This window comes from Megalops cyprinoides, chromosome 2 (genome assembly GCF_013368585.1).
Source record: "Megalops cyprinoides isolate fMegCyp1 chromosome 2, fMegCyp1.pri, whole genome shotgun sequence".
NCBI classification, from domain to species: Eukaryota; Metazoa; Chordata; class Actinopteri; order Elopiformes; family Megalopidae; genus Megalops; species Megalops cyprinoides.
Window position 1 is genome coordinate 50,044,772 of NC_050584.1, and position 128,593 is coordinate 50,173,364.

General features: G+C 40.4%; 10 protein-coding genes across 10 annotated transcripts in view; 5 read left to right on the plus strand and 5 right to left on the minus strand.

Moving 5' to 3' along the window:
* LOC118771656 (calcium-activated chloride channel regulator 1-like) overlaps nucleotides 1-4,898 on the plus strand; it is an 11,046-nt gene extending 6,148 nt beyond the window's left edge. The window contains exons 8-16 of the mRNA XM_036519667.1: nucleotides 118-289; nucleotides 1,026-1,132; nucleotides 1,231-1,452; nucleotides 1,774-2,044; nucleotides 2,165-2,326; nucleotides 3,112-3,345; nucleotides 3,586-3,867; nucleotides 4,400-4,638; nucleotides 4,875-4,898. Coding sequence (XP_036375560.1) covers nucleotides 118-289; nucleotides 1,026-1,132; nucleotides 1,231-1,452; nucleotides 1,774-2,044; nucleotides 2,165-2,326; nucleotides 3,112-3,345; nucleotides 3,586-3,867; nucleotides 4,400-4,638; nucleotides 4,875-4,898 — 1,713 coding nt within the window. The remainder of the gene's footprint in view (nucleotides 1-117; nucleotides 290-1,025; nucleotides 1,133-1,230; nucleotides 1,453-1,773; nucleotides 2,045-2,164; nucleotides 2,327-3,111; nucleotides 3,346-3,585; nucleotides 3,868-4,399; nucleotides 4,639-4,874) is intronic.
* Nucleotides 4,899-38,514: 33,616 nt separating this feature from the next.
* lurap1 (leucine rich adaptor protein 1) lies at nucleotides 38,515-50,102 on the minus strand. The gene is made up of 2 exons (XM_036522381.1): nucleotides 49,252-50,102; nucleotides 38,515-39,742 (listed from the first exon to the last, which is right to left on the minus strand). Exons 1-2 carry the CDS (start codon nucleotides 49,453-49,455, stop codon nucleotides 39,035-39,037), a joined length of 912 nt encoding a protein of 303 aa, XP_036378274.1. The 5' UTR covers nucleotides 49,456-50,102; the 3' UTR covers nucleotides 38,515-39,034.
* Nucleotides 50,103-54,613: 4,511 nt separating this feature from the next.
* On the plus strand, nucleotides 54,614-59,675 carry ttc22 (tetratricopeptide repeat domain 22). Its single transcript, XM_036522315.1, has 7 exons — nucleotides 54,614-55,183; nucleotides 55,403-55,458; nucleotides 55,686-55,801; nucleotides 56,311-56,429; nucleotides 57,392-57,553; nucleotides 58,141-58,293; nucleotides 58,764-59,675. Exons 1-7 carry the CDS (start codon nucleotides 54,617-54,619, stop codon nucleotides 59,295-59,297), a joined length of 1,707 nt encoding a protein of 568 aa, XP_036378208.1. The 5' UTR covers nucleotides 54,614-54,616; the 3' UTR covers nucleotides 59,298-59,675.
* A 316-nt stretch (nucleotides 59,676-59,991) lies between these two features.
* ttc4 (tetratricopeptide repeat domain 4) lies at nucleotides 59,992-64,957 on the minus strand. The gene is made up of 10 exons (XM_036522285.1): nucleotides 64,729-64,957; nucleotides 64,261-64,378; nucleotides 63,741-63,902; nucleotides 63,481-63,558; nucleotides 63,195-63,319; nucleotides 62,862-62,948; nucleotides 62,091-62,341; nucleotides 61,283-61,367; nucleotides 60,814-60,896; nucleotides 59,992-60,645 (listed from the first exon to the last, which is right to left on the minus strand). The coding sequence occupies exons 1-10, from the start codon at nucleotides 64,837-64,839 to the stop codon at nucleotides 60,537-60,539; spliced, it is 1,209 nt and encodes a 402-aa protein (XP_036378178.1). The 5' UTR covers nucleotides 64,840-64,957; the 3' UTR covers nucleotides 59,992-60,536.
* Nucleotides 64,958-66,171: 1,214 nt separating this feature from the next.
* pars2 (prolyl-tRNA synthetase 2, mitochondrial) lies at nucleotides 66,172-69,244 on the minus strand. Its single transcript, XM_036522404.1, has 3 exons — nucleotides 69,085-69,244; nucleotides 67,774-68,368; nucleotides 66,172-67,129 (listed from the first exon to the last, which is right to left on the minus strand). Exons 2-3 carry the CDS (start codon nucleotides 68,347-68,349, stop codon nucleotides 66,248-66,250), a joined length of 1,458 nt encoding a protein of 485 aa, XP_036378297.1. The 5' UTR covers nucleotides 68,350-68,368; nucleotides 69,085-69,244; the 3' UTR covers nucleotides 66,172-66,247.
* A 3,631-nt stretch (nucleotides 69,245-72,875) lies between these two features.
* On the minus strand, nucleotides 72,876-73,929 carry si:ch211-121a2.4 (transmembrane protein 205). Its single transcript, XM_036554105.1, has 3 exons — nucleotides 73,832-73,929; nucleotides 73,457-73,620; nucleotides 72,876-73,232 (listed from the first exon to the last, which is right to left on the minus strand). The coding sequence occupies exons 1-3, from the start codon at nucleotides 73,905-73,907 to the stop codon at nucleotides 72,930-72,932; spliced, it is 543 nt and encodes a 180-aa protein (XP_036409998.1). The 5' UTR covers nucleotides 73,908-73,929; the 3' UTR covers nucleotides 72,876-72,929.
* Nucleotides 73,930-80,810: 6,881 nt separating this feature from the next.
* Nucleotides 80,811-91,634, minus strand: dhcr24 (24-dehydrocholesterol reductase). Its single transcript, XM_036521918.1, has 9 exons — nucleotides 91,130-91,634; nucleotides 88,512-88,667; nucleotides 87,658-87,763; nucleotides 86,521-86,639; nucleotides 85,238-85,501; nucleotides 84,811-84,954; nucleotides 82,251-82,448; nucleotides 81,458-81,636; nucleotides 80,811-81,286 (listed from the first exon to the last, which is right to left on the minus strand). Exons 1-9 carry the CDS (start codon nucleotides 91,358-91,360, stop codon nucleotides 81,133-81,135), a joined length of 1,551 nt encoding a protein of 516 aa, XP_036377811.1. The 5' UTR covers nucleotides 91,361-91,634; the 3' UTR covers nucleotides 80,811-81,132.
* Nucleotides 91,635-92,562: 928 nt separating this feature from the next.
* si:dkeyp-51f12.2 (uncharacterized protein LOC100151460 homolog) lies at nucleotides 92,563-97,994 on the plus strand. The gene is made up of 2 exons (XM_036522887.1): nucleotides 92,563-93,102; nucleotides 97,410-97,994. The coding sequence occupies exons 1-2, from the start codon at nucleotides 92,831-92,833 to the stop codon at nucleotides 97,648-97,650; spliced, it is 513 nt and encodes a 170-aa protein (XP_036378780.1). The 5' UTR covers nucleotides 92,563-92,830; the 3' UTR covers nucleotides 97,651-97,994.
* A 3,853-nt stretch (nucleotides 97,995-101,847) lies between these two features.
* si:dkeyp-51f12.3 (uncharacterized protein LOC107988041 homolog) lies at nucleotides 101,848-105,385 on the plus strand. The gene is made up of 3 exons (XM_036522888.1): nucleotides 101,848-101,896; nucleotides 103,316-103,615; nucleotides 104,974-105,385. Exons 2-3 carry the CDS (start codon nucleotides 103,365-103,367, stop codon nucleotides 105,146-105,148), a joined length of 426 nt encoding a protein of 141 aa, XP_036378781.1. The 5' UTR covers nucleotides 101,848-101,896; nucleotides 103,316-103,364; the 3' UTR covers nucleotides 105,149-105,385.
* Nucleotides 105,386-119,465: 14,080 nt separating this feature from the next.
* pcsk9 (proprotein convertase subtilisin/kexin type 9) lies at nucleotides 119,466-127,452 on the plus strand. Its single transcript, XM_036522319.1, has 12 exons — nucleotides 119,466-119,747; nucleotides 120,376-120,567; nucleotides 121,082-121,205; nucleotides 121,454-121,587; nucleotides 123,791-123,932; nucleotides 124,350-124,546; nucleotides 124,759-124,942; nucleotides 125,290-125,460; nucleotides 125,581-125,729; nucleotides 125,905-126,070; nucleotides 126,242-126,414; nucleotides 126,761-127,452. The coding sequence occupies exons 1-12, from the start codon at nucleotides 119,568-119,570 to the stop codon at nucleotides 126,956-126,958; spliced, it is 2,010 nt and encodes a 669-aa protein (XP_036378212.1). The 5' UTR covers nucleotides 119,466-119,567; the 3' UTR covers nucleotides 126,959-127,452.
* The last annotated feature ends 1,141 nt before the right edge of the window (nucleotides 127,453-128,593 follow it).

Consider the following 128,593-nt stretch of genomic DNA (forward strand, 5'->3'; position numbering starts at 1 on the left):
TTATTATTAATTAATTACAATTTTTATTACTGATTTCAACTGTCCCTTCCGGCTTTAAGTGATATTCAAGCCAAAATGTTTTTTGTTTTTTAATATTTCTTCAAAAATGTTTTCAAGGTACTTCGTGAGGATGATGGAGACACAACAGGGGATGAAATTATTTTCCTAACTGATGGAGAGTCTGAAATAACCTGCATCGACAGGGTTGCTCAGAGTGGTGCTATTGTGCAGACAATTGCTCTTGGCCCTTCTCCAAATGCAATTCTACAAAACATATCTGAAATCTCAGGTAAAGAAAACAATATTGCATATTGCAGACAGTGTTTCTTTCTCTGTGCAATTTTATATATTCTATATATATTCTATATTGTGTACAGTAAGGCAGGGGTGGCAAACTTTTGAACTTGAGGCCATTTAGTCTTTTTGAACAGGCTATTGAAGAGACGAAGAATTATACCAAATTTCTCAGTCACAGGTAAATATAGTAGTAATATTAAAATCAACGAACCTTCTGCTGAGAGTGTTTTAATGTGAAGAAGGCAAATGATCAGTCAGAGAGGGAATTTTAAATTTATGGCTAATTTTGTGGGCTCATGTGCCCTTTCATATGATGATTATGTTACATGTATATTTGGTACCAAAGCAATCCTGAAAATGATGTATTTAAACTAAATACTAATCTCTCCTTCCTGTTGCATCAGCTGTCTGCATATCCTACCTTCTCACCTCTCTCTGCCTTTTGCACTTTTCCTCAAGCCTGCAGGTCTTTTTCCCAGGCAGTGTTCTAGGACCCTCTCCCCAACTGGATCTCTGCTATTTAACCCAGGATATAAAGTCTGGCAACCAAACAGATTAACAACTGTTGCAGCAATGAGGCCATTTCCCTGAGCTGTGTTCACATATGCCACAGAAATTGAAGATGAGAGGCTAATAGCTATTCTGTTCAATTCCTAGGTGAATATTTATCATTTCATATTGCACCTTCATGTGTCTCTTCTCAGAAATGCTTTTTATTGCATTGACAGGAGGAAAATATTTTGTAGCCAGAGAAAAATTGGAGACCAATGAACTTGTGGATGTCTTTTCATCACTTACAACATCCGATGGTGATCTTGCACGACAGACAATTCAGGTAAGCAGAAAGCAGTGGTCAGTGGAAAAGTAATAAGCCACAATTTTGTGTGCACTGAATATTCAAAAAATATGGATCTGTGTTTTTTCTCCAAATAGCTTGAGAGCACCGGGAAGAGAGCAGATGGAAATGGTTCATTCAATGGGATTGTTTCTGTTGATAAAACAGTTGGAAATCAAACAACATTTTTGATTATTTATGAAACAATTCCACCCAGCATCACGATAATAAGCCCAACTGGAACTCCGTGTCAGATATCAAATTTCAAACATGATGCCACCAAAAAAATGTTGTCTCTGGAGATTCCAGGAACGGCTGAGGTTTGCTTTTAACTTCTTGGCTTTTGTAATAATACATATAATATTCCTGCTCAAGTTCTGTAGACATCAATTCATTTTAGCTGTGCACTTTTTGTATCCATATCATGTATTTTCATCTGCATATTGAAAGGCTGTAGCTAGATAGGCACAATAGAATAATTTCTTAATTTTAAATATATTTTTAAGCAGAGGGGTGGAATCTTACAAAAAAAATATGCATGTTTTGTCTTTGAAAGAGGAATACTGGTTTCTCCTGTAAGTTATGTTATGCTTTAGGCATTTAGTCTCTAATATGTGTTCCTATCCAAATTATGGTTCCAGAGAGGAGATTGGGAGTACAGGCTCCATAACACAATGACAAGTCCTCAGTCACTGACGATGACAGTGACCAGTCGTGCTGCCAGAGCAGATGTTGCTCCTGTCACAGTGGAGGCCCACATGAGCCAGCAGTCCAGTGATGGAAGCAAACCCATGGCAGTGTTTGCAGATGTGAATCAGAAAGGAGTCCCTGTGACTCTGGCTGATGTATGGGCCACAATTGTGTCAAGTAGTGGAGACAAAGGAGAGATACAGCTTCTGGATAATGGCGCAGGTAATTAAAGTGATACTTTACTTCATTGTGTGTTCAGTTTGTAAAGTTATTTGACAGTTTGTTGGAGATTGGGAAACTGTATTTCCACTGTAACATAATTAATCTCGTCTTGTCTTTCAGGAGCTGATATTCAGAAGCATGATGGCATCTACTCTAGATATTTTACCAACTTGAAAGATGGAAAGCATAACCTGAAAGTGCGAGTAAGGGGACAAGGGGACAAAGCTAGAGCCAACAAAGGGCAGAGCCATGCAATGTACTTACCTGGATATGTGATTGATGGTAAATTATAATTACTATCGACTAAACATGCAACATTTCCAAGATTTTTGTAGAAAGCTTATAGGACATCATAACAAGTTCTCCTAAATACATCAGTACTCAGGAAAGAAGCAAAGACAACACGTGTGAAACAGCCAGTAAATCAGTAAATAAGCATCGGTAGTAGTTTGGATCCCATCTCAACAGAAATGCCATGTATTCCCATTTTCACCACCACAGACTCTGGTTGAATCTGGTCATGTACTGTGTTGGATACTGCAGATACAGAAGGGCAGAGGTTACCCTTATGGAATGCAAGCCCTCAGTTAATCACATAGAGCCAAGTGTGGGGCATCCAGCCCAGAGGTTGGCCTGATTAGGGTCAAAGAAGCTATTCTGAAGTGCATCTTTGTCCAAATACAAGACGATGGAAATTTTAGACAGTAGACGAAGGGAAGGTTTTTATTTTTTGTGGTGTAACTCACAGGAAACCAGCCAGAGGTACAGTGAGAGAGAGCTATTAATTATGAAGGAAATAAAGAAATGCACTTTAATAAAGAAAGAGGGGAGAGGGTATGGGCAGTAACAGCAGTTAACTTCAGAGATACCAAACTTCAACTATGGCAAAGGCAAATTTATTACTAATCACCATAAGACCCCAGATGAAATTAGCAAAAAAATCTCATGTTAACATGCTACATCAATAAGCCAGTTGCATGTTATGTAAACATTCTTATAATTCATTCTGTAAGTTTGTAAATATAAACCTACAAACCTATGCCTAACAATAACATTGCTTTTTCCAGGAGAGGTAAAACTGAACCCACCAAAGCCTACATTCAGTGGGAATGACCTGCAGGTGGATGTGGGCAACTTCAGCAGGACAGCTATAGGGGAGAGCTTCATCGTCTCTCTCCCTCCAGGTGTACCCCCTCCAGAATTCCCTCCCTGTAAAATCATAGATCTGACTGCAAAAATAGAGGAAGACCAGGTGTTCCTTAATTGGACTGCTCCTGGGGAGGACTTAGACCAGGGAACAGGTACTGTAGGTTTCCAAAATATAAAGCACTTGTATACAGCACATTTGATCCAATGTCTGGTGGTCAGTATTCCCACTCTCACTTTTTAAACTGTTGAAATAAATAGATAACAGGAGCAGCAACTAATCATACAAATTGTCTGAGTTTTCTCTCACTGTAATGTATAAAAAGGGAAAGCACTCTTTCCACTGATCCACCATGCTTCATCTTAAGCAAGTTTCTCTGTTTCCTTTTTTCCAGCCACAGCCTATGAGATTCGTATGAGTGAAGACTTTGAGCTTCTCAGGACCAATTTCAGTGATGCACAGTTGATCAACACTTCTGGCCTCCCACCACAAGAGGCAGGCTCTATGGAGGGCTTCTCATTTATTTTAGACAGTATCACCATGAAAAATGGAACAGTCTTATTCTTTGCTATCAAAGCTGAAGATAAGTATTATTTAAAATCAGATGTCTCTAACATTGCCCAGGCATCATGGATCGTGGAGTCAGAGATTGTGGAGACTGATGTGGATTCAGAAGGTATGAATGTAACAGCTGTTGTTTTATGTATCACAGGGATAATTGTAACCACTTCACTCCTTGCTGGCATAATAGTATATTTATATATAAGAAAAGTTGGCAAGTTTGATCCAAACCAAGTCATCTAAAGTTGACATTGAATCACCAGTACTTTACGATTGCTCTATATTCAAATTATACATTTCACAGACAGTGCTTTTTTGTAAGTATTTTAATTCTGTAGACATAATTTGATGAGTTAAGCTCAGTCATAAAATAGTGCAAGGATTTCACGGTAATTTTATTTGACATTGCAGAATTTAGGCACACTGAAAAATATCACACCCACTTTGCAAAGAAGGCAGATTTATTACTAATCACCATAAGACCCCAGATCAAATCAGCAAAAAGATCTCATGGTAACAAACTGTACATCAATAAGCCAGTTGCATGTTATGTAAACATTCTTATAATTCATTCTGTAAGTTTGTAAATAGCCCTACATGATGTCAGACTACAAACCTATGCCTAACAATAACATTGCTTTTTCCAGGAGAGGTAAAACTGAACCCACCAAAGCCTACATTCAGTGGGAATGACTTGCAGATGGATGTGGGCAATTTCAGCAGGACAGCTATAGGGGAGAGCTTCATCGTCTCTCTCCCTCCAGGTGTACCCCCTCCAGAATTCCCTCCCAGTAAAATCATAGATCTGACTGCAAAAATAGAGGAAGACCAGGTGTTCCTTAATTGGACTGCTCCTAGGGAGGACTTAGACCAGAGAACAGGTACTGTAGGTTTCCAAAATATAAAGCACTTGTATACAGCACATTTGATCCAATGTCTGGTGGTCAGTATTCCCACTCTCACTTTTTAAACTGTTGAAATAAATAGATAACAGGAGCAGCAACTAATCATACAAATTGTCTGAGTTTTCTCTCACTGTAATGTATAAAAAGGGAAAGCACTCTTTTTCTCTGATCCACCATGCTTCATCTTAAGCAAGTTTCTCTGTTTCCTTTTTTCCAGCCACAGCCTATGAGATTCGTATGAGTGAAGACTTTGAGCTTCTCAGGACCAATTTCAGTGATGCACAGTTGATCAACACTTCTGGCCTCCCACCACAAGAGGCAGGCTCTATGGAGGGCTTCTCATTTATTTTAGATGGTATCACCATGAAAAATGGAACAGTCCTATTCTTTGCTATCAAAGCTGAAGATAAGTATTATTTAAAATCAGATGTCTCTAACATTGCCCAGGCATCATGGATCGTGGAGTCAGAGATTGTGGAGACTGATGTGGATTCAGAAGGTATGAATGTAACAGCTGTTGTTTTATGTATCACAGGGATAATTGTAACCACTTCACTCCTTGCTGGCACAATAACATATTTAAATATAAGAAAAGTTGGCAAGTTTGAGCCAAACCAAGTCATCTAAAGTTGACATTGAATCACCAGTACTTTACGATTGCTCTATATTCAAATTATACATTTCACAGACAGTGCTTTTTTGTAAGTATTTTAATTCTGTAGACATAATTTGATGAGTTAAGCTCAGTCATAAAATAGTGCAAGGATTTCACGGTAATTTTATTTGACATTGCAGAATTTAGGCACACTGAAAAATATCACACCCACTTTGCAAAGAAGGCAGATTTATTACTAATCACCATAAGACCCCAGATCAAATCAGCAAAAAGATCTCATGGTAACAAACTGTACATCAATAAGCCAGTTGCATGTTATGTAAACATTCTTATAATTCATTCTGTAAGTTTGTAAATAGCCCTACATGATGTCAGACTACAAACCTATGCCTAACAATAACATTGCTTTTTCCAGGAGAGGTAAAACTGAACCCACCAAAGCCTACATTCAGTGGGAATGACTTGCAGATGGATGTGGGCAATTTCAGCAGGACAGCTATAGGGGAGAGCTTCATCGTCTCTCTCCCTCCAGGTGTACCCCCTCCAGAATTCCCTCCCAGTAAAATCATAGATCTGACTGCAAAAATAGAGGAAGACCAGGTGTTCCTTAATTGGACTGCTCCTAGGGAGGACTTAGACCAGAGAACAGGTACTGTAGGTTTCCAAAATATAAAGCACTTGTATACAGCACATTTGATCCAATGTCTGGTGGTCAGTATTCCCACTCTCACTTTTTAAACTGTTGAAATAAATAGATAACAGGAGCAGCAACTAATCATACAAATTGTCTGAGTTTTCTCTCACTGTAATGCATAAAAAGGGAAAGCACTCTTTCCACTGATCCACCATGCTTCATCTTAAGCAGGTTTCTCTGTTTCCTTTTTTCCAGCCACAGCCTATGAGATTCGTATGAGTGAAGACTTTGAGCTTCTCAGGACCAATTTCAGTGATGCACAGTTGATCAACACTTCTGGCCTCCCACCACAAGAGGCAGGCTCCATGGAGGGCTTCTCATTTATTTTAGATGGTATCACCATGAAAAATGGAACAGTCCTATTCTTTGCTATCAAAGCTGAAGATAAGTATTATTTAAAATCAGATGTCTCTAACATTGCCCAGGCATCATGGATTGTGGAGTCAGAGATTGTGGAGACTGATGTGGATTCAGAAGGTATGAATGTAACAGCTGTTGTTTTATGTATCACAGGGATAATTGTAACCACTTCACTCCTTGCTGGCACAATAACATATTTAAATATAAGAAAAGTTGGCAAGTTTGAGCCAAACCAAGTCATCTAAAGTTGACATTGAATCACCAGTACTTTACGATTGCTCTATATTCAAATTATATATTTTACAGACAGTGCTTTTTTGTAAGTATTTTAATTCTGTAGACATCATTTGATGAGTTAAGCTCAGTTATCAAATAGTGCAAGGATTTCACGGTAATTTTATTTGACATTGAAGAATTTAGGCACACTGAAAAATATCACACCCACTTTGTGAAGAAGAACATGCAGTGAAACTACAGTACCACTCCACTGAGACAGAACATAGATATGTTGCATTTGACACATGGACTCTGAGGACATTCTCTTAATTGTTTTTGTTTTTATACAATACAAAAATAGTTATTTTACTAAAGGTGAGTGATCAACAGAAGTATGCATTCTAAATTTTGAAATATTGATTACAAAGAACATCTGCCAAAGGTTTCCATTCAGCAAAATCATAATGCATGTTGTCCTGTACTATGATTGTGGAATTCAAGTGAAATTTCTCATTTCACACCATTATGAGTTAAACAAGTACTGAAATAAAAGGTTGTGTAAATAAAAATAAAGCCTACTACAACCCATAAAGTTCCAGTTTCTGTGAATTTTGTTTGGGCAATGTCCATATACATGGCCAGGAAAGTTCCTTAATGAATTATTTGACATTTAACTCCATGAAGGGCTTCTCATTTATTTTAGACAATATCACCATGAACAGTATAAGAGTCCTTTTCTTTGCTATTAAAGCTGAAGATAAGCATTATTTAAAATCATATGTCTCTAACATTGCCTAGGCATACAAGATTGAACCTCTTGTGGAGTCAGAGGGTATGAATGTAATGACCATTGTTTTTTGTATCATGGGGATAATTGTCACCATTTCTATCCTTTCTGGCATAATTACGTATTTCAAGAAAAAACAGTTGGAAATTTTCATGATAACCGCATGAAGTACAATGAATGATGAATAATGAACCATAATTCACTTTGCCCTTTACTATTACAACATTGTGAGTTAAACAATCACCAAAAGTTATAAATAAAAAAACAATCTACTACTTTTTAAAGTTTGTTAGATCATTGTGGATTAAGTTCAAAAAGATAATATAAGACAGTACTTCATTAAGCCAATAAAGAAGTTGCTTTGCAAGCATTCAAGCATGTGGGAAAAACAGAAGCACACAACATAAAAAACAGATATAAACATGAAAATAGAACAATAACAAGACTGCCAGTATTCATACCTGTAGAGTAAAATGAAAGTACTGCACCAATAAAATAAAATTGGAAATTTACAACTGTTGCAGAATTGCGCTAAATGAGCTTATATAGTTACTGCATTTAAGAGATTCCACACGTAACTGCACTTGCGTTGTGAAGGAGTATATGTTGTTCTCACCATGACAGAAGAGGGAGGAGTTAAAGAGTTTTATTGCTGCAGGAAAAAGGATCTCCTGTGATGTTCTGCCAGTCACTTTGGAGAGATCAGTCTATTGCTGAAAGTGCTCAGCCAGTGTTGCCATGGATGAGGTGGTCAGGATTGTCCATAATTCTCAACAGCTTGTGTATTCTTGTACTTACAGCTTTTGTATACTTATGTGAGTTTGTATATCAATTCAGGGCAACAATTTGTACCTACACCAGCATCACATGGATGTCAATGGTGTTTGACAGCCACATGGATGATGAGCTGTGTTCAACAAAGAAACAAATACTCTGTCCCTTATAAATAATACCTTATAAAATCAAGTATAACAGTACTTAATAAGGCAACTTAATCAATTATTACGGTGTTTGCCTGGTAGATCAGCATTAGAATGACAGACGGGAGCAGTTCACTGATTTCTCCCGCTATTTCTCTCACAATTCTGAACTTTGCGCAGGCTTCCGGGTGATATGTTCATGTGCCTTACAATAAGAAAACAACTTGTTCCTGGGAGGATGCTAGCTCAGACCTCTGCTTCTGGAGGGGTTGTGAGAAAAAATTTAAATAATACGGTTCCGGAAACAGAGACGGCAATAGGAAATAAAGCCAGCCAACCCGTGATTGCCTAGTTCCTGTTTTGGGACTGAACAGAGGGCGTAACTTTTGTGTTTGTACACTTACACAAAGACACTGGACAGTAAAACCCCCTCCGTAAAACCCCGGGCAATCTGAAAAACCCCCCAATTCATCTTTCTTTTATGCTTTTTTCCATAGCTCCTCTTGGAGTTTAGACTCAGACCCCCCCCCCTGCTATCACGCCCCCCCCCCCCCCGATATCAATCCTGCTTCAGCTGCCCTCCAATATTGCCAAGGCACACATACCCTATTATATGTATAAAAATAACTGTCCCTACTTAACCTGTTCTGCCTTGGCTATATTCCATGAAGAATCTCTGTTCAGCAGCCCCCCCCCCCCCTTTACAGAGTCCAACTCTTTTATCTTACACTCAAGGTCCATCTTCCAAGTAGCGCTTGGGCAGCGTCTAGACAGGCCCCAATAATAAGTCTTACTTGGCATACAGGTATCTCACAGCTGCTTACCCCTCCCATCCCTTCTTTTAGTTTCTGCTCACATGCATACAACGTATTATAGGATACATATTGTTTATTAAGGCTAACATATTAAATTATCTGTGCTAAATAGTTAGTAGTTAAAATAAAGTGGTTAAAATAAAAAACTAACATATACTAGCAATGCTTATTGCATTTTTTACAATTTATTGCATTTTTTAGAATTTACATATTGGGTATACAGTTACTCAAAAGTTTTCCACCACAGTTGCTAGTGGTGTGCTGCTAAGCTTCTCTCTGCTCTCTCTCTCTCTCTCTCTCTCTCTCCCTCTCCATATATATATATATATATATATATATATATATACACATACAGGGTTGGGGAGTAATGGAATACATGTAACAGCATTACGTATTTAAAATACAAAATATGAGTGTGACTATTCCGTTACAGTAACTATTTAAATTGATGGTAATCAAATTACAGTTACATTTTAAAAATATTTCGATTACTGAAGGGATTACATTGTATTTTTCCCCATATAATTTCATTTATTTTTTTCATTTAATGTTTATTCGGTTGGAAAATCTATCCAATGATAGGCAGCTCTGGGGTGTATCTCCCATATGCCCCTCGTGAAAAAAAAGAAGCCTGCCTGACTCACAAGACAGTAGAATGGAGAGTGAGACAGAAAGCAACCAGCGCAACGCGTTAATGTCATGGAAATAGTGGGACCATTTTACTTTCAAATTTGGCAAAGGTTGCAACATAACAGTACAATGCAAGCTGTGCTTGCCAGCAACCAAACTGCTATCCGCTACAAAAGAGTCAACCTCTAACCTGAAGAAGCATCTTGAAGTAAGTTCTCTTTTTCATTATTTAAGATAATATTGATCGCTATCGTTTGGCTGCACTGGATTAGCTATTCAGCTAGCTAGTGGGTATAGTATTAAAGCTAACTAGCTACTAGAGTAGATACAGTGACAAAACAAGTGAAATTTCACATGTTCCAAACAATTCCGACAATTTTACACTATGCATATTATACATTAAATTGTTAAGCTACTCCTTTCTCACTCACAATGTATTTAGGAGGGCTTGTGCCTTTTCTAACTTGCCCATAGACTTAACATGGGGGTGCCAAAATGTTAGCCACAACAATGCTAAGTGAACATTCTAAAAATAACTGTTCAGAACCTTATGCTATGTTCACACTGTCAGTCCAAATCTTATTTTTTTGCATATCCGATCAGAATCCGATCTTCCTGATTGACTGTCCCCATTAGCCTATATATTGCAAGTGATCAGATCTGATCTGTGTGTTGGGGTGGCAATCCTCATTTTCGGTCGTATCGACATTAGTAATGACATTGTGCCTGGAAGTAGAAGTAGTGGACTGAACAAACCAGATTGGAGGGTAATGAAATGGGCTTGCCTATTTAGGACAACATGGCAATGTGGAGCTGTGGCGCATCTTTTATAAACATAATGAGTGAGACAGCGTCACAGACGGAGGGGGCTTGCCTGTTCCGCTTTATTTCGTGCAGCCATCACCGCTGGTATCACTTTTCAATGGCTCCCTCTGCCACCAAACTAGCATTTTTCCTGTAGCCTACGTGTGATGTACACGTGAACTATAGGCTATGTGGTGTCAAAAGTCATAGACGTAAAAAAAAACACCTGAAATCCGATCAGAGCATTCAGACCTAAACGGATTTGCAAAATGTGATTTGAATCGGATTTCAAACCACATATGAATTTGGTTTGAAACGGATTTGTAAAAATCAGGTCTCGTGATTTTTGGCTGTTCAACTGCTACAGATGTTCAGATTCCAATCGGATATACACATAAATTGGATTTGGACTGACAGTGGGTGTGTTTCTGTTAATAATAGGATTCAAGATCAATCGGAATGAAAATGCCTTATGTAAAAACCTTGATCGCAATGAAATAGGCTTCCCCAAACCTATCGAGAATTCAATCGGATTGAAAGAGGTGGTGTAGATTTCTCATAATCTGTTTGATCGGAAAATATTAGCCATGTAGACGCTGAATTGGATTGCCTCCTGCGTTTGGAACGTTCTGCGCATGTTCACAAAGTAGCCTAATGACGTATTAACGTTTTACTATGCATGACAGAGTTAAACAAAAAATTTAAAAAACATGGCGGCCAGTGCAAAAAAATGGTTGACTATGGAGACCATGTTTATGTTAAACATTATGTCCCATACTTCTTCCTCATTTGGCGATTGGATCAGCTGCTTGATGAGTCCATTCACCATCCCTGAAAAGAACATGTACACAAACTTTTTCACAGTGCTCTTGTGGACTCCGAACTGGTTCGAAATAAGTTTGTCCCACCAGTTCTTGCTTCGGACTTTCATCCACATCCGTCTTGTTTTGGCGGACAGAATGGGCAGCAAAGGTTCTGTTCTATTGTTCTGTAGGACGGTATCCTGGCACAAAGCATCCTGTGCTCGCCTTCTCTCAGTCAATATCTGTACGAAGAGGAGGTTTCTTTTGAATTGTTGCTTTATTAGAATTAAGAAAAGTTTGGCTATAATAGCCTACGCGGCACGTTCATATTTGAAGATGGCTACCGATATGGGCATCGGCATCGGCCAAAATGAGTTTGAAAATATCGGCATATCGAATATCAGCAAAAATCCAATATCGTGCATCCCTAGTGTTAGTGGCTCCAGACTTCTGGGATCACTGATACTGTCAACAGTAAGTGGGTGGTTATTTACGATGGACATGGCTTCGTAGAAGAATGTCCTTAAAGAAGCATTGTCCAATCTTCCGGCACTGTGTGCAAGGACTGAGCCTAGTACACTCCTCACTGTCCTTATCTGCCACTTCCATATACCTCCAACATGACTTGAGCCTGGCGCATTCATGCAGAAGTCACATTGCTTATCTGCTAGATATGCAGCCACTCTTTCTTTGTTCACTCCCTTTAGGGCTCTTTCCATTTCATTTCTTGCTCCAACAAAGTTGGATCCCTGATCTGATATGTCTAACAGCTCCACGGATGGCCATGAAACACCGTAAGGCATTGATGAATGCATCGGTCGTCATGTCTTCCAACATCTCTATGTGAACTGCTCTGAAAAGGAGACCATACCGTTTGTGTTCCTTGTGACCCTGCTTAGTATGGAACGGACCAAAACAGTCCATTCCGCAGTAGGTGAACGGTGGTGAGGGATCAGCACAGTTGCTAGGTAGATCTGCCATCTGTTGTTCCTCTGGTGGTCCATGAGCACTCCTACAGGGGACACACTGTCTTATGTACTGGGCTACTGCCTTACTGCCACCAATAATCCAGTAACCATTGGCCCTCAGTTCATTTAGGGTTTGTCCTCTGCCTTGGTGTTGTGTTTTTTTCATGATGGTGTGCAAGGATGAGGCGTGTGACAACACCATCTCTTGGAAGGATTATTGGGTGTCTCAGATCAAGAGGTGCAGATGCTCTCCTCAGTCATCCCCCCACTCTCATTATATCATCTTGGAGGATTGGATCAAGCTGGTACAGTTGGTGATTACAGCTTTCCAGATTTCTGGCTGAGTATGTGCAACTCCTCTTTGAAGGCATCTTGCTGTGCAAGCTTGATGAGAGTGAGTGAGGCCCTCCTTCTTTCCTCCACATTTAAGGGTTCTGTCTTCTTAATCCTCTTAGCTAATCGTTGAATCTGAGCAATGACATTCACCGCTGTGGTCCATTTTGAGAACCATGACAGTCACTCTTGAAAATCAACTTGCCTTGCAGCCTCAGTTTTTTGCACTTGGGTTGCTTTGACCTCAGGGTCTCCCACCAGCAGCTCTGAAGTTCCTTGGTTTGTAACTACTTCTCTTTCCCATAGGAACTTGGGTCCTGTAAGTCAGTTTGCGTTGATCAGCTCTGCTACCTTGAGGCCCCTTGACGCGTGAGCAGCAGGATTCTCCCCTGTGTCAACGTAGTACCACTGCCCTGAGTCAGTGGTTTCCAGAATTCTCTGGAAATGATTTGTGACAAAGACATTAAACCTTCAAGCTTCTTTATTGATATAACCTAGGACTACTTGTGAATCGGTCCAAAATTACTCTCTGTCAACTCTGAGCTCTAGCTCCTCCTTTAGCATATTGCTCACAGCAGAGATCACTGCTGCAGTTAACTCTAGTCTTAGTATGGTGACTATTTTTGTAGGTGCGACTCGCGCTTTGCCTACGATCAAGGTGCAGTGCACCTTATCTTAACTCACCAATCTGATGTATGAGCACTGACCATAGCCTTGACTGCTAGCATCTGAAAAGTGATGCAGTTCAACTCTCATGACCTTTCTGAAGCTTTCAGGTGTGAAGCATCTTGGGACCTGAATCTTTCCAAGGTTTCCTAAATCATTCACCCAACTCTCCCACCTTGGCTTCAACTCGCTGGGTAGTGGTTCATCCCAACCGATGTCCTTCTGACACATCTCTTGTAGCACCCTCTTTCCTTGTAGGATGAATAGGGCCAAGAATCCTAATGGATCATACACAGAAGACTGACAGAATTCCACATCATGTAGCTGATTTCTCATCAAGCGAGACCTTGAAGGAGAAGGTGTCACTCTCTACATTCCATCTTACTCCTAACACTCTCTGTACTGGAAGATCTTCGTAGTTGAGATCCACATTCTTGACCTCAACAGCACGTTCATTGGCACAGATAGACTCCAGTACCTCTCGCACCAGTTTGATTGCCACATCAACATATTCCAGGCTTATGAGGCCATCATCCATATAGAAATGCTTTCTGATGAAGCTAACTTCATTTTCTCATTTTGGCCGGCAAGATGCTTCATGCCATAATTGGCACAGCCTGGAGATGATGATGCTCTGAAGTGGTGAATCTTCATACGATATTTTCTGGGTTCTGAATCTGTATCTCCATTTTCCCACCACAGGAACTGCAGATTATCTCTGTCTTCTTTGCTAACGTGGAACCTGTGAAACATTTTTTCCACATCACACATGACTGCAATGGGATGTTTACGGAATTAGCAGAGCACTCCAATCAGCCCATTTGTTAGATCAGGTCCTGTTAGCAGATGGTTATTCAAGGCAGTGCCTTCATAATTTGCAGGTTTCCTAGGGTGATAAACCCCTTGGTGTAGGTGGAATGTACCATGCATTTCCTGATTCTGGTTGCTTGTCTGCTCTCTCCACATCGACATCTTTGAAGGCACCTTCCATAAATCTCACATAATCATTCTTGAATTTATCTCTGTCCAGTTTCTTTTTAAGGTGCTTTAGCCGGACTAAGGCGAGCTTCTTATTGTCTGGGAGGTGTGGACGTGCTTTGAAGGGAAGGGGCATCTCAAGGTGGCCACACTCATTCTACTGGATTCTTCCCTTTAAGACCTGCAGGAACTGAATGTCTTCTTGAGATATGTTCTTTTCTCCTGGTCTGGTGTCCGCAAAATCAGACTCGAGCAGTCTAATAACAGCAGTTGTTCTCACAGGTGGAAGCTCCCTGACAGATATACGATGACACAGACCAGTCACATCACGCGCTGAGGTGCACTTCCTACGATGCTCCAACCTAGGTCAATCTTAATGGCATAAGGCTCGTAGTCACCTGCAGTGATGACCTTTCATGGTGCCAGTACCCTGGAGCAGTCATAACCAATCAGAAGTCCTACCCTACAATCCATTAGCGAGGGCATTTCATGAGCTATGACTGCAAGGTGTTTCCACTTATTGGCTGTTTCACAGGTGGGAATGAATGCACGTTCAAGTGGAATTAAATCCCTTGTATAGGCAGGAGCTAAGTCGATAAAGCTACCTGAAGTCCACTAACTCTCTGACTCTTCACAATTGAGTCCCTTCCCATCATAGTGGAAAGCTTTACCTTTACTGGCTCCATTACTGCCTGCATCTTTTCACACACCTCCTGGTCAACAAACGTGTGACTACTCTGAGTATCTAATAAGGCATACACCAGGGCTTCAGATTCAGGTGATGAGATCCATACTGGAACAATCATTGATGTGCTCCCACCTTCACCTCCATTCACACAGCATGATAGTGAGGATGTATTTTCTTCAACTTGCAGGACACTTGAAGAAGATTTGTCTGCTGAGGGACGGTCGTCATGCAGTGGAGTTGGATGGTGCCTTTCGCATATGCCACACATGGCTTTGTTCTTACAGTCTTTGGAGTTGTGTCCTTTTTTCAGTCATGCAAAGCACAGCTTATTATCCTGAAAGAACTTTCTCTTTTCCTGCACAGACCTTTCCATTAGGTTTTGACATTTATGTATGGAGTGGTTTTCTCCACAAAACATACATTTGACTGGGTTTGAGTTATGTGCCATTGTATTCAATTTCTTTGGTTTATTGGAATCTTTCAACTTGATCTCATCAACATTATTGAAGTTGGCTGTGGTATTTGATGCATCTGAGGCCTTCACACTAGTGGCAAAGGTGTTTGCCTTTGAACTAGGCGTGTAACGATTCATTGTAGCACAATACATCGTGGTGCAAAAATGTGACGGTACGCAGTTTTGATCGTCAGCTCTAATTATATTTTTGCATTATTATCATCACTAAACAAAACATACATTTTATTTAAAATTTAGACAATTAGACGTGCAAACACAAAATATAACAAACACTACAATACAGTTCATCAGTGGTAGTAAATAAATGTATAAAATGAAAGTAGTCACCTGTATCATTATTTATGTTACCAGTGCACAAAGTCATACGTCACGCTTCCGGCATTCCAATCGAGGCCTCATGTTTTACATGTTTCAGTCATAGACAGAAAGAAGAGGTTTCACAAACAGACTAGCAGCGTCAGCGTGAAACATAATGAGTGTGGCTGAGGATGCGCCATCCTCCTTTAATTCAGAAGTGTGGCAATATTTTGGCTTTCCGATCATTCAACAGGAGAATGACGACAAATTAACTGACAAAATGAAGACGGTATGCAAACACTGTAGAAAAATTATCAGCTACACTACTGCTAATACCACGAATATGATGCAGCATCTACAATGCCACCACAACCTCAGACTTTTTGGAGTGGGAACTTGAAAGACCAAATCACAGTATCGCTGTTCTACCGACAATGCATGCAACATGGAGGTGGTAGTGAGAGAAGCCGGGCTATCACCACATATCAAGTGTTTTGCGCACACGCTAAATCTAGCTACCCAGACGGAATTAAAGACGGAATTACCCTGCGTTAGTCGTTTGCTCAGGCGAGTGAGATGGGTTGTGGCCTTTTTTCAACGAAGTGCCACAGCAACAACTGTGCTCCCTGCAAAGCAAAAGATGTTTGAGATTGCACAACATTAGCTAATCATGGATGTTGTCGCACGCTGGAACAGCTATATGGAAATGTTGGAATGCTATCTTGAGCAACAAGCAGCTGTAACTGCTGCCCTGGTAAGCACAGAGGTGCTGAAAAATGCTTGTCAACTTGATACTTTGGATAGCTCTGACATCAGTGATGCCAAGGACATGGTGCAGCTTCTGAAACCTATAAAAATAGCTACCACTGTGCTGTCTGAAAAGAGTGCCACACTGTCACTTATGAAGAGGTTTTCCACAAATTGAAGGACAAATCAATACAGTTGCAGCACTAGGTATGCACGAATTATTAATTTAGTGTGTGGCCCATCATTTCAGAGTCTATGTGGTTGTGTGTATGTACGTGTTTCATGCCCAAATGTACCCAATGCTTTCCCCTCTTGCCAAGGCATACCTCAGTGTTCCAGCAACTTCTGTTCCCAGCGAAAGAGTTTTTTCTACAGCAGGGGATATTGTAAATGCACAAAGATCCCAGCTTCTGCCTGAAAATGTGGATATGCTGATATTTCTGCAAAAAAATCTGTCAGCATTTTAGCTCATTAACTTGTGTCTAAATTTTAGCGTTGTGTGTGTTGAGGTGCAATTTTCATTATTTCGTATTAATGTAATACAGATGCAGACCCATTCAATTTAATAGTATTTTATGTTTGAAGACTATTTATTTTTGTCTGGCTTTCAAAGAATTCCTCCTAGGGTCAAGCTGGTACAAAAAGACAACAATAGTTCAGCATTGTTAATGCATCAAAAATAAATCCATTGTTTTCATTCCAGTGCCAGTTCAATTGATTTTCTTAAAAATATCATGGAAGAATCAAACTGTAAACATAGTATTGTGAATTGAATCTAACGGTGAGCTGAGTGTATCATTATAGCCCAACTTTGAATGCTTTGTTTCTCTAAATGACTTTTCTTCAGAGGGCTTTAATGCATGCAACGATGATACTGGATTGCACACTATACATGCTCCTCTTGAGATGAATGAAGCAAACTCTCTAAAGCTTGGATAGTCTCTGGTCCAGCTGTTCTGTGATATAACGATTCCTCCTGGACATTATCCAATCAGGGAGTTTGGCTAACATCTTCTGATTCTCTCCGCAGTCGTTCAGTACCTGAAGACCCTTGATATGAGGCATAGTGTCGCTACATGTTTGCAGGAAATCACTGAATTCTCTTAGCTTAACATACTCTTTTGCACCAATCTTTGGCCACGTGTTAAGCTTCTCTCTGAAGGCACGTTGCACTACAAAGGAGTAACCATACCTGGCATTCAGCTTCTCTCATGCTTGTTGATAGGTCTCTTCATCCGTTCTGTAGAAGCTGCCTTCCAGAGCAGACCTTGCCTCCCCATCAACGTACTTTTGTAAGTAGAACAACCTGTCTGTGGGATTTTAGCATCTTTTCTCTATAAGAGCCTTTAAGCTTGTGCTCCAGTCTGTGAACTTCAGTGGGTCCCCAGAGAATACAGAAGGTTCTGGAACTGGAAGTCGAGTGAGGGCCATCGACTCCTGTAATATCTGCACTATAGATGCTTCCTTTTTTGTAACTTGCCTTTCCTGACATCCTGAGTAAGGATTAAATGGACTGGGATCTTTCACTTCACTGCACGCAAGACTATATCTCTCACTCTTTTCTTTTGACTCCTCCTCAGTATACACTCTGAGCTTTGCTTCAATGACCTCAATGTCTCTTTGATTTTCAAGCCTTTTCAGTTGCTGACGTTGTGCGTCAATGACAGCTTCCATTTCAATTTCAGCTCTCTTTGCAGCTAACTGTGCAGCTGTCTCTGCTCTTTTAGCTGAAATACCTGGTGACCTTGAGAGATGGTTGGAGCAGTGGCTGAGTACAGTGGCTCTGGAAACTGTGAATCCATATATGGACCCAGCGTATTCACTGTCAAGCAGCATGCATAACCTTGATTTTTCCACCTTAGCATCAAACTCTTCTCCTTATTCAGTCTGGCGTACTCTCATTAGTCCCAATAAATCTGTTGTTACACCTGAGCATGCATCAATTTTTCTCCAATTTTCTTGATTTGGTGACGTTTGGAGTCGTATGTTGTAGCATAACTCTTTCAATTCAGACTAAAGCTTCTCAACCACATCCATCATGTCATACAAGTCACTCTCAGAGCACGCATGCTTTAATTTTGTACGAACATCCCTAACTTGGGTTTTCCATTTCTCATATGCTGACTTGAACTTCCTTTCTCTTTGAGCTGATTCTTGCCCTTTCAGCTCCAGCATCTTAGGTGTTAAACTTCTCCAGCAGGAGGATTTTCTTGTTTTATCTATCTTTGATCAGCTGAATTAAGCTCTTTAAGCATTGCTTGAGATTTCTCAGTTTTAGCATGATGATCCTTTATGACACTCCTTATCTTCTCTTTCTCTGCTGCATCAGTCTCAGAGTTTAAGACTCCTTGCACTTCGGACAGGGAATCACTCTGCCCAGCTAACTCACCACTCTGAGACAACAATTCACTCTGAACTGACATTTTGTGGCCTTTCAGGAATTAACACTTTAAGGAGAAGACAAAGTAACTTCCAAGCACATGAATTGCAGTAATTGACATCAAAGAACCTAGCTTACGTTAATTTACAAAACACCTCTAATTTATAGCCAACACATCTGAAATTTATTTGAATGACAAAAATAAAGCTCCAGTTGTGCCAACACTTTGTGGTTTACAAATGTCATTAACATTATAACAATTGCCTAAGTAAGAATAGCAGTTACTATCAGGACAGTTAAATTTTTATCACTCTGTTCTTTACAGTCCTGAGCACCTTTACCTTCTTATTTTGCAATGGTCAGTTTCCTTCCTCAAAAGGAAATATATGCAGTGGTTTTGTGTCAGAGGGGAGTTTCAGGGTTCTTGTACATTTCCTGTTTTCAAAACTCCAGACAATTTCCAGGCAGGTTAACAGACCTGAGTTTTTGCAGTTTTTCATCAAATATCGATATTATTATTATTATATAATAAAACATCAAATATTTTTAAAAGTAGCAACTTACTGTACCTTTCTACCTAGACTGCACTGTATTTTTTTTTTTTTTTTTTTTTACAGTAATTTGCTATATTGTCAACAGTAAAATGCTGTGTCAGTGTTATACTGTTGATTATGTTACATTATGTATAAATTGTCATAGTTAGGGAAAGAAACTGCTGTGTTTGGGGTGTTATTGTAACTTACTACACGGCTTTGTTGAATATTCGATTCTGATTGGTCAGTTACGGCATTCTATGGTCTGTTATTTCTAAATAGCAGACCTCTGCTATGAATAACAGATCGTTGCTGCGGACACAGTTCTGATCATAGACTCTGGAGGACCACATCCAATCGTCTCAATCCGCAAAGAAGTCCGGTTAAGTTTGTTGCTTTAATAATCAAAGTAACAGCTCATTCGCGACACCCTGTGGCAAAAAAACGTTACTCCAACAGAAAACACCATTGAAGATTTTTCTAACATTAATTTTGATATAGGCTATTTGGAGAGCACGAAACTTTCAATCCGTGGTTAATGGCTGAATTGTCCCCAGTAAAGAAGAGAAAAAGAGAACAAGAAAACAGCGCAGAAAAAGCAAGAGAGTTTAAAAGACAAATTTGTTAAAAATACATTGCACCACTGCATTCTATAGCTGTTATGTTCACAGTAATTTGCATGGTGACATTCAGCTCATTAAAAGTGAATCATTGCTAATTTTATTTTATTATATAGTTTGGTATTAAAATACTATAAATTAAATGTGTTTTATTGTATGTTTGAGAGATTTAGATATTTGTCAGTTAAGAGCTAAACCCCAGTTTCCAGTATATCCACCAGCTTCCTATCCATATGTGCACATAATTCCAGAATCAACTGTGAATAAATAATCCTGGACAGACTTATTTCTTATACCGTATAATAGCCCAGTCTGACACTGTTGCTCATTCATCCTGAATGGATACACTTCTGTTCCTTTGTGCCGGAAGTCACTCTGGATAAGAGTGTCTGCTAAATGAATGTAATGTAATGTAAAAAAAAGTGAATTGTCATGGCCTGACACAAGCCAGAAGGCCACCCAAACATCAGCCAGTAAAACAGTAAATAAGCATCACTAGTAGCAAGCAACCTCAGCTCAGGTCAGTGTTGCATATTCCTGTCTTTACCAGCACAGCCTCTGGTTGAATCTGGTGATGCACTGTGTTGAATACTGCAGATACACAAGGGCAGGGGAAAGGGAGTTTACCCTTCTGGAATGTAAGCCCTCAATTACTGACATAGAGCCAAGTGTGGGGCATCTAGCCCTGAAGTTAGACTGGTTAGAGTCCAGAAGGCTGGAGAAAATGACATATTTGTTTAAAGCCATCTTATTTTAGCTTTTTGGAAAGGAAGGAGAGGCAAGAGGATGACAGGACTGAACACCGGATAAAGGGAATATTTTTTTTGAAGATATCTGTGGTGTATCTCACTGGAAAGCAGCCAGAGGTACAGTAAGAGGGGTATTAAACAGGGAGGAGATGAAGGAATACAAATTAAACAAGCCTGTTTAAAAGAGGGGAGAGGATATAGGCAGTGTAATATGTATTGATGGGGCATGATGTGGGATAATGCAGTAACTAAATTATAAAAATGAATCAAAGAGACAGATAGTTTGAGTGACTGCCTCAGGGCACGCTCTTTACTGAGCTCTGCATTCTTCTTTTACTGGTCATTCTTGGAAATGTTAGGAGGGACGCCGACTACAGGTAAGGAGTATTATCCACCTCTTAATTTACCATACCTCACAGGCAGTAACAACAGCATCAGTGATAGCAGAAGTAAACAGCAAATAACGTCAGTGATAGCAAAACCTAATTTATCACTAATTGCCATCAGACCCCAAATCAAACAGAGAAATGTATCCGGTTATTTAAAAATTGTATCAGAAGTAGGCAGTATGTTATATAAAAATCTGTGTAAATTATTCTTAAGTTTCATATTTAGCGCTTCATGATGTAAGATTGCAGAACTAGGCCTATCAGTAATAGGTCTTGCCAGGGGCGGTTCTAGCTATTGAAAAGATCAGGGGCTAAGTCAAGATTGCCTGGGGGTTGTCTTTTTTTTTTTGAAGGGAGTTCTGCTCTGTTACACAGTCTTGTCTGTTGTTTTGCTATAAACACCTCTTTTTTCAGGGCAAAAATATTCAGGGCTAGGCTTAATATATTCGGGGCCATAGCTCAAACTGAACTGAATGATTGGACCTAACGACGCCACTGGGTCTTGCTTTTCTCAAGGATTGGTAAAACTGATCCCACAGAAGCCTACAGTCAATGCAGAAAACCTGAATGCAGATGTGGGCAACTTCACCAGGACAGCTATGGGTAGGAGCTTCATTGTCTCTCTTTTTCCAGGTGTACTCCCTCTGAAATTCCTGCCCAATGAATCACAGATCTGAGTGTAATAATAGAGGAGGAAAGGTGTTCCTCAACTGGACTGCTCCTGGTACTGTAAGGTACCAGGAGGTACTGTAAGTTTCAAATGTCTAAGGCACTTAATATACAGTGCATTCTTACTTTTGTTTTTTAAATCATTAAAACGCACAGATATCAGTTCTATTTAGAATATTAAACTTTGAACTGAAGACCCAGGCCCTCAACCAAGGGAACAAGTCACATTCTTGTTTTGGTTCTACATTACATTACATTCATTTAGCAGACACTCTTATCCAGGCTAACAACACTCCCAGACCAGTGAGTGTGAGCATATTCAAACACTACCCTGAGTTAACTTGTGCAGCCTGACTAGACAGTGGAAGCGAAATATACTACCATAGATCAGTCACTAGATCACATAATCCAAAATGCATTGCAATTCTATACGTAAAATAAACAGCAAGTGATGTAAGTAGCAGCTGTTTAGGGGGTAGAGGTTGAGGTGAATCCAAGATGTAGGCTGAAGAGGTGGGTCTGTGTTAAAGGACAGCCAGTGATTTCACTGTCCTGACCACCGTGGGGGGTTCTTTCCACCACTGAGGAACCAGTACAGATGGGGATCATGTTAGAGAGGAGCAACCCCATTGGGACAGGACAGTCAGTTGCCCCATGGTTGCAGAGCAGAGCAGAGCCATCTTGGCAGAACATAGGGTTTGAAGGGGTATGAGGGGGCTGGAAAGGGTTCTAGGGCATGAAGATACATTCTCTGTCCAACAGCAGGGTCCAACAAACCTTGTTTCCTTTTTTCTACAGCCTACAAGATTTGTATGAGTGGGGAGTTGAAGCTCTTCAGAATCAATTTCAGTGATGCACAGTTGATCGACACTCCTGGCCTCCCACCACAAGAGGCAGACTCCACGGAATGCTGCTCATTTAATTTAGATGATATCACCATGAAAACTAGAAGGGTCCTGTTTTTTGCTGTAAAAGCTGAAGATAAGTATTATTTAAAATCAGATGTTTCTAACATTGCCTAAGCATCAAAGAATGAGCCTCTTGTGAATTCAGTAGGCTTGAAAATACAGACTATTTTATTGTTCATTTCATGAATGATTGTAATGATTTGCATCATTGGTGTCACAATCGCATATTCAAAGAAACAAAAAATGCTAGATTCTTTGCTGACCCACATCTCTGTAGACTTGTTTTAACAATTAATTTGCAGACATAGCTCTTACACAAACCAACAAATTCAAGTTGTTAATTTGAGAAATTAAATGAATTTTTAAAAAAAAATTATAGGCACCTTTTTGAGAAGGACATGCAGTGTAACTATACAGTGTCTCCCCACTACATTTTGACATATGGGCATTTACCTTTGTTGTTCGGACACCCTGCACATTCTCTGAAAGCTCTTCATACAGTTAAGCTGTTGCATGTTACCAAGCAACACACACAACTACAGGCAAATCAGCTTCATTTCCAAAATTTTAAATCAATCTCAATCTAGTCAGTCTAGTCTAGATGACTAATCAATTCCTAGTCATCTGAATTATAGTGCACTTTGTTCTTTACTATGATTTAGCAGTTGTAGCATGTGAATATGTAGCATTTTGTTCCATTCCAAACACATTGTTATGAAATCAACAATTACTGAAAAAAAGAGAAAAAAGGTGTGCAAGTAATAAAACTTACTACTTTCTTAAATTTGTTATTCAAAATACACAGTGGTTTAGGTTGGCCTGAGACCAAAAAATTCTAACTGCAGAAAATATTGGGCATATTATGCAGCATCATGTGGATCTGGGCCTGAATGTGCTTCAGATTTTTTTATTTTTTTATTTATTTTAAAACCACTTTCTCTCATGAAACCTCATGGCAGTGTCAACCACAGAGTTTAACCTTGTCTTGTCTATGTGTTCTGTGGATACACGGATGCACAAAAGTGGTTGGGATTTAATGTATTATTCCACATTTGACCACATGAGGGCAGTTTTGTTCTTTCTGTATTTGTTTCATTCCCTAGCAATTGCATTAATTGTTGCCTGCATGTGACATACAGGCTGGTCAATAAACCACATATAAAACCCTCTATTCTAAGGATAATCGAAAACCTGATCAGCCAGTAATTGCACATTTAATAATGTAAATAGTTCTGCTTAATACAATGCCTCTTCTAAATAAAGCACATTTCTCCCATTTGTTTGTTGAGCTAAATGTTATTTCTCAAAACACTATATATTTGGTGAAGAATGAAGAAAATCCCAATATTATGAGAGGTAATATTATAGCTTAATATTTTCTCTGAAAAAGACATGATATAATATTAGATATATTTAGTTTGTATGTCTTGAAGCACCTTGATAAGTCATGTATCCAGACAGGGCACCAGCATATCTGAGGGCTATTATCCTAATGCATTTGTATGACGGTGAAAGATAAGCGTGGAGGTAAAGGAAGTGCTCTTTAGTTTTTCATAGGATTCAATTGAAGACTACTTCTGCTTCTATTTACTGTAAACTACAACTAACCCCTTCATTTGGACCTCCTTTTTAAGAATCATATAGCTTTACTTACAAGAATCAAATCATTCTGAACAAGTGTTCACAAGATTCACATCAGCAAAATGCACTGTATTGTTTATCACTAATAAATAAAGTGGTTTATGGCCAAGACAATCAGCATTGTCAGCACAAGTCTAATTTCAGTTTTTATGATGCTACTTAGAATACAAGGGATGTACTTTTTAAAAGTACATTTTAAAAATATAAATGTAAAACCAAAAGTTCCTTGCAGCACAAATGGAATAAGCTTCAGGATATAGGCTGATACAGAACTATCTGTGTATGCTACAGGTCACATGATTATTGTAAAGTGCATTTTAAGGGAAAAAGTGTCTTTTTCAATGATATATCATGCTATCGTTGCTTTCTGGGATCACATTGATAGATAGTAGTAAATGTATAGATGGGAATGAGTTTTTATCAAGAGCTGAATTTGAGAGATACATGCATCCATCTGGATTCACATTATCAGCTGTTCAAAATGTTAGCTGCAGATGTATTGCATGTATGTTCTCAGACTTATCTTTTTGAAGATATTCTGATGGAAAAATAAGCATACCATTTCCAGAAAAAAAAGATAAAAAATAAAATAATATAAAAAAACAGTTGTTATGACATTTTCATTCTTGCCTATGGGAATCATGATTATGTTATTGAAGTACCAAAGACATAAATCTCAGTCAAAGCATTTACTGTTTAAAGTATTTATAAAGTTGGCTGCTTTTAGTGAAACCACTCATTAAAATGAATTTGTGGCCATGAAGTTTAACAGCTAATATTAAATCATAAAGCCAGTCCATATTTCCATAATTTTGAGGTGTTATAACTTGTAAAAAGTATAACAGAATAGTACAACAGGGCCTCCGTGTTGCTGATTTCAAAGAGCTTGAGGTTTGAGGGAGGAGTTACACAGTGCAGCTGTGTAGGATTTGATATGTCAGCAACTACCTGGGTGCAATCTGTTGTTGGTGAGAAGTAACTTCAGTCTGACATTTGAACTATCACATTTGACTATCAGATGAAGCAATGCAATGTAAGCCTGCTAAAAGAGTAAGTGAATTCTTTGCTGCAGCATGTTGAATTAGTTGGATTGTTTAGATACCATTGTTCTGTGTTATGAAAAGTCAACACTGGAAGCTATTCCAAGGCTCCAAGAAGCATCCACTCAGTTTGCATGTTTATTGATGTTCACAAATCCTGAACCCGCTGTCCCTGTAGGTACAGACAGCAAAGTTGGTCCTTGCAGTGCTTTATGGTAGAAGGGTCCTGTCCTTTCCCCATCAAATCAGAAAAATTCTGGCAGGTTATCACATTCCTCTGTGGTATAATTTGACTGGTGGGTCTCCCATTTATGTGAAATCCCCTGGAATACGAGGTGACCATATCTGCCAAGACACAAAGCTTTACTCAATTCAGTCTACGCAGTAAGTGTCTGTGGGATTCCCAGAAATGCTCTTTGTGGCCAGTGGCCTCACACTAAAGTCCAGCATTTTTTCTTGCAGTCCTCACTCCTTAGACTTGTTTATTTTTCTTTGTTGGAATGTTTCACTTCCTTTTCTCATCTGATACTTCAAATAGCAGCTATATATGTCCCTTCACTCCTCACTGTTCCCAGTTTCCTGTATGACCCATGTCAATAGCATTCATATGTCTGAATTTTCAGCTCCATGTGCTGTATTATATAAATCTTCATTGTGTTCAATGTGCAATGTAATGACAATAGGAAGTTAAAGAATGTTACTAAAAAATTAAATGGCAAATGTAGGCTGTTTAGCCTATCCCATCTGGTAATGTACAGCATTCATATGTCAGACTTTTTAGGCCCATGTGTTGTACTATACAATCCTTCATTTCATGTGCATTAGATATACAGTGTATGCTTAGTGACAATAGGAAGTTAAAGAACATAGCGTAAAAAACATTAAAATACAAGAGTAGGCCATTTATCTTATCTCATCTGGTAATTTTATCCCTTTTAAAAAGTAAAGATAAAATTATTGCTTTATTTACATGTACTGTGTCATCAAAAATGTCATTCTTTATGTATTCAAACTCTATAAAAATGGCTAATAGGAAATTAATAATAAGATCAATGAAATCAATAATAAATATACTGTACTTGCTTGATGGATTCCTACTGCCTGGCTGGATATCACCAACTGATTTGTGAGGACAAAGGACCCAACAACCTTTACTCAGGTGGCTCCAGTTACCACAACTCATTTTTAAATGATCTCATCATTATCTTTTATGAGTTTTTTGTCTGTTTGATTAAAACCTGTAGATTTCATTTGATATTGATTCAAAGAATGAAAGGAGTGTGAAACAGTGTTAAGAGAAAAACTTTAAATGTTATATAATGTAGTCCAAAGATCATAGGTGACATCCAAGATAAACAGTTCTAATTCATCCATTGTCTCCTTACACCTGTGCAGGAAACTGCCAGAGGAATGACCCAAAGGAAACTAAGCCAGTTTGAGAAAATGCCAAGACAAAAACTAAGACAACTGTGGTAGATTCTTACAGAAAGCACATGGTAATTGTCAGAGCTGCAGCAAAGATCATACAAATGGCAACAACTGTGTTGCTGAATTTGTGAAGTAATTTTCCTGACTTTTACTGTTCTTCACTGTTGGCAGCTTGCTGTGCACTTAATTTCATTAATATTCAAGCTATGTAGTAAGCAGCAAAGAATGTTCTCTTTGTGCTCCGACAACCATTCCTGAGATTTTTTTATTTTTAACTTACAGGATACATTTTGTCAGATGTCTCTGATATTTTCATGTAACCAGGATTGGATCTTGTTATCAATAAGCCCTAGGCAACCTCAAGGATGCAGCTCTGGACTGCTTGTACTGCCAAGGTTAACCTCATTAGAATTTCTAATTTGGGAGGTGTGGTGCCCTGCGCGTCCTAAAAAACAAGGCAAAAGATCAGGGATTGGATTTGATTTGACCTGTTATGCACTTTCAAAATGAAAGGAATTCCATTTTTACTCTCATTTTCAATTTCACTGTGAACATCTTTAACAATCCAAAAGGATAAATTAGTATTATTGAAGCCGGAGGCTGTTTGTTTTAATGCTTGTGCTTATATTGTCTGAGTGTAGAATAATATGAGCTGGGAAATTTAAGGAAGGAGGGAGATCCACAGACGAATCTTTCTCCATTCTTCACTATCAACCATATTACAATGAATGTAAGAGACTATAGAGCTGAATGCAGGACATCAGTTTGCAGTCAGATTATATATTTGGAAATGCACCTTGATAGAAAATGTATCCAGACTCAAAGAAATGATCCAAAAGCACCAGGGAAGCATCTAAAGAGTTAGTGCTTACAAGAAGAAAAAAAATTCAGAATTACACCATTACAAACAGATTAATCACTGCACGACAAGGTGGAGCCAAGAAGAATATAGGCCTGTAAGTTTTGTTGCTACTTCCTTTAGAATGCCTGCTGAACTTTTACTGTGTACTGTACCATGCTTCATGAATATTCTACCGGACATGACAGCTACCCATCAGTTTAATCTCTTCATGTATTCTCTGCCTTACTGTGTGATCTATTGCCTCACAGAGGATGTTGATATGTTGGGAGATTAATGGGAAAGTCGGGCTATGCTTTGGCAAGGTGCACTCTGAGGCTCAAGAGCTCTGGTTGTGCTCCCAGAAGGACCCCCTTTCTCACACCAGATGTCTGACTCCACGGTTGAAGGCACAATATGTTGGCCATGATTATGTCATCCAATCAGTGTGATATACACTTTGTAGGTAGCCAGAGGGACCCAACACGGAACACTACAGGGAAGCGTGAGGGCAAAGGGGAAAATTCCATAGTCCAACTATATACTTTAAATATATTCCTATTCTTTCACTCTCTGTGTGCATGGTACCTTCACAGACCATGTAGCATTGCAACTCTTTGATTTAGATGAGGAGTTTCTTACCCTCATGGAAAATATGAACCTTTGCTTCAGATGGATATTCACATCCATCACATGGTTTGCATTTCATATGGTGAATGTCTTTTAATAACAGCATTTTATGAATGCAGACCAAGTTTCTTTCTGCTAGAAAACAATTCAGTGGCTGGGCCTCGCCAAAATACGTTGAATGTTTTCCTCTGCTGACAAAAGTACTCACTTGAGAACATGAGAACATCTCGAATTTGAAAGTTGTCAAAACAAACAAATTAAGTCAAACACAGAAATAACAGCACATTTTATTGACATACATACATTATCATCTGCAAAAACTTGATTGAGTTGCTAAAAACAAAGTGGGGGATTTGGAAAATTGACAAAACATCCCTCCATGAAAACCACATTTGTATTTCAGAATATTATTATTTTTTTTTTTTCAGCCAGTCAGTTAAAATATTAACAAGAATGTTTTTATGATGATGATGATAATGATGATGGTTATTAATCTCATTATTTTGTAACCATTTATCTTATGTTATTAAAAGGTTTTCCTGTGATGAAAAGGTTATTCATGTGTAATAAGTAATACAGAATACATTTTTGGTTTCTCTGACTTACCATCTGTGAGTCCTGTAAGTGAACTAGCAAAATGCAGTTAAATTATGTCATTTCACAGCAAATGCAAACAAACAGTGCCTTTTATCAGTGAATTATTAAATATCTAGTGATGTCAGTATTATTTACAAAGGTTATACTAACTTGTCTAAATCTGGAAAGCTATTTAGCAAGTGTCACTGGTAACCCCTAAAGTATGTTTACAAAATAGCTTCCAGTTAAAGGAAATTATAGAGAGGACTGTACTCAATGTCCACTGTTACATCCAGCCTACAGTAGTACATACCCTCAGCAGCTGTGCCTTAGTCCCTGCCTCCTTCTCTGTTCACTCCAACATGGGCCTCTGCTGGAATGAAAAGAGCAGGAAATCCCTTGGCCGAATAAAGTTTTAAGCTGCATTTGTGTTAAGGAACTCCTGGATTGTTTATCCACGGAAAGGGAGTTAGTTAAATAAAGTAGGTTATCTGATTTTACTGATCAGAAACTGCTGATGGCAGAGTTCTCCCTTTATGTTCATAATGAGTAATAAAAACATTCAATTAATCATTAAATTAAATTAATTTAATTTAATCAAAACAATACACAAATAAAGCATGGCTCTAGCATTTAAATTTCCCTTACTTTGTCAACACCAGGTTTCCCATGAATTTCAAATCTGAAAAAAACAACCTGTCATAGCAAAAAGGTAATCAAGCATCAAATAACAAACAAAAATATGTTCCATGCTGTACTTTTCAGTATAAGTGAACAATACATCTTGGCTTAACCAGCAACTAAAATTCAAATATTAATCATGATTCTGCTTAAATTCTAATGTGTTGTGGATCTAAGAACATATTGCTGAATGATGCTATAACAACTAAAATTCCATTTGATTACATAGTGGAAAGAGTCATTTTATTTAAAGGAAAGAACAGTGACTTTTTTCTAAACCTTGATTTGAAAAGGTAAAATTTGTTTATATATTATGTGTTATGTATATATATTTGTTTTATCATTTTTTTAATTTATTTTTTTCCCTATTGATTGTTGGGTGGGATTTGTTGTGCAGGTACTGTCTGTAAATGAATCAGTGTCACATTCCTTGGTAACATGTGGAAGAAAGCTCTGTCATTGTTCTCGTTGTCTGTTTCGCCTAGTCGCTGTGCTGTTTATCCACCTGGAAAGCTGCCCTATGGACTTGCAGTTCAGACATGCAGAAGTATTTTCACATTATGCATCCCACCTCCCAGGAGATAGCCGTCACGTATCATGATAATCGTGATAATAAACTGGGGTATCCAATTTGATTTATCTCCAGAACAAACTGCAGCCATCTGGAAGTGATCAGTCTCGTCCTCCACTACAACCAACAGTGAAAAAGAGCCTCAGCATTCATTCAGCTGAGTGCACAATTCACAGTGGGTATGAATTGGATGGCTTGTTTTTATGGATCAGCACTACACAAATGCTCTGCAAATTTACTGATTTTTGTGGTATGCAAGATCAGTTGCTATAGGGGATCAGTGAGTAGGATGAACTGTCAGTACATCTGCACAGCATCAGAACAATGCTGATTAAAGAGTCAGTGACCAGTGCAGAGGTATTGCAGTAATGGGAGGGGGGACAGACATTACACCTCACATGTAGCAGCTGACACTGGTCTGGGCTTGTAAATGAGAATCAGAGAAAAGATTTGGTGCTCTGTCATTGCAAATCCTACATGGATCACAAGGTATTAACTCATGCATGGGTTTTTAATGCTTGACATTTCTTGAGAGGCTTTGAAAGCCGTACATCTGTGTCAGAGTTCATTACAGTAGCCGGTAGCAAGCACACATTCAAGCCCAATAGAAGGATTTTTCTTTTTATGCTGTATACAGACTGCACTGGATTTGTGCTCTTATTGAATCAGTGCAAATAGAGAACCTCTGAATTTGGTGAGTGCTGAGAAGATTTTGATTCATTTGAGATGAAAAGCTTTTACTAATCTGTCCTGCTAAAAAGTGTGTTCTGTAGCAGGGATACTGACATCACTAGTTTTTCACAGCCCAGAGGTGGTCTGGCCAACCAAAGCACAGTTAATCCTCTGTAAGTACCAGTGCTGGGGCAGTGCTGACCAAGTCTCCTTTGCACAAGGGCCTCAGACAGGGCTCTGAACGATATGTTATTCTTTACTATATTTTCCAACAGTTCCTCAATTTCTGGCCTTATGTGGAATATCTTCCTTTCATCCTGCTCCAACCCCAGATGGCACACAGTTCACGCAGTTACCTCTACCAAGTTCTGCAATCTCACGGTGTGACCTCCTCCTCTCCCTCGGGAGGGCCATGAGCAGCGCACACGACACGCGGGGGTAATCTGTCTGAGCTCTCATCCACTGTCGATCCGTCTGTTTTTGGCCTGACAACTGGGTCATTGGGACGAGACGATGGCAAACGGTGTCAGCCAGTGACGAAACGTTCCATCCCTGCCCCCATAGTCTACATTCAGCTCTGAATGTGTGCAACATGTCCTGAAAGGGATGCTGTGTGTAATATGGGCCTTGAAAGCCACCAGGGCTGGCAGATAAAGGAATGAAATATTTGTGTGCCTGTTTGTTTGTGGCCTGTGAACGTTGCTCTCATTAATGTGTGTGTTACAAAGCTTGCTTGTCTTTGACTAATTGAATGAAAAGGCCACTGAATAGGTCCCATTCGGCAAAGCTGCTAATACGGCCAGACTGAGAGATGCACTCAGATGAGTGATTGGATGCTCATTTTAGAAACATTTTTTGCCAGCACATATTCACAACTAAATAGCACTTATCTTTTCACCTACACCAAATATTTGCCGGGTCTTTTCTTCAGATCTGTTCCAGAAGCAAGTGTGCTTATTGGTCGCTCTCTGTCATTGATCACATCCCATATGCTTAATTGTGCTTTCAAGTAAATTACACATGCTGGGAAATACAGATGCAATTAGTTTTCAACTGCCTAAGACATGGTAAGGAGGAAGACACCAGCCAAATCATGCCCAAAGTGAAGCTCTCAGCTCACACACAACTATCCATCACTTTTATCTTTTATTGGATCCAATGGCAGTGGAAACTGCCTTTTGTTCACCGAGCAAATCTTAGAATGCCTAGAATGCACTTCCTCTGAGTCCATCAGCAGCTCAGGGAAGCTTGTGTTTTATGCATCCCTCTGGTGCAACAATTACAGGCACTGCCCAGAATTCCACTGTTCTCAGGAGTGCTACTGAAACAAAGCCACAGAGCTCTTCCTCCATCTGTCTGTCTAGTAAATGATGGACGTTGGTGATGATGTGGTACAAATGGGGTTTCCTTCCGTGAAAAAGACTTTGCTAACAGCAATGAAGATATGAGGAAGGCAGGAGTATCTTGAGTGATCAGGTGTAGCTTGGCCAATGCTACCTTTTCAAAAATGGTTTGAACATATCCAACTTCAAGCCCGATAGTGGAGGATTCTAAGTGATTCATTCAAGCTCCCAGGAGCTGGAAGGTTTCGCAGAACTGTACCATACAACTATACAAAAGATCTAACAGACTCCATGACACTATGATAGAACAGAGGCTGTTGTTCTGACAGTCTGAAGATTTTTGCCCCTTTGGTATAGAATACATTTTTCATATATTTTTTCATATATTTTTTTGCCTTGGCATTATATTCTTGAGTGTTCACCCATCATCTATATATCCATTCAATAAAACTGCATAACACAAACTGGGGTAATTATGACTCAACTTCTACAGTGTGAATTCCCAGTACAGATGCCACTGAGTAATGAGACTAAATCTTCAACTCTAACCAGAATTATTTGATCATCCTTTTTATACTGACCTACTGTAGAGATTTTTTTTTAAATAAGTACAAAATTGAGAACTGTAATCATTCTTGTTTCCTATTGATGTTGTTTTCTCTGAAAAAACATACTCACATACCAACAAGTCTGTAACACACGAGAGACAGAAGCTGCTGTGGACTTCTCTCCCCTCTGTTGCATTGGTCATTAGAGATTCAGCAAAGCATCCCACAGGATTCCCCCCCTGCCCACGACCAATTACATCACTATGTGGGAACGCTGTGGCCTATTTCTGCCCCTTTGTTCAGCCCTATTCCACAGAGGCAGACAACCCCCAATGAAAACAGAGAGAAAATAAACACAGGCAGAAGTAATTGCATCTAGAAAATATAACATCAGACCTAGAATTATATTAAGATTAGTTAAATACAGGAAAAAACTAATCAAGTACCACTGGTTTTCTTCCTCATCGTAAGAGACATTGATTCCACCACAGTTAAAACTTAGAATTTAATCAAACCAAGATTCACCTAAAGAACTAGCCTCGTATGTGATTGATCACTTTAAGAAATAAAAACATTTTAGACGTATCCATTAACAGCTTAAGTACTTTCTCCCTTAAGGACTGAAGCAGGAAGCATGCTCGAAACAAGAATCTGTACAGTGTCCACAGTTTGGAAATATGTCAGTGGTGAGGAGTTGTCCAAAAAGAAGTTACCAATAGAAGAACTTCACTGTTCCCCTCTGTCAGTATATGTCCTCAAAATGAAAAGTGTCTAAGTGGTTACTTTCCTGGTGTATGGAGTGACTTCCATGGGTATGCAGAGCTATGGTCTGAGTCAACAAATTCTTAGGACTAGGGACTGTAGAGCCGAGACAGCAGCTGTGTCAAGCTTATGTTGAATGAGACAAACCAACAACAATAAGAAGGATATATCAAGGAGGAACAGATGGAAAATTAACAGAAGAAAAGCATGTGTGAAAAGCATATGATTTGAAAGTCACACCCTCTTATGATTCTTATTACTAGAAAAGCACACCATACTTCTGAAAAACTATTTCCTTTTTGTATTTTAAAAATAACTTCATTTCAAAATACATTTTTAAAAATCCAGATAGGCAAGAAAGTATGTGACAATTGTATGCACTCTAACATATTTTATATGTGTATGATTTTTCCCAGGGGAAAAATGTGTAAAAATAAATCACATTCAACTGTATCTGCAAGGGGTTCTACAAAATCTAAGAGACAGGGGGTTCATAGGCAGTAAACCCAGCTGAATAAACTATCTGGGGGTACAGGCTCTCCTGTGTCAGGGAGGCTGGGGAAAAGCAGAGAGAAATCAGAGGATAACACAGGGTAGAGCTAGCTGTAGAGTTTCATTACTGACCTAACCCTGGGATCTTAAGAGATTCTCCTTGGAAGATCACATTCTGTAACAACTGACCCTGCGCCTATTAAAAAACAATAATGAAAAAGATAACTGTGCGAGTTCAACAGTACAGTGGCTCACAATCCTGTCTCAATGCCTGACTGAGACAAACATGTCCTCCTAAGAAAGGCTCGCTCCAGTCAGTCTTTGCGCTCCATCTGGTATGCACTGGTCGCAAGTGTTTGTTTTTTATGTTTACTTTTTAGGCAGAAGTTTTCCACTGTCGACCGACTGTGCAGGAATGTTGGGGAATTTCTCCCCATAGAAAATGGGTTTTACAGTTTCCCCTGCAGACCGGCAGGATCATCTGGTGCTCATTTCTTTTAACCAACATTTTTATGTGAATGCTGGAGACCCCGTTCTGCCTGCCACTGCAGAGGGACTTTCCTCCCCATGGTTTCAACACTTTCAGCTCCACTGAGCCTCCAGTCCACCCCTTGCTTTCGTAGTCTGTTGCCGCTGTGGTTGGCCTCTGGCAGTGAGATCTGTGCGTGCCAGACTGACGCTGAAGTCCACACATGCAGGATTCATTCAAACACTGTTTTGGGAACTCAGCTATCCAGACACAGGCTTTTCAGAATGCAGATCAGTGGCATCGTGATCAACACTACGATACCCGGCCACAAAGGGTCCAATAGACTCCTAATGGCAGCAGTGTTTTCACAACAATATGGCTCAATTTCATTCTAATCCAGAGCTCCAGCCCATCAGCTGGGAGCCTTTGTTCTTATCCCACCCCTCTGTGCTGAACACGGCCGCCATGGATTAACACGGTCACTCAAATGGGAACAAATACCTCTTCAGACTTAATCCTGTGGAAAAGGGCTTTTATCAAAAGACAGACAAGGGGAGGGTCAACTGCAAAGAATGACAGTAGCCTTGACTGGTTTGTAGCCTTGATATCACCAGTTTTCAAAGAGAGCGACATATTTTCCTTGGCAGCTGAGACATCCTGTAAAGACATCTCCCATCAGACCAGTGAACACCCTCAGTGACGCTGGTAGACTGCCCAGCTGTGCCTTCACCCAGAAAGTACTTACCTGGAATAATTTACTGCATGGCAACAGACCTCCCCCAAGTTTCAAACCCTATTTCCTCTAATGGAGAGGAGAGAAGAGAGCAAGCGGTGAGAACAAGGCAGGATCTTTAGATCAAGATTTCTGATTTGAGCCTTAGGGTTTTGTACATGTCACCTTAAAAAATATGAGTGGATAGTGGAGATGAAGGGGGTGTGTTGGGAAAATAGGAAACCCATGGTGCTCGCTGACAGCACAGGCGACAGCAGTGGATACATCAGGCTTCTGATTATGGAAAGTTAAAAAGTATCTTTGCCATGTGTGAGTTGTTTTCTTTCTCTCCAGTGAAATATTTGAGTAGACGCCAAGGCATCCCAGCTGAGAGCCCTGGAGACTATGGAACATGGGAACACTCAGCTGAAGCCTTGAGCCGTAACATTGCGCTTTGGTTGTTTCATGTGATGATCCTCTTTCTTCACCACCTCCCATAGAGAAATATATGAGGCACATTGATTAATACATTTACAAAGAGATGTGTTTAACATATAACAAACATACTTTAATATTGTTTATAAGCAGGCTCTATGTACAATTGCATTCTATATAATATAACACAATATGCACATTTTATACTTTCATACTTTTTACAAAAGAGAACAAAACGAAGATTCCTTCTGCAAAACATTGCTTCATAAACAAAACCTGTTCTACATAAAACCCTATGATTCAAGCACAACCAAAGTCAAGTTGGCAGGAGGATCCAGTGCATTGCAGTTGGTTTCAATGGCTTTTCGTTTCTCTCCAATCCAAAGGAAATTGAGTATTGTCCATAATAGCTGTAAAACCAATAAGATGGTTAAGCAACCCTGGCACCACCCTTCCCCACTTTTCTTCACTGGCATTAAGAAAGAAAAAAAAAACACATAAAGAGAAAAGGAAATAGAAGAAAGAGAAAAGCTGAGCTAAACAGCTCCTTTCTTTCAGCAGTGATCAGGTGCTTCAAGCCCAAGTCAATGCTGGGATTATTCAGAGGCACAGGGGGCGCTGGAAGCAGAGGCTCCAGGGACCATTCCATACTCAATGCCACGGAAACGTAATTAGCTGAGCTTTCTGAGCCAATCAAACACCGTCCGGAATTAACCACAAGCTGCCCAAATCCTCTTTCTGCGCCTGCTTTCTAATCCGAGAAGTTTCTCAGATATTCAATAGTGTGGGAAATACACAGTGTAGGGGGACTGTAATCTGTTCTGCAGAATAAAATGAATGAAGTGTAGGTTTCAAACAGGGATACCTTCTCTGCAGCACAGGTAATCTGATAGACACTGGAGGCTTATAACAGAGTGCCGTATGCTACATATTGCAGCATAATTCATAGGCAGGCCATCTGACTGGGTAAGCAGTAAGATTCAAGGTAAGCATCTTAAGGAATATGAAATGATGTGACCTAAACAGCAGATGTGGTTGTTTCTTAAGTAAAAGGTAAATTAATTAAAATGAATTGACTCCTGCAGGTCTTTGCTGCACAAAAGAGCCACACATTGAATATTAATATCAAAATGAATATGTATTCCAAAAATGAAACATTTTACATTGATTGTGTTATATCAAAATATATTATTTCTCTTTGATATATATTCTGAAATACATTTTGAATCCATTACAAATATATAGATTTAACTGATATATCTGATGAATGGTCATTCAAATAGAGATACATATCTAAAAAGTACAATGCTTCCATGTGGATAGCAGATTTATATCATAAACCACCTTGGGAAAATATCTTGGATCTTTGGCACTGTGTTTTTCACAAATTGCTAACCCATTTGTGTAAGTATAGTATCTGGCATATTTAATGAAAGAAGTAAAAAAATTGGTAATATGTACCCAACAAAGGGAGTGTTTGGCCATAGTAGCTTGTCCAGATTCTCCTTTAACCAGAATATGCATAATGGTAATAAAAAGGGTTAAAAGATGTGATTGTGTCTGCAGGGCTCTGTGCATTATGGAAACAGGTTTTGGCTCAGACCCCTCCCCTCCACAGAACTGGTCCAAGGTCACCCTTTTCGCATGACAATCCTTATTGTACACTTGTGCATGACTGAGTCCCGATGTCTGCTGGCGCGGTCTGAGTCTTTCCAGCCAGTCTGTGTGCTACTGGAAATGGGCCACGCTTTTGAAAGCGCCACTGTGCATTAGAAAGATGGAAGAGTGGGGGGGTGCTGTGCTCTGAGGGTGAGAACCTCCAATTTGGAACATATTTTAAAAAACCGCACTGATGAGACTGTGGAGGGGTGCAGAGCGGTTGCCATGCGAGGGAATTACAGGGGAGGGAGGTGAAGAAAGGAGAATGATAGTCAGCTTTTAAGTCTGAATAACTTGAGAGTTGGGTCATAATTCAAGAGAAGGGTTACGTAAAGGCTTGGTCCACTTTGCTTATACTGTGAAGAGGCCCTACTGTATCCACAGCGCCAGCTGTGCATTAGAAGCTGATTATGCATGCATCCCATTTCGCCTGAGAGAAAAAGACATCTACACTGCCACAGCTACAGAACTGTTGGAGTGACTTGGGTAAAGGGGAATAAATATGTCCAGTGGCTGGACAGGACAGGCCTCTTTATAATGGGACTGCTCTGCTCTATCCTCCTGTAGGTACAGCAGTGGACATTCTGCCCAATTCAGTCATTCCATTTCCTCCCCAGTGAACTGCCACCTCACAGACTGATTTTTTAGTAGTCATGGAAACCCTTGCCATGTGGTGCCATGATCACAGGCTTTTAATGGCGGTGGAATATGGGCTACTGCAGCAGAGAAACTAGAGGGTCTGTGGAATGCTGTTTTTTCATGCAGTTCTTTTTGGTGGCATACAAAGATTGCCCAATGAGTAAGGATGATTGTTTGAAGCATTCCCCTTACTTCTCATGATTAAACTGGCACAGCCTTGAGGACGTTACATATTCACCCAGCCATACAGATATCCCCTGACAAGACTTACTACTGAATGGAATAATACAATCCACAGTGTTCATAAAGACAGGTTAAATTCTGTAAGAGGCTGAATCTTCAATAAACAAACCAGGTTACATTTACAACAGTGCAGTTATCTTGAATTAAGTTATAGGATATTTAACTTGATTATATTGGTGGTAGTGCTGAAATAAACACAGTGACCAAAAGCAACAATGCACAGTCATATTAAAATTACCCATGATAACAAACTATGACATACCTGATTGACAGGCTGTACTGCAATCAATAATTTATCTAGAGATTCGCATTATACATACATCTATAATCACACAGGTGTGCTTAAGTACACTTAAAATGACAGTAACATGGCATTACGAACCACAGCTACTCCAACAGACTCCAAAGGAGAGATTAAGTTTCAGTTTGGCCAAACTGCAAAAAAATGCACAAATCAATTAAAAATAGATTATGGTACTGCATTAGCACTGTTCCTGAAAAAGCTGCTGACTCTGTCAGGTATGTGATTAGGCTAATGCTTAGCAGGTGAGTAAACAATTTAATTTAATCAGGACCACAGTCATATTCCTGCAACCAAATGAAACTGTTTTATTAACACAAACGGTGCCAGCCTGCTATGAGACTGGCTATGCACCATATGCACCAGCTAAAGGTAGGGGTGGAACTAAAATCAAGTTTACAATAATACAGCTTATCAGACTAATGAACTGACATTGCTTCCCGTGCTATTAGACTGAACATAAAACACACCTGAGAAGCACTGTACAATGCCATGCCTGATTAACTCTGTGTACATCACAAACTTCAATCCCTGCCAACCCCCTGTACCTCCCTGGTGCTTTTACACAACTCCCCCAAAAACAAACACCACTGAGTTGAATGGAAGGAAAGGAGGATTAGCAACTTAAGGGTTTGTTAACTGTTGGTATTTCTCACAAAAAAGTCACGTCGTCCTGGGACTGCACCCAGCGCCAGTGGGCATCGTACTCCAGGTGCATTTTGCTGTTAAGTTTGCACCCCTCCAGGTCAATCTTGCCATTCTTGTACGGCTTGAGCTTGGGGCTCTGGCTTTTGCCCAGCTTCTCGGCTAAGCAAGCTCGGGCTGACTCCGGGGCACCCCCTTGCCTGCCGGCTTTATCTGGAAAACCATTGCTCCTTCCCGGCTGTGTCTGCCCAGCATCCTTGCTGGCAGAGGCCACTCTTCCAGACTCCGGTGCTTTGGAGGTATCTGCAGCGAACTTGGCCCAAACCGGTGGCTCCTCTTTGGGACGCTCAGATCTGACCAGGGGGGAGCCTGCTGCACCCCCAGTCCGGTCAGACACTTCTGTCCCCAAAGGAGTGGAGCAGAGGACGGACTCGGAGCTGGAGGGACAGTACTCATCCATGTCATCAGCTAGGGTGTCCAGGTAGCTGCCGATGGAGATGTTGTCCAGCTTGTCGTTGGGGTCCTGCAGGCTGCTCCAGCTGCCCCTCAGGGATGTGTCAGGCCCCTCGCCTAGGCTGTACTGGCTGCTGGTCAGGCTGCTGCAGCGGCTGGTCAGGGTGCTCCGCTCCTCCAGCAGCCACTTGACCGCCTCGATGCCCTCATGCACCGCCACCAGCTGCTGCAGGATCTTCACATCCACAGAGCGCAGGTGTGCCTGGGCGGCAAGAGGGAGGGGAAGGGGGAAAACAAAGGAAAATGGTAAGCAAGGATGTGGGGGGAAGAGAACAGAGGAGGGAGGGGGCATACAGGAGGGAAGAGAATGTGTAGGAGTGAGAGGGGGAGGGACAGAAATGTTAAGAGATTGGAGATGAGCAGAGAGGGAGGAGGGGGAGAGAGAAATGGACAGACAGCAGTTACTTAAATTTGTCTTTGTTTAAAATCCCCTGCCAGGGGTGATGAGTGTTTATCCCTGCATCACGAATAATGATTAAAAACTGGAATGGATAAATAATCCTTCACCACAGATTTAATGTTCGGGGGAGTTGGGGGAGCTAGATAAGTAAACCCAAAAAAACTGGAGCTGTGTGGAAAACACCCAGAATTCATTTCAGGAAATTGTCCAGGTGAAGAAGGCTAAAAGATATGATATTGCTTTGAGAATAACTGCTCATCCTACTAAGCAGCACCTCTCAGCAGCCATTCAAAAAAATATTGTGTTCTCTGGATGTTCCCCAGCACTGTGGGATGGGTGCCAGCTGAGCCCATCTTGCTGTGAAACAGCAGATTGGTCATCATGCTGTGCCAGTCAGGGCCCACGGCACAGATTAAACAGACGTCCAATGAAACGCATACATGGCACACTTTACCCCATTGCCCTAAAATCTTTCATTGTGTTGTATACCCTTCTGCCATCTGCACTTCTGTGACCCTGCAGGTCAGTCAATAACGCGGCCCCCTGAACCCATTGATTACCCAGCCCACCCCCACCCTTCAATTCTTCTGCTGCCATCACCACACAGAGGTCCACACCACTCCACTATTTTGAAAGAATGAACAGACAAGGAATTCTAAATAACTGCAGTTATATAGGTTTAACTTGATTAATGTGTGAAGGGATTGCCTTTAACCGTTGGTTGAAATAGTTTTCATACACACAGTAACTTAAAATAAAAATCTGAATATGAAAAGGTGGATGGGTTTTCTGTACCTGAAATATATTTATATAATTGTATAAAATTGCCAATTGAGATGTGACTGGTAACAAAACATCTCTTTTAACTTATATTAATGTGATAATCTTTAACCTTAAGGTATTAATGATCATTGGTAGCTCATTTCCCCACTGTGCTCTGATAAAACTGAATTTATGCCCACAGAAAAATTATGTTGAGGACCACTGGCATGTATGTACCTAGGCTAGAGATGAACACTAACACAGAATACCAGAGTGGTCTGAAATGAAATGAGATATGGGTATAGTGGCATAACACAACAACATCAAATAATCTTGACCGGAGGACATGAGCTTAGACAGAGGAATGGTAATGTACCAGACACAAGGATAGGCTAGAGGACAAATCCAAGAGCCATAACTCTCTGTTTATGGCAGATTTTCACTGACACCATACTCTTAAATTGGATGACAAAAAACCAAGGCGAAAAAGAGAGAGCATTATTTCTGCGCTATAATAAAAGAGCTGGCATCCAGGACCACAGACGTCAGGGCTTTTGCGGGCAGAGCCCTTGTGAGCTGGGAGATTAATGAGGGAGGCAAGGAACATTCCCAGGGCTCCAAGCTGAGTTCCCTGCTGACGTAGGGGTCCCAGCAGCGCCCCTCTGTGCGGGAGCCTGCTGCACACTGTGGGGAGGCAGGAGGGGCCCTGGGAATCTGCCAATCAGCAGCCCAGAGAGGAAGGAGCGTCTCACTCTTCGCAGCCTCGAGAGCCTCGTTTCCAACCGCAGCTGATGCCACCCTGCCAGCCCAGGCGTCGGCTGTCTAATCTATACGAGCTACTACAGCTCGTTTTCCCCTTTGGGAAGCCTTTTGAGAGCCTCGTGCGCTGTACCTCACCAACAGCATAGAAACCTTGCAGTGGCCTTCACATGAGTCTCTACTGCATACACAACATCAGGGGCTTCACAGTGTCACAGCCTTCTGATGTATGACCTGCTGTTCCCTTTCACTAAGACAATTAAGTGGAAGCTGTATAGACATCAGAGGACAAAAGTTTTAAAAAATCCCATAAAATGAAATGATAGAACTACCCAAACTGTAAAAACAAGCATTTTTGAACACCCACAAACCACAGAAGGGTTGCCAAAGCATGTCCCAGAACAGGACAAATTAGGCATTCTTCTCTATCTTCAGAACAAAAACATATAACAGAGACATAGTGATAATGCTTTGCATTTACACTGTACTTTGAAAGAATCTTAATGAGCATTACAGTGAGGGGGGAGTCGCTTACGTCACCGATCCTTCACTTTCCTTCACCAATCAGTAGCACTCAACCAGGTTATGCACAATGGCCATTTTGCACTTGTACATTACCACAGTGCTAATGTAGTAACACTGGGTGATTTAGATGGGGGATGATTAAACAGCCAGGACATTAGGACAACACCCCCACTCTTTGCTGTGAGCACCACCGAATCTATAACGACCACATTTATTCAGGACCTTGGTTTAACCTCTCATCAGTCTCAGCTGTCCAATTCCAAAGATGTCATCTTCTACAGCACAGTATCTTCATTACTACACTGGGACACATTGATCTGGTTGGTCCAGAGAGGAAAGGGGTGGCTCTATGGCTGACCCCCACCTATTTCCAAAAGAGGCTTCCCATCTAAGTTATAAGCCTGCATAGCGCCAGTCATCTGGCAATAGGCTACACTACAGGGTGAAACAATTACTGAAACAGTCTGCTGATGTGCGCTAACAATTCATCAATATGTTATCATGGTCTCCATTTTGCATTAACAGAAATGCTCATATGCTAATAGGCTTCCAGTCATCGCAGCACCATCTGAATTAATTCATCTGCAGAAGCCCGATCTGAAAAGGCATGTGATGAAAGAGTGAGTGAAAAACACTATACTTAAGGTTAGACATTTGCTTTATTATTAAAGATTTTGCTGTTCTTAACCCATAGTCCTTTAGCTTTATGTATTAGTGAACAGGTACTATTGTAGATGTCTTTCTAAACATTGGTGTTGAGACTCAGAAAGTATGCCATGAATTTCTTTAATTGTTTGTTTATTCCAGATGAGCTCTTAATTGATCTGGAGACCTCAGTGTGTCTACTTTTAAGGGTCAAAAAACTCAGTTGAAGAAAATGGTTGCTTCTAACTTTTTTAATATCACATTCAATTCCAAAGACTTGTTTCCTTTCAGGACATTAGATAGCTGTGAAATGGAAGCCAGATCAGAATTCAGGTACCAGCTCAATCATGTCTGATTAGGAGGACAGTTTCGATGAAGACCACTAAAATAGTGGGTGCCCAGAACCATGGTTGAGAGACAAGGAGGATAAAGTGGTACTAAGGAATACAGTGGAGCAGCTTGTAAGGATTAAGGAGCCAAAGGAATCAAACTTCAAAAGGATTACATTTCATATATATAAATCTACATATTATGTTCACTTTCCTTTCTTCACCAAAGAGCTATGACAAAAAGATCAGTAATTACAAGTGATTGAAAATGATTCTTTCCTTTGCAATTGAACACCAACATTTGCACTTCAGCAGTTCACCTGATCCTTCATCATGACAAATCATTAGTTTCCCTCAGCTGTCTTTTAACACATGAAATTTTGCTGGTGTTGTTCAGTAATGGATGGTTCATCACCAACATTTTAATACCATCTTAGTACAAATATGAAAGCCTCAGTTCAATCATAACAGCTACAGCTTTGGTTATATTTTGGTTATATTTTAGCTGTTATCTGTAGTATGTGGAAAATTCTGTAACAGAATTCCTTTCATATCTAAAGAATTACAGAATCAAAGACAAGCAAACCAAGAAGATGCTATGGAACCCACAAAAAGAGAAGCACACTAAGCACACACAGGCAGGCCAGCATCAAATCTGACAGCTGCCACTTCACTTTATGAAGTGGCTTAATTTACATTAATCTACTTTACATGCATTCCCCTTGTTTTGATGACTACATAATCCATTTCAGTGTGATTTATGGACAAATGCTGTTTGATAACTTAGTGTGGTTGAGTGTGACAAAGGCTCTGTGCGCAATCTTAAAATAGGTCCTATTACCCTTTATATACACACTGTACACACATGACTGTGTATACAAAATGAGGCATGGAAAGTGTAGCTAGTTAAAATAGTATTCAGCCCTGAAGTTGTAGGTATGGAGCCAAACTGAAATAGCTGTCTAAAGAGGTGCAACATCTTGACCGTGTCTGTACAAATCTGTGACAAGAATTAGTTGCACTTTGTTCAAATAGAGGTAAATGTAGAGGCAGCAGCACAGAAGCATTTAATCTCTGGCTACTGGTAGGGAAAAAAAATTACATTTTATCACCTCTTCATTGTGTAGTTTTCCATGCTGAACAGCAGTTCCAGGTGCTTTACGAGCATCAGAAACAAACCCAGGTCTTTCTGGGGAGAGCTGTGAAGACAGGAAAGCTTCACAGCTGATCCCAGATGGCACAGCTCAGTCCAGCACAGGACACCGTGGGATCGCACTGCTGAGACCCTCCAGGAACAGACCCCAGTGCTCGCCCTGTCCTTCAGCTTTCACAGAGAGGACAAACACTGGCTCACATCCTCCATTTCAACAGCCTGTCAACCACAATATCCATCTCTGACAGCATGATTGGGTGAGCACATCATGTGCCAGGCAAGACACACCAGCTCTATGGACCTTTTAAATGGGATGTAAAGGAGGGTCAAATAACAAACAGGGGATGTTAAAAAAGCACAAAAAAGACCTCCAGACTGAGGACTGACTAAAGAGGACTGCCAACTTCCAGCACTCACAAATTGTAAATGTGACCTTTGTCTGTGGCCTAACCTCACCCTGCCAAAGTTTATTCTGATATTATAGTTTGTATTAGTGCAAACTTGGCAAACATTAGACAAATGAAATGAGCCCACACCCATACCCAGCATTGGGTAAAAAGGAAACAAACAAGTATAATCAGTGTGGACAGACAGACAGAAATCATATAAAATGATATTCCTTTGATAAATGTCCTATACTTTTGTTACATTTTAAACTACACAAACATACAATCTATCCACACCTATCAAACTTCTGCATGACACATGGTTAAAAGTTTGAATACTGTAAATATTGACACACTACTGTCCTCAGACTCTCACCCCTGCATATCAGACAGATTGTATTGCATGACATTGTAGTGTATGACACTCTCTAACAAACAGGTGCCTTTGATTGAGGATAGAGAGCAGGGAAAGAATGACACTGCACAGTACCATACAGTAATCATACCCTTGAGAAATAGACAACAAGATCATTGGGCTTGATTTGATTGCTGTATTTGAAAAGGCATTTGCACAATTTGCAGTGCAAGGGCACATTTCTCATGAGAACATATTGCATCACTGCTCTGTATCTAAAGTACTGGATTATGAATTCAAAATGGATATCACTGAGTTCAGAAGAGAGATCTAAAAATTCTCTATAGCTGTCAGCCTGTTTATTGATTCAGATCAGAGTTAAAAGTCTATCAAAGACCTTCAGCAGACTATGCTAAAATGGATCTTGTGGATTTAAACAGTAACTTTGAGCATTCTATTTTAAGGTATGCTATTTTAACAAAATGTATGAGTGTTTTCTTAAGGTTCTTTTGGCATAATTTAAGAGAGGCAATGATAGTGTAGGGACCTTAAAACAGTCCAACCATAACCAGGCTCCTACTGTACAAGCAGTATTTATACTTTGGCTCTAGTTCTGGCAGTTTCCAGGTCAGGGTCCATGGTGCACACTCTTGGTTGCATGTGAAACTCAACTATGATATGAGGCACAATGACACTCTGCTTCAGCTTGATCTTCTCACATCCATTTTGTGAATTGCGAGAAGTTAGAAAGTGAATGAGTGAGTAATGGATAACCAGAACTGTGGAGAGACGGGAATCTGATTGGGAGAGCAGTATTCAGGACTATGGAAATCCACTCACAGAGATGAAATATCAGCCGGACTCAGCACCAGATATTTTACTCTGCTGAGTGGTGCCTGTTAATCATACCGATGCCCACGGCAGACTCTGACTCAGGCTGATGAATGGAGATGACCGCCAGCAAATCATGTGGTCGCTGGGTGATGCTGCCCAGTGATTTATGTTAGTTAAGCAGTCCAAATGTTTCCAATTCAATCAAGACTTTGACACACCATGAAACCGCAAATGAAAGACCTTGGTTAATTTCCACTCTGTGTATAGTGGACCCCTGTCTAAATATCTCAGACAAAGGGGGCAAGCAGGACTCTACAGGGGAATTATAGTCTGATGTGGAAAGACAAGTAACACAATCCAAAGAGGATGCCATCAGACAAAATGTAATTAATATAACCACTAAAGAGGACATGCCCTTCAAAAACAGGCCTGCTTATTACACTGGATTTTAAAAATGTGCAGACATCAATCCAACATGTGACAATAACTGCACTGCCTTTCTATTGGACAAGCATCAGTAGACATTAAAGCTTAAGAGCACCAGAAAGCAGATGCTTCCGCAGTCACACATGAATACTGAATACACGTTTTTGCTTATTTGTACGCATAATAATCCTGACTACAGCGGTTTGTTAAGAAGTGGCATGTGACAGAGGATTCTCTACCCAAAATAGAATAAAGAATTGTATGCTAAGCACTCTACATGTCCCAACAACAGCAAACCTTATTTGAATCAGAGATGATCATCACTGGACAAACACTGGAAAATATTGGCTATCCTCACAGCAATCTAGGAGACCAATCACCGTGGCCACTCAGACTGACCATTGTTGATTAAATGGTGTATACTTTCAGCACAAAAAGAAAAGCCTCTTGTGAGAACATCCTTTTTCCACTCTACAATAAAATAACTAGACTTACGAGCATATGTGCTTCAGATAAAAATGTCACTGTCATGATTGATGTAGCTTGTTGGAAAACTGTCAATGTTTTGGATTTTTAACCAAAAACATATCAGTTGTTTCCAATGCACACTGTCAGTTTCCTGGAGTAGGCACAACAGTCAACAGTCCAGAACCTTTTGTAAGATGTTGAGGGGATTTCAAATTTGATAGTGATGTAGCCAAAGATTTTCAGCACTGTGTTACCACAAAAAAGTTCAGTCACAGCCTGTGCATGTGCACTCAACCTTTGGATTTACGACATTCTACGTGCTGGGAAAACAACCTTAGGCCTGGGGTGTCACTGCTGGGGTCCTGAGCCCATTTTTGTGTTGCTTTATAAGCACAACAAGGACAGTGTGGACAGTATTAAACATTGTACTATGTACGCTTCCCAGAAAAGCAAAGTGTATGTAATATACATTAATAATTACACACAAATTTATGTTACCTATAAAAGGCATCATATTTACAGCTTGCCATAAAAAACATGAAACCAAATTGTGGTGACACAGATACTGCTTTAAAAATAGTCATCTCCTACTGCTCACTACAAGGACACCTCTGCCTATAGGTTAGGGCATGCATGTCCAAAATATCACACCCAACACCCCACTCTTAAAGTACAGTACAAACCTTGTGCAGTATCCGAATTTAAATCAACATGCACAAACAGATACAGAAGTATCTCCTAGCAACCAAGCCACCTGCCAAGGCTTGCAGAATGAAAAGAAGCTAAATTATTGATTACAAGTCTTGTTTGGGGCCATATCAAACAGCATTTACAGCTGGGTCCATAAGTATGTGGACAGTGACATGATTTTCATGATTTTGGCTCTGTACACCACCACAAATTGAAATGAAGCAATCAAGATGTGATATAAACAAACATATAAACCATTACGAATTACAGCAATTTTTATACATAGTCCTAGAACCCAGGGAGATCACCAAATTCTGGGTTTCCCCCTAGTGATACTTTGTCATGCCTTTACAGCAGCTGTCTTGAGTTGCTGCTTGCTTGTGGGTCTTTCTGCCTTCAGTTTTGTCTTCAGCAAGTGAAATGCATGCTCAGTTGGGTTGAGGTCAGGTGACTGACTTGGCATTGAAGAATATTCCACTTCTTTGCCATGAAAAGCTCTTTGGTTGCTTTTGCACTATGTTTTGGCTCATTGTCCATCTGTACTGTGAAGCGCTGTCCTATCAGTTTTGCAGCATTTGGCTGAATCTGAGCAGGCAGTATAGCCCTATACACTTCAGAATTCTTCCTGCTGCTTCTGTCAGCAGTCATATCATCAATAAACACTATAGTGACCCAGTTCCATTGGCAACCCCACATGTCCAAGCCATAACACTGCCTCCACCATGTTTCTCAGATGATGCGGTATGCTTTGGATCATGAGCCGTTCCTTCCCTTCTCCATACTCTTCTCTTTCCATCATTCTGGTACAGGTTGATCTTAGTTTCATCTGTTCAAAGAATATTGTTCCAGAACTGGGCAGGCTTTTTATATGTTTTCTGGCAAAGTCTAATCTGGCCTTCCTATTCTTGAGGCTAAGGAGTGGTTTGCACCTTGTGGTAAACTCTCTGTATTTACTTTCATGAAGTCTTCTCTTGATTGTAGACTTTGACAATGATATGCCTACCTAATAGAGAGTGTTCTTGACTTGGTTAGATGTTGTGAAGGGGTTTTTCTTCACCAAGGAAAGAATTTTGTGATCATCCACCACAGTTGTCTCCCATGGTCGTCTAGGCATTTTGGTGTTGCTGAGCTCACCAGTGCGTTCCTTCTTTTTAAGAATGTACTAAATTGTTGATTTGGGCGCTCCTAATGTTTCTGCTATCTCTCTGATGGGTTTGTTTTGTTTTTTCAGCCTAATGATGGCCTGCTTTACTTGTATTGACAGCTCTTTGGACGTCATATTGAGAGTTCACAGCAACAGCTTCCAAATGCAAATTCCAACTCCAGACCTTTTGACTGCTTAATTGTTAATGAAATAAGGAGGGAACAGCCCACACCCGGCCATGAAACAGCTTCTCAGTCAATTGTCCAATTACTTTTGAGCCCCTGCAAATGGGGGGACTATGTATAAAAACTGCTGTAATTCTAAACAGTTTATGTGATATTTTTGTTAAACCCCTTTAATTAAAGCTGAAAGTATGCACTTCAATCACATCTTGATTGCTTCATTTCAAATTCATTGTGGTGGCTTACAGTGCCACAATCATGAAAAGTGTGTCACTGTCCAAGTATTTATGGACCTAACTGTATAGACCTCAAATAAAACCAAATGTATTTCAGAACCAGCTTTGGCACCTCTTCTCCAAAAAGCTATCCAAGCAGACTGCCAGGAGACCCTGACTCTGACAATGATATATAAAAAAATGAAACTGAAATGTACGCACACGGTGATAGAAGGGTGGTCAATACAGTCTACGTTTTGGATCGCATACTGGTTTACGCTGATAAATGTATGCGTGACTCACTCTGAATAGCCATTTAATGTTTCACATTTTATTAAGGATAAGGATATGAGAATCTACACTTGCAGCCAAACAAAACCTGTGTGTTATGTATGCTTTACAGAGAGACAGTCATGACAGGAAAATGAAAAATCTTACCATTTCGAGTTTTAAGTCTCTTATTTTTTCCGCGAGGCCCTTCCTCCCAAGGTCTTCTTCCTCCTGTGCCTGGAACATGCTGTCTCCGCGATGCGAGGCATCTTCCCGCATCCACTTAAGCAGTCCCTCCGGCGTTTTCCTGCCAATTTTGAGCTCCAGGTCTTTTAAATCTGGTATGGTTTCATTGACACTACTTTCCTCCATGATGTCTTGTTTTATTTCTGTAACTTTATTTATTTATTGGTCGGATATTGACAGTTTAAACAATTAAAACAGCTACCTCCGTTTACAGTGACAGTGGTCTATTCACCATTTACGAAAACATTTTCAATGACAAGGAAATGCTTCAGCCTCGAAGGAAAAAAAATCCTCCATTGCTCCATCATGAAAAAGCAATCGCTAAATTGCTAGCTATAATAATTGCCTACAGTCTGCAGTAAAAAAGCCCACACACTTGCGGCAATTTCATTTGGATACTGCAAACACCCTCGTTTTCGGTCTGAGTGAAAAAAGAACGTCGCGTTTTCACTTTTCTGCGAATTATCCACATGTCCTCCATTTATTTAATTTCTATTGAAATGTTACAATGTTTGACAATGTCCAGAGCTTTCCGGTGAGATGCTCAGCTACAAGTTACATCGTGCTCAGAAAAGCTAGCTGGATACTAATGTTGTATTGCATCGCACAATGACAGCTATTTCCAAAGAAAACATGTTTCTACACAGGCGCAGCAACGATCGTCATAGTGGAATATACGGTCCTTCTGTGAGTTTTCCTGAAAATACCGTGCACAAATTGCTCCTGACAGGCGATATTTATCCAAAGTATCTAGACGCTGCTTCCACCTGCATGAAAGCTGCCGAAGCAGAAAACAACACGAAGCGCAACTTAGCCACCATAAGTACTGTAATATGGCGTCCTTACCGTAATATAACTAGTACAAACACGTTTCCGACGATGCGTATTCATGTGATTCCAACTCCTGCTAAACTGAAATTGGCTTGTATGGGCACTCTTCAGCTGTAATTATTACCACCACAACTTCTAATATTACAACTATTATTGTTGTTATTTCTGGTGCTATAAATGTAGTCATGTTGACGTTGCTGTGAAGTATTAGCTGGTTGTAGAGATGGTGGTAACTGTAGCGTCAATATTCGGGGTTTTTTTTCCCACTTAAATCATACTATACAATACATGTCACTGTATTGGGAGCAACTATATATTCAGTCAATTCAGTCAGACTAAAAATGACACAGATATAGAATTCAATTAAAGTTTGGGTAAAAAAAAAAAAATCATATTTTTCAGAATTCCAAAATCCACTGGAGCAAAGGAACATGTCTGATTGGAAGTGTAACTGCAGTCAGTGACTACTCCATTACTGCAGGACTCAATATACATTTTTCCAGTATAGAAACATTCATCACCATACTGCAATTCTGTAACATCTAACTTTAATTCACTCTTCACTCATATCTACTATTTAATCAAACATTCCCTTGGATGAAGGTGTCAGACTAATAAACCAATAAATCAATATATGAAACATGCAATTATTCATTTAGGTACAGAAGAAGATGAAGAGAAAGAAGATGCTTGTGCATGATATCTCTGCCATCTGTCTGCTTGCTATCCGTCGCTCCAAAGATAGAGATGTCCTTGTGTCAAAAATGGGCAAGCCCTGATCACATCAAATTTTTGAGACAGAAACCATTTCACTGTCCATTAAGTGCCTACCTGCCATATCATAAGTCCTGGATAATTTTTGCACTACCCAGTGACATATCCCTATCTCTCTCTCTCTCTCTCTCACACACACACACACACACACACACACACACACAGTACCAATATGTTAATTTATTTGGCATTTTACTCAACTCCAGCACATGTTTCTCCAGTGGCTGAAGAGCCTGTCTTCTCACAGGCAGCATGATGGTGAGGGAAAGAAGCCTTTTTACTGCCGCTGGCAGTCAGTTAGTGCAGCAGAGCTGAGTGGATCTTTGGCAGTGCTCACGCTAGAATCAGTCTGCTTCTTTTAGGAAGTTCTTACTTGAAAAAACCTGAAAGCGCCTAGATGAGCCATGGTGCCACACTTTTAACTTTAAATCTTCACAGAGGATATCATCATGTATTCTCTTACCCATGGTCTAAAATGATTAAGGTAATGACAAATATAGAATGTTTTGGTTTTATAGATATTATATAACCACGTTAGAGGCCCTGACAGGGTAGTCAAATGAAATCTACAAAAGTAGTACCTAATTTTGGTCACTACCATAATCACTGAATTTTTAAATATAGAAAATTATAAAAATTAGTGTCCTGAAATTCAGTGTCAGATGAAAGTCAATGAGTGAGGGGAAAATCAAGGTCACTTCAAATATGTAGAGGATCACTGGAGAGTGAAAGTAAGAAATGTCTCCTACTGTATAATATTACAATGTTTGGTATTCTCAGCACCACTGATCTCAGATCAGAACAGATCAGATGTATGTTAGGGAAGGTTAATAATTAAGATTAATATGTGGGATGAATGCGGCTTAGTTGTACAACAGCAGATGCCGTCTTTCACATATATAGGGCATATCCTAATCCTCCAGAGAAAGAATAATTGGTTGTAAGAGAGTGTGGGTAGTGTGTATCCTCATTAACTTGTCCTCAACAAATCCATTCTGCTTCAGATAGCCAGTGTTCGACACTACCAACAGAAACTGAACAGAAATGCCTTTTGCTTGACTTTGCAAAGACTCAGAAACTGAGAGAACTCTGAATACCATGGCAACAGTTGGGATATGAAATATTTATCATCCACCTCCTACGCACACTTCGCGTTAGCACTGTTCCCACTGTATCGCTGAGTTCAATAGGTATCACAATATATACACCTCTTCTTTATGCAACACTACGTTGAGGTCAAAGTATATCAGTGAAAATTGTCATAAACAGACTATCACATGACTGGTGTTCTTAACAGACAGACTGTGTGTCTGTTTATAGAGCCTGTGAGGCAGGGTTGAACAGTACAGATGATCCATGCTCCACAAATGTATTCCCCTGCACTGCACACTCACCTTAGTGTTTCCTCTGGCTTTGGGCCCACTGTGATGACATCATTAAACAGCTGCAGGGCAATGGCAACAGTTTGCCTTATGCTAAACTCATTTTGGAGGATAATAGAAAAAAAGAGAGAAAAATACAACAGCCTCATTTTTTCCAGCTGAACTGAAGGAAACTATTTGTGAAAAAAAGCACCAGGAAACCATAGACTGTGGAAAGGATCAATGTGAATTCAAGAAAAAGACTGATCATATTTCTCTTTGTTGGTTCAGAGACTCTCTATCTTCTGGGTTGTCTGGGAGGATATACATCTATCCGTGGGACATTCCCACTGTACTACACATCCGTGGAGGGAAATCACATAAACCTTTAAGGTCCCTGCTTAGCTTCATTTAATGCAAAATGTGTCAGAGACATTAAGAAAGGATTGTAACAATTTAATAAGAACAGCCTAGGAATGATTCTAGTAATGGCAGTATATGAATGGCTTCTCATCCTTGGAAGAGGAGTCAGCTCAATCCAATGAAAAGTCAGAGGAAAATGGAAAAATCATCTGGAATAACCTCCACATGCTATTTTTACATGGAGGTGCAATGTATCCCTTTGCAGACAGTACAGGAAATGACAGCTCTTACCTTTGCAAAAGAACAGTATTAAAGCTGTTTGCCCAATATATAGCAGAGTCAGGACTCTGGGATTTTGCTTTTGTTAGGAAGATCAAAAAACTAAAATGTGTCACATATGATCTGAGACTGTTACAGAATTAAATGGAATTCAAGTTGTCATCATGGGCCGTCTGAGGCTTGAACTCCTAACTCTTGACATTTGCTCACATAAATTGAATATTAGGTTACTGTAATAGTAAATGGAAATTTTGGGCTATCATTAGCCTATGCCATTAGCATTCAGCTTTTGTTCAGGGCACAAGTAAGAACAATTGATACTTTCAGATGTTTGCAGGACTGTTTTCCTGTATGAAATATGATACTGATTATAACTTAATGTTATGTTAGACCTGAGGCATAAGACATTCCAAACTGAATAAATGGTATATTTTAATGAACATCAGTATCTCTCTCTCTCTCTCTCTTTCACACACACACACACACACACACACACACCAGCTGTAGCTTTTTCAAGTCTTATGCTTTTTAATTGTATCATTATCAACCAGGTGGTGTATAATGGAATAAAGTTTCATAAAGAAACTGAGGGGAAAGCTTCACACAGTTGTGGTTTTATTTAGGTGTTCAATTGATAATTGCATGAGTTTTCATCTACAATACATCTTACTAATAAACCTTACTAATCTAATTGGAATTAAAAGCCCTGTTTTACTGAAATATACATGTCTTTTAAAAGAATCATGTTTGAGAGATAGATGGGCTGTCATGAATGTCAAGAATGTGGGCATTAATAAGCCTTTTGTTAAAAAAGGACAAATCTACTCTCTGGTGGTTGTAAGGAGTATTACAATTGTAAACATCGAAATGCTGAAAGCAATTTCACGAAATAATTCAACTGAATAAAGGTACAGATGGTCATGTAATTGTAAGTAACTCAAAAATATGTGAAATAGTATTACTCCTTCCCACATGCTGAAGATATCACTGAAAAGCATTACCCATGCATGTCTTCAAGTTCTTCAGTGTGAATTAACTAAGGCAAGAACACCTACACTCTTTTTTTAACTTGGGGGAAATGAGGTGGAGAGTGCATTCGAGGGGTATCCAAACAACTGCTGAGAGCACAGGTGCATGGCTGAGAGTTTTAAGCAGCCCTTTGAGCCTGATCAGTCACATTCTGCTGTTACTGTGGCAACGGCAGCAGGAGAGCTGATGAATCACATGGCTGCCTCCACCTACAGAATAAACATAAAAATATACAGAACAACAGATTGACTTGAGAGCTAAGGCATTTGCAATCTTCCTGTTTTTGTTATTAAGATGTCAGTGCCTGTCCCATGAAACAATTTTCTTTCTGTGGCACAGACAATGGCAAATGTTTGCTGATGTATTCAGGAGATGATTGTAGGATTGAGAATCCATAATGGGAGGGCATGGGTTTTTGATATCTCTATAAACAGATTCCTAAATAAATGTGCAGTATTTGTTTCTAACATGCAAATACAATTATCTTTGACAAGGAAAAAGTTGGGAAGTGATGGCCCTAGTCTGACAGCTTGCAAGTCTTTCCTTGTCCTATCCCCTCCCATTCAGTACCCACTAAACCAGATTTACCTGTCTGTGCGTACGGGCTGACAGCCGAATTCCACCACTGAGCACACAGACGGAGATAAGCAATGGAGGAGGGTAGCACAGAAGAGGACATCGAGACTCTGATCGAGGGCATGGAGTACATCCCTGGCCACTTCCACCTGGACCTGCACCTCAACTGTGAGCCCTGCGGGCCTGTGGAGCTGCGTCGACGGGACACTCGGCTAAAGCAGGACAGCCTGCGGGCCGAGCTGGAGGCAGAGGCTGGGTTCCAGCAGTACGCTGTGAGGAACCTGCTGGGCCTGCTGGCCTTCCACCTGGATGATCTGAAGCAGGCCGAGGAGGCCTTCCAGAGCATTTGCAAGGAGGACCCGGGGAACCTCAATGCCTGGGCCAACCTGGGCTACGTCTATGACCACCTCAAGAGGGACACGGAGGGGGCAGAGTGCGTGGAGCAGGTGTCCGCTTTGATGGGGCTGGAGTCTGGGGAGCCAGACCAGGGAGAGCCCAGGCTGCTGGCGGCACGGTGCCTAGCAGAGCAGGCCTACGCTCACCCCTACGATGTGGAACTGGACAAAGAGGAGGACTTGAGGGAGAGACTGACAGCAGCCCTCACACTGTATAACAGAGCTTTAGACTACGGAGGCAATCTGGTGAGTGAGAGCCAGGATACATGTTTATTCTGGATTTACTTGTCACTTGCCATAATGTGTCTAACCTGTGCATAGCAGATAGTGACAAAAACTCTTTTCTGGTGTGTAATGTGTATTTATAACTAATAGAATGAAGCTGAATATTTCTGTCATTGTTATTGTATCGACAGAAAATGTATCAGTTCTGAATATGGAAAACATACAGCTATTTCATTTCAGATACCTATTGAAGAAAAGAGAAGTTGGTATTTCAAAATGGCAACCATGTATATCAGGTAAAGCACCTGTTATTACTTCTGCTATTAATATGGGTAATGTCACTACTGTCTACAAAACATTTTCCTAATATATTATGTTTTGATAAGCATCTAGACCTCTACTGGTCAAACGTCATTCTTTGAGATTTAGAAAAAGCAGGGAAAAATATCACCGACTATAAATCAAAGATGTATACAGGGAATTTATTTTGTTTTTCTCTGTTTTGTCTTCTTTTGGCCCTCAGACTGGATGATATGATGAAGGAGACGGTAGACTCAGAGTACAGCAGACTGTCATATTACAACAAGGCCTTGAAGCTGCTGACAGAGACCCTCAAGTCTGGCAAAAGTCATTACAAAGGTGAGCTCCTGAAATTTCTCTCTGTTCCAACCAGCAATAGCAAAACAACAACAGAGATTTCCCAGAGCAGAGGGACTGTTTACATTCATGCAGAGACTTTGCTCTAGGACATCTGTAGGACAAATTTGTAACTTTCACCCAAGATTTTTGTTTGACTTTGAAATTTAAGCACAGACTGACTTCAAGCTTGCCTTACCCTATCCAAACTTACCTCAACTTAACCTGACAACATTAAAACATCATAACTCCTGATGACGATGAAGACCCTCTGGTACTGAACATACCAAAATGCATCTACGACAACTGACATATTCAGCAGCAGTGCCACATCTAACATATGACAAGCTTTGGCCAATGAATCAGAGCTTTTGAATCAAAGTTTTCATTTAAGCATCAAATACAGTCAGTTCAAAGAAGTTTAAATCAAGCATATTCATCCATATGTGATCTTTTCAAAGGCAGATATTGCATACAGCTCTGTCTGACTGGTCTTGGTTGTCTTTCTGTAGCTCTGGCCTGGTGTTATGTGGGGGTCATGCTGGAGCGGAAGAATGAGTTCTCCACAGTTCCCATGTCCATCCATGACTATGGCTACTCTGGCTCAGACCCCCTGTCCTGCTACGGGACGGTATGGAAACCAAGAGGGAGGGGGGATAAACTTTCGATATCTTATCCTACTATGATATTAAAAGTCAGCAATGTGCTTATTTCTCTTAATGTTACCTTGCAGTGGAATTTTACCTCCATTTTGTTTATCAAAAAGTTGTGAGTGAGTTCATTTGGAAGCTATGTATGAGGTCTTGCCAATAGGTTAGCACAGTATTGACCAAAATAGCTTTTAAATGTGCTTCCACTTTAAAGCATTAACTTTCAAGACTATGAGGTCAGAATATCAGGTCACCATAAATATTTTACATCTTACGTCATTTGCCCTCATTTATATATAACCTAACGAAGGGCAGTATCCTCACCTGAAAGGATGAGTTTTTCTCCCCTTCAGAAAAACATCAATGGCAACCAATACTGTGACATCAGATTTTTTTGGGAAAACAAATTCCTGCTCCCAGGAATCTACAAGTTTAATGCTGTTTTTCCCATTTTCCCAAAATTATGGAACACTAACCCCTTAATTTATCAAGATAAACCTAAGCTATCCATATAGTGCATCCTATCTGATGTTTGATTTTCACTGCAGGTAGACTATAAATCTATTCTCACAGCCACATTTTAATATAGTATTTAGACAGGAGAAACACCAGCTAAGGAAATGGAAATTTGTCAGATTACAGTCTCAACAGTTTTATGGACTGGAAGAGGGAAAAGTTTCAGTAAATTGTGGATAATCTTGTATGACTTACAGTTAGGTATGCACAGACCATTCAGGTCATTGGGCTGTTTATGGCTGAGCCAAGTCTTATCTTACTTTCAGAGCTGCTGGGTTTGTGAAGTCTCGAGCATTGGGGCATGAGGCTCATGGTGTAACTTGACAAGGAAACCTCTGAGAGGCAATGCTATGGGCATTCAAGAATGGTGGTGTGACAGCTATTACTGTGTGTAGAAGGATGAATCTGGAGTTTGCTGCCCCTCCAGGCCATCAAGATTGCCACAGCGGACGCGTTCACCCTGAACCAGCTGGCAAAGGTGTTCTTCTTGTTGGGTAAACATGAGATGGCCACAGGGATCTGTAACATGGCACTGAACGTACTTCCCGACCCCGAGCTGAACTGGCAAGCCTACTGCACCCGTGCCAAGGTAACAGAAAGACCACACTCTTAACTGACTCCTAAAAGCATCTACTTTCTGTCATCTTTTCTTTTTCATTGTTTCAGTTGTTTCTAATGAAAAGTAAAGGAACAGCAAAAGAACAAAGATGGCTTAGTGGGAGAGAAGGAGCTGCTTTAAAAGTCACAGGTAAAGGGTGTGGATAAAAGTAAATATTGCAGATGAATGCACGTAAAAGCAGGTATAGACGGGATTGTTCATACACCAAATGGAGCAGATCAACAGCTAAGACACTGCTGAGTTCGAAGCTGTAAAGCGCTTTCAGACACTGTAAAAAGGTGCTTAATCACTTCAAACCAGATTAAATTTGACCCTTGGTAAAGTTTAAGTGCAAAAAGACAAACCTTTAGTTTCTAAAATACACACAATAGCATGGTTCTCTGCAATTAAAACAAACATGAAAATTCATGCTTTTCCTTTTCACTTCCAAAAAAGAAGTCTGTTCCTGAGTATCTTTCATTCCCAGGTGAGGACATCAAAGCCAGTGGTGCTGGATCCTGTTCCACCAGAGTTAATGAAAAATACAGCTGGCTGATTATGACTTGTGTTCTCTGCAGATCAATGTCACCACCTATGTAAGAGATCTGCACAAAGCCAAGTTGGGTCTAGCAGGCATACCGGACCGACAGAAGCTAGCAGAGGCCAAGGCTGACCTGGAGCGAGTACTGAAGGTGCATCCTTGTCTGAGGACACACCTGGAGATGGGACAGGTGAGACCACAACAGCAGACCCCATGTTATGTGTGCTGACTTTATGGAAACAGGTGCCTACTTAAGCAGGAACCAAAATGAGAATAGAAAGTCTACGCTATTAGACTGCTCCCAGGTGTGTTATTTAATTGAAGATGGTGAGATCACAGCCATTCACTGTGCAAGACGGTCAGGAACAGCAACCACACATTGCTCCACCCTGTAAGGGTGTGCATGTGCACGCAAGTCATTTTCTTATCCACAGTGTGCAGGTGTCCTGAAAACTATTGCCACATGCACTTATAGAAAGAAGGTGAGTAAGCATGGGTGTGTACATACAGAGTATGGTGTAGGAAACTCTCTGCAGTTGAAAAATGGAATGTGATGCACATTAAAAATTCAAGTCATCAGGGTGCAGTCTCCCTCACACCCAGTGGGTGTACACAAGCACTGAGCACACAGGTTTCCTCACTTTGTCTCTGTGTCTCCAGGTGTATTACTACATGGGCGTGGACGCCCTGCAGGAGAGCCTGCTGGTGGACGAGGGGGCGGTGAACGCGGCGCTGGTGAGCCTGGCGCAGGCGCTGCAGTGCGAGCTGGGAGACAGCCTGCCGGAGCTGCAGCTGCTGCGCGGCCGCTGCCTGCTGCTGAAGGGTGAGGAGCAGAACGCCGCCGACTGCTTCAAGAGGGCGCTGCACCTGGAGCCCCCGGGCAGCCGGGACACCACGGCGCTGCGCTGCCTCCTGGAGACCCTGCTGGCCCTCTTCTCCCAGAGCGGCGCCGACCCGGGCCCCGCCATTGGCCAGCTGGAGGTGTGGGTACGGCGCGCCGAGGAGAAGTACCCGCACGAGACGGTGCAGGCGGAGCTGAAGTCCCTGTGCCGAGCGCACACCGCAGAGGTGGCCGAGCTCTCCCGCGCGCTGGTGCGCTTGGGCCGCACGGATCTGGTGCGCCTCCTGCTAGAGACAGTGCAGCCCAAGCTACCGGCCAAGAAGAGGACGCTGGCCCGGTCAATGTCAGTGTGAGGGAGGATACAAGAGCAGCAAAGAGTGGGGCGAGCAAAGGAACACAAATTCAGTCATAAAACTCACTGCGTTTCTTAACACAATGCTTGCTGTCACTGCTATGGATCTGGTAAAGATGAATACATAGACTTTGGCTTATTGTAACATAATTGTTTTTTAGTTTGGCTCATCAAGACCTGGGTTGCTGACACAAGTTGTGCACATTAGCATAAGTACAATCTAGTTACCAAACAGCACCAAAACCACCAAGCACACCCTTGCTTAGTATTCCAACTTGTCTTTCATTAAAGCATTGCCATAGGTCGAAACTAGGTGATGCATGTGAAGACAAAATTACTGTGAGTTACTGGGAATGTACTATGAAGGGAAATAATACATTTCGTAGACACAAATGTGAAGATTGATGCAATAAATGTAACGATTCCTTTTCTGAATGGAGTTTTAATTTAAAAGATTCTTTAGTTATCATGTCTGTGAAAATTCCATGTCACTCTTTTGAAAGACTGATTTTACAGAAACCAGTCTTTCCCTGACCTCCACCTTTTTCCACCTCTTCACCTTAGTATTCTCCATACTCTAGATGTGCCCTGAGCTGCAAATGTGGCTTATATCCTTTCCATGAGGACTCCAACCAAAGCACCCAGAAAGAAATTTCATTTTTTGATGAAATTTTGCATTTTGTCTGCACTGGACAAGGTCAGTGGTTGATGTTCTGCTCAGATATTTACAGGAGAAAGCAAGTTACCTTCTTTCTCAAAATATTCTTTGCTAAGAACCCTAAAGACCACAAAACTGTAACAAGATTTTGATTATGTACATTCAGTTACATAAACTATCTCCAATGAAAATGGAAAAGCCCAGTATACAAGGGGTTTAATATACTTCTTTTCACTAATGGAAGGCATTCTCCTACGTCAGGGCTAGTGGAGTTTCCAGCAAGTGTCATTACATGTGTAAATTGCATGAATACATTATTTTGGCTTAGCACATATCCTTATCTGCCACAGACACGTGCATATACATTTTTGTGATTAATACCTCTTCTTTGATATTGAATACGCCTGTTATTTAAAAAAAAGAATTTAGTTCATTTCCATTAAAGTGTTCCAGTACACAAACTCCCCCCTGTTAAACAAGCCAAAGGGGTCACAAGTCAAGAGTGCCTCAACAGTAGGTCTCTGCTGGTTTGACTGATGACCCGTGCAGGTTTCAGTCAATGTAGTTCTCATGTTGTTGACTTCATTTCAGTTTCAGTCTATGAACCTTCTTCCCAGACAAGAAGTCCTTACAGAATGCAGACCCTTTGACCAAGATAATGAAACTAGGGGTGCCTGCTTTCACAAAACACCTGAAATGAGAGAGCAAAGAAGTTTCAGTAACACAACTTTCAGGTTATCACACAAGATTTAACTTTGCATGTTATCTGAAACTTTTCCTTATTATTCATATGTATACATATTTGCCACATTGAAAAACTACAACATTAAAAAGAAGTGAGGTAAAAAGTCCTGGTTACCTGTCATGCTGCAAGACTTTGAGAAGGGTGGTCTGAAAGTCAACTTGATGAAGCTGCTCTGTCTCATAGTCCTCAAAGTACAACTGTTTGGCAGACCAAGCAGCATTTAAGAACCAAAACAGAACAACAAAACAGCCCGCAGAACATAAACCCATGGGCCAAATTACTGAAATCCTTGTATATAGTCTCCTGAAAAACTGCAATTGCCCTTCTTTAAAAAATTAAATAATATTTAAAGGAAATAGAATATAGATAAAATAAAAAGACAGCTATAAATATTCATATTAAAACAGCTCTAATAATAATGTACATTATCATGACAAATCGCAAATTCTGGGCGTTAAGTCTTGCCAGAAGTGTTTTTACGTCTTCAGCCACAAGAGGGTGCTCATGTCACCTGAAAAAAATGTAAATAGCATAGGCTCAAATGATTTCAATACACAAGTCCTTATCCTTACAAGATACTCACCTCTAGGTTCTGAGGGTGATATTTTCTGTCAGTGTCCCAGGGAGGAAGTTCCTCCCCAAACATGACTGTCAAGTGATCCGTGAAGCTAAGGGAGAGAAAAATCCATTGCATCAAAGTGATTTGACTTGCTGAAACAGTCATCTTCAGCAAAACTATTCAGTATTCTGTTGAAAGTTTTGAAAATGCACAAACTGTTCAGTGTGAATAGTTTGAGTACATAACAGGAACATGCCATTTTGGCACAGAAGCACATATTTTTATATGCTTTGATAAAAAATGCTACCTGTCTTAATTGGTGAATTACCTTAAAAACTATCCACCAATTATTGAGTGAGGGTACCCATCTAAGTAGATCTTAGTACATTCAGGTAATATTTTAAGTAAACTGTGGCAAGCTTAACACTACGCTTTTTTTCTTACATCTTTGGTATTGCCAAATGAGCATTAAGCTTCCCACATTGTGAATTCCCTCATTTCATCACAGAAAGTGCTGTAGTGAGACATACAGGCCTGTGATATACTTACCTTTGACCAACAGCTACTTTATGCACTGAAATACCGCCAACATATCTCTCGCTGACAACAACTTAGACCTCAGAGGCATCTCACATTACCGCAGCAAGACATAGCCAATGTCCAAAGCTGTGGACTAATGACATGGCCAAGAATTGGACTAGCGCTGTCTGAGCTACAGGGCTTTACCCACTGAGCCACTTGGGAGCCCCCTATACCACACTTTTCATCAAGAAAATCCCCACGCTGATAACAAATACCACAAAACAATGAAAACAATGTCCAGTCTGCATACCTGGAAGACTCATTAAATGCAGAGATGAAATCTGTCTGCCGGTGCTCAGGATACAGGAAGAGGACAGGCCAATGCAGAGTACCGTGTTCATCCAGGAACACTCTCGATCCAGTGGCCTCTTGTGAGCACAGGCCATCTAGGTCCATCCCTGCCAAAGCCGCAGCTGTGCCACAGTCCCCTTCATCGTCCTCCTCACAGTCTGAACTACGCTTAGAGGGATGCTCTGGCTTCAACAACTTGATGCCACGTTTCTGCAAAACACACATCTGTCAACCCTCACAGTCCTATACAGCAAAAAACCATCAGCAAGCATTTTGCTAGTTTGCTTCCTGCTGCCACACCCTTTTTTGGATAATGTGCAATAATCCCTCTAAGGATTCTTATTTTATGTTGTCAGTCAGGGCATTTACTTTAAAAAACAAAAACACTTCTACCCACTGCAACTGCCTTTGATCATCTTAAAGGCCAGGAATTTGTTATTCATTTCATTTTTTAAGTATTAATATATTACTATATTGACTGCTGGAGTTTGTTTTTTTCTTCTATTATATTTGGGCCAAAGAACAAATTTAACCTTTTGGGATAATAGCTTTTCATATATCTTGTCTAATGAGGTCAGTAATAAACAGTTATACACAGCAAGTCTTGGACTGTTCAATGAGGCTGATGCCTAGACTTCGCAGTAGTAATCATTAACCGAGAAGCCAAAATATAAGCAAAGTCCCTGGGTCACACAAACATAACATAGCAGAAATTAAGTATCATACTCACCCGGATGGCCCCAAGGAGAGCTTCTCTCTCACAGCGATCCTTTTTCTCTTTTGCTTTTGCTTTCCGGGCATCTCTCTCCATCGTCCTCTAACATAAGGCAAGCCCATGGTCATTTCTCCCAAGTCCATTACGCATTCACTAACTAATGTCTCACAGTGATTAGGAATGACAATGAGTCCAAGCTTTGCAGTATGTGATGCGCTTTGTCACAACATATTGATGAAACAGACAGCACCCACTGAAGGACGCTTCCTGGAAATGCAAATCATCTGCACCTCAGCAGCTTTGTGGATCCCTGCTGGAGATGCTACCCTACCGTCCACTTGCTCTTACCTTCAGCTTGTCAGCTGTGGCTCTCAGCTCCTGCAGTTTCCTGTCCTTGGCCTGGACTCTGAGGCCCTCCTCACACCACTGCAAGGCTTCGCCATAGTTGCGCAGTTCCATGCAACACTGGGCACCTGCATAGGTACAGATTGAGAACAGATGATGTCCGTCAATTTTCACAGCATGGCGTGGTAACCTTCTGTGCCAGGCAGCTTTAAATGTATTGTAATGGAGTACTGTGCATTTGGCTGACTTATTCGCATATGTCTCCTAATAAAATTTCCCATTTACACACCTCTTATCAGTGCCTTAAGGTGGTCTGGTTTCAGCTTCTTGGCAGCTACAGCATCATTCAAGGCAGACCGCATATTACCTACAAAACAAGAACACCATGGCTCAAGAAACTGCGCCTACCCCACACCTATTGAGACCAACTTCAATTCAAGTGAAACATTCACAAACACTGATGATACACTTTCAGAACAGACTGACTGGAGGTTTCTTCTCTAGGTCCATACAAGAGAGTATAGAAGAGCACAGAGCAAGGCACAGTACCAAGGTAGAAGTGTGAGGCTGCTCTGTTTGTAAGCAGGACGGCGTTAAGGTCTGTATCACTGCATTTCTTTTTCAATCCTTCGGTGTATGCCACTATAGCCTTCTTGTAGTTCTTCTCCTTGAAGTATTCATTCCCTTCATCTTTGAGGCTCTTGGCTTGCTCTGAGGAGAAAAAGAAAGGTCTCTTCACCTACATCCACATCTGAACTTGAGAAGAATAGCTGATGAAACATTAACCACCCTGGCAGAATGCATGAATTGTATCCTTTGATAAATCCAGACCAGAAGCTCACTAGTTGCAAACTTTTGCTGGTATGGTACTGTAGCTTTTGGGGAGTAAAATCAATGTTAAAGTGTTAGATATTAAAGCAAATAAAAACTCAAAACCAGCCTGTGCTAAATTCTTACAAAAATAATATATGAAAACCCTACTGCAAAGCATCAGTATTGTGACTAAATAACAGATTATTTCCAGCAGTAGATCGAAAGAGGGATTAGACAGTTAACATAAGCAAACTACCCTCTGGTGGTCTGTCGTCATCATGAATGATGGACTGCAGACAGGCCAGCTCTGGGTGTGTTTTGGGGTCGATCTCCTCGGGGGCCTTCTTCATGAACATGGGAATCTTGTCAAACTCCTACGCAGGGGGAAGCAGGGTAATAAAGGCATGAAACTTAGATTTTTTTTTCCAAACCAAGACGAGAAATAGGGGTAATGACACTGGCAAAATCGCTAGAGGTTCATTCTGACCACGCCGATAAAGTACATTGCAGACCATGGGCGTAAATTACGGGGGGTATGGGGGACTAACTTTACATAAATCAGAAGTTCACTTTGGCGACTGCCTCGGTAGCTCGCAAATACGTACTACCTTGCTAGGAACGCGTGTTAAAGCACTGACAGTACGAAGTCTTAATTTCCACAGACGAACCTACCTATCGGTACATTGCTAATGCAGGGATATTTGTGAAAAACGATGATCCCTACCTCCTCCCATTTGTCCTCGTTGAAAGCGCCTTTGTATTTTTGTGTGGCAAATTTGTCCATAAACTCGTCCATCCCATCATCGCTCTCGTTGTCTTGTGTATGTGAACTCATTTTATTAACTTCAGTACAGACTACACTTTTAAGATTAACCCTGGGTTTAACCCTGTCTCGGTTTCCTGGGATTTCACAAAAATCACGAATTTTCGCTTGTATAACACCAATCTACAGTCACGAATTATTTCCACCGTGAGCCAGCGATCCAGACCTGAATGTTATATTATAGAACCACTTACACAGTAGGTTTTGGTTGGTCGTTAACCTGCCATTTCTTTGTTTTCATTGGCCTTACTGTGAGAAGGCGGGGCTTCTGGTTCATTTTTCTATTTTTATTCCGCCTCTGTGACAGGCACCAATGGTAACACAGATGTTACCACAAATTGACCAATGACATTGGGAATGCTGATATGGTTCTAAAGTCACACATCGGGCAGATTACATACAACAACGTGCTTTCGACAGTGCATCAGCGAACTACATCGGATGGGAAACATTAGCTATGTTCAAGACAGTTCTGCTATGTTTCTGTGTCGGCCAACAACTATTTAATTTGTGGTCACAACTGTTAATTTGTGTTCTGTCCTATTAAATGTTTACATTACTATGGCTGAACTGAAATATATCCATATCCTCTATAGTGCAGTGCAGTTTTATTTTTTTCATAGGGGTGGGTGTTTCAGAATATTATCAATGGGCATTTTTTAATTCATTTTAGTTTTTAATTCTCTTTTTCAAACTCATATTTAGAATGGAATGACCTCCAACATTTTCCCATTTTGAAAAATGTCCTGGCCAGACTTCTGGGGTTACAGAAAGGGTCTGTGTTTCACATTGTGGATTCAAAACTCACTGGTAAATAGAAATTTTCTCTTTCAGTGCTGAATTGTAAGTCCTGAAATTCTACCAAAAGTGAAGCCTCTAACTGTATGCTCTGGCAAGGAACTGAACCAGCAAAACCTTCAAACACAAGAAACAATCAGAGATTTGGAATACGTTACACAAATGGAGATTAATGAATGCAATTCATACAAGAGGGATTATTTGCTAAGAAAAAGCCATTTCCATAAGAACTCAACTTGACTTAAATTGTATATTTATGAAATGCAACATAAAAGGTTGTGCATTCTAGAACTGGGGTAAGTAATTTTGGCTCTAGATGGCATCTTATCATCATGGTCTTTTATGTCTACTTTTAGTCAGTCACCCTGAACACGACTCCTCAAGGTGACAACATCAATATTTCCCTCAAAAACACAGAAGTGGAAAGACTGTCTAGATATTACTGTGCATACATTTTACTCCACTAACTTCATCATTAATTCAGAGTCCTGTTTATTTTAATGAAGATCAAAGGCATTCAATCAGTTTTGAGTATGCAGTCTTTTATTTTCAAGTTATTGACAACCTTTGTCCAGGAGTCCCACAGACTCTAAAATGTTTGAGGAGAGTACAGAATTTCAGTTTAGACTGTCTCTGCATTTCCCAAGAGGTCCATCAGCCCCTCCCTGCTGAGAAACACTGTCTCTCCACTTTGCTGGCAGAGCACCTCAAACTGTGGCTGCTCATCAGCTGCACTCTTCCCAACCACAATCACATACGGGTATCCTAAACGGATGGCATCCTTCAAACGCTTTCCAATGGTCAGTTGTGTGCGGTCATCCAGGACTACTTCCCCTTTGAGATTTTGTAGCGACTCCCCCAGGCTATGGCAGAGCTCTTCTGCTACACCAGCTAACTCTGCTGTTTTGCTGCCACTCTTGGGAGGCAGGACACAGACCTGGTAGGGTGCCAGCAGGCTTGGCCAGCGGATGGCATCTTCAGAGGAGAGTACCTCAATGGCTGCAGCCAAGATACGCGTGACTCCCAGACCAAAGCAACCCATCTCTGCAACCACAGGCTTGTTCTGGGAATTGTTGTACGTAGCATTGAATATGTGTGAGTACTTAGTGCCAAGGTAGAATGTGTGCCCCACCTCAATACCCTTTGACTCTGTCAGTGTTCCCCTGCTGCACTGTGGACAATCCGTCTGACCTGGTTCTATAGTTTCTGCATTGGCAGAGAAAGCGCAATTCCCACAGACCATCAACCTATCCTCGCCAATGTCTGCCAGCAGCTGGAACTCATGGGACAGTCTACCCCCAATGTTCCCAGTGTCAGCCTGCACCTGGACACAGTGCAGTCCCAGACGGGAAAACAGACGATTGTAGGCCTGGCACACGGCCTGGTAGGTGATAAGGGCAGCCTCTTCACTAATGTCAAAGGAGTACATGTCCTTCATGTAGAACTCCCGGCCCCGCAGCAGTCCAAATCTTGGCTTGGGCTCATCCCGAAACTTCCGCGTTACCTACAGCACCAAGAAAGGTCACATTCAGTTAACCAAATGGTCTTGGCATCAGAACACTATTCAGGAAAACTAGAAGAATGCCGGTATAGCATAGGGGTACAGAGCAGGACTCCTAAACGCGAGGTTTCCGGTTCGATTCCTTGCTGGGGCACTGCTGTTGTACCCTTGGGCAAGGTACTTAACCCAGAATTTTCTCAGTAAATATGCAGCTGTATAAATGGGTAATGTGAAAAAAAGTCTAAATGTTAAATATTACATTAATTCATTTAGCAGACGCTTTTATCCAAAGCGACTTACATAGGTTACAGTTCTTTACAATGTTATCCATTTATACAGCTGGATATTTACTGAGGCAATTGTGGGTTAAGTACCTTACCCAAGGGTACAGCAGCAGTGCCCCAGCGGGGATCGAACCGGCAACCTTTCGGTTACGAGTCCTACGAGTCCTGCTCCTTAACCACTATGCTACACTGCCGCCCCAATAATGTAATTTTTTATTTTGTACCTTTATCCTGTGAAATTTATCCAGTCATAACACTAAAGTTGTGATGCAGCTCACATCAAATAAAAAAAATCTATAGACAAGGAATTTCACAAATAACAACTAGTCACATTATTTAGTGTTGCTATTGTCTGCATAGTACCTGGTAGAGCAGCAGGGGGAGCTGTCTGTAAGACAGGTTGCCTTGTGAGGCCAGCAGCTCAGTGACTGCTTCTTCATGTGTGGGCCCCAGGCAATACTCTGCCCCGTGACGGTCCCTCAGCCGGAACAGTTCCTTTCCCATGAGGTCCCAGCGCTCACTACGTTGCCAGAGCTCTGCAGAGCACAGACTGGGCATGTCCAGTTTCTGCCCTCCAATGCCTTGCATCTCCTGATCAATGAGTCGCACCAGCTTCTCCATGGAACGCACCATGGCTGGGAGGTAGTAGTAACAGCCCGGATTGGAGGGGTAGATGAGACCACCCTTCATCATCAGTTTCTGGCTCCGGCAGGTCATCTCTCCTGCCTGGCCCTCCGGCCCTGGCTCTTTCATCTCACGCAGGTTGGAAGGCTGGAAGAGCCGTGACACCAGCAGTGGAGGTGTGTGATTGGAACGGGCAGTGCCGACCCTCAGTGTTTGCCCAGTGAAGCCGGAGAGAACCCTTTTAGGTTGTGTCAGAACCCTTGGCTGACAGGGTAGCAGCCTTCGCCAACATTGCCACAGCACAGCGTCCATCATAGGCTTAAGTACATTAACACTACCGGGGAAAACCACACAGCAATATCAGCATCACCAATATTTAATTTATCAAAGGATATATTTCGTCGATACCTTTAGTAGCAAAAAAAAGACCAATTCTGACCAAATTATCGTAGTCGTCATTAGCGTTTATTAGTTGTAGGTGCATTATTCTAATTATGGCTCTTTGGGACATCAATAAACATTGTAGTCACACTGCAGGACACACAACTTTAATAACTTGCCATAGCACTATTTTAAATACCTCAGTATGTGACGTAAATGAACCATCGCGACGTTATGAAAAAATCCCATAAACACAACAAAGACCCTGATCATACAACTCGTCAATGGCTCAGCAGGAAACTGACATACATTAATTGACTCATCGCACACTGGAATGCTGCCGAACAGCTTCACTTTCAAGGTCAGTATCTAGCTAGCTATTGTAGCTGTAGTACAGAAAATTAAAGATTGCTATATAGTTAGCTACAGTAGTTAGCTATTACAGTTAGCTAGTGAACTGTCTAAAAATGGCACACCCGCACATCCTACAGTAATCCATGAAAATAAATGCTACGTCTGATACGTGCAATACTATCTAACTTGCTAGCTAGCTCTAAGTTTATCTCTACGAGAAGCAGATGGAAAGCGTGGTAGCTCGCTAGACTAGCCAATTACTTCCCATTCACAGATAGCCAGCTAACTCGCTAAGTTGACCATAACATTACTTACCTAATCAACTGTATCGAAGAAAAGGGTACAAAAGAGTCTGGCAAGCGGAGTGTTAGTCTATCGCATCATCAAACCACAATGAATAAGCTGAAACAATGCTGGCGTTATACTGCACGACTCAGGGAACGCTAGCATAGTTGGCTAACCTCTGCTGACAGCCATGCACATAGTACGAAACCAAACAGCGACACCACGGAAACAAAGGAGGGACAAACTATTCGAATAACTTACACTTTGTTGTAACAGTTAAAGACGAGAAGAACAGGATACCATCTCTAATCAGCTTCATCAAAAGTCTCACACTTTACAAACAAAATGTAAATGAAGACAATCAATTTAATGGCATTTTGTAAGTCTTTATAGCAGGCTTTGCAGTCTGGCTTTCATTCTGTTTTGAATGTGTTAGGAGTTCAGAGTCTGGAAGCTGCCTGCCATACCTAAATGACATTTTTTATATAACATTTCAGTCCTTCTTTAATTTATTGCTTTGTTTTGGTGAAGCCAAATTACATGTGTAGTTTTTCATTTTTTATTCAATCAAAATCAGCAATGAAAATTTTGCTGGGGGGAGAGACTAATAGCATGCCCATTTCTAATTTGTCAGTTTACTTACTCATTCATTGTATTAATGTCCTCTTTAAGCAGTTTTGTAGTGTTGTACTTCAGTGTAGTCAACATAATACAAATTATACATTATAAAAAGCAAATGAGAACATTAAACATTTCTTATGTTATTCTAGCATTTTGCTTTGTTTCCATACAATAGTTTGGTTTAATTACAGATCAACCCATGTATTTTATTATCCTGAAATGCTCTTGGCAGTATAGCTCTTTCATAAAGACACATCATCAATCACACACAAGAATTTTTTTTTTTTTTAAGGAAAGAATTACACAGATACAGCCAGACAGTTCAGGTTATTTCTGTACATTTATTTGATACAGAGAACAAAGCATAAGCTTCCCAAGTCAAATTGAACTGCCCTGACACAAACTTGTAACACAAAATCACCATCAATAAGAGGACAGCAATACAGTTTTAGTCTTAAATAACTATGGTTTTCATTTCAATAGTAGACAGTGAGTATCTACATTTTCTCCACCTGTTCTTTTAGAAACATATTAAGTTTAACATTTATTAAATTCAGAAGTTCACACATCTGATATACACATTTCTTACAAAAATACATAAAGAAAAAAGAAAAACATTCATGAACTTCATGTCCAGGACAATAAAAAGGTAAAGCCACTGACCCTGGAGAAATATAAATAAGCTGCTTAAATTCCACTAAAATCAAAACCATATGACTTAAATTCAGCACACTATACAAAGCAGTTTAAAGAACATTCATGTCTATGCTATTAAATTGTAAATAATGCACCTGCAAATATTGCATTCCAATGGAAAATACAGATTACAGTAAATTACAGAAAATATGCATTTAGTCACCATTGTAAATGGCAGCAAAAATAAATGGTACACTGAAAAAACAATGACTCACAGTGTGTAGTTTACAGTCATTGGAAGTGTATGCTGATGTTTCAATAAGCTGCCATCTGACTATACTGACACACATATGACCTTTGCAAACCAATGTGATCTCTTAATACCTCTACCAAAGTCCTTCATCCCTCTCAATAACAACAAACCTGATAATTAGAAACTTCATTACTGCCCTTATTTTGGGGGTTTGTGTAACCTTGCTTAAGATAAAGGTATTTCCACACAATCATAACAAGTACACATACAGTTTTTATACATCAAGGCTGGTAGAGCCAACAGAAAAAGTAGCAACCCTGAGCCTTTCTGTCACATTCCACAGTAGGGCAGGGCAGTCTCAAACCAATCACTTCAGGTGCAATGTTAATACAAGAAAGAAAAAATAACACAACCCTGAATAATTTTCAAAAATAAAATATCCAAAGTCCACATCCACTGACACCCATTCTGAGCTGTCTATAAGTGATAAGAACAGAACCTCTATTCTGCATTCTTTCATAAGTTTACAACACCTTGTGACATGTAAACGTATGCTTCTTTCAAGCAGATTATCACCTTCTTCTAATGCACATATGATAAGAGTTAAATGAAATATACAAGGTTCTCTCATCGAGTAAGCTGGCTACAAAGGTATTTCTCAACATGCAACTCTTTGTCACAAGCCTTCCACAGCAGCCAATGTCAACAGAACAATGCAGTGCATGGTTAAAATACATGCACTGAACTGCAATCTTTATGAAACCTGCTTAAAAAAAGAAAAATACAGCCTTTTACTGTACTGATAATCTAATGGTCATTGTGTAGTCTTTTTGTTCCATTTCGTATTTGTTACTGGCTAGGTATGCACACAGTGAAGGAGGGCAGGGCTCAAAGGCTAATGGCAGCTGACTGCACCCCCCACACACAGCAGTGTGAGAATGAGGACAGATGAACTGGTTTTGAGGGCTCCTCTGCTTAAAACAACCACATCCAGGAAAACCTGAGCTACTACATTCTGAGTAAAGAGTGAAGTTACATCCAGCCATAACTTTCTGAGGAAATCAGCTAGTATGACCCATCAGACCTCTGTTTTGCATCTGGGAGTAATCTATGCATTATACAGCTGCACTTACAGTTACCCTTATAATACTCCTGTGTAGAGAAGGCACATGGGCAAAAGCCTACCCTTGCCTTACAACAGGACTACTGTAGAAATTGACAATCAACTCTGGCATGCTCACCAGACTGCTAAAGTGCCTGGGCAATGGTGCAGTCATTCCAGGTGAGAGGTCAGGCCTCTGTGGAACTCCACCACAGCCAATAATAGAAGAGTGGGGCAATGCACATTACTCCTGACTTAAAAGTTGCTATCTTTTTAATCCTAAATGCCATTGTATCCCTGAGTCTTAAATTACTCCAATGAATAGCCAGTTGTATAAATGATTACACAAAATGGGTAACACTGTGTAATATGTATGGTAGAAGGGCAATAGGAAATACCCATTTTACTTATTGTTGCTATATTTACAACGTCCAGAGGATGGGCTTCTCCAATTACAAATGACAAAAACCATTATACAAACATATATGGACAAACCCACTAAAGAGAAGGGAGTGCTATAGTCACTTTATTTCAGTGTTTTGTTTTTTTTTTTTTTTTTTTAATTTTGCATTCAAAAAGACCTTGAGATGGAACTTATTAAATCATTATCCTTTCTTGAGTTCTTCTGAATGCTGAGGAGACATAGTTAATTTAGAGTTCTAATAAAACAATGTCCCCATGTGACATAACATTTAACAGTCTGGATAATGTTCAACATGTTTCGCTGACAAAGTCACCTGCTACCACTTGTTAAGTGTTCAACTAATGAGTTTCCATGCAAACCCAATTCTTTTCCCCTGCTTCATATTCTCTCCAGAACTAGTCAGGACAATGTTGTGTCTAATCATTTGAATTTGAGTCACTGAATAATTTGCTAATATGTTTTACTGTACATACTGAATAATGTTTTCAATACAATATAATTATTACCAAGAACTATAATTATACTGAATAATGTTTTCAATGAAATATAAGTATACCAAGAACTATAATTATAGTTTATTTCATAAATAAATAAATAAATATTGCACTGTTTTAGGAACAAAGTATAAAACACTCCAATCATCTGATAGCATACAGTACACAGTGCAAGTATCCAGTAGAGGACAAGGAAATCTCCTCCAATACTTTTCAAGCATTAGTAAAACCAATTTGCTTTGTTAACATTCATGGATTATTCTTGATACAAGTAAGGTCAATACAGGGCAATATAGGGCAGATACAAGTAAGTGGAAAAAGAATGTGGGACCAGTCTTGCTGAACTTACAGATTAGTGAGGTTCTCTGCCAAGTAGTAGAGGCTATAGCCATTACAAAAGATGCAGCAGAGGTTGCACAGGGAGGAGAGGGAGTGGTAGAACCATATCTGGCTGTTCAGCCTCTTGTAGTTTGCATCAGACTGGCACAACTTCACATAGGCCTCAGAGCTGGATGACAGCCAAATGTCCTGGCCTAGTCCACAGTTTTGTTCAATGAAGTGCATGTCGGCCATGATTTCTGAAGTCATCGCACCGAAGCACTGTGCATTCAGGGCGGCTATTGTCACACACACAAAGAAAATTAAGACCTGGGATTTGGAAAAGAGGGAGAGGAGAGAAACATTCTGTGGTTTTATATAAAAGACGAATACACTGAGCAAGCACACTTAAGCCACAATTTGCAAAATGAGCCCTGTCCCCGTATGCATTAGAATAACACTTCAGCACTGGAAGAACCACTTTCTGGACTGCCAGGGATAGCCCTCACAGAGATCCTAGGGAAATGGCTGAAAAAATGCCTTGATTACTATACCTGGAAGACCTCATTTTCTTTCATCTGGTCCCTGGGATGGTACATTGCAAAGATAAGGAGATTAAAGAAGGCACAAGCAGAGCCAACGTGATGGTAGACAGGCAACAGTCGACTCTGGACAAACCCAAACGTGTGTCTGTTCAGATTGTTGGCCAGCACAAATGCTACGTAAAAAAAAATAAAAAAAAAAAAAAAAAAAAAACTTATCAGTAGGAATTTGCTTATCAGAAGAAGCATTCAAGTAAAACAGCTTGTCCTTTATATTCAACATCAGTAAATTCATCAGTAAATAAAACTGAGACTCCAATGTTTCAATGATTAATACTTAAATTAACTCACTTTTTCTGGTTGAAAGGTATAAGTGTAAGCACTTACCTGAAAAAAAGGTGACCCAGATCTGCATGCCCCAGTAGGTGGAGAGGCAGAACACGTGTAGCAACTTGGCTATCATGGTGGCTGCACCCAGGTCAGCCATCTAGACCCCTTGCAGTGACACACTCTCAACCTTCTCTGACACAGCCCTGCTGTTACCGTTATGCCCAAGGAACTTCCTGTGTACCGGGCAACACAAGGGGTCATACTGGTGTTTTCTATTCACTACACAATGGACAACAGCACGTACACAACACAAGGCAACCTAAACAAAAATGCAGTAAGTCGTTAACTCCTGCGAGTCAACACATGGTTCTCACAATTTGGCTCACTTCATCATACTGTTGTTACTTCCAATCAACAAAAAATAGTTCCTCCATTACAGAACTGGATTTGCAGGTGTCGCTTGTTTAATCTACTCTATAGTTTCACACTGGGCCACAATGTTTTTCAGTTGTTGGATGGAAATCCCAAACTCCGACCATTCAAATATATCGCAGTCTCTACTATAATCAATTTCACAGATTAACTCTAGGATAATTTATTTCACTACTGATCTTAAAGCGATGCTAAAAGTTAACGGATAGTTGAAAAGGGCATCATTTCTCCTTGACCTGTTACAGCTAGTCAAAATAAAAAACACCTGAAGTTATAACACTGCACCGTTAGCCTGTGAACAACTGTCATAAGGCTCTGTGCAAACTTCATCCTGCATTGAACGTCCCAAAGTTGTTCAACGTGACAGCTATAAAGTTGTACATTAACGTGATAGTCTTAGGTGGGCTCGCTTTCTAATGTTAGCAATATACATAGGTGGCTCCAACGTTACCGTTTACGTCACTTTGATTGTAGGCAGCTAGGCTAGCTATCCATCTTAAATACATGTATTTTCTACAGCCACCCGATGTATTAATTGCGACACAGACATAATTCAGGGTTTGGTCAACTACCTACCTAGCTTTTTAGCTAGCGCATTACTATTGATAAGTTATGTACTGAAACTCACGACGTTTTGGCTGTGCGTTGGTACGACAGTTAACTGTTAGGTAGCTAGCAAGCTAGAAACGTTACACAGCTGTTTTTAAAAATACAGTTGCAAGAAGCTGCTATGCGTTTATAACGGAAAGTTTATACCGGTTCCGATGTAGTTTGCAGGTTTACTGGAGATACATACTTTAATGAAATCAACAAGTTAGCCTACCTGTCCGGCGTCTTTCGCTTCAACTAGGTACTACACGCTCAAGTGTCCTCCTACTACGGTAAATTTAGTTTCAATTTCGACATTCGCAAGACACCCGGTTTTTAAACTTAAATAGCTCTTCAACGAAACTTCCAATAATGTTCAAATTATAGAATGTCATTAAGGGCAAGACACAAAGGCGAATGTATCACAACCGTTTTTGTTCTTTTTTTAGCGTATTAAAAAAATACGTCATTAGTGTTTAATAAAATATTTTCACATATCATAGCAACAAATTATTATCTGCGATGCTGAGATAACCTTTAAAAGTTGTAGGTCTGTTTATTTGTGTTAGCTGAAATACATTTTTTTTTAAGTAGCTGTATGTTCGCAATTGCAACAGCTCATTGACATTAGTCTTCCCAATGTTGGCACATGAGGCAAAAGTCAGCTAAAAATTTTCGGAATTACTCTTAAGTTCCATTGAATTCTGGCAAACATTATCCTTTTTGCATAGTAGTCCTTTAGTACAGAAATGTCAGCAGCCTCTAAAACAGCCCGTACAATTCTGATCAATACAGCAATGTTACCTTTCCACCGTGTAACAAGTATGGTTTTTATTATTCCAGCAATTGACACGAGAGCATACACACAATCAATTAATACTCTGGTACTGTGCCCTGGAGTCTTCTATTAACCAGCTTATTTATGATAGGCGTACCAGATTCATTTACCTGTCTGTGGCTGATTTAAATACAATTACAGCTGACAAAATAATAGAAATACCTAACAGCAGATGAATATTTATGAACAAATAAGGAGCCTTCAGAACAGCTTCATCTGAAATCTTTTTTTTTTTTTTTTTATAGCAGAAACATAATGGTAGTTATTAACATTAATATGAAACTGTTAGAGGAGCAGGGTGAATCCAAACATGTGTGACTCAGACACAAAGGTTGATTCCAAGAAAAATAAAATTTTCTTTTATTGACAGCTCCAGAAGCAAAAAAACAAACAAAAAAACCCAGGCAGTAGTGCATAGAAAGGCATAGCAACTCTAGATTGAGCAACAAGGTAGGGAAAGGGGCAGGGTTTAAATAACAGAAAACCTGACAACAATAAATTATCAGCACAGGTGTAACACATTAACTAAATGAGACAGGTTATAAAGTGAAGCCCTCCGGTGGTTGTCCTGGGATGCAGCAGCTGGGAACCCTGAGAGGATATGATGAGGATGCTTGTTGGTCATTCCGGGAGGAAGAAGAAGAAGAAGAAGAAGAACCCTGACAGAAATACACAAATGTGATTTAGTTGCTTGAAAGTAGTCATTTTTCATTTGTCATTTCCATTCCACTCTACACCTTGTATAACTTCTTTATAGCCAAATTTCCATCACATCTCTCAGAGTATTCAAACACCTAGCGCACAAAGGGATCCTGTCACAAATGCTAGTTTTTCAGTATTTAATTTTTTGACCATTTTCTACATTTGTCAAAAAATGATGTGAGTTTCCAGGAGAACTGCTGTGACAATCTACCCATATGCCTACTTATTGTCATGGAGTTGACTGTAACTGTAAAACCTATATTTTCAACAAGTTATGGAAATCAACTAAAAACAGTATTAAAATAGTCAAGAACACACAACTGCATACAATTTAAACTAGCATTTGTGACATGATCCTCATGTAACAGTTGTATGAATAGTTTGAGTGCTGTGACTAAAAAGCTAAGGTACACAAATTAGCCACAGATCGAATCAAATTCCATATTGTGTTCTGCATTCCATAGCTACATTGCGTTTGACCGTTATTAAGTCAGTGCAACTGGCATTAAAGATGTAGAACAGTTTGAAACTTTCAAATTCATTTGTATAATATAAGACCAAATATAGGAGGCCTTTCCTTCAATATGAATGACTTAATTACATTATTAGTTAAACTAGTTGTGATTTGATTGCCCATTGGAGGTAACACGTAACGGAATGCAGAGGTCAAGTGCTGCACTTCAATTCAGGAAATCACCACCGTTGATGACAAAAACATCTTCATAATATTCTTCATTATAGTCACCGAGTCACCTAATCAATACAAGCCATCCTCTCACTAACAATATGTTTTATAATACTTACACCAAACACTCTATTCCAGTAATTCTTCATTACAAAAAAGTTTTTATGAAGTACAAGAATGAAAGATATTGTTTATAAAGAGACTTCTCCTTGCAGATACACTAATCTAAAAAAAAAAACATGTTTTGGGCACCACTTGACACAGAAACAGTTTACTTTTGAGTGGAAGACAGAAATTTCTCTAAGAGACTGGTTATCCTCCCTGTGTTATACCAATATGGTGACTGCGTTGAGAGCCTTAATGATTAGGTGACACACCTGAACTTTATTGTGTCCTTTTTGCTTGTGTTATTCAATGTGTTTATCCCCTCTCAAATTCTGTACACAGACATTCCTGGCCCTGCCTGGTCCATGGTGTTTTTTTTTTTTATTTGGAGTAGCGAATTGGAACCCACCACCCTTCCTGTCCTCTGACCCTCATTTTAGTGAGAGGACAGAGACTGAAGAACGGCAACCACAATTATGTGAGTATAGCAGCTTCCACACATATTCTCAGAACACTGGTGGAGGCATACTGGACAGTACAGGGAACATCCAGGAGAGGGAAACTGTTGCATTGCTTGTAGATTGTGCTTCCAATGCATGGTGGCTACATTTGACAAAAAAACAACATTGCCCACTTTCTTTTTTTTTCCAACTCACACGTCCAGAGATACCTCCACAGTCTACAGACAGGCAAGTTCCACTTGTAATACTAACACCTTCTATTGTCTGATCCAAGAAAATGGCTTCAACGAAGCAACTGAAGTAATAGCATTAAAATTATGGAAAACAAAAACTCAGATATTTACAATGCACAAAATAAGTGCAAAAGCAAAAATAAATTGTGCAAATAGCACAGATGGAAAGTCATAAAATCAGGGGGAGTTAGGCTGTAAGATACCTATATGTAAATATATTGAATTATTTTTGTTCAGTAAATCATCTACAGTCTCCAGGGCCTTGTCAAAGCTGAGACAGTGACGACTGTCTATTGATGGGATAACCTGCATGAGTTGCTTTTCTGTAAGGAAGTTTGTTTTGCAAGGTGATTGCAACCAATTAACATTCCAATAGACAAATGCCTCCAGTCACACCCATCAACTGAGATCAGAGGTAGTATCAGAAAAGAGTCTGAAGCGACGTGATGCTCCGAGAGCTTATCTCTGTCCAAAAAAAAAGGAATGGTCTGAAGCAACAATAAACTGGGACTGAGATTCTTTAAAGCACATACAGTTTTACCAAATCTTTTGTTTTAAACTCATTGTAGTTCACAAATGGACAGCTCCTTCACCCCAGTCCTTCAGACGGGGCCTGAAGACGCACCTCTTCAGACTCTTCCTGGACTGACCCAGCACACAATTGCTGCCCCCCCCCCCCCGCCCATCAGTGCTGTAAATTGCTGTGCTTTTCAAAAATTGCTGTGCTTTTTAAATTGTGCTTTTAAATTTTGTCTCTTGTTGCCGCCTTAACCCTGACGCTCATTGTGCCGTTTTGAAGTTGTTGAAGTTTGCCGTTCGAAAGTATATCGTACTAGTTGCCCTTTAGGCTGTAATTGTAAAAATCTGATAGTACTGCGTCCTCAAACAGACCTTGCTCTCAGCTGAGAACTGTCTCATTGTGGAACTGTACACATCCTGTCCCCGTACTGTCGCTGTACCTACTGTATGCACTTTTGTAAGTCGCTTTGGATAAAAGCGTCTGCTAAATAAATAAATGTAAATGTAAATGTAAATGAATGGCATTCATAAACCACAGCGTACACTTAAAAGTGGAATTGATTTACTTACAAGATGTTATTTCACATACTAAAAAAGAGGTCCTACTTATTTTGAAAGTTGAAATTTATTCCTTCATGCATAACAAAAGCAATAAATACAGACCTGACAACTGACTTTCACTTACACTGTATTTTCACAGTAAATTCCCACCATTTTCCTCACAAATGAACAGAGAATGACTCCATAGGACACAGGGATCATTTCATGAAAAAATATAAAACATCTTCGGCATAAACCTTACAAGGTATTCTACCAATATATATGCTTTTCCCAAGCATCAGATGATATACTTGAAAAGTCTGACGTCATTTCAGCCTGTTTCTACATCATACGTCACTCTCAGCTGTGTACCATTTTAGGCACTGAATTAGTTCATTGTGTATTGCACTTCTTACAATTCTTACAAAGAATGAACAGTCACAGCAGTCACTAGGGGGAGCACAAAGGAATGGAATTTTGGGAGTAAAAGTTTGTCAGTCTGAACAATAACACTGAGTACATAATTTTCCTTCAAAATATATGAGCCACACAAATAATTGTTTCAGCTGACCATAATAGTAGACACCAAACCAAAACTCTGGATAAAGTACAATCAAGACTTCAAGAAAGTCACAAATAAATCTTGCTTGTTTGGTTGCTGACGGATTATTACTCAAAGTGTCTCAACAGGTCACATTCCCAATTATTCATATCAATGGAAACTAATAAAACAACAATAGAAAATTATTCAATTACCAACCTGATCTCTCAAAAATATTCATCTGTTAATAGTATTTAATAAGAATGGTCTACTGCCCTGGTACCTAATGAGTTCTTTCAGTGTTAACCCCAAACTACATATTTTCCTTTTTTTTCTCTAGAGGATTCTCAGACAGCCCTGAAATCAATCCCTCCTCATAAGTTCACGTACTAACGTACTTCATTACAATGTGAAGTACTGGTGTAATGTTTTCTGTGAAATCTAAACAAGGATTAAGAGTATATAAAAATGATGTATCTGTGCAGAAAAAAAGAAAAAAATGTGAGAAATATTAACACAAATTATATGGGAATTTACAGAGAAACCAATTAATCTAGGGCAGGTCACTAAACATCTATTTAGTCAGATTACAAACATTTTGTCCTCCTACATTACCAACAAAAGAGACATTGTTTACAGGAAATGTCAGAATAAGGCAGACTGGAACTTTGGACAACGGTATGCTTTTTTTCCATTAGTATTCAAGTATTGCTATGCATATTTACTGTGTAGAATTAAATTAAATAAACCACAATTCAAGCTACAAAACAGAAGCCTTTTCCTCTCTTGGTGAGAACATGGTGCATCACATGGTACTTAAACCCTAAAACCCTGAACAGTATTTCTTTGTATTTTTTAATAATAGTACAATAGTAGTATAGTTACAGTAGTACAAACATCAACAGTCCATAAAGCATTTTCACCACTTGACATCCCTTTCACTTGACAAACTGAATAAATGTTAGGAAACATGTAGTTAACTAATTCATGTACTAGCTGAATGTAAAAATGACATCGGACTAATCTCAGCTCTTAATGTGGTAAACAAATGTATAGCTATTTCAATGTGCAGTGTGCTTTTAATGTGGATCAATGGTTGGTCATTAGGCTCAGACAGGCCTTGATCTGTGCAATGGTTACGTGCATGTGCAAGTATTTGGAATAATGGAGCCAGGCTCATTTTAAAAGTGGACGACATACTGATGAAATTTCATCTTAACATTTCAAAGTTATTTTTAGCATAATGGAAAAAATAAACATATGAGTACATTTAACCATTTCCTGTTTTACCTAATTAACATACACAATGGAAAACTGTCTTTTCTGAGAGCATGGAGATTTACAAAAGAGAACAAAGAAGAGTCCATACTAAGATTGATCTGTATGCTTAAAGATCAGTACTTCAGTAGTTTAGCTGTACTTCAGAACGATACTTCCACTTATTTGATACCAGACGGTTTTAATTTGGGCCTGGTTCTGTTTGTTGTAAACCAAAAATTTGTCAAATTTGTCAAAGTGTCACCTATGCAGTTTAAAGTGTTGTATAATTTTTCAGGGCTACAAGTATCCTGGTAGTGCTGTAAAAATTGTATGATTGATTTTTATTTCTACCTCACTGTCCCACATGAAATTATTTAATTAAGAGGGTAGTAAAAATATGCAGTGCTGTTTTTTTAAGATGAAAGTACTTTTGTAAGTTTCTGTCAGCAATGTGTCAGTGTCGGGCAGATTTGCAGATTTTGTCGTAGACTTCAGGAAAAGCTGCTTTGCATTCCAGCTCTTCTCTTAACTTGTGGTACAGGGTGCCATCAAACATTTCCCAGAATTCCTGTCGGTCCATGTACACATCTGCATACAGCATCTGGAATCTAAAGGAAAATTGTTGAATCATAATTAGAGCACTTACAGTACGTATCTAAAATTGAGGGAAAATCCCAAATAATGTCCTTCTGTTGCTGACATATACCAAACAGTGACAGTGTGCATGGTTAGCGTGTGTAGGCGAGTTGCATGTATAGGTGTGTATATGGTTCTCTTACCCATGAACTTCTCTCACAAACTTCTCCAGCTGCCGCGTGGAGGCGCGGGCCTGGAAATGCTTGACCTTGGGCTCTCCATAGGCACCAATGTCCACATATAGCTCATCCTCGTCACCTTTTGGGTGGACCATGCCAGGCTGGCTCGGCAACACAAAGGGGCACAGCCACAAGGGGTACACCTGAAAGCACCCACAGCAGTCCTGTTACCAACAGCCCCCATGCCTACATCACATCAACAACATCAAATAATCAGCCACAAGCGGAAGGTACACAGGGGTTATGTGTCCAAAGCCTGTAGTCTAAAGCGTCTAAAGATATTTTTCAACAGTGCATTAATGGAGGATGTAAGGTACTTTTATACATCATTGTCAGGGAAGTACAGTATTATTATACACATACAAAATTAAATTAAATTAGAAGAGGCAGTGTATGCTTAAATATGAGTAAACTCTTGAGCATTGCCATTGATGTCTTTCTTCATGTGGTGATTTAACTGATTGACTCCATCTAAAAATGTGCATAATAAAAAGTGATACACACAAAAAAACATCATAGAGATTAGGCTGATATAACAGAAAAATATCACTGCCCCACATTAATTTCATAGTGGAACAAAGTGGAATGAAGGGGCTCTTGAGTGCCTTCAGACAGTGAAGGTGTTTGTTCCAAGATGCATAAAAACATTGAAGTGGAAAAGAGGAAAAATTAAAGTAAGAAGGTGGACTGAACATCATGTGTCTGGCTGCAGACTATGGCTAACAACCCTCTGCTCACAGGGTGGGGCAGCTCTTACGTGTATGTCGTTGTGGAAACAGGAGATGGCACTCTGCATGTGCTTCATGGGAACAAGCATGTCCTGCACCACGTGGTGCTGTTCGTACAGCCTGCGGATGGTCTCCCCCTGGGTCAGCTTCAGCAGGGAGATCTTGGGCGGTACCATCCAGCCAAACAAATACCGAAAAAATGGGTTGTTTCCGAACGGGATAATGTCCTGAAACACACAAACAGTCCGGCCCAATCAGGCACTGTGACGCCCATTTTCCCCAGTGGCAGCTTTTTCGAGTGCGAGCTTTCACCATTATGGTCTTGGTGAGTTGGAATGGGATGGGGGGGAGGGGAGGGGGGGATCTGACATGATTACAGAAGATAAAATATCAGGAAGCATTAAAACGTTGCAACATTAAGATACCCCCTTTGCCTGCACAAGTCCAGTCAAAAACAATCTGCATAATTTATAATGCAATTTTCAGTGGAGGAAAGGTACAATTACCAGACCGCACTTGATTTCCTTGGTGCTAATGGCGGTCAAATGAGGCATTAGCAGATCTAATGCTGAGAAATGTGCTGGGGCAGTGGGGGGTGGGGGTAAAGTGCTGCAAAGGAGACGATGTAAGCAGCAGGATATTAGGATTCTTGTGCGTCAGTTGTCTAATGCAGTGAGAGACACAGGAAAGGATATTAGCTAATGCATCCCAACAAGAAAATGTACAAAAAAAATGATGGGCATGTAAATAAAGTTCTTGTATACACGTGCTGTACACATACTGTGTCATCAGCCAACTGATGGATAGCGGAAGTGAAAATCCCAGTGAGTAGCTGGGTGTGGAAATTTCTTGCCATCAAATCCACTCCAGGTTTTTATCAGTCCCCCCTACCCCCATTATTGTACTTCTGAAACAAACACCATAACCATAATTGATTATAAAGGAGTTGATGTTTCAGTTACCTTGGAAGACAATCGCATTTACTCCTAGTCACAATAATTTATAGATTATTATATATATTATATTATTAATATTATCTCTTTTAATAAAATAACACTGAATTGCATTGAACAGTAATGCAAAATTCATTTCATCATGTAATGAATGTAATGTATACATAATATTATATTATAATATACATAATATACACACACACACACATTACATTCATTACATGATGAAATGAATTTTGCATTACTGTTCAATGCAATTCAGTGTTATTTTATTAATAGAAAATTGGCATCCTTGTTAAATCCAGGTAGTTATTAACCCGTTCACTCTATCCAACCCTATGTTTACATGTACATTAGTACTCTGATGATAACCAGGATACTCAAGTATTCTGACTATGGCATGCAAAAACAAAAACAAAACACCTTATTTGGATAATCATAACCTGATAAACCAGTATTCTGATTTGGATACTCTTTTCTTAAATATAGAGTCAAGTAAACAACTCATGTGAGATATTTCCCCTGTAAGTTTGCATCTGCACATGTTTAACCTGGTAAAGAATCTTGGGTCATAATTCACTTACTAGCTAGTTCAATAACTAAAAAGCTCATATTTTTGACAGTGACAAGGTGACAGTTGGTTGCAAAAAGTTATTTTTCAAAAGTACTAAAAAACAACATATGATAATGAAAAAGTGTGTATCTTCTGAGCCATTCCCTCAAACAGAATAATTAGTTTATAGACATCTTACATGGATTAAGGTCATAAACCAGGATAAGGACCATTATCTGGAACATTGCATGCATATAAAGATGTAAATATAGTCATTGAAAAACTATAAGTAAGTGTGATGAAGTTGCAATGTGCTTATTACCAAAATGATGTTTCAAGAGTTTCACGTCACATCATTGTGCTGAGATTTATGTGAGCAGCTCTGTCCTGTTATTTAAATCTAATAATAACTACTTAATCTTCCCCAGGTCAAAAATATCGATATATCTTCCCCAGGTCAAAAATATCGATACTTTGTCAGGCTGCTGTTCGTTATGATTCTGTTAAAAGTCTAAGAGATTTAACATGCTGAACCAAAGCCCTGTGGAGAAGTAGTATCAGGAGACATCTTTATGAAGGAAAGCTATAAAGAGTGATTTTAAATGCTGACAGCCATGTTTAAAAGTAGATTTTATGGATTCCTTGTTGCAGACAGACTCCATCATTGAGGCATTACAGATAAAAATGCAACACTGGTTTATCTGCTCTTGGAGTTAGACTGCTGACAGATGCTGGCACCAGACATACTGAAGCTGAGAGCACCAGATGAGTTTGAGATGAGACTACAGCACAGTGTGCATATTAATATACACCATCATCTGATCTGCCCCTTAATGCTTAATCTTATCACCCATTTGTTCCTCAAAAACAATGCTAAAAGGTCATGAAGTGGCTTATTATTAGTACAATTACACAAAAGCTGAAAAACACCCCATCCCTGACTTTTCCATTAACTGTGTGATCTCAGTGTTTCACCTACAATAAAACAGTCTGACGAGTGTCTTTAAAATACCAGCCTGCAGGTGTTAAGCTGTGGGAGAGGCCATCCTGCTTTATTTCTGCCTCTAGCGTAGGAGGTCTTACCTGCAGCTCCCAGAAGATACTGCGTGTGTGGCGGTGGTAGTAGTGGCGCAGTGGGATGTACTCCACAGCGCTGCGGTTCTCCCTCAGAAAGTTCTCCACATGCTTGAAGAACCAGGGCTTGTAGTAGCAGCCGATGCGGTTGATCTGAGACGGAGAGCGGTACAACGGTTGGTTTGCAGGGAGAGTCCGTCACCCGGATGTATGGCTCAATAACAAATACAGTGCATACCAATACTAACAATCATTCCACTGTAGCCTTCCATTTCAGATTTCATTAATTAAAGACCACCAATAACCAAGACGTTTGTGTGAAAAATAACAGCAATAATGTTTACATTTTTATAACCAATTTTTATTTACACGACTTTTTTGTCACAGTTCAGGAAATCCTCTATCCTATATCCCATAAATGCTCCCAACTTCTCACCTTGTCTGGTTCCGCCACATCAGTCATTACCCCAGTCATGATCACGGCCTCGTCCAATGAATACTGCAGCCCCTCCACAAACTGGTTCTCCTTGTTGGCGGACTCCTCGGCGAAGCGCTGGCAGATGGCGTCCAGGCCACGCACTGGCTCGTATCTCATCTTAACCCAGGCCCGCGCCGGGATGATGCGGATCTCCGCCGCAACCAGGAAGCCCAGCGTTCCGCAGGACCACGGCACAGCGTAAAACAGGTCGGAGTTCTCCTTCTGTGACACATAGTGTTGGAGCCTGGTGAGGGAAGCGTCCTCCCACAGCACACATACATATCACACACTCACAAGCACATGTTCCTCTAACAACAACTGATAATAGTTTCCATATAGCATTAAGTTAAGATGTCATTTTGAAATGTTGCGCTACGCTGTGATGCAGCATTTTGATATTCGAGCACAAAGAAATTCTAGCCACACAGAGCACCTGCTAAATCTTCACTACCCATCTTACAAAGCATAGACAGTAGCGTGACCTAGACACCCTGTGTCTGGGATAGGATAACGAGTGCACGCGTGCAGCCAAAAAGAGGTTCCATGCCCACAGCCCCCCAGCGGCACAGGGGACTGACTGTGCTAAGACAAGACCTCCTGTATGGAGTGGAGAGTGGAGGACAAAGTGTGCGTTGTTCAGCGCTGGGTAGCTGAGCCACCAGCTTCCCATTATCTGGGATTGCCTGTTGGCTCGTGTCATCCCAGCAGTGATAGTTAATGAACCTTGAAGTCATTCAAATGGCAGAAACTGCAACACACTGTCACTTCAGTAAATAAGACCTCCCCTGGGATTATTACAGATTGTGGGCCTCTTGTTAAAAACAGCACTGTAAGTAGTAAGTTTTCCTCATCCAGTAAAAGCTGTGTAATTGCTGAAGATTGTATTTGGGTGTAGCTAGGTTATTCGTTGAAACCTCCTAAGTTTTGAACAAGTCTGGCACCACCATGGTATATCCTTTATGTTCATGCATCTGTTTCAATGGCCTCTTTAATTACGTTTTAATTACTCACGTCCATATCATTCTTTCCAAGAAAAATGTGTGTAAATGCTACTAAAACCAAATTTTGTAAGGCACAACATGGTTGTCATTTTCTAGAATAACTTTACCACTGGAATGTGCAGTACACAAGTATATTTAAATGCACAGAATCTCTCTTACCCAGCTATACATACACAAACACATGCACATACACACATACACATGCACATACACAAATGATCCTGGGTGGAGGTTACTCACTGAAGTACAGCGAACGAGGCTACCATCAGCCAGGACAAGCTCATAGGCCACACAGATATGCTGGAAGAGGCCGTAGATGTGGGAGGACGACTCAATGCCTGTGCCCATGATCAATCCCCCTGATGGGCACAGAGAGTATGGCAATCAGGGCAGAACAGACACAGTGAACAGGGAAGACTGATAAAGACCCTTTGATTATACTCTATAACGCATTTCCCTTTTAAGAGGTTGTGAATTACGATTAGCAACTGGTCATGAAATATGACAAAATGTTAATTGCCTATATTATAGTTACTTTCAGCCTAGCTGACTGTAAATATCTGCAAACCAAAACTCCAACATCAGGCTATTCATGTTGAAAAGGAGAAGAAATATTATCAACTGAATGGCATCATGAACGTTAAAAATATAGTCATTTCCAAAAGACAGACAAGCTATAGTGTTACCAGCCATACACCACTCAAAAAAACCTTACTGTATAAACACACTTTGATATCCTAAATCCTTTAAGTTACTGTTTTTTTTTACAATTTTATTTAATCTCCTTCTGGAATGCAAGGTGGAAAATCAATAACTGTAAAAAACATCCAAAATAATAGGTGCGTTAGCAAAAGAATAATATTGCTTGGGTAAACAGTTTAAACTACAATGAACTGAGCATTCTCACTTTACATGTGCTTTCAGGGGTAACTCTCGACAGACCTCCAAATGAATTTGTAGCTGTGTAACTGCAATGCATTAAGTTGTTGATCGCCTCATTGTCTGGAATCTAGAAAGCATTTGGGAAACTGATCCAGGAAATGTTTCTGAACCACAGCCATTTCCGTGCCAGCTGTGTCTGTAATTGCATTTGGTCTAAGCATTGATTCAACCACGAAGAGATACATCCACAATTTGTAAGTGTGGTGTCTTTTTTTTGAAAGTTTCCTCAAAACATGAATATGTACATTTAATTTCCTACAGAGGGTGAGAATATAGATTCACAAAGAACTGTGTCAATATTGTTTGTCTGACATAGTGTTATAGCTAAATGTAGCATGGATGTATTTTGGGGAATTGTGAGGTTAGTCAAATCCAAGATAATGCTCCTGTGTCTTGCCCTTGGCTGGAATGCGAAGATACAGATACAGTACATACCCACAGTGAGGTCATCCAGTTCTGGTAACACTGGAAGAGTCCACCCAATGGAGTTGAGAAGAGCAGTCACCTGACCCATGTTAACAAGAGGTTCAACACGCACTACCTTTGGGATTGAAATGTTGTAAATGTTCATCAAATACTGTACACATACACACACAGCACACACAAAAGCATGAAATTATGGACAACTTTACTGCAATACACGTGTACATCCTCAGCCTTTACAGCAAAAACACTTATTACACAATTAGAGAGATCAGTAAGCAGCTTTAGCTAACATTTAGTTTTTCCATTATTGCTTCAGACAAAGCTAATCCACACCAATGCACTGCACCACACCTCCACATGTCTAATCCTTAGAAACTCAAGGTAAATCAGTGGATTTGTGTTTGACCCTGCTCTGCTCATCCTTATGTATCCAATATCCCAGATTATCTACAAAGATATCTCCCCCTCACAATCACAAAGTCTTGAGGCCACCCTATCAGATGAGTGTCAGTGAGAAGGTGCATGTGTAAAGTGAAAAGAGGGAAATAATGCTCTCAATGTATGAGAATTTATTTATTACCTCATGTCACAAATAAAATACATTGTGCTTTACCATGTTTCTGTCTGCTCTATCTTCTCACTCCCAGCTTTGAAAAAAATGTTACAACATTTAGAATCCCTGGTTGCTGGTTGCAGCTTAACAATTATGATGCACATTATGTCATGACAAAGGGGTTAATTAAGCTTGTGCTTACTTAGTACAAGTAAATTCGTGATTATTTGTATGGAAGATAACACTTGGATAATCAGCACAATGGGAACCTATGGAGGAAGCCTGAATATCGTTCTGGTCAATGTCTCACCTGTCGCTTTGTGTCAACCTCCAGTATGTCCATCATGTTGATCATGATGTTCTTGTGGGTCTTCTTGTACTTCCCCACCCGAAGTGACACTGTAAGCCAGCCTGGGCGGCCTGTGCACATGTACGTCTTTCCACCCTCATCTTTCCACTCTCGAACCTGAAACCATGCCAGAAACAAAGCCAAATCAGCAGATCCAAAATGCTGCATGCAGCATAGATCGGCTTTTGATACACGAGGAGAGTCTGACGCAGGCAATCAGGCAAAGTCTAGGCCTAGAGTACTTGTAATCTAGATAATATTGTATGAGTCCAATTAAACTGATCTGAGCAGTGATTACATTATTTACATACATTGTAGATTTTAGTTACACAAAAAAGAAACCGTCATATTTTCCTTGGAACTGAGACCCAAAAGTCCAGTGCCTAAAATGGCACCTAGTGCTGATTTTGCAGAATTTGCTTAAAATTAAATCCAGCATCACACTGCAATATCAAGAATATTCTAATTGCTTGAAATTCTTGTAATGATGATATATACAAAACTAAATTAGTTGTTGTTAAGAGTATTACAGCATAATTACACTATTCATAAGTATGAATGGTGCCTTCTCACACAATACGTTTGGCTCTTTGCAAATTCTGTAGTTGGTTTGTTTTGTTGAGTAGCTGAGCTGTCAGTGTGTCATCTTATGATAAAAGTTGTTCTGCTAATTCAACTTTGCCTAAAAGGGTTTTAAGGTTTCCATGCATTCCATAAAATTCACCAAATCCATAATCTTTGTCCTCATTAAAATAGAGCTCTGCTGCATAAACAGAGGGGCAAAGAAGGGGAGGATGAAAGTAGGAGAGGAAACACGCCTAATTAAAGAAGAAAATGTGCCAAACTTAGATTGAGGCGGTGACGTAAGGTGGATTTTACGTCTCAGCAGAGCTTGACAATAGGCTGCCGGCTCCCAGTGCCAGGCTCTTTATCCCCCCAGACAATGAAACCCACCACACAGCACGGAGCTGAAGCCACCCTCCAGACCAACACATCATGCTCACCCAGAAACACAACCATCCTCCAGATCAACATAACACACTCACCCAGAAACACAACCAACCCTGAGACCAACACTGCACACTCACCCAGGAACACAACCAGCCAAGACCAACACTGCAGACTCACCCAGAAACACTACCATCCTCCAGACCAACACTGCACACTCACCCAGAAACACTACCATCCTCCAGACCAATACAGCACATTCCTCCAGAAACACACAGTAACCGCTAAGCCCCATACTCACACTCTCAATAATGTATCCACAGCCCTACATCTATGCTGACCTAAAACCAATCCAGTGACCCCCTTCCTCAACCCAACACCACACCAAGCACCTTGAAATCCATAAAGTGAACCCACAGTTCCAGTCCCAGAATCACAAAGCCACTCTCCCAGATCCACACCATTCAACTGACCCACATAGACCACCTGCCCCAAATCCTCACTGCACACCCACTCTCCCAGATCAACACCTACTCAGTGACAGCACAGCCCAGCCAAAGCACAGGGGGGCGTGTCAGGCCACTATCACATTTTGGTGTCACTCAGCAAGGGCAGCTGATAAGCCTGAGAATGCTCCTCATGCATCAGCACACAGCACTTACAAAGACTCAGTAGCTAAAGCTAATGGGAGCACCATGCCAAATGAATACTTCACATTTACATACACACAATTCCTTAACCCTGATGCAATGTCTCTGTAAGGCACTATATTTGAAAATACTTTTGTGTTTTCAAAGTCCTGCTTCATGCCAAGTATTTTTATTATCTGAATGAAATTCAGTGATATAGTGATAAACCTGCATGTTGGTTTATCATACTGATAATGCAGTTCCTTTTTAAACCTAAGTATATTATAGTATTATAAATATTACATGTAGAATCAAATATATTGTAACATATAATACATAAGTATATTACAGTATTATATTTTTAAACATATAATAAATTTAGTGCACCTTAAGTGTTACCCGGAAATACGACAAATCCCTTCTCACCGGTATCCTAAATAGCATAGGCATAGAGACCAGACGTAGTATTAATGGCCTCTTCTACGGGGTGATCCAGACAGAATACTACTTCAATTCAAAAATATCCTATTTATCCAAAGAATAACAAATTCATACCCAAATTTAACCTGTGATGACAATGTGTTGCTGTAGTATGAAACTAGTCCAAGATTTGCAACGTTTTCTTTTCAGTTTTAATGGGTCGTTTCAATCTGCTAACCTGCTACCTAATTAGATGAAATGCAAGTAAAACACTTGCCTAAGAAGCATGCTTTTTAAAATGTTTACGGCATTCCAGCAGGATAAAAATTCTAAATCGGCTCTGACTTTCCAAGAGGAAAGAGGAGTGCAAGTAGTTATTTTAACACCAACAGGCTCTCGTGGGGGAACAGCCACTTTGACAACCAATACAGAACACCGCAAGGTGCAGGTAGACTGCTTTAACACGAAGACACGAGGCGCACCTGACACTTGATTAAGTATCATAAGTTAACCGATTCGATAATACTCACGTATAACATCTTTATCTTGGAATCTTTTTGAGAACCTTTTGCGTCCTCTTACCTGCCTCTGTATGTCTCGGACTCGCTGATCATGCTGCTTTGGCGCTGAGCACATCTTGAATATAATCCAGGCTCGCAGGTAATAATACACATCGAATATCACGGACAAAGGCAAGAGGAATAGGCAAACGAATATCCACCTCTGATTAATTATCACGTAATCTAAACCTTTAACTTTTACCCACACCAAAAACAACGAAACCAAGCCCGCAAGATATAATAACGGGTCCATTTTCTCTTGTATGCTACAATATAGTGATCTAAGTAAAACAGCCAACTGCCTGATTTTATTTAGGATTACGAGCTAGCTAGCTGTACACAATTGCACAAATCTCAAGAGTCCGTACACTGTGCTGTCCTTGCTTACAATGCAATACGTCTTCCCAGTATCTGATATCTATATCAAAATGTACACTCACTTTGAACAACGCTTAATTAGTTGCATGTAAGAAAACTAAGGCGGTTAAAACCTCACAACGACAAACCACATAATTTAACACCTTAATTTTGCACGCCAAGACCAGCCTGTTTGACAGCGTTGCCCACCTCCGACCTTCACGATTGGCTAAAGACTCGCCAATTCGGGTGACTCGAGCTGGTGCGTATGAAAGCTTTAGCCAATCGCAAAGGGAACAGACAGTCACACCATTCACCCGGGCGCTATGGCTTCATGATTGTAAAACAGTATTAAGTAACGTACAGTATACTCAAAGGAGGCCACATTTGCACTGAGCTTACCTCAAAAAGGGCGGGATATTTTTTTGTTTCATATTAAAAACTTTCTTGGAGCTTTTCCATGCATACCGCCTTAAGACATTGATACGGCCCATACCATCATGTTTGCTCCACACAACGAGGAAAAAACAGTGCTACACAATAGTAAACCCTAACACGTGCTAGAATATGCATATGGCCATTGGGCATAGGCAACTTAAATATGACATATGATATGAAGGTTTTTTTTGCTTTATGCAGCTTTCTAACATAGGCGTCCGAAGGGCGGGGCATCAATACAGACACCACACAACACAACAAATTCACAGTGAGGCAATAGCTTTTTTTTTTTTTGTTTTTCAACAGAGCAGTCCGGACAATCAACATGAAGCAAGCACAGGAACAACGCCTATTTTTTCTCTTTCGTGCAGTGAAGCGCCGCCAAGATTATGCTTCTCATAGTTTTTATAATTGACAAGACTTTCCTTATCAGTCATTAAATATTTTTTTCGAAGGAGATCTGTCATTGGGATTCTAAAATGTTGCACCGAATTTAATTTACATAAAAATCTAATTTGTGTTAAGGGAGAACAGCTGTTAAGAGAAGAAACTGGGACCATCATACTTTTGATTTCCATCGAAATGCAGGGAACAGGAAATACAGGAATCATACAAAATGAAAAAGTATTTTTTCTTCTTTACACCAAGTTTCCTCTTTTTGCCATAAGATTTTCTGCTCTGGTTTAGAAGAAAGAGAATTAAACATTTTTAGCCATTGGCCACTGGTCCATTGGTATTTTTCTCTATACATAAAGATACTACTACTAATAATAATAACAACAAATCTGTCGAACCCACTGCGTTTAAACTTTATTTTGCCTTGGAGGCGAATAGCCTACTCATGGAATTGTGACCCATGCCGACCGCACCTTGCAGATAACGGCAGTTCCACAGCAAGCGCTGTCCAGCACCGGATTCTTGGAGGACAATGCCTTCCTTGCATCATGGGGCTGTATTTATTGGGGTATTTCTTATTGCCACTGGTGGGGCAACTGCTTTCCTAACGTCCAGCCACGGCAGGCTACAGGCATTTAGTTTGTGCTGTGTTGTGCTTGGTGCTGTGCTGTTGATCCTGGGACTTTTCTGGGCTATGAATGGGAAAAGCAACTCTGGCTCTTACAGCAACGATTACAGCCATGTCCTCTTTGCCCCTCCGCCCGGTAATCATTTTCCCGAGTCCCAGTCGGTTCTGTTCCAAAGGTTGGTAGTACGCATTGTCTGCTTTCAGAATCCACTCGCAAAGAGTGCGTAATTGAGTAATATAGTTTAAGACACTATGGTTCAAGCAGAGACTTATCTGTAAGAGGTGATTTAAAAGTTTCTTGTGAACAGATCATTCCCTTTAAATGTGGGACGGCAGAATGAAAAATCCTTATGCTATTACCACACAATGTTTATCTTTCTGATATTGATGTTCTGTTTCTCTGCCAGCATTGCTATCTTTGTGTGGCTTCAGGGTATTAACTATAAATATTGCAAATCGTTCTCTATCGCCTTTTGGAACTTCCAGTCCTGGGTTTATCAATTGCAAATGTTTCTTTGTGCTTGATTATACAGTACCTCGGATACAACACCTTGAAAATTAAGTAAAGTTTTGCGATTCAAATGATGTCTAACCCGTATAATATGACAGCACACGCGTTGTAACCGCTGAACGTGAGCAATTTTGCACAGGAGAGTAAGCCAATTTTACAGAACCTGTGCATTTTAACGCCAGCTTTGTTGTCACTATCTTTTTAAGCGTACACATATCTCCATAATATTTGTATTAATACGCTGGGAATTTATGGTTTTATTGCAGTCTGATCCACAGTCAGTTACACGTTATTTAACATTGTCATAGCGCGCACTCTAAATAATTTCTGGGGTTCTTCACAAGATAACATGAATGCCTCTTAAACCTCTCAATAATAATCATTTCAAGGGAACACCGTTGGTGGATTTATTTCAAAAGACAATTTTAATTAGGCTTTATTAATTTATTAATTGTGAAATATTTCACAATTAAAATGGTTTTATTAGGACTAACCTTAACCTAAAAATTTGTGAACCTTTCAGAATTACCTGCATTCACTGCTCCTGAAATGTAGTCTGATCTTCATCCAAGTCATAATAGATAAGAACAATCTGATTAAACAAATACCACACAATAAATTGTACTTCTTCATGCCTTTATTGAACACACAGTTTAAACATTCACACTCTGGGCTGTAAACCTTTAGATTTAATTACTGTTGCTAAAGGAGGTTCCAACAGTTAACAAACTTTCCTGTAGCTGTTGATCAGACCTTCACAATGGTTAGGATGCATTTTGAACCATTCCTCATTACAGAACTGTTTCAGCTCATTGGTAATTTTGGGATGTATTACATGAAATGCTCTGGCATGACCTGAAATGAGCCTTTCAATAAGGTTAAGGTCAGGACTCTGACTGCACCAGTTTAGAATTTGATCTTTGCTCTGTTTACACTATTTTGTTGTAGACTTAGTTCTTCATTTAGGGTCAACATCATACTGCATGACCCAACTTCTATTACGCTCCAGATCACAGACAGTTACTTTGATATTCTGCTGTAGAACTTTGATACAATTTGGTATTCATTGTTCTCTCAATGATTGCAAGCTGCCCAGGCCCTGAGGCAGTAAAGCAGCCCCAAATCATGACGCTCCCTCTACCATGGTTCAGTTGGGATGACATTTCGGTGTACTGAATTTTGCTCCAGCAATTGTATCTTTTTGCCAAAAAGTTCAACTTCTGCCGCATCTGTCCACAGAACATAGTAGTGCTGTGTCATAGTAGTGCTGTGAAACATCCAGGTGGCCTTTGAAAACCTTGATAGGCAGGATTTTTTTTTTTTTTGGGGGGGGGGGGGGGGGGGGGGGGGATTGAATACATTCCATGCATTTAGCAGACTCTTAGCCAGAGCAACTTCCAGCAAATAGAACATAAGTGTATCCATTCAATTTAAAATGAGCAACAGTATCAGACCAGGCTAACAACACTCCCATACTAGGGAGTGTGAGCATAACACTATTCAAACCCAGCCACCTGTAGCAGAGTGAGCAGGGGGAGCAGAGGGTTGGGCCCAATCTGCCTGACTGAACATGCATTTTTGTTGTTTAGTTGAATATTTTGAATAAAGTGTTGTGTGTCTTGGTTGTGGCAAAAAAAAAAAAAGTCAGACTGAGGGCGTAATGGTTTGACCAACCCCCAGCTAAGTTTCTCGCCGTGATATTTATTTTGAATGAGCAGAGACACAGTTACAGAAAACTTTATTCGCTGTCCAGTATCCTTGTGTAAGTGTACAAACAGGAAAATGACGCCCTCTGTTCAAGTCCCAAAGTATAGGAACTAGGTGATCGCCGTCTGTCGTTTTATGTTCCATCGTCGTTACTGCTGATGGAGCCGCGGTATTTAAAAATGGCCTCACGCAATAGCACACCTCATTGCAATCCACATCTCTCCATTCCGCCCTTCCTTCAATCTATCTTGCATCTCCATACAGCCTAATAGGCTGTATAAGGGCCCACTACAGGTCCTCGCCCCCTCTGCAATGAGCCATCGACTCCGCCCCTGCCTATCACAAGTTAATTTGTGCAATCTTACAGAAACCAAGTATACTACAATACAACAGTATACAGTATCAAAATACATCACAATACTACACATAAAATAATCATCAAATACCAGAGGTAGGAGAACATGAACACAGTCATTAGCAAGTTCAAGATGCCTGCTGATCCTTAACTTACCCTAGAGTTCTTTGTCACCTCTTTTCAGCAATCTTTACATGACACCTACTCCAAGGGAGAGTAGCAAGAATACTGAATTTCTTCCACTATCTGTCTGATTCTGGATTGTTGGAGGCTCAATTCTTTAGAAATACTTTTGTAGCACTTTCTAGCCATATGAGCCTCAACAGCTCTTCTGAAGTCCTCTCTTTTGATCAGAATATGTTTCATTTCAACAGATCTCTGTTGTGAAGCACAGACTCTCTTATTAACCAACCTGTGGGGTTTTTAATAGGATGGGGGGGGGGCTCTGACCCACACCTGATTGTCATTTCATACATTGGAACACCTGATTCCAATTATCCCCTTGCACAGAAGTCATTATCCTAGCATCTCCCAAACCTCTCCTGGAGGACCCCTTGTCCTGCATAGATATCTCCCTGCTCCAACACAGCTGATTAAAATGATCAACTTATGGAGAGATCTAAAATATGCAAGACAAGGGGTCCTCCAGGAGAGGTTTGGGAAACACTGTCCTAGAGGCTTGTATACTTTTTCCAGCCTAGACTGTGTTTAATGAAAACACACAATTGTTTGTATGTATTTGTTTAAACAGATTGTCTTTATATATTATTGTGATTTAGATGAAGATCAGACCACATTTTAGGAGCAATTAATGCAGGTAATTCCAAAGTGTTCACAAACTTTTTCTCACAATTATAATTGCATGCTGCTTATATTTATGTCTGTGCGCTACTATTATGACAGCTTGAGTGTAGTTGATTTAACCTCATTGTAGCGAAAGGCGAGAGCAGTCACCCCACCCAGCCTCAAACCCGGGTCTACGGAGTACCAAACATGCTACTTTGACCGCAACGCCAAAGAGCCAGGCTCTTTGGTATGGCATTCAGAGCGCATACTCAACCGTAGTGACGGCTCTCCATCACACTGTCGCATGTGTGATAACCCTGTAGGGTTCGAGGCTGGGTGTGGTAACTGCTCTCGCCCTTCGCTACAAATGGTGTCAGCGGTGGGATGACTTGCCGCGAGGCCATCGGAGGTGTGCCTGGTGTGTGAGCCGTATGAGGGACCCCCAGGTTTGGTTGACCCCGGTGTGTGAGGCACCCCAGAGATGGGTAAGGCACGGTGTGAGGGACCCCAGAGATGGGTGAAGCACTGGTGAGTGGGGCACCCTGGGATGGGAGAAGTACGGCAGGAGAATGCGTGAGGGACGCCATGTTGTGTGAAGCGCATGGGCGCGCGTCCCGAAGGGGGGGGGGGGCAGTGTGATGGAGTGCCATCACTACAGTTGAGTATGCGCTCTGACTGCAATCCCAACGAGCCTGGCTCTTTAGTGTCGCGGTCAAAGTCGCATGTGTGGTATCCTATAGACGCGGGTTCGAGGCCAAGTGCAGTAACTGCTCTTGCCCTTCGCTGCACTCATATAAATGTGTTCTCAGTTACCCTTAGCCCACATAAGTGCATATTAATATTTTATACAGTGGCACATAATTCATTGTTCCGTTGCTTGCATTTTGCTTTGCTCTACAAATCTAGAAGGACAGCTTCACAATCAGGGTCCAAAGGCTATTGAGGTCCACTGCTTTCTGGTTTTTGTCCTCTTTTTGAGTGTTATGTAATTAAACAAAAAAATATATGTAAGGTTTTATGTATACACAGTCCTTATAAGAACACCAAAAGATACTTGCACTGTTGTGGAAGTATTTATCAGGACAGTATTTCCCATTCAAGATTCCTGTCATGTATCTCTGTAGGACACTGGAGAGCCAAAGGCATGGAGTTTATGGAGAGGAATTCGACTATCCCCCCGCAGACCCCAGCTTTTTCAACTCTCCAGGGCGGCCGCCTCACTGGGACCTGGAACCCCCACCTCCCTATGAAGTGGCCATCAAAACCACCAGAAGCTCCACACACCTGCGCCGCAGCTATTCTGACACACTGCTGCCCACAGAGCCTCTTTTCTGCCGCTCTCGAGAGATCAGTTTTGAAGTGTAACAGTCTTCCCCATCCGCATTCTGTGTGACACCTGCCCTCCATTCCTTTCTCTCCCACAAGATCAGCCTCACTTTTCTGCACTCCTTTTTCTCCTGAGATCAGACTCAAAGCTGGGCAATCCTACTGCTGTTCCTCTCCTCCTTCTCATCACCTCAACAAATGTCGTAAAGACCCTTGGAACACCTTCACTCCCTAATCCCAAAGCCTCTCATTATCTTGGAGCACAAAATGACTGGCAGACAATGTAAAAAGCTTTGGAGGTACGAGTTATGGTTTTGAAACATCTGTTTGCTGTCTGAAGTTTGACTTCTGGTATGCTTTTATTTTAGAAATTGCAAGGAGCTCCCCGCTGGTTAATGCAAATTACCAAATTCATTTGGAGAGAGAGAGAGGGAGAAGTTTAAGAACTGTAACTGACATAGTTCAAGCACAAAGTGCCTCAGGGGTGTGAGGTTGTGTTGCTTTGGAGGCTCTAGCTCCAAGATGAAAACGCTTCGTGTATATTGCTTATTTCCAAAGACCTGTATATAGATATAAAAAAGCTTTAATATATACATAGCATGAGACATAGTTAGCTGCCTTTAAAAGGCATATGTTACCTCATACAGTTTACAGAATCTTATTGTAGAGTAGGGGTAGGTAGCCCCTCCCAGAGTGAAATGATTCTGTATGATAAAAGGTTCTCTGAATGGTGAAAATACCTAAAGAAACAGGTAACCTGTTGTGATGTTGAACCATTACTGATTTAATTATGCAAATAAGTCATTGGGTGGTATAAAACAGATGTATGTCCAGCACTCTAGGACCAAGGTTGCCTACCCCATTGTAGAGTTTCCATAAGCTATGAAACTTTCAATCACTTTACCAAAGAGGTGAATAACTGATTAAGAGTCGATGTGCACTGCCAGGTGAGTGTAACCAAATTACGCATGCATGAACTTTCCAGGGAAAACAAAAAAAGTGCAATTATCATTCAGTGTACCACAAGCTGCCTTTCATTTTGACACATTAAATTAAGTATTAAATTAACATAAACTGACTGTTAGTAAATGAGTGAAGTCCTTAATGTGACAAGTAGAACAGTACCGCAACAGTAATGCAACAGTACTGCTGATATGATCATTAACATTTAACCTTGGTTAGAATTCAAAATACCCGATTTGTAATTATTAAGAGATTTGCTTGAGTAATTGTATATGAAAATGATTTAAAATATCTACTCTTGAATGTACCCCATTGAAATTGTAATAGAAAACATGCTGATTGCCAGTTGAAGAAATGACTGAGTGAACACCTTATCAGTCAATACAAGTGGTAAGAGTTAATCTGGGACTGCATACCTGACCTTGACGTAGGCATATCTTTGTCTGTGGTTGATGTATAGTTGAAATGAGTATCTTAAAAATAATTTGATGAAATCAGACTATATTGTCAGGTTATTGCTTTACATCCTTAACTTTGCTGTATCCCAAATATGGTACAAACTTGATGTTGACCCTCCCACGGGTTAAGAAACAGCACAGATATGATAGTAATGTTTCCAGTGAAGCAATTCCACTTCCTCTCATGAATCAGTTATTTGATTTTCTCCAGTGTTTGAACGTAAGAAAGAGATCAATATCCCAATGAGCACATGTATATAAGCATCCTCTGAAGAATGCAGGCATAATAAATAATGCAGATAATTCATTTGTGTGCATTATTTTGCTAAATATAATGATGTCTCCAGATTTATGTATGATATTCATGTGCTGGTTTTTCAGCTCTTTCAAACATATGCCATTCCTTTGTAAGTGTCAGTGTAATTCACTAATTATTTGGCCCCACAGATGGCCAACGGGCTCACAATGACACAAATGTCCCAAAGTTCTTTGAAATTATTTTTACACACACACGTTAAGAATGGACCAATTGATTTTATATCAGCTGACATGTAATTTCCCTTAAATGGGACATGATATTAACATTTATTTTGGACCTCTGGGCTTACCAAGAAAATTATTCTCAGACTTAACCTGTTACTGCTTTCTACTAGGAAAAGTATTTGAGTTCAAAAGAGAAATGAAATATATTTGTATTATTGCAACACCAAAAAGAAATGACATCACCCACCAGTCTATGAGTATCATCTACTTTATTTGTTTTCAGATGGTCACCTACCAAAAAGTAACTGCATACCAGTAGCCTATTTGTAGAGGTTGGTTCCATGAAATGACCAAATGACACATAACTGTGTCAAACTACAGCCATTGAAATTTTGAATTAATGGAAAATGGATCTGGAAAATATCATGGATTTGTTTGTTCAAGTGACTTTTGAGAGCATTTATGTCACAAACAACTCACTCTGCTTTTTAATGGAAAGCCTCAGGGACCTCTGTGGTGAAGAAACAATGACCATGGATTAGCCATACACTTTATGCGGCTAAACTGAATTGAATGGAAATGAATGTAACAAGGGTTGCGTATTTATTTATGCAGTATGATTTATTAAAGTAAAATCATTTGTTTAGTCAATACTTTTTCCTGAGGGGATTTGTTTCACAAATTGTAGTCTCGTTTATTAGCATTTAAAAAATAACATAAAAATGCTGCAGGCTTTGTCATTTTTTTTATTTGCTTTTGTTTTAGTGGTAAATCTTTCATTGCAGTCATGTAAGTTGTAGTATTTTACAATGTACTCTGCTGACATAACCTTGTTTCTCTGTACATGTGACGTAATACCAATATGTAGGCTATGGCACTTCATCTGTCTGGACTTTCATGCTGTTTTGAGACAATAAAAAATAAACTCACATGTTCAGTATTTTAATTATTAATACAAGTACACGTAGAAACCAGTACAATTTTCAGCCACTGAATGACTACTACTAAACACGATGTTTGTAACAAGCAATTTCTGAAAAAATAGACATTTCTCGTGGTTAGTAGTTCAGCAGAAGCAAGCTAGCTAATTGACATTTAATATTTATATAACATTTAATCAACGAAAGAGAGAAAAAATGAGATTAACTTGTTTTTGCTGTATTTTGCCGCAAAAAACAGCCGGTGTAGCTATATAAACTAGATAATAGCACAATGGATGTCTATAGCTTTCGTATACGCTTTTGAGTTAACTCTCTGTTGATAACAACTTGAAGCTTCCGGTTCCAGTTTTTCAAAATAAAAGAGTGAAGGTTATAGTAAGGATATCATAAGTTCTAGAGCCAAATTCAAATTTTACAAATTAATTTATTTGTTATGGTGGATTTTACAGAGGGAAATAAAAAAAAGTGAGGCCAGTGAGGTGGACAGGGGATGACATGGTGGTCTCAGGCAGACTGTGAGTGGGAACTCTCCCACCAACAGAAGACAGTGCAACAACGGTTCAGTCATCTTGTTCTTTGCCGTCAATCGTTATGTGGCATTGCTGCAGAAGTAATCTGAAACTCTAAAGAGGCTTCCGCCCAGTTGCTAAGGTCTGTGCAGCATCGCTGATGGTCTGATCACGGGAGTCCTTTAGTGTCATCTGTAGTCTCACTTTGGAGCATTTATGATACATTGTTTCGGTTGCTGCACCTGTTTTTTTGTCTGTAAGGCTGGTGTTGTACCATCTACCAAGCCTTGCTGCTGACATGCTGTTCGGACACAGTTGGAATCGGGTCATCACCGATGAAGACCTTTACGTCCGTAAGCATTCCCTTGACTTTGGAGATGCTTTGTGACTTCCTGGGTTTGATTTTCATTCTGGCCCACTCAATGTTATCCTGCAGCTTTCCAAGTAACCACTTGGTGCATGGTGCAGTGGTGTCAGTGTTGTTATATTGTCCATGTATGCAACAACACTACATCCTGGACAAGACAGCTGAGGGACTTGATTATTGCCATATCTAGGAGGAGTGGATTCATTCACTTTAATATATTCATCAGGCTTTAGCCAGATTGATTTTTTTCCATTCACCCTTTACATTGTTTTACTTTTTTTTGTTTTCAAAGAAACCTAATTTTATGGGAAGTTTTTAGTAATATTTAGGATTAGAATTGATCTCACGAACTTAAGCTTTCCCGACTTTTATTTTGAAAAACCGGAACCGGAAGCTACTAATTGTTGCCAGCAACAATTGCCAGCTTCGCGGAGCTTGATACTGGCTAGCTGCACTTTACTGCAAGCAAAGAGACGCTGGAGGTTCTGTAACGTTAACAATTTTGATGCATTTTGAAGAAAACATGTTTTTTCCAGACACGGGATTTTCTTGAACGTCGCTGAGGTAATTTTATTTCCTAATAATCTTACTTAACAAAACTCGCAAAGCTCTTGGTGGTGTTTGATGAGGGTATCATAAACCAACCCCAATGCCTCACAATACTTATCTCTCCATCTGCCACCCTCTTCCTCTCGTGGCTAAAGGACTGTTTGAACCGACTTCCTCTCAGAAGTATTCCACGGGATTTACGAAGACGGGCGGTGTCCAGTGTTTTTTTCTTTAAATACAATGACTTTGAATCCATCGCCATGCTCATACCTTGATTCATGATAACACATGCCGCAGTTTTGCTGCGACAGTTTTGCACTCTGTTAATTGTAAAAGTAGAATTCTGTAGGTACTGACTCGACTGAACTCATACTGTTATAGTTCTGTTTATAGCTCGCTCACTCTTTTCTGCGTTGTATTTATTCTGTTTTTTTAATTAGCATCCTTTTCTAAAGACATATAAAAACTTTTAAAGAAGAGGACGAGGAAAAGAAGAAAATGACACTCACTATTTTAAAATCCCGTTAGATACTGTAACCTATATAGTCTTAGTCCTATATAGTCGATAACTTCGTTGGACACGGGTACCGCGTTCAAGTCCAGGTAGGATCGAAACGTATTTATACTTGCCTAGTCCTCAGGTATGTATTTTGGGCAGAGAATTCCTCAGTAGTTTTTGCCTTTGAATGTATGTTGCCATGAAATTAAAAACATTATTTTAACGTTCTGAGATTGCTTTGCTGGTGGCCAATGTGTTATTAATTAAAGGTGACGTTCTGAAAAGAATCACTTTCAATGTCATACATTGCTACCTTTTTCGTGCTAATTTCTGTCACCATTGAGATATGACGAATTTTTTGTGGTTCGTAACTGCACATTTTGTGATCAATCCAGCACTCCATATTGAATTTACTAAATTTTTTGTTTGAATACGCAATAATCCGTGAATAAGGACGTTGCTGTGACAAGTAAAGATCCCGTTTAAAAGTCTAAACTTTTGTTTTTTCCATAAGAACATACTATATATATAAAATTAAAATTCTGTTACGGAACTGATTCTTGAGTCACTTCTCTTACAGACACACACGTGATGATCTTTCAGAGGCTTGACCACACAAATAAACCGTTTTATGAATGCATAGAGAGAGCTTAACAAAAATACAGGGCATTTAGAGCATATTTGCTGAGCAGATACATTGAATTAGAATCGAAGGCATTGTGAAGTTAAGCTCAAAATGATTGGGATATTTCAAAGAATTTCTTGCTGTTGCCTAAGCATGATTTAGCCAATACTAAACCTCTCGGTTGTGACATTGCTGATGTTCTTTTGTTTGTTATCGCTTGCCTGCCTGCTGTCGCTCACACCAGCGATTCCACATGTGAGCTGACAGGCAGATTCTGTTGGAGTGATGTTGTGCCTCTGATTCTCTCCAGGAGATTGGCTAACAGCCAAACCGTGGCCCCTGTGAAGCCCAAAGGAGCGATGCCTTCCCCCCATGGCAGCGTGCTGTCACTGGGCATCCTCCTCATGACAGTGGGGGGCTTGATGTTCCTGTGCGTTACCCAGATGTTGTTCTGGTTCGGCTTGGGGCTGATCCTGGTAGGATTCTTCCTGCTGCTGCTGGGGGTGTTCATGGCAATGAAATCACACCACGTGGCTATCCCAGGTCACTTCTTGCTGCATTCTCGCACAGGGACATCCTACAGCCACAATCAGGCCATCATCATTCAGAGGTACAGTCCAACTGTGAAATACATGTTGGGGTACGGGTGAAATTGTCAGCAGAGGCTTAAAGATTGGTATGACAAAGTAAATTTGTAAGTTGATGGGCAATTGAAGGTGGAATGTCGTGCTGTGGATGTGCTCTATCAATGGCATCTGTCTGTTCTCAAATGCTTACGATGTTGAAGTAAGGGCGAAAGGGAAGTAATGAATGTTCTGATTATAGAAATAGGTCAAGGATGAAGCCCTGGAGGGAGGGGGGACACAGGGTCTGCTTACTTCCTTGGAAGACAAGACAAGACTCCCTGTTTATAATCTATGATTGTCACTATAGTTTAGATTACACACTAGAACTGTTAACTGTCTAACAAGACTGAGGCTGCCTGGGAATACAGGGAAGTCACTGTCATTTGTTTTTCAAAGAAGTGTTGTGAGAGTTTAAAAATCGTCAAGAGGTGACTGATCGAAGACACCAGGAAAAAATTTCCAGAAACTGCTGCCTATAAGTAGACTGAGGACTTCAACAACCACATGACAACGAGTGGGCCACTGAAGTGACTACATGCCTCCTTCCCCTTTTTTCAGCTGAGTTGAGTGAAGAGAGAGGCAGCAGGCGGAGCTAGGATCTGGTTCTTATATAGTATGTCTTCGAAGGGATCTCAAATTTGGCAAGGACTTGAGCAGCAATAGATGGGTGACTGTCAAACTTTAGTCAGAGTAGGGCACATTTTAAGATAAAAAAAACAATGCTAATAGGAAACAGAAGCTTTCCTATGGTCAGGTCCAAGTGCCTGTTTGGCTGGTGAGCATGTTGGAGTGATCAGAGGAGCATGTGGTTGAGATTTCATCAGGGAGGCTGTTCGTGTGAGTTGAATAAACACATTGTTTCAATGCAAAGTGACTCACAAAGTCAGTGGGCTGGGAAACAGAGTCCCTTCTTTCAGATAAAAAAAAAAACACATTTCAGTGACAAACGCAGTTTGAAACAAGAATAATCTCCTCAGTTTTGACAGGGTTGCAATCTTTCTCTGAAGTTATCAAGAAAACTGACAAGCCAGTTTCCTGTGTACATCCTGTTGGCTGTGCATCACAGTATTAAAACCAAAAATCAAATGTCAGTTCCATTCCATGTTATTGAATGCTTATCTAAAAAGACTTCATCATTCATATGACTTCATCAACTGTGCTCCTCAAAGCTGACACTCTATTCAAAGAAGCTATTAGCGGTAGGCAGCAGTGAAGAGAGAGGGCAGCTAATTGAACATTCCTCAACTTTGAGGTTGAATTTCCTGTTATAATTCATATTTTTCATTCAGATGTGTCAGATGGAAAATTCATGCTTGCAGTAAAATTAGTTGTTGTCCTCCAGGAGGCTGGACAGGATTCGCAGAGCTGTCTCAGAAGACAGAGCGACCTCGAGACCTCCCCCACCAAGTCCCGGTTTGCAGAGCGTCCCAGTGACCCCCCTGCCCTGGACCATGGAGCCTCCACCCTCTTATGAGACAGTCATGAAGAGTACCCTCAGCGATGTCCAGCAACCCTGACCCTTCTGCCGGCCTGTCATAGCTCAAGATGGTGCCTTTACCCTTTTTATTGTGCTTGGACGCAGTTTATTGGAAACGGCACACTTCCTTTGGAATTTAGGACTAATAAAAAGTACCTTACGAACCCATAAAAAGAGGATGGTTCCAATGTGGATCTAGAATTGTATTTGCCAACTGAGGGTCAGCTGGTAGCTGATGAAAAGTGCCCGTTGTTAGGGGACAGAATGCTGCTGCTTTTTTTTAAAGCCTACAGGGGGAAGCGGATCATTTAGAATCGCAATCAAGTGACCTTTGAGTTTTCATCCTATTTAAGAATTTCTATTCGGTAATACACAACTGAGGAAGAAGGAAAAATAAGGATGTGATCAGACCTTTGTTGGCAAACCCTGGTTAATAGGACTACATGGGACAGTCAGTAAAAGGGAATGTAGAGTGTACTCCATTCACTTGATGGCAGTTGTTGTTCAGTTTGAGGCTTGAGCATATGATACCACATTCAAACTCAAATTCCCACGATCATTTCGTTTATACGAGATGAAACTGTAAAACCTAATGTTCGTATACCAGCTGTCATCATGATTGTTTATGCCTTATTTCTACCTCCCAGACAACAGCAGAAACCACTCAGGAGTATTCTAGAGAACCAAAAAAAGCAGAGGAAACTCATAATACTTCAAGTCTGTTCAGGTCAGAGAACCATGGAAACTCAGGTTTTATTTTACCTTGATGCATTTATGAATATTTTCTGTCTGGACATGATCCTTTGAGCAGTGCAGTTCATCAGTTATCAGGTTCTCAGACATTACAGAATGTTATTTTTAAAATGGGGAACACTAGACTTTGTGGATAGTCACACTGACTTAATCACAGTAGTGTCTAATATAGATTGTCTATTAGTTATTACTCTGTTGTTCAGACAGCTGGGAAATTAATCACTCTTGTATGAATGGAAAATTCTTCAAGTGCACTTTTTTGTTTTTGTTTAATATAGTTTCTTATCCAAAGTGAGATTCATGCAAGAAAAAGCATTTTTTGCATTTGCTAATATGAATAATTCATGTTCAATATGTGCAGTTTTTAAGTATTTGAAAAAAAAAATTGAAATTTGGAATTCAAGTATTTTCTTGAAATTGTGCTATTATGTATATATTGTATGTATTATAATGTATTGCAAAAGGTGTCGTTATGGCTTTGGCATTTTTGATCTATAATATTCATTTTGTTTTGGCACCTGTTCTTATTGGTGTCCCACTACCTAGTGACTCCTGGAAATATAGGCTATACTTGTATGTAAATGCATCTTGTTATATATGCCAAACTGACAAGTTTATATGTAACTGTATTAATGGAGTTTATGAAGTTTATGTTTTCTTTGTTCTCATAATAAGTTTGTCTTGTATTCAGAACCATGCCATATAATTAACTAGTTAGCCAAATACTTTGTATGTAGTGAGAGTACATTGTTTGTAGATACTTACTTGCTTTATGAGGCTGTTTTTATGACACTAGACATTCACATGCTTTCACTTGATTACTGATTACTTACTTGCACTGTTTAAAGTGTATTCTTACAGTTTGTATTCAGTTAGCCATGACTAGTGGCTAGCGCAAACTTTTTTATATTAGCTTAGTAGATATATGATGTGAATGCATTATGGCGTGTATATTTATGCTAACTCTTCTTTGTTGTGGTGTATGTTATAAAAACCACTGTTTTTATTTTTTAATAGTTTTTACAGCTTTACAGCAAATAACAGGGGCAACAATTTCCAGAGAATTCCAATTAAAAATCCAAACTTAAGTGTTGTCTTATACCTTTACTGGATGCTGTATTGTTATCTATCTGTCTGTTTTTGCACTTGCATGCATTGTGAGGACAGAATAATCATCAGAAGGAGGAGAGGAGAATTTCATCTGTGCAGTATGTCCACAACCCAGAGGCAGGGCTTACCATGGTATAGCAGAGACAAGAAAGGCTGCTGTGGATCACTGGAGGTAATTGAAAATGCTGAAGAGTTTCCAAAGGTCTCCATCAAAGGCAATTAGAAGTTGAGATAGCTAGCAGATAATCTTCATGAACTGGAATCTGCTAAGGTTACCTGCTGGGTCTTGTAGGTCTCGTGTCCATTTAGTTAATCCAATGATGGCAAAGCTGCAGCAGAAATGGATCTCTTGAGGATCAAAATAAAGGGAAGACCACCATGTTGCCTTCCCACCATTCTTTTCCTTTTCCAGATTCATTTGTAGTCAAGCAAAGGCCAAGATGATCTGAGATTCACACTTTTGACATGCAGCAGCCTGAGCTATTCAAAGACAAAGAGACCACTGAAACACAGCAACAAGACACTGGTATCTGTGCAAAACATGGAAGTGTTTGTGTTTTTAGCTCCATAAGTGAGCACGTCACAGAAAAAGTGTGATGACCTGGACAGACTGTCAAATGCATAACAAGCCTCACTTGCAGAGGAACTGTCATGGCTTCAGTTGTAAGTCTGTGATTAATGTAAATCTTGCCTAAAAGATAAAGATATCTGCTTCAGGGGCTGTACAACACATTGTAAAGGAGGGCAAGATGTCCATACAGTGCAGGGAGTGTGACAGCGACAAACATCTGCCTTGCATCCAGGTCAACCCCCTTGGGTGACCCAAGCCCTTGTCACAGAACAAGACCATGGCAGGGAGAAAGGAGGAAGCATGTCCTTTACAGTCACCTGAAAGTGCACCGAGACCTGTGGAGAGACAGTGCTAGATCATGTTCCAAGGTATGCTTAGTTACAGATTACTGTGCAGGATGCCAAGAGAAGACAGCAAGGATGTATGCTGTTTTAGATGAGCAAAGCAATAAATCATCAGTGACATCAGAGTTCTTTGACCTCTTTTGTATTAGAGGTGTTTCAGCTCCATACACCCTTAAAACATATTCAGGAGTAATGCAGGCATCAGGACAGAGAGCTAGCAATTATGCAGAAAAGTCTACAGATGGAAAAATGCAATTAACTCCTCCCACTGTCATAGAATGTGACATGATGCCTTATGGCAGAGCAGATATTCCATGACCGGAAGCTTCACGTCATTACCCACAACAGGGTTTCAACTATCAGGCTGAGGCTGTGTCACCTATGGAGGAAGGTGAGGAGTGCTGGTACCAGCCAATATTTGCTGTGCACCACTCACATAAGCTATTATGAAAACTATTTTGAAGTTACTAATGAATTCAGTTATTTTTTTGGAAATGTAGGTACCTCACTGGCAGCTAAGATACTACCTACTGCAATGAATTGCAGTGCAGTACAATTACTCACTAACAACTAATATACTTTCAATCCTATTACTGAGGCTGAGTGTGCTGATTCTATCTCTAAGCTCAAACCAACTGGTGCTGGCCATGGTGAACATAAATTTAGTCTCTTAAAAATGCTTCACAGCAATTGTAAATGCTTACATATCCTCAACAGATCTCTACAAATGCTGTGGGATTGCTGGCAATGAACTCAAATACCCAGATGTTACTTGTCTAGCAGAAAACAATGTGTCTATTGGAATAGAACATGAATACAGCCCTTGGAGTTCCACAAGAATCCATACTTAGTCCTTTGCTGTTTTTAATCTACATCAATGATCTTCACCTTGTGTCCAAATAAGTATCCTTTTCCTGCTTACTGATGACATTAGTATTTTTCTGTCACATAAAAAATCCACCATTTAATATCTCTGATGAACTCCAAACTGGAAAAGTAGAAAACTGGTTTAAAACCAATAAGCTGTCAATCAACATTTAAAAAACACTCCGACATGCTATTTAATTGTAATTGTAAAAGAAAAATTAACATCTCTGAAGACATCTACATGTATGTAACAATGTGTTACAAAATTATTGTTGTTCTTATTCAGTGTTTCTCAATCCTACTCCTGGAGCCCCCCTGTCCTACATATCTTCTATCTATCCTTACTCCAAACACACCTGATTGAAATTAGTGATTAAATCAGGTGTGCTCAGCTAGTCAAAAGTGCCACTGATGAGTTCAGCCAGGTAGGTAGAGCAGGGAAAGATGGAAAACGTGCAGAGCAGGGGGGCCCCAGGAGCAGGATTGAGAATCAGTGTTATAGATGATAAACTAAGTCGAAAAGGCCATGTTTGTTTCATTTCCAATAAAATTGCAAAAACATGTCAACAATAGAATAAAACAATTCTTACTGGTCAAACTCACAGTAACTCTGTGTTACACTCTCATACACCCCTACCGCTCACGCTGCAAAGGTATAGGCTGACATCTACAAGACCAGCCTCAACAATTTACTTCTGCAAAAAACATTCTGTAAGGTTAGCCACCTACTCTGAGAGATTTGCAGGCTTGACTGTATTATTCAACAGCCTGGGAATCCTCAATATTCAGAGTGTCAAAAAATTCCAAATCTGCCTTCAGCTTCAAGAACAACTGCCTCTCAGACTGCTTTCTTAACATTTTCCAGATGAACTCTCAATTACATTCTCACCAAACCAGATCTTCATTCAAGTGATCTTCATTCCACATTCTACAGGACAACCCATGGACAATTTTCAATAAAATACAGATGACTATTCTTATGGAATAATCTATCCAGTGATTCAAAAAAATTTCACCTCCATCAACTGCTTCAACATACATTTGAAAAAGTTCATGGTGAGCCAACTCCACCTAAAAAATCTTCATAGCCAATTTCTGATTTCTCAGCAACTCACTGAATCATTAAATGTCTGACTCCCTATCTGTTTATGTATGATTTTATTTTTTATTGGATGTTAGTGTTTTGCTTTGGCATTCATTTCTCTTCTCTTTTATTTCTGATTATAGGGTGAGGCTCTGCTTAACATGCCCATTTTGGGTTTCTTCCCACACTATACACATATATATTACCTTTAAACATATTTGTTATGTTTCATTACTTCTTTTTGTAACTAACTAACTAAATAAATAAAAACAACAACAAGTAAGAGTCAACAGGTAAGGTTTGTCTCCAGTGTAAAATACAACTCCCAGATTTAAATAATATTCTCTTTCCAGACAAAGGCATTGCATCTCTTGACAAAACCACCTGCCCCCGATTAATGAAGTGAAGTACAGGTCCTTGAGCAAGCACTTGGTAACGGCATCCAATCATGTCATGATGCCATGATGCAGAGATGCTACCTTTATGTGCACACCATTCATAGCTTGCTAGTACTTCATTCAGGTCTGAAAGTGTGGTATACCAAAAATTCATTTAAATCGAGATTTTTAAGTTTGTGTTGGAGCGCAAAGGGGTTTACATATCAATTCAATTCATATATGCATGTCTGTGGGGTTTGTTGATATGAAAAAGAATTCATAGAAACACTGAAACATATATCTTTAAGGAATAAACATGCAGAACATTGCAGTACAAAACAATGGTGTATTATTTTGTTTCAGTTTTTTTTCCATTGTTAATATGAATAGGTCTTTTCTCAGTTTAGTATAATGCTAAGTTTCTCAGTTTCTCAGTGAAAATAAAACATGTTCTTACTATTATTTATCAAAAAGGTGAAAATCTGGACATTTTACAGTGCAAATGGGATGAGAATGAGGTGAGTTTTAAAACCAAGAAAATGGAAATTAAGAAAATAAAGTCAAAATCTGAAATAAAGAAATGGATTCTTTGAACAAAGAATTCATGAAAAATGGTTTGAGTATATTTTCAGGACCATGTAGGTTCAATCAAACATAGAACAACCAGGGTTTCTCCCAGCAGTACAAATAAGAAATCATGTGTAAGGCAGTGGTGTCTTTCAGGTTAAGAAAGTGAACAGAAGACTGTGGGCCTCTTGAGAGGGCAGCCTTGGGCAAGGTTACCTGGCCAAGGCTCATTACAGGAGCAGTGATATGGAAGACTTTGCAGTTCATTGGCTTTTGGCCCTATCATTCAAACCCATCCAAGTGGAACTCTGCCCTGCCCAGGTTCCGCTTCACCCCTGCTGCAGTGGCACAATGTCACAAAGTACAAAGCACAGGGACCTCAGTGCTTCTCCCAGCCGATGACCTGTTGTCGTAGCACCTTGAATTTGCTCTAGGGTACTGCCATTGGGGACCTCCGCCATGGCCGAGAACAAGCCTTATCGCTACGGGCTCATCGTGCTGGGGCTGTTTGTGGTGGCCATCGGCCTCTTCATCATGAGTGTGGAGGAGCCTCAGGTGTATGCCACCTTCTGCGCCATGGGCATACTCATGGTGAGCATCGGCACTGTGTGGAGCATGTGCCAGTGCTATCCCAAGGTAGGAAAACAGAGAGCAGCACGACCATCTGTTTATACATTAATCAATTGTAAGCCATTCGTGTTTGCAGTATATGTGAAAAGGATGATTTGTATATAGTTGATAAATAATGTTTTGTTTAAAGTACGTTGTACGTGTGGAATACTGTACAGACTAAGACTCTGCCTTTGTATTTATAATGTAGTTTCTAATGGTCAGCCCACTGTGTGCTACACAGCTCTGCAATGAGTAAACACCATTAATATATGTGTAGACAGATCATTTATTCTTTGTTAGGAGGGATTTCTTTAATTAGATCAGTTTTTTCAGTCTGCAGTTGGCTTTACTGTCTGTACCACAGTACTACATCAACAGGAACATGATGTATTTTGTTTACGTAGCTGTGACAAAAAGAAGACTGTCACTGTAATTGTCTTCATGTTTCTTTCAGGTGACGTTCATCACGCCAAACCAAGAAGATCTCTGGTCTCCTGGGAAAACGGGGCTGTTTGTTGTGGCTCAGGACTCTAATAAGAGGTACTTTGGACAAAGACGAGTGTCATAGTGGACTGTAGTATTGTGATGGTTAAGAGTGTGACAGAGGGCAATTCCAACCTGGGTGTCTCGCTGTGACAGAGCAGTGCGATAAAAAGGACTGTGTCACTGAGCCGTAAGGCTGCTGATGCCGAGACCTGGGGTGATCTCTGCAGACAACAGCCTAATTCAATCTCTCCCTTCCTTAATGATCATTATATGACACAATGGAGCTCAGCACTGGGCTCTAATAGCCCATCATTGGCCACAATCGTTTTTCAGAGAGATCACTCAGACGGTAGGTAATGACAGCAGCCTGTATCAGAGATCGCTCAAACTAGAGATAAAGACTTACTGTGGTCTAACAATCAGATCAGCAGAAGTATATTGCGCATAATACAATTATTGTGACTCGAATATTAATGATGGTGTTATGCTGTGCTACAACCACAAGACACAAAGATTATTCTTACGTCTGTAACTGCAATCAAAACTATATGCAAAACTACAATTTTGTGTAAAATATGGAGTAGAATATAATGTAGCATATAATGGAACTTTGAGTTTTATTTTCCAAACCATGCGTGGTTATCATGAAATCTGTTTGAGTCAGTTTTCATGGCAGTTGAATGTAGTCAAGAATTGTGAATGACAAGGAAATGACAAGGGGTGGAATGGAGAGCAGAACTGAAGGCAGCAGTAGAATCTGCTAGGTTTACAGACAGTCCTAAGAGCAATTGTTAGGCAATCACATCCCTCTCCTGTCCCTGCAGTGCTCCTGAGTCTGTGAGAGCTCCACTGGCAGACATCCTCGATGAACTGGGCAGTGAGGGAGAAGGACCCTCTCAGTGTGAGTCACTTACAGGGGCTGGTAGCCAGGCACAGAAGGAGCACACAGGGAATAATACTATCCTCCTCCACTGCACCCAGAGCTGCCCCACGCTGCCCCTGCACAACACAAGCACCCCGCTGCTCGGGCAACGAGCAACAGAGCTGGGGTTGGAGCCAGAGATGTATTATGGAAAACTCGAAGACCCTTGCCATTTTGGATCAGACTTGGAAAGTGATTGAGGGCCAGGGTCTGGATTCTGTAAGAGAAATAGGAAACTTAGAGTAGCATTTGAAAAAATAATGCTCACGTACGTGAGCACATTATCAGGTTTGGTCAGATCCTCTGTCACGTGTAGTATTTGTTGATTTTGCCCATATTGCAATTTTCTGTTAAAATGTTCACTATACAGTTAAATTCCTTATCTTATCCCCATGATGCCCTCTTTCAAATTGTTTCAAGAAAGAAAATGTACGATGACCATTGTTCTTCATGTGCACTTATGTACACAACTTCCTTTGCTCATGAATTGATTATCGGTGTCAGTACAGAGTGTGTGGTTTCAGTTCAGAGTGAGAGGGAAATGTGCCATCTGTACAGTCCTGTATTTCTCTGCAGACTATCCTCTGTAAAAGACATAACAGCTATAAACAGCTTAGTTGGCCATTAAACTGGGCCACTAAAACATACACAGGTAAAACAGCAGCCAATGGGAAGGAGCGGCCATAGTGTTGGTAACTGGAGCTCTTTAGGGCATTTACCTTGGCAGTTACAGAAACCAGCACACATCTGGCCAATCCCACAGATGAGATCATAGCCCAGCAACACTTGGCCAGGCCGGCCACTGGGGAAGCTTTCCAACTGGGTGTTTTCTTTACAGAGCAGATTGCTGCAAAGGCTCTTATAATAGAATGGGATGATCTTGGAAATGAGGTGTCCTTGCAGAATGACTGTCAGTGAAAACAGAAGCTGGATCTCATATAAGATGTCAGACAATGCAGAGCTGAAGTGACCAGCAAGATTACTAATGTGCTTTCTGCTGCGGTTAACTCTGCTGTATATACATCCCGTAATTAGACCAGCACTTCACCCAACTGAGAGCTCTGATCAGGCTCAGCCACAGTAAATGGGGTCTGGGTCCATCTCACATCTATATTCCCAGCAGGACTAATAAAACAAATAAACATTATCAAAGTGATAAAACTTTTATACTTCTACTCTGCAGTGCCTTTCTTGTTTAAAAGCTTTCATCTCTGCTTATGTCATCTCTAGTCATGCTTTTCGCATGTCCATTATTCCTGAGACAACACTCAGCTCACATTAGGAGCAACAAATATCCTCACATTCCCAGCACTGGACCAATGAGGAAAATGATGTTCATCGATCCTCTCTGGAGCTGTGTGTGAAGGGGATCCCACTGACTTCATTCAGCCAAATAGCTTAATTTTTTTCTTGAGCTTTGATGACCTTTCCAACATCCCTCCCTCCACATTAACTCATTGTGACCTTTGTTATTCAGCTATTCCACAGTTGATTCATATTGATCCAAATGTATCTAACACAAAAATCAGTCTCAAATCAAACACAATTCTCTCTGCTTCCACTACAATCTCAATCCCTTGACATTAAGGCACACGAGGTGTCTTCCATCCTCTCTGTGGACACCAATTTTTAGGTTAACTATGCCTAAACCCTAAATAGCTTTGGACTGTCCCTACCCTTTGTGCTGTAGGCTGAGCCATGTTGAACCATTCAGCCTCCATCCTTGCAAAACTCCCTCTCGGGGGCAGGACCAGCTGGGTGTAGGAGTGGGTTCACTGGTAGAAGGGGGTTAATGCTGCACCACCCAAACTCATGCCCCTCTGATATGCCTGTTTGTAACTTCTATGGATAGGAGACAGTGAGCAATGCAGTCTTTGTCATATCATTATCAATGCTATATTATAATGCGAATGAGGTGTTTTGTGTGGTGTGATAATGTTTTGCTGCTCTAATATCATTGTATGTTTTTTTTTTTTTTTCTGGAACAGAGTGCACATTTTCTCTCTCTCTCATGGGGATCCACATTTGCACATTTACATTTTTATCATGTAGCAGATGCCCTTATCCAGAGCAACTTACAATGTTCTTCTTTAGTAGTGTTTATATTACATTATCAACATTACAGATTGCATTGCTTATGTTTGCTCCTCTGTATCTTTACAACAGAGGGGATGAAGAGATTGGAGAAAACAATTCCCCTTGTTTTAACATGTGCACTCACTTTGTTCTGTGTGTTCAAATAACTGCAGTTTTATGGCTGTGAGCAGATAAGACTGCTTTAAACAGTAAAATAATATTTCCCGGATGCTTTATACCTACAATGGTCTATGTCAAAAACAAAAGATAAACCAGAGACAGTTACCAAAGATGGTAACCTTCCATTTTCCTCCTGGTTTGAGCAATTGACTGTGGAGAGCAAGAAGTGCAAACATCAGATTCATTCTCACACATAAGTATCTGTGAACAGTGATTTAGTGATTGTTTGTTTTTCCTTTGAAATTCATATGGTTACTGAAACTCACATTCCAGTTTAACATTTCTGTGTGCCCTATGATATGATTTAACCATTTTAACAACTTTTTAGTCACCATTTTAAGATTTTTTTAATGTAATTTTATTCATCAATTTAAAAACATAATTTCTGAAATGACAAAGGTGCTGCTTTCACTGGTCACTAGTCACTGGTCACTGGTGACCACATGATGCTTGTGCCTTAATGTATGTAAAACTAACTGCAAGCCATCCTCAAAATACCAGTTTGGTTTTTGCCTGGCAGTCACCATCTTTTTGAATCTGAAGGCTAGTTTGCTAGCTATAATGTTAGTTAAGCTGCCTTGCTAGTTTATCTTGTTTGATGCAGTGGTACTTGCACTGAAATGTAGGTGCAGTTTAGCAATAAGATGTTCCCCCTGCGAATGTCCACAAGGATCAGCCTCAGACCTTCATATCATCCTGTGTACCCTTGTGGAGCTCTGGATCTCAGGCATCTTCCTGTCCTAGTTCTCTTCCCACAGTACATTGTCTTTGTATTCTTGTCCCATACTGTAACCACACTGCACATAATTACTTACAGTCTCTCTCCCTACAGCCTTTAATGTGCCTGGGCTTTATTGCTTACAGCAGAAGTTGCTCATAAGTGCTGATCTAGGGCCAGATTTCCCAACCACAATTCTAACTGCAACCATTATAAGCTCAACAATAAAACTGGCCCTTGTCCAGCACTGATAGGCAGCTTCTGTCTGGAGTGCACTCATCCACCACTGGTCATCTGTCCCTCCTCTCCCAGGCTCTACAGTAAGGGCTCACTCATTTTCTACCATAGCCCCCCAGTGGTGAAATGAGCGAACTACCCTGGTCAAAACAGTTGAGTATCACACCACATTCGGTTGACTTCTGAACATTCACTCACTCAGACTGTATCTGGGATGATTTGGTTTGGATCTGTCCTTATCTACTTACTGTGTTGAAGACTGAAGTACACATGGTTGCTGTTGTTTTAGTTGCAATGGTACCCAATGAGTTGTAATTATGATTTAAATATGTACTTAAATTGTGATACTTATGGCCCATCTTACAGAAAGCCATCTTATCCAATTAAAATGGCTCCGTGTTGCATTTTAATGATTGTTCATTTGTTATTTGCACTTGCTTATTTTTGTTGCACTGTATTTTCTAAATCTGCATGAGTTTCCCCAACTAAGGGGATACGGTAAATAATAATTAAGACACATTTGCTGTTAGCACTTGTCTATTATCAGTTTTTTTCCTTAGTCCTCAACCTGCATTTTCACCTTAAATCCAGCAGAGAACAGTATTCAGTCAGCATTAGCTAAATCACACTTTAGGACTCTTCTTGTGTCCCCACTCAGCATCTGTAGGTTTTTTTTTTTTGTTTTATTAAACTGTCGTTTGATAAAGGAAAGTATAATCTACAGGTGTTTCTTCATTATCTTAGCATTGCAGTGAATGTTCCCCTCTTTGCCTAAATGTCAAGTCAGTTGTCCCTGCTGGTACAATGAATGTTGGACTTGTGTTTCTCTACTCACATAGATTCCAGTCCCCTATCAGTTATTTATTGGTATGTGTATTTTGGCCTGGCATTCTCACCTGAAAGAAAAGCGAGAGGGAAATGACAAAATGATGAGCTGAACAATTTAATCAGCTCTATTTAATATCTGACTTTGTATCATATCTCATAGTTTCCCTGTACTGTATTTAATAAACATTATTATTTAAAAAAATTAAGGAGCTAAATATGATTAAAGGAGTTATTTGATAGATATATTTGAATACTTCTGCTGTGGTCCTTCTTCCTGCTGGGAATTTCATTTCTCTTCCAGACTAAAGTATTGACTTGGGCTTGAGTATCTTTATATATTTCCACTGTATTCGGTGGAAAGTGCAAACATCAGACGTACCACTCATGCAGACAAATTTCACAAGAAATTTGTCAGTATCAGAAGTATTATAATCTTATACCCAGATATTGCACAGCAAATTTAGAAACAATGGTGCTCTCGGTGGCCTTCAGAAATGGTTTTCTCATTCTCAGACATCCTCACATAGATAAAGTGAAGCAAGCATGTAGAGGGAAGACCACTCTAACAGGGCTTGCAAGGCAGGAGGTGATGCAGACTTTTTTTTTTTAACATTTAACATCATGAGTGACTCCAGCTCAGCGTTTATACAAGCTTACTCAAGTGCTCCAAGGAAGGAAATGTGGAGACAGGGGAAGAATGTAAAGGATATAGTGCTGTGGCGAATGGGAGTTCCCAAGGGAGGTAATACGCTAAACTGCCAGAGCCAATAGTAGCGAGCCCCGGTCTCCCACTGAACACTGTAGCGACATTACCACATCCGTAAAAGGCAAAAGGAAGCAAAAAAAGTAGCAACATCACCCCGTCTGACAGAGTGATTGCTACAGTAAACATACAACTTTTTATGTTGATATCAAGGAATACCGACGTTGATGTGAAAGATGGGTATAGTGCCGCTTTGTGAAACGCGAGGCTTGCTTTAAAATCAAACAATATTGATGACGCAGTAATTGGTGTTGGTCTCAAACTGCACTGTCATGCAATCAGCAGGAAACGAGCTGCAATCAATCATTGGCTTGGTGCGTTCCATAAATCTGTCGCTGACATCGGGAGAGAAGGATTAACTATTAAAAAGGCTTACTATAGCCCAGGACCACCGTGCCTGGTTGCACGCATTGCGGAAACCTCGTTTATTGGCATAGCATTGCGACTAAGAACGTTTGCGGATATGTTTAAAATGAATGGAAAGGGTCGAGGAGATTTTATCGTTTGGATTACGGGTAGATGAAGATCACCCTCGGTAATGCTAAACGTGAGTGCGTCTATAGAAAGGAAATTGGCGCCCCCTATGGCTATTCCGTTTACTATCACTACTTAAGTGGCTACAGGCACCCGGATTTGTGGTCTGGTTGAAGCGATGGTGTGGAACGTAGAACTGCTTTCAATGACTTAACATTTTGTGTTAAACGTCTGTTTTGTATTTATTATTTATATATATATATACATATAACTCTTCATATGTTGTATTGTAAAACCACCTTTGCTGATGTAATACATGCTGGTAGGGTTTGCCATATCCCTTCTTCGTTTCAGTAACTCCAGATGAATTAATAAATATGTATTTTGGTCATTTCTGTGTGAAGTTAGTCTTATTTGAATGTTGAATATCTACACTATGTTGAATGAGAAGATATATTGATATTTACAACTGTAAATTGCTGTAGATTAGTCTCTGATTGGTATAATGTAACTAAAATTGCTGAACTTTACTCTTGTATATTTCGTACCTCTACAGTATGCTCTCATGGTCACTCGTTTAAACCATTTGACCAGTTTCAGAACAGGTTCAAATTCCAGAGGAATCCACGTCGAGTCTCAAAAGGTGGTAATTAATCAATAGACAAAATCTTGTGCTGCAGTTTATGGATATGCTAGACGGAGGTGATAGAAATTCCCTTCCTTGCGTGACCCGCCAGGGCACTGAATTCAGCGCAGAATCAAAGACGTTTTCTATATAAATATGTATGCGCAACATTTATTAATGAATTAGGTACATATTTGCTAAAATGACAAAACGCTTAAACTGGCTGTTGTGGAAACGGTTCACAAAATAAATTGGTTAAAATCGACCTGAGTCATGCTACTATGCGTCTCCAAATATATGTAAAATATCCTGCGCAGCCCAAAATTATGAAGAACGCCATTACAAATTATTTCATTTGTTTTCTACTGTTACATTGGAAACACACAATGGGTTAACTCTCAACCACAGGCTACAGCCTGTCTTTTAGGAGAGAAGAGATCATTCAGCTGTCAACTCGGATGTCCTGAGTTTTGTCTTTTTATATATCCAGAAATCCGACTACCCTTGCAGTTGAACAGTCGTAACATCCCCAGAGACCACTTGAAATCCGACTCCTACACTGTCGCTGTGCACATGTATTCATTAACAATGCAGAATCGTTCGATACAAATGTAGTGGCGTGACCCCCCAAAACGTCACAGTCTCCGCCTAGAAGGGTAGCGCTAACTCAAGCAGTAATAGTATGTTAATTTTTACAATAGCTGTTGGCCACAAATTTGCGCAGGTATCCCCAAAGCACTTGTGTCCTTGCACCACAACGCACGTGGTAAAGAAGACATACGTTTTGTTTCCTTTGTTTCATAATATCACTTAATATTTATCTATTTGTAGTCATATAAAAGTAGCTCACACATACTATTCTAAAATGGGACTATTAGTTAGATTGTGGAGTTTTGCGTTTGTTTTGCAACTTGTTTTGCCATTTACCGTGTGTTCCGAAGACTACACAGAGGATGATGAGCTAATCCTGTCCCTGATTCTCCAAGACGATACTCAACCAGAACCTGGAACTGAACCGCCTGCAGACTTTTTCAGGTGCAATAAGGTAGGATGCCAACGAACCTTTCTCTTGTCTTGTACTTGCGCATGTAAGATTGTAGCTAATTGCTGTGCTTTTACTAGACCAGACCCAACCTTTCTCTCCTTCTATTATTCGGAAAATTAAAGCCGCGATTAGAGATGGGCTAAACTGTTGTTTGATTGTTTAAAATGAAGTTTGCCCAGAACCGATATTGGTATTTTTTTTAGCATTGCCTTCAAAGTATATGTTTTTTTTTTGTTTAAATACATATACATGTATTGAACTATACCCTGGATATAGTCCAATCACGGGCCCAATCTAAGATTTTTTTTCTATCAGTGATTCTTGCATTTAATTTTAGTAGCTTTCGAGTACAGATGATTGTAATACTTGCACAATAGTGCTATTAGAAAATTAGGTATAACTTTGCGAAACACGGCAAAACTGTCCCCGGCTGTTGATTACCAACCTTGTAAAATGTGAATCCACGTTTGTTTATATAGAGGTTACTTATTCATGGTAAATACAAATATGGTTGTATATTTTCTCAGCCATTTTCTTCCTCCTCTCTACTTAAAATTATGATATCAAATAATCCTTGGAAAAACTGAAAACACAGACCACCTCTAATCCCTTGGTATTTTGCTCACAGGACGCTTGGCGCATGCCTGGCCAGTATATTGTAGTACTGCGTGACGGGACACACGAGTCCCAGGTGGAGCGCACTAAGCGCAGGCTCCGGGCTAAAGCGGCCAAACGCGGATACCTCATAGAAGTCCTTCAGACCTTCTCAGGAGCTTTCCATGGTTTTCTTGTCAAGATGAGCAGCGACGTCCTTCACCTGGTAAAGATCTTTTACTCACCGTATTCAGGGACTATTTAAGAATGAGACTTCCCTGTTGAAAGTGGTTTGTTTAATAAGTTAGAAGACATTCTAGGAGTTCGAATGCAGCATCAAAGTAAAAAAAAAAATGCATGGAACACTTACTTATGGTATCAGCGTGTATAATTACATGCAGAGTTTACGATGCTTGAGATTATGTAGATGTGGGATTCTTACTAATGAAGAATGGACAATAGACTGTATGACAAACGTGTTTCATGTAATTGGTCCTTGACTCTGTTCTGATTAGACAATGCAGCAGAAGGCAGATATTGTATCACAGTGTAACTTCTGCTGTCAATGATGCATAATATGGGCTGCTACAGCAGGTTTTATAGGATCCCTTCACGAACATCATTTTAGGTGAAATTTAGTTTTTTTTGGATAGCACTGGGTACACAATGATATTCTTATACTTGTTTCAATTTTGAAAAGGATTTTGAAGCTTAGACTTGTGTATTGGGTTTTCTGATAGGCCTTGAAGCTCCCACACGTAGACTACATTGAGGAGGACTCCTCCATCTTTGCTCAGGGAATTCCCTGGAATCTGGACCGAATTGTGCAGACCCAGCATGCCTCTGGGAAGTACTCTCCACCAAGTAGGTGCAATTAATGGTTGCTGAAGCCTGTTGCTGAAACTAGCCCCTGATGATGAACACACTTTCCTCAAACCGATGTTTGTTTCTCATGTGCTAATTATTAGTTCATCAGTTGTGTCTTTGCAAAGTAGGGGGCTGCATAGGTGTAGGGCTCAGCGTCACTGCCTATGAATTTGATTTGTCTCTGGTAGTTTAGGTACATTTGCATGGTATGCAGTGTCTGAGATAATGTCTGTCTTTGCTCTCAGATGATGGTGGGCAGGTGGAGGTGTACCTCCTGGACACCAGCATTCAGAGTAGCCATCGAGAGATTGAGGATCGAGTGCAGGTCACTGACTTCAACAGTGTTCCAGAGGAGGATGGAGTCCGGGTCCACAGAGAGGTTGGTCACAAAAAAGTCATAGTCTGCAGGAGATGCAGGAAGAATATGCATTAAAGGAAAATTCAACTGTTTTATTGTATTTTGAGGAAATCATTGTTCTCTGTCCCCTGTAATGTGTTTTGTTGACACTTTTTTTGCGTATACTTTTTTTTTAAACATAAAGAGCCTACTATGAATTGAAAAGGTGTAATAGCTCACACTGTAGAATTAGTTGTGGAAATTGAATTATTTCACTGTGGTAGAAGATTACATTTTAAATTGATGTGAAAATTCTATCCCTGCATTGTTGAGCAATTGAGTTGTGAAAACAGGTGCTTATGAATATTCATTTTTTCTGAAAATTTTACTTTTTTTGGTTATATCCCAACGTTTTGCTACGTATAAACATGCAGGCTATAGACAAAATAATATAGGAAATAGGAAATACCAAATGAAAAAAGGATTCATATCTAGAAGAAACTAAATCACAATTAAAAAGGAGTTTACACAAGCTACACATCAATACCAATTACCAATGTGTTTCTGCTATAAAAATACATTTTAAAATCACTACCTTAAAATGTGAGTTGCTAAAGCAACAAGAGATATCTAACTGATTTTGAAAGAGATCAAATAGTTGGTGCCTGACTTTCAGGGTCATGAGTCACAGCAATGTAGCAAAATTATTTAATGTGTCAAAGGGAACAATGTCAAAAATCACAATGGCATGAGAAAAGAGGAACATGTAACCAAGGCTAATGTGCAACAATGCACAACCTGGGGTTATGAGCACAAAACCCAGGACCTATGAGCATTGGTAGAAAGTATGGTCTGATGAGCCATCTTTCACTCTTTTACCTACATCTGGATGGATTTATACTCAGAGAAAACCAAAGGAAGCCTTCAACTTGCATAACCTGTTTCCAGTTGTTAAACTTGTTAGGAGGTCTGTTATGTGTGAATACAAAGCACTTTTAAGTGATGAGATGCTCCCTATGGCGTGCAACAGATTCAAAAGTTGTTTCGTGAACACGGAGATGAAGTATAACACCTTCCATGACCTCCCAAATCACCAGATTTAAACAGCATTGCATCTGTATGGGAAATTTTAGAATGTAGGGCATGGAATAGATTTCTACCTTCTTCATCTTTTAAAGAAATGGGGCTTTTCTTTCTTAAAGAATGGTCCAGTATCCCATTAGAATCAGATAAAACCTTGTATAACAGCATTCCAAGAAGGACTGAAGCTGTTCAGAAGGGAACAGGTGGCCCAGACCCTTATTTGTTAATAAATATTCATATATTGGTTTGGTGTTTCCATTATTTTGTCTACCCACTTAAACTATTCAATTGAACATGAATCATCTGACTTTTGACAAGGACTTCCATCATGGTACAAAAAATATCTATATATATATATATATATATATATATTCATGGATTTGGGTCTTACATAATTAAGGCATAACGTTGTATTTTTCACATTTGGGCAAACCATGCAGTATGTGTTGCTCACATTTATTTAAGGCTAATTCATTCCAGTCTCAAAATGGCAATGTTTGGTAATAAGTGGTGCAATATCACATTATCACCATTAGATGGCAGAAGAGGTTACAAAAGTTACTGTGTTTCTCAAGCAGCAACAGCAACAGTACCCTTCTCATCATTCATTTCTTTATCAACAGTAACTTGATATCTTTGGAATATCTTTGGAATGTCTCCCTTAGAACCTCTAGGTCAGGCAGTGATGACTTGTGTTGAATTATTGTGTCATAACAAAGCTATAAGTATCTTCAGATGTGAGTTTCCAAACCACGTTCAAGGTTAACAATCTGATTGAAAATGCACAAGAAGCAACATCAAGATGGGTTGGCCAGCATGTGTTGTTGTGGTAGAGCACTGGACTGTGGACCTAGGGTTATAGGTGAAACACACAGATAGAAAACTGGACTTAGAAAGTGGCTTTATAAACGTGTAACGTCTACTAAGAAAAAGATTAATAATTATAACATCAAATTTCTGTGTAGGCATGGATAATTGTTAGTTACAGGAATGAATGTAAATGACTTGGACAGAAACCTCTTTCCCCCAGGAGCAAAAAAAAAAATATTGTCATTGAACAGTGATATTTAATGACAAACTTTCTGAGGTTTGCACAGATAGACGATGAATTTCAACAACAATGACAACCACCCTGTGGAACATTTCCCTCCCTCTCCCTCAGGCCAGCACATGCGACAGCCACGGCACCCACACAGCCGGCATCATCAACGGGCGCGATTCGGGCGTGGCGAGGGGGGCCAGCGTGCGCAGCGTGCGTGTGCTGAACTGCCAGGGAAAGGGCACTGTGTCAGGGGCGCTGGCAGGTAAGAGCCGAGGGCGTGGCCTTGCGGAACGGCGGGCGGGAAGAGCGCTCCTGTCCGATCCGGCCTAGCCTCCTCTCCTGCAGCCTCCTCGCACACCACTGCTTTGAGTGACAGGGGGAGTGTTTCTGCTGGGGGGAGTGTAGTATTTGATATTTATTTTACAGTATTGTGATGTAGGATTCTGTGTTCTAGGGGCTGTTGTATCGTAGCATACTTGGCTTCCATCAGATTGCACAAGTTAACTTGTGGTAGGGATTGAATAGTTTTATGCTCACACTCACTGATCTTGGAGTGTTGTTAGCCTGGTCTGACACTGCTGTTTGTTTAGATTGAATGGACACACTATTGTGCTGGAAGTGGCTCTGGATAAGTGTGTCAGCTCAATACATGTAATGTAATGTAAATGCTGCCCTTTAGGCCTGGAGTACATCCGTGCATTGCTGCTGGCCCAGCCCTACAGCCCCCTGATCGTGCTGCTGCCCTTCGTGGGTGGGTTCAGTCGCAGCCTCAACACCGCCTGCCGGGAGATGGTGCGTAACGGCGGGGTGCTCATTGCTGCTGCGGGGAACTACCGTGACGACGCCTGTCTGTACTCACCTGCCTCTGAACCCCAGGTAACTTTCTCGCAACAGGGAGGTAATCACATGACCTTGTCATGTGACAAAGGCAATCTAGCTGAATGAACACACTGAACACGCTGGCAGTACAAGCACAGGGACATTCAGTCTGGTTCAGTTACAGTGAATCTAGTGTGAGATAGAAGAGCACCTCACAACTGAGAACACCCAGGCTTTGTCTTTTTGAGAGATGATGTCCTCTCTCACAGGTGATAACGGTCGGCGCCACAAACTTTGCAGACCAACCTCTAAACTTGGGAACGACGGGGACCAACTTCGGGCGCTGCGTCGACCTTTTCGCCCCAGGAGATGACATTGTCAGTGCCTCCAGCGACTGTCCGACGTGTTTCACTGCCAAGAGCGGCACTTCACAGGCAGCCGCTCATGTTGCTGGTAAGATGGCAGTGATTTTACTGCCTCTTAAGTATAAGAGAAGTGCATTCATTTCCATGTATATAACACAGCTTGGCAGATAGAACATTGCACCGTGGTTGTGGTTTGTGTATTATAAGGGTGTCATTTACAAGAAATGGTGAGAAATCTCAGTTTTACTGAATGTATTTTTTTAACTCTAGCAGTCTGCACTCACACTCTTCCTGAGGTTTAGAATGAATGATCACTGTTTTGTAGGCTTCTCTCCTGCTGCTAGGCCATAGTTGGTGACCTAGCCCCTGCGTCACTAGAACAATGGGTACTGCAGATCTGCCTGTGCAAACAATCTGTTTTCTGTGTCCTCTCAGGCATTGCAGCTGTAATCCTCAACTCCAACCCCAACCTCACGTCTACAGAGGTCCTGCAGAGACTACTGTGGCACTCTGTCAAACACGCAATCGACCTCAGCGCCTTCCCAGAGCAGCAGCGCCTGATCACGCCCAACATGGTGGCTGCACTGCCTACCTCCAACTCCGCAGGTCAGAGGTCACAGCGATGCAGTGCCATGGCATGGTTGTTTGACCGGAATTGGCTATAGGGAGTGAATGTTCTGAGCCAGCTGTGACAGTGAGGTGGTAATATTCTTCTGGGTGTCACAGGGGAGGAGCTGATGTGTCGGTCGGTGTGGTCCGAGAGATCGGGCACCTCGCCCTCTGACACCGCTGTCGCCCGCTGCCAGCCTAGAGAGGAGATGTTCAGCTGCTCCAGCTTCTCCCCCAGTGGTGTCCATGCAGGAGAGACCATACAGGTGAGTGACACTCAGGTACGAAAATGGTGGACCTGCCATGCAGTGCTTTTGATTGGTTTTAGCATGTGGCGTTGCTGTGTGCCGTATAAACAGAGTGTTCCTTTGAGCCTGTTACATGTCATAATTTACATGTGTGAATGTCAGCTTTGGCCCCTGACTGTGTTCCCTTTGGCAGGAGCATGAGGGGAGACAGGAGTGTGTGGCTCACAACGGAGCTGGGAATCAAGGGGTACATGCTGTCGCCCGCTGCTGCACTTGGGACAGGGCGCAGTGCCAGGTCACCACCAGCGAGCAGGAGGGCTCAGAGGCGGCGTGTTCCCACCCGGACCACCATCTCACAGGTTAAGATTTCACATTAGACTTCCTGTGGTCAAAATTCTGGATCCACTCATTCTAACTGTACTCTGTGAATCAACATGAGGTTAATCATTCAGTGGTATTCTGTGAATGCATGAATGGGGACTGGAATGCATTTATGTGTTGTTTGGAACTGCTCTGACTCCTCCCCACAGGTTGCAGCTCGCATTCTGTCTCTGGGGGCGTGGCTGAATCCACAAGGCCTCTCCATGGCGACAGGAAGGTGTGCACTGGAAGGGAAGGAGTGAGATCTCATGCCACATGCTGCCAGGTTCCTAACCTGCACTGCAAAGTGAAGGAGCATGCACCATCTGGCTTCAGCGAGCAGGTGAGTTTGCAGCATGATTTTCAGGCCAGCTTAAGTTTATTGCTGTGCAAGACTGTCTTTGCCTATGACTAAACAATGCTAAGATAAAGGATGTCAGCAAGTAATCATGGCCACAACTTCTCATTACCTCTCCTTCAGTGACACAACACTAAAGAAAAGTGCAATTAGGACAGATTATGGACTAATTTTGCTCATCTGTTTTTAAAAGTCAAAATTTACTTTTTATATTGTACAATTAATTTAGATACCTCCAGTTGTTTTGATTGCAGAGAGATTGATTGAGATATGAAAAAGGATGGGGTCTGAGAGCTGCTGTCAGAGCCCTTTGTGCATTTCTGGGTCTTAGGTGGAAGTGTCTTGTGAGGATGGCTGGACTCTGACTGGCTGTAATGCCCTGTCGCGTGGCTCCGTCACCCATGGTGCATACGCCAGGGGAAATACCTGTCTGGTGAGGAGCTCAGGAGGGGGGAAGGGGGCTGAAGCCTTCGCCATCTGTTGCCGTAGCAGCCAAGCCCAGGTGCACACAGAGACCAACCACAAATGAGTCTGTAAGGCATTAGAGGCCCTCTCCAGAGCCACAACCCTGACCGAACCCTCTGCCCTGGTCTCTGAAGGGCTTGGTAACTGCCACTCAACCCTTCCTTTATATTTAGTGAACTGTGTACCAAGTACTGTGTTGCCAGCAAAATATTCAGTTTGCTTTGCCATTAGAATTATGTGCAATTATGTGTTTGCTTCATGATGGTCTGTTGTTATTCAAGGTGAAAACAGAGACTAAATAGAGACAGGCAAGGAGAGATTACTCCGCCTGTCTTGGCAGCTTCCTACTTTCCATTCTACTTAATCGCAGCATGGATTTAAAACAAAACATTGTATACTTATCCCCTGTCAGAGCCGTCCTTAAGGTATCAAAGCCACACAGAAAATACACAATTCAAGATAACCATCAATCATAACATACTTTTGAATACATTATTTTAATGGCTCTTAACATGCAGTCTTTTTTTTTTTTTTTACTCAATCACTTTCGTGTAAGGGGCACACAAACTAACACTCCTGAAAGATGTGTATTTTGTTACCTCCTGGGGCTTACTTGCTTCACCCATGGTTCTGCAGTTTCCTAGTTTCCTTGAAGCACTTCTCTTTGAATTGTGGTTCAAATGTTCAGTAGGATATTTAGAAGTCATTGATAAGGTTTTATAATTATATAAAGACTTCTAACTTGGGCATAATGAACAATGGCTGTGTGCAGGTCTCTCAATGGAGAACAATTCATTCTTGTCCATTTAGCATCCTTTATTCACTCATCCTCTATATCTATGTTTCTCACTCCCCCCTATCCTGCTTATCTTCTATCTATCTTTGCTCCAAACACACCTGATTGAAATTAGTGATTAAATCAGGTGTGCTCAGCTAATCAAAAGTGCCACTGATGAGTTCAGTCAGGTAGGTAGAGCAGGGGAAGACGGAAAACATGCCACAGAGCTGGGGGCCCCCAGGAGCAGGATTGAGAATTAGTGCTCTATGTTATTTCCTTCCAACTAAGATTTCCATCATTTCAGTTTTCAAACATGACAAAAATAAGGCAGACTTCCCCAGATGCCCTTTAAAAAAGGTATAAACTGAGTCTCCTCTGAACATTTGGATTCTAGGGGTTTAAACCTTGAGGCCGAAATACAAAGAGTAAGAGATATATGCGTTTTCATTGTATAGGTTTTCATGCCACTGAAGATGACCCATGCTGGTGTTAGCATGGGTTGGCTGTTTTTCCTTGAGCCACCTGTAACCATTTACACATACAGAGAATACCACATTAGAATGTCACCTGGACCTAAGATTTTTAGGCACTTGTGTATATATATTTTTATCCATCTGTTTGCATTTTTTCAATAAAAGATCTTAAAATACAGCACTATTGGCGACATTTTCTTCAGCTTGATTACTTTCATTTTAAAATCACTAGATGATTAAAGAATAAATAGTATATATTGACAACACCAGATTTGTAAAAGGTTGTGCATTCCAGTTTATTATTTTTTTTATCAAATATTCCCATAATCAAACTCTGATGTACAAATTAACACTCCATTTTAACATGCATTACAGAATTCTGACACTTCATACTAACTTTCAGCAAAATGAATGCTCAAAGCAAAATGACACTTACTGAATAAAAACC

What these genes read in the sequence shown, in the direction of transcription:
- lurap1 (XM_036522381.1), bottom strand. Translation starts at nt 49,455, where the DNA reads ATGGAGGAAAGTAGTGTCAATGAAACCATACCAGATTTAAAAGACCTG. An exon ending in GAGACTTAAAACTCGAAATG is followed by an intron (nt 39,743 to 49,251) that starts GTAAGATTTTTC and finishes CTTGCCGCCCAG; the next exon opens with GCACACCTGCGCTCTGTGGA.
- ttc22 (XM_036522315.1), top strand. Translation starts at nt 54,617, where the DNA reads ATGGAGGAGGGTAGCACAGAAGAGGACATCGAGACTCTGATCGAGGGC. An exon ending in TGGCAAAAGTCATTACAAAG is followed by an intron (nt 55,802 to 56,310) that starts GTGAGCTCCTGA and finishes GTCTTTCTGTAG; the next exon opens with CTCTGGCCTGGTGTTATGTG. An exon ending in CCTACTGCACCCGTGCCAAG is followed by an intron (nt 57,554 to 58,140) that starts GTAACAGAAAGA and finishes TGTTCTCTGCAG; the next exon opens with ATCAATGTCACCACCTATGT.
- ttc4 (XM_036522285.1), bottom strand. Translation starts at nt 64,839, where the DNA reads ATGAGTTCACATACACAAGACAACGAGAGCGATGATGGGATGGACGAG. An exon ending in TGACGACAGACCACCAGAGG is followed by an intron (nt 63,903 to 64,260) that starts GTAGTTTGCTTA and finishes TTTTCTCCTCAG; the next exon opens with AGCAAGCCAAGAGCCTCAAA. An exon ending in AAAGTCTTGCAGCATGACAG is followed by an intron (nt 60,646 to 60,813) that starts GTAACCAGGACT and finishes CTCTCATTTCAG; the next exon opens with GTGTTTTGTGAAAGCAGGCA.
- pars2 (XM_036522404.1), bottom strand. Translation starts at nt 68,349, where the DNA reads ATGATGGACGCTGTGCTGTGGCAATGTTGGCGAAGGCTGCTACCCTGT. An exon ending in TCCCCCTGCTGCTCTACCAG is followed by an intron (nt 67,130 to 67,773) that starts GTACTATGCAGA and finishes TTGGTGCTGTAG; the next exon opens with GTAACGCGGAAGTTTCGGGA.
- si:ch211-121a2.4 (XM_036554105.1), bottom strand. Translation starts at nt 73,907, where the DNA reads ATGATAGCCAAGTTGCTACACGTGTTCTGCCTCTCCACCTACTGGGGC. An exon ending in CTGGGTCACCTTTTTTTCAG is followed by an intron (nt 73,621 to 73,831) that starts GTAAGTGCTTAC and finishes TTTTTTACGTAG; the next exon opens with CATTTGTGCTGGCCAACAAT. An exon ending in AAGAAAATGAGGTCTTCCAG is followed by an intron (nt 73,233 to 73,456) that starts GTATAGTAATCA and finishes TCCAAATCCCAG; the next exon opens with GTCTTAATTTTCTTTGTGTG.
- dhcr24 (XM_036521918.1), bottom strand. Translation starts at nt 91,360, where the DNA reads ATGGACCCGTTATTATATCTTGCGGGCTTGGTTTCGTTGTTTTTGGTG. An exon ending in TCCGAGACATACAGAGGCAG is followed by an intron (nt 88,668 to 91,129) that starts GTAAGAGGACGC and finishes GCATGGTTTCAG; the next exon opens with GTTCGAGAGTGGAAAGATGA. An exon ending in TTTGTGAGAGAAGTTCATGG is followed by an intron (nt 81,287 to 81,457) that starts GTAAGAGAACCA and finishes ATTTTCCTTTAG; the next exon opens with ATTCCAGATGCTGTATGCAG.
- si:dkeyp-51f12.2 (XM_036522887.1), top strand. Translation starts at nt 92,831, where the DNA reads ATGCCTTCCTTGCATCATGGGGCTGTATTTATTGGGGTATTTCTTATT. An exon ending in CAGTCGGTTCTGTTCCAAAG is followed by an intron (nt 93,103 to 97,409) that starts GTTGGTAGTACG and finishes GTATCTCTGTAG; the next exon opens with GACACTGGAGAGCCAAAGGC.
- si:dkeyp-51f12.3 (XM_036522888.1), top strand. Translation starts at nt 103,365, where the DNA reads ATGCCTTCCCCCCATGGCAGCGTGCTGTCACTGGGCATCCTCCTCATG. An exon ending in CAGGCCATCATCATTCAGAG is followed by an intron (nt 103,616 to 104,973) that starts GTACAGTCCAAC and finishes GTTGTCCTCCAG; the next exon opens with GAGGCTGGACAGGATTCGCA.
- pcsk9 (XM_036522319.1), top strand. Translation starts at nt 119,568, where the DNA reads ATGGGACTATTAGTTAGATTGTGGAGTTTTGCGTTTGTTTTGCAACTT. An exon ending in TGTGTCAGGGGCGCTGGCAG is followed by an intron (nt 123,933 to 124,349) that starts GTAAGAGCCGAG and finishes GCTGCCCTTTAG; the next exon opens with GCCTGGAGTACATCCGTGCA. An exon ending in ATGCAGGAGAGACCATACAG is followed by an intron (nt 125,730 to 125,904) that starts GTGAGTGACACT and finishes TCCCTTTGGCAG; the next exon opens with GAGCATGAGGGGAGACAGGA.